General features: G+C 32.8%; 1 protein-coding gene across 3 annotated transcripts; it reads left to right on the top strand.

Annotated features, from left to right (window-relative positions):
- The first annotated feature begins 8,244 nt into the window (after positions 1 to 8,244).
- On the top strand, positions 8,245 to 106,158 carry CDH19 (cadherin 19). 3 transcript variants are annotated; one of them, XM_008979947.5, is made up of 12 exons: positions 8,245 to 8,380; positions 37,845 to 38,146; positions 41,515 to 41,809; positions 54,727 to 54,846; positions 58,268 to 58,432; positions 63,687 to 63,871; positions 65,268 to 65,521; positions 74,756 to 74,877; positions 80,333 to 80,454; positions 96,746 to 96,863; positions 99,192 to 99,395; positions 103,024 to 106,158. In XM_008979947.5, exons 2-12 carry the CDS (start codon positions 37,952 to 37,954, stop codon positions 103,512 to 103,514), a joined length of 2,271 nt encoding a protein of 756 aa, XP_008978195.4. In that variant the 5' UTR covers positions 8,245 to 8,380; positions 37,845 to 37,951; the 3' UTR covers positions 103,515 to 106,158. The 3 variants fall into 3 exon arrangements, with proteins under 3 accessions (XP_008978195.4, XP_002757363.4, XP_035127197.3); XM_002757317.6 differs by having other exon boundaries at positions 99,144 to 99,395; XM_035271306.3 differs by having other exon boundaries at positions 41,515 to 43,593; positions 99,144 to 99,395.
- Positions 106,159 to 128,025: the final 21,867 nt, after the last annotated feature.

The raw sequence follows: 128,025 nt of genomic DNA, 5'->3' as shown, positions 1-128,025 counted from the left end.
TGCACCACAGTCTCTGCACAGGAAGGGTGGGGTGGCTCAGGCTGTTCGTCCAGACAAGTGGTTGCTCCAAATGCCTGGAGATGTGCCTAGGTATGGAGTGGAGAGGGTACCCTTTCTCCAGGATCTTTTTGTGAGATGGACAATGTCGTTGGGCTGTTTACCTACATCCTCCTTCAGGGAATCTGGGGTGTCCTTCATGGTACCTGTGGATTCCCATTGGTGAATACCTCTTAAATTAAAGCTAAACAATTCATCTTTATGCACTATCTTGCTTTTTCCAAGTGACTTAGGCATGCTAAATGCCTCCAGTAGACCACCTTGGGGAATAAAAGTAATTCATTTTAATTACACTAGTGAGTTAATATATTGGCTGCAATATTGGAATTGCTACAGTGCTATACTGCATTAGGACATTTTCTTATTTTAAATGGTAAATTTATAGAGTCAAGAAAAATAATTATAATAATACTGAAACATAATGGAAATATAAGTAATATTAAATGTATTTGATTGGTAGTTAAATGTTTTTTATCAAATGGCAATTAGATAATGAATTTTAGTCAAATTAATTTTAGGAGATTTGAATTATATGTAACCAATAATTAAGACAGTATATTCATTTAAGTTTTTAGGAAATTTGTATATGCCTGTGTGTGGTATCTATATCTATCTGTCTGTCTATCTATCTATCTATCACATTTGTTCTCTCCCTTAAATATTATTTCAATTTTAAGAAAAACCACAACAATCAGTTTTTAAATTTCTATTCATTGAAAAGATGCTTACATTTTGTACTCAAAATAACTGCTGACATGTTTTTAAAGAGGATGTTTAAAGAAGCAGTAAACAAGCCAGCTGGCTCTGACAATTTTCCATAAAGAGTTGGTATGATATTGCTGAAAAGATATGTATTTTGGATACAGATAAACTCAGTGTCCAGATTTAGGGCCCTGGGAAAAGTGAAATAACTTCACTGAATTTCACTTTCCACATTTATAAAATAATAAGAATAAATGAATACCTTCCTGAGTATTGGTAACTGTTTAAATGGGATAGAATATGCTAAATTTTACATAATATTATCTATCACATGGGTTTTAACACATTCAACTCATAATTTAAGAGAGAGACAAGTGAGTAACACAATTTCAGGCAAATGTCAAACTCTAATTCCATCAGCTATGGCTAAGCATAGCTTTTACAAGTCCCAATGATGGCTGCTGAGAGCTAATATCTGATGATGAAAAGAACAGTGACCAGGTCCTCCCGAAAAAAGTGTTAATGGCAAGACAGAAAAATTGGAAAATATAAAGGAAGTCTAACTTCTTTTTACATGGCAACCCTTCTAAATCTTATTACATCTAAGGAATTTGAGTTCAATGTATTTCTGTTAACACATTTTGCTAGCCTCATAAACAGCTCACTAGAAAACATAGATGTTTGCTACATAAACTCCTTTCAAGACATTTCTTTATATTTCTCTCCATAATTATTTATATATATAAAGTGAGTAAATTACATTTTATTATATGAAAATTAATTTTTTGAAGTATGATCTACTACAAAATATTGCTAAAATAATCGGATTTATCCAGAGACCAGGATGACATGAAAATGGCTTTCAATGAAACCAAACTTTACAATGCATCTCTGGGTCAGCTCAACAGTGGGAGTCGTTACTCTTGAATTTTTTTCCCTTATCCTCACTTTATTATTGTGTGCAAAATATATGAATTTATAGTTTTTGTTTATCACTTTTAATATCCTGTCTTAAAGACATAAAAATAACTTTTATTCTGTTTTGTATTTGTAAGATAGGAATATTCATTCAAAAAAACAGATTTGTGCTATAAGTCAGCTCTAAGTTAGCTTTCTGATTACTAGCAAGTCTTATAGCACCAAACCACCTTAGAAATTCCAACTGAATACAGCAATGCTCAAGATAGATTTAAGGAATATGAATTTCTGCCTTTCTTTTTGTTAATGAGGCAATAAATTATTAGGGGAAATTTAAATGATTTCTCATGGATAGTTGACAAGACAATGAAAGGAAAAATACAGTGATTGAAAGGCTTATTTACTTGCCTTCTTGTTATTAGTGAAACACCAGTGAATTTTAATATGCTAAATTTTTTTTAATTATTGGTTTGTTATCACAGGGAATAAAATAATTAGAAATAAGTGACATAATTTTAAAAATGTATTTTCAAATTGATTTGTTTTTCTCCCTTTTTTATTATTGTTGTCTGCTCTGGGTTACCCAGATCCTGGAACAGGTCAAAAGTTTATACTTTTAGGGCCGGCACACTTACAGAAGTTTTTCTAAAACATTAAATATTAGAATATTTTATCAATAAAAATAACCACCATATAAGTCACTGAGCATTAGAATTATTTTCTCAAATACCACTATGTAGAACTTCCAATACTATATTGAATAGGAGTGGTGAGAAAGGGCAGAGCAATCAGGCAAGAAAAAGAAATAAAGTATATTCAATTATGAAAGGAGGAAGTCAAATTGTCTCTCTTTGCAAACCATGTGATTGTATATTTAGAAGACCCCATTGTCTCGGCCCGAAATCTCCTTAAACTGATAAGCAACTTCAGCAAAGTCCCAGGATGCAAAATCAATGTGCAAAAATCATAAGCATTCCTATAAACCAATAACAGACTTAAAGAGAGCCAAATCAAGAAGGAACATTCACAATTGCTACAATAAGAATAAAATATCTAGGAATATAACTAACAAAGAATGTACAGGACCTCTTCAAGGAGAACTACAAACCACTGCTAAACAAAATAAGAGAGGACACAAACAGATGGAGAAACATTCCATGTTCATGGTTAGGAAGAATCAATATTATGAAAATGGCCATACTGCCCAAAGTAATTTATAGATTCAATGCTATCTGCATCAAGCTACCAATGACCTTCTTCACAGAACAAGAAAAAAACCACCTTAAACTCCATATGGAACCAAAAGAGAGCCCACATAGCCAAGTAAATTCTAAGCAAAAAGGACACAGCAGGAGGCATCACACTACCTGACTTTGAACTATACTACAAGGCTACAGTAATCAAAACAGCATGGTACTGGTACCAAAAGAGAGATATAGACCAATGGAACAGAATGGAGACCTCAGAGGCAATGCCACACATCTACAACAATATGATCTTTGACAAACCTCACAAAAACAAGCAATGGGGAAAGGATTTTCTGTTTAATAAATGGTGTTGGGAAAACTGGCTAGTCATGTGCAGAAAGCAGAAACTGGACCCGTTCCTGATACCTTACACTAAAATTAACTCCAGATGGATTAAATATTTAAACATAAGACGTAACACCATAATAATACTAGAAGAAAACCTAGGCAAAACCATTCAGGACATAGGCATAGGCAAGGACTTCATGACTAAACCACCAAAAGCATTGGCACTAAAAGCCAAAATAGACAAATGGGACCTAATTAAACTCCAGAGCTTCTGCACAGCAAAAGAAACAATCATTAGAGAGTGTCAGCAACCAACAGAATAGGAAAAATGTTTTGCAATCTACACATCCGACAAAGGGCTAATATCCAGAATCTACAAAGAACTAAAACAGATTCACAAGTAAAAAGCAAACAGGCCCATTCAAACGTGGGCAACGGATATGAACAGGCACTTTACAAAAGAAGACATATATGAGGCCAACAAACATATAAAAAAATGCTCATCACTGGTCATTAGAGAAATGAAAATCAAAACTACACTGAGATAGCATCTCACGCCTGTTAGAATGACAATCATGAGAGAATCTGGAGACAACAGATGCTGGAGAGGATGTGGAGAAACGGGAACACTTTTACACTGTTGGTGGGAATGTAAATTAGTTCAACCATTGGGGAAGACAGTGTGGCGATTCCTCAAGGATCTAGAAATAGAAATTCTATTTGACTCTGCAATCCCATTACTGGGTATATATCCAAAGGAGTATAAATCATCCTATTATAAGGACACATGCACACGAATGTTCATTGCAGCACTGTTTACAATAGCAAAGACTTGGAACAAACCAAATGCCCATCTATGATAGACTAGACAGGGAAAATGTGGCACATGTACACCATGGAATACTATGCAGCCATCAAAAACGATGAGTTTATGTCCTTTGTAGGGACATGGATGAACCTGGAAACCATCATTCTTAGCAAACTGACACAAGAACAGAAAATCAAACACCACATGTTCTCACTCATAGACAGGTATTCAACAATGAGAACACATGGACACAGTGAAGGGAACATCACACACTGAGGTCTGTAGGGGGGAACTAGAGGAGGGACAGCAGCGGGTGGGGAGTTGGGGAGGGATAACATGGGGAGAAATGCCAGATATAGGTGATGGGAGGAAGGCAGCAAACCATATTGCCATGTATGTACCTATGCAACCATTTTGCTTGTTCTTCACATGTACCCCAAAACCTAAAATGCAATAAAATATGTATTTTTTAAAAATACCACTATGTAGTTGTTATTAAGGTAACTCTCCATGTTAGTGCCTACAGAATGACCTGAGTCTTTTTATTTGTGTCCTAAGATGCTACAGTATGGACCAAACATAAATGCATCTATTATATTTCCTAAGGTATTTTAATTGTGACAAGGCCATCTATATTAATGAAATGCTGTAATAAATGTGTTTTTGCATATGCATTTATAATAGATTTTATTTCTGTAGGGTAGTTTAGTGAAATTGCTGCTGTCAAATTGCCCTGTGACAGAAGAGTCTATTTTCTCCCTTGGCAATAAAAGATACTGTCAATCTTTGTAATTTTTAAGACACTTCTAATAAAATTACAAGTTATTATCTTTAATTAAAATTACTATAATTTGTGTTGAAGATATATTTGTATGTTTATTGAAGATTATTGTTCAATTTCGCTACTATTTTCTTCTGATTTTCTTATGTGGGTGAATTTGTAGATGACAGACATAATTTTTACTGATATGTGTGTGGTGTTTATTTTCAGATACTTGGCTTTTAAATTAATGGTTTCTTCTTGTTTTGCCATTTTAAATTTCTATATAGTGGAAATATAACATTGCTAATGTTTTTATTATTATTATACTTTAAGTTCTGGGATACATGTACAAAACGTGCAGGTTTGTTTACTCAGGTATATGTGCTGTGGTGGCGTGCCGCACCCATCAACACATATCTAGGTTTTAAGCACCACATGCAAGGATAGCATTAGGACAAATAAACATTGTTTATCTTTATAGTACCTGTCATTTGTGTCAGTTCTAGATATCATATCTCAAATACAGTATTTTAAAAATATGGACTCATATTTTCTTCACACTTATTTATTTATTTGCATGTAATATGTTCCGCCTGAATTTTCTTCTCTATTATTTATATGCTATAATATAGTGATAGTATACAGTAAATACCTGTTTTAAATGTTTCTATATTAACATTTTATAAGCTTTTCCCAAAACAACTTAAATATATTTTTAAGAACTAGTAGGCTTCAAGACCATGTGAGAAGTCCTTATATTATGCTATCCTGAACACACCTGGTTGGACTAAGTCTAAATACCTTATTGAAGGCACGTGTAGAGTCTATGATATAAAGTAGATAGACTTAAACTTTCTTATTAAAAGTCTATTTTTCAAAGGACAGATGAGAGCTTGCATGTTTGGCTTTCTATCTCTGCCTGTTCAGTTAGTGAGATCCAAACTTCATTAGCCGGTCTTGTCTGCAGTTAATCGTTAGATATACATTTCTTAATTATGTAATTTAAAAAATTGGTGCATCTGAATTATAATCTTTGAATTCAAATTTTTATTTAGAGTAACTGAATAAAATCCTGGCTTCTGCGATTTCAAGCTCTGTTCCTTAGCCTGCTGGCAAGTGATAACTGTGGAATTCCCCCAGACTGCATGTGGAAATAGACCAGAATGTCACTGTACAGCTATGAAACAACACTTGCGTTTCAGGAATTGTCCATCCTGCCACAGCTTTACTGCTGTGTGGACCTCAGATAACTCTGAGTATAACTTTGACTCACATATGGCTAGTGAGCCTCTCTGTTCTTATACAGTCATGTGCCATTTACTATGTAATTTCTCTCCCATACATGAAAAAATACTCAGATGTATTTGTCCTGTTATAAAGAAAATACTTTAGAAGTAATCCCAAAGCTTATCTGATAACCAGTCCCATCAGTGCCATCAAGTCTGCATTCTTGGTTGTGGCATAGCAGTAGAGATTGCTGGATTTAGGCTCTCAGCTGTTCATGCTATATTCTCTTCTAGGAAGGGGATGTATTTCTTAAGTAATTTACAACCACTAGTGACTGTATATGTTTGACAATTGATCATCTATTTAATGAAATAAGTTTCCTATTAATGATATTCTACATAAAACATGTAGTTTCATACCGTATCTTCTTTAGAAAATGTAATCCTGTCTCAGTGGACAGTTCCCATTGCTCTTTAGTGGTGCTGTAATAATCAGGGTGGCAAACGCTGACCCACCCTTGCTCCCTTAGACTCTAAGATAAGCCTTTGGGACGTCCTGTTTACTTGTACGCTCAGGCCATACACTGTGGTTGCAATACTTAGTGCAGCTGGATATTTTATAAACACCAAGATAAAAATTGGCATCTCATAAAATGTTAGATTCTTACACAAACCCTAGACTAGGTCATAGACAGAACAGTGAATTATTTAAAGAAATATTTTATACAGGTATCACCACCTTTATTTATACTGTAAAAAAAATACGAAGGGAAAAAATTTATAAGCATGCCTCAGAGGTTCTTTGAAAAATTTCTTTTTTTTCCTTATTGAATAACATCTTGAACACCTAGAAATTGTTTTATCTAACTGAAAAAAAATTTTTTTTCCACATTATCTGGCTCCTGCTATCCACAGATCTGTTCTCACAGGTTCATCTGTTCATGATTTGTTAATAAAGTATTGATTCCTCTTAACTTTCACAGCCACGTAGGATGTGCATTTGTGCATGTGTGTGTGTGTGCATGAAGATGCATTTGTATGTGTGTGTACATGTATGTATATGCATATGTGCACATGCACATGTGTGTATATGTGTGTGTGCCTGTGTATCCTGACTACTGCTCACATAGCTTTCGTCCTTTCATTCCTCAAAAATAAAAGTAGAGAAACTAAAAAGATAATGACCAAAATCGCTATCGGAATTAACAGAATGGTAGAATAATCCTGTCCCACATAGACTTTCTTATAATATTGGCATAATATAAGAAACTTTTGGCCAGGCGCGGTGGCTCACGCCTGTAATCCCAGCACTTTCGGAGGCCGAGGAGGGTGGATCACGAAGTCTAGAGATCGAGACCATCCTAGTCAAAATGGTGAAATCCCGTCTCTACTAAAAACACAAGAAATTAGCTGGGCATGGTGGCGCGTGCCTGTAATCCCAGCTACTCAGGAGGCAGAGGTTGCAGGGAGCCGAGATTGTGCCATTGCACTCCAGTCTGGGTAACAAGAGCGAAACTCCGTCTCAAAAAAAATAAATAAATAAAAAGAAACTTTTAATATTTTTCAATGTGTCTTTAAATTGGTTCAAAAGTGATTTTTAACTAAATAACAGCTTGAGTAAACAGCATAGAGAATAAATATGTATTTTATAATAAACAACTTTCATATCAAATCTAATTATAAACATGAACAAAATAATATATTTTAGGTAATAAATAAACCAAGGAAAAGAAGGTTACTTATTAAAATTTAGACATTGTTCTCTCCTTATGTATTTTACTTGATTTCTGAGGAGAAATGACCAAATTAAGAAACAGCCAGAAGGCATAGACACAGAGTGAAAATCATTTCTCTTTTTAGTAAGTTTTGTGTCTGCTTTAAATTGATCATTTGTTTCATTAGCTAATTCCCAAACAGAGGGCATGTCCTCTCTACTTGCAAAATTCTTGTGCATAAGTTGAATTCTCTTTTTATCAACTCAGACCAATAAGTACTTTATTTTGTTTTTGCTTGTTGTTAGGGAAAAGAAAAAAAAAAGATAATCAGCTCATACTACTTGCTTAGCTGTCTGCATTTTAATTCCAGACTGTGAATGACCATCAGAGTGCCTTTATGATATTTTGCACAAAAGGCTCAGTGTTCATGACCCTACTAAGAGAACCCAAAATAGCATTCAGTAAGCGGTGACATACTGACAGTGTTATGGTACTAAAAGCACCAGCGTCTGTAACTCTGGGCAATGGGACACATCGAGAGTTTGCTGAGAAGACTGTGAAGGAAAAAAGAAAGCTTTTCCTACTATTCCTCATGTGTCCAACACAAAGTTTGCTGTTCAGTTTTCACAGAACTCCTAGAAGTTGAAGTTACACAGGTAAGAGTGTGTTAATCATGCATATTATAAATTACATGCATCATCTTTTAATGAGTCCATAGATCAAAAAGTACTTGACAAACTGTTGCTAGGCAAATATGATAAAAATATTAAGGAAAGTATTTATATAGGAAATAAGGAAACTATTCTAAAAAATATTAAAACCATGATGTGTATAGAACTTCCTAAAAACAAATATTTGTGAGAACAATTATCCATCTCTGTAAGATAGATTGTGGGGGTGGGGAGGAAGTTACTCCTATGTTAGAACATTTAAAAATTCTCAAGTTTCTGGGAGGAAATGAATCAACCATTCTTTTCATGTCTTTCTTTTTCTTTGAATGTTTTTCTTCATCCAGGGTTTTTTTTTTTAATTATCATGTATTTATCACATATATCAGGTAATATGAACAATAGAGTTGTCATCCTTAAGTATATGAGAAAAAATATTTATATAAAGAATAAAGAGTAAAAAGTTAAAGAATTTTATAATAATTCCAATAAAATTAAAATATTAGCAGCAGTATGAATATAAACACATATATGTCTAAAATTGTACACATATATTAATTTGCCTGCATATTAACAATTGCATATAACACAAAAGCTAATTTCTGAAATATGTAAGATAGTATTTCAGAAGTTTAGAAATAAGAAAAGTAAAAATGAAGAAAACACATACTGTAAAACACATTCCATATTGTTTCTATTCCAATTTGGTACATGCAATTTTAAATGAATTACTAATTATAATAAAATATTTCAAAATAAATTTACCAAAAGTATTTAACAAATATATTAAATATAAAAGCACATGATATATTTAGCAACAAAAAAATCATAAATAGAATGGCAAAGGTTTTTTTTAGATTATGTCAAATTATATTTTATCTCTATGAATTCACTTGTTGAATTAACATATCTGCAAAGAAGACATTATTTAGTTAAAGTATTTGAAAATTTAGTAACATATATTTATGTTTTAGATGTAGCTACAATATTAAGTAGAATTATTTGCATTCATATATATTTTTTTCAAATTCTCATAATTGTAAGTTTCAGAAGTATGCATACTTACTATAATTTTTATTTTGAAAGTATTTAAATTTCAATATAATATGAACATTTATATTGGCCAAATCAAATAACTAACAAATTTATTTCTAAAAGGAATAAACATTTCATAATTGTGTATAATTATTTATTTTTTAAGTAATCAATTCATGTAATTTAGAAACCACGAGATCTCCTTTTCTTTACATGTTTTCCACTTTCCCAAGCTTTTATAAGAGTGAATGAAATGCTCAGATCATCCTATAAATATCTGAATTTTATAGTCTCATATATTATTAAATTCTTCATGCTCCAGTGAAATATTTATAATTTTATGCACATGCACATCTGCATATATCTAAAAGCATATGTATTCTACTTACTTTTTTTGTTTTGTTTTGTTTTTCACTTTGGAATGTTTGTAAGGTACTTTTCCTCAAGAAACTTAGAATGCATTTTTATTAAATTATCATAAATTGAAGATGTTTTAAAATGGTGTGCACAGATGCCTCCTATGCATTCTTAAGAAACCAGATTCATCTTTCAGGAATTTCTCATAATATAGCTATATATAATCTGATCAGTGATCATTGATAACTAAATATAAACTAATCATTTTTTTGCCATCCATGATCTTAGCATGTACTCTTAAATAAATGTTATGTTTAAAACCTTATATAACAATATTCAACATGATAGTGAATAGTAATGTCACAGGAATAAATGTGTGACACTGTTTAAAAGGAGATATTAATCTTTCTATACATCTTTTTTACATTTGAATTTATTGCTACTGACAAGTAGAATTGATTGCTACTGACCAAATGCTTAAGAACCATGTTTGTGAATAAGAAGAATTTGTTGTCATGATTATTTCTTTGAACATCCATGACCTTCTATCACCTGTACCTTTGCTTTGGGGAAACCGATTGAAATTGAAACACAGCTAAGTATGGAACCTAAAAATAATCCCACAGGAATCCTTTCTATCAATGGTGAAGACAGCTCCTGATTTACAAAAGGAGTGTCTTTGCAAAAGTGACTAGAAAGACGTTTGCCACTTTAAAATCAAATAAAATCAAAACAAAATAAAGTGTACCCTTAAAGAGTTATTTTACCGATTCTCACCACCTTTCCATTGAGATAAGACGGCTAAATGCTCTGCCTGTCAAAATGTATAACAAATCAATTTCCTTTTCAAAGGATGCCTACCCTTTTGAATAGTCTGATATGATTTGTTAAGAAAATGCTTGTCTGACTTTAAAACCTGCTCTAGAATTAGGAAAGCACATGTTTTTGTCAAATTTTGTCACATTAATTACTCAATAATTATATTCAGAATCATCAAAGTATGTCTTAAGATTAAGGCAAAACATTTTCAGAAATCCTGCTTTGGCACATCAAGTGAAATTTAAAATGCTGTTTTAGGACAGTGGCTTTTCAACATACCAGAGCAGTCGATCCACAGTTTAGCTTTTCTTTACTTCTAAAATGTTACATGATAAATGAAATTTGCAAATTTGTGAGATAGTGTAATAAAGTGGGGATAATTTTGGCACATCAGTTGTGGCTTAAAATAACCTAGGCCATTTTTTCTGTATGCAAAATTTAGAAATGTCATTCCTGTGGAAATGAGTAAACTATACACATATCACAGAAAAAAGTCACTATTTTTCTGCCTTTAAGTTGTGTTATAGTTAAATTGTTTCAGAGAGTTTGCCATCTATTTTATTTCTAAAAAGCTCTAGTGGAGAATTTATTACTTTCTTTGATAAAGAGATATTACTACTAAACATAAAGATAAGCATAAAATGTAACTAGAAGACACATAAAGGTAAAGATAAAAGGATATATAAACATCTCTTTAAATGTTAAAGATAGTAGTGTCATTTGTCACTAAGAAAACACTTCTTGTGAAATTGGTCTTGAACAGGTAAAGCAAAATATCTCTTTCCCCCTAGTATTTGGTGAGAAATAAATGAGCTACAATATCACCTTTCAAGTGGATATAAATCCTCTCCTTCTAAATAAGTCTTTTGTTTGGGGGGCTATGTAAGACATTGGTTTCTTTTTTATTATTTTCACTCTTTTATTGAATGGCTGTAGAATTACCCAGCTCTATAGGCATACGAGAATTTGACTCCAAATATTTTGGTTGTTAATAAATAAGCATATTCATGTATACAAAAGCATGTGCATATCTGGCTACGTATTTCTCTATTAACAGATGATTTTTAATGTATGTGTATAATCCTTTGATAATTTTAAAACCACATGAATTGTTTATAAAATTTTCATGTCATTGTATACAATATGGATTTAATAAAACCACTTATATAAAATTTAATTCAAGCTATTTTTAAAAATATAGAGTAACGTCATTTTGTGTACGTTTGTGTATATATGTATACACACACTCACATATAAAAGAATGTGCGCATTTTAAGCCAGTGTCTAAAACACACAATTCTTAACTCACAAATATGTTTTCTATGAGATTATAATTATATCATTGAGGTTATTTTTTTGTAGAAGAAAAGGAAAAAGCAATACACTCAAGAGGGTGAGTTAAATACTAAAATCTCAGCAAGATATTAATTAACTGACTCTTAAACATTACAAAACAAAACACTAGAACATTAGGGTTGCCAGATTTTTTTTAAAAGTAAGGAATTATTACATATAAAAACATAATTCCTTTCAACAGCATATACTAATTGTATACCTATTTACAATTTGGAGCAGGTTCAGAGTCCACATAATTTAAAATTTTAAGAATAAAATCACATCCATTTATTCAATAATCCCAGTCATGCCTCTAGATTAAACTAAATGCTGTTACATTTCAGCACTAAAAGAAAGTACGTTTAGTCTACCTGGTACCAATTTCAAAGAATTTAAAACTTAAGATATCCTATCTTTATTTTTAAATCCAACTTGTAACATGAATTAACTATATTCACAACTGTTTCATAACATTCATGACTGTTTTCCTTCCTTAAATTGACGCATATTTTTAACCCATTACATATAACCCTTGGAGGTATACTTTACTGTCTTCCATGAAAAAAAAAATAAAAACACTTCTGTTTTGTTTTATGCTATACATATTTTTATTTATATTTAAGGTGATATACTTAAATTTCTCATTGTAGAAATTAAAGAATATGAATTTATTTATCCTATATTTATGACATTCTTGTTAAAACAATTTATTAAACTATTTATAGAATGTTTTCAATATTTATTTTTATTGCAAATCGAAAATTTATAATTGAATAAATTTATGAGATATAAACTGATATTAGAATTCATGAAAACAATATGAAATAATTAAATCACGCTAGTTAACATATCCATCACCTCAAATATTTAACATTTTTTTTGGTGAGAACATTTGAACTTCCCACTCTTTGTAATTTTGAAATGTAAATGCTCTACTATTAACTATATTCACCACACTGTCTAGTAGAACCCCCTCCAAAACGTAAAACATATTCCTCCTGTCTGAGATTCCTTCAGTTCATCTGCCCCACACCACCAGCCTCTTAACTACTATTCTACTTAATGCCTCTATGAGTTCTATTGTTTTAGAGTCTACATAACATGATAAAATGTGGTATTTGCCTTTCTGTGCTTGGCTAAATATTATTTAGTCATTCTTCATACACAACTCCTAGCAGAAAATAATAAAATAATATCCCCCAAATATACAACAATAGCATTATTTTGCTAAGCTAGTCCATCTGGTTCCACATATCTTCACAATACTTTTTTATGATTAAATACTCTGAATAAGCTCAACAAGATAAATTTTAAAAAATATAAATTTATTTTAATTTAATAGGCAGAAAATATAAATATGAAATGAGTGATACCAATTTTTTTACATTATATGCTTTATGGAAGAGAGACTAAACAAATCTTGAATTTTATATTATGCAATTTGAAACTAAAATAATTATCTCAGATTGAAATCCAAAGTATTTTATATCAAAATAATAATATATTCTCATTTATATTTTATAACATATCTTTGAAATGTACTTTCCATTTTAGTATCCAATATTTTATTTTAAATTAAACTAATTTTTTTTCTTATTCTTAGTTTCAGGGAGTACATGCGCTGGCTTGTTACATGTATAAATTGCATGTGATGCGATTTGGTGTATAAATTATATTATTGCCCAGGTACTAATTATATTACCTGAGAGATAATTTTTTGATTCTCACCCTGTTCTCACCCACCCTGAAGTAGGCCCCGGTGTCTATTACCCCGTGCCCATGTGCACTTAATGTTTACTTTTCCACTTATAAGTGGGAACATGCGGTATTTGGTTTTCTGTTCTTGCATTAGTGTGCTTAGGATAATGTCCTTGGGTCAAAGAACATAATTTCATTCTTTTATATGGCTGTATAGTAATCCATTGTGTAAATGTCTCATATTTTTTTATCCAGTCCATTGTTGATGAGCATCTAGGTTGATTCTATGTCTTCGTTATTGTGAATAGTGCTATGATGAATATATTTGTGCATATGTCTTTATGGTAGAATTATATATTCCTTCAAGTATCTACCCACTACTAAGATTGCCAAGTCGAATGGTAGTTGAAATATCTTTGTGATATCTCCAAACTGCTTTTTATAGTGGCTGAACTGATTTACATTCACATCAGCAGTATATAAGAATTCTCTTTTCTCTGCAAATGTGCCAGCATCTGTTATTTTCTGACTTAATAATAGCCATTCTGACCGGTGTGAAATGGTATCTCATTGTGGCCTTGATTTGCATTTCTCTAATGATAAGTGATATTTGGAATTTTTTAATAGGCTTGTTAACCATGCGCATGTCTTCATTTGAGAGGTGTCTGTTCATACTCTTTGCCCATTTTTAAATGGAGTTATTTGTTTTTTACTTGATGATTTAAGTTAATTATAGATTCTGGATATTAGATGTTTGTCAGGTGCATAGTTTGTGAATATTTTCTCCCATTCTGTATGTTGTCTGTTTGTTCTGTTGATACCTTCTTTAGCTGCACAGAAGTTCTATTGTTTAATTAGGCACCACTTATCAATTTTAATTTTTTTTTTTTGAGACAGAGTTTCACTCTTGTTACCCAGGCTGGAGTGCAATGGCGCAATCTCAGCTCACCGCAACCTCCGCCTTCTGGGTTCAGGCAATTCTACTGCCTCAGCCTCCTGAGTAGCTGGGATTATAGGCATGTGCCACCATGCCCAGCTAATTTTTCATATTTTTAGTAGAGATGGGGTTTCACCATGTTGACCAGGATGGTCTAGATCTCTTGACCTCATGATCCACCTGCCTCGGCCTCCCAAAGTGCTGGGATTACAGGCGTGAGCCACCATGCCCAGCCCTATGTTTGCCTTTTAATTCTTTATCTTACCTTATTTCTCTGAATAGGACTTCCAAACTATGTTGAATAGGAGTGGTGAGAGTCAGTATCCTTGTCTTGTTCCAGTTCTCAAGGGGAGTGTTTCCAGCTTTTGCCCATTCGGTATGATGTTTTCTGTGAATTTGTCATAGATGGCTTTTATTATTTTTAGGTATGTCACTTTTATGCCTCATTTTTCAGGGTTTTTAATAAGAAGGGATATTTAATTTTATCAAAAGCTTTTGGTGTCTATGGACATAATCATGTGATTTTTATTTCTAGTTTTTCTTATGTGATTAATCGCATTTATTTATTTACATATGTTAAACCAACCTTGCATTCCAGGAAAAGAGCTCATTTTATTATGATGGATTAAATTTGATATGTTGCTGGATTCGGTTGTTAGTTTGTTTGGGACTTTTGAATCTATGTTCACCAGGAAACTGGACTGAGGTTTTCTTTTGTTGTTGAGTCTCTGACAGATTTTGTATAAGAGCAATGCTGGCCTTAAAAAACAAATTAGGAAGGCGTCCATCCTCTTTGAATTATTGAAATAGTTTCAGTAAAATTGAGACCAGCTCTTCTTTATACATCTGGCATGATTTGGCTGTGAATTAATCCAGTCCACGGATTTTTCTGTTGGGTAGGTTTTTAAAATTACTGATTCAACTTAGGAACTCACTATTGATTTGTTCAGTGTTTCAAATTCTTCCTGATTCAATCTTGAGTGGTTATATCTTTCCTGAAATTTATCAGTTTCTTCTAGGTTTTTTACTATGTGTGCATGGAGTCTCTGAGTGTGTGTGCTTTTTTTTTGTTTGTTTTTTTTATTTCTCTGGGGCCAATGGTAATGCTCCCTTTGACATTTCCAGTTGTGTTTATTTAGAGCTTCCCTTTTTTTATTAGTCCTCTAGTGGTCTACTAATCTTATTTATTCTTTCTTTTTTTTTTTTTTGACATGGAGTTTCCCTGTTGTTACCCAGACTGGAGTGCAATGGCACGATCTTAGCTCACCACAACCTCCGCCTTTGGGTTCAAGCAATTCTCCTGCCTCCGCCTCCTAAGTAGCTAGGACTACAGGCACGCACCGCCATGGGCAGCTAATTTTTTGTATTATTAGTAGAGACGGGGTTTCACCATGTTGACCAGGATGGTCTCGATCTCTTGACCTCATAATCCACCCGCCTCGGCCTCCCAAAGTGCTGGGATTATAGGCATGAGCCACCACGCCCAGCTTACTTATTCTTTCAAAGAACAACTTCGGTTTTGTTGATGTTTTGTGTGTTTTTCATGTCTTCATTTCTTTACATTCAACAATTTTTGTTTGTTTCGTTTGTTTGTTTTTTTAATGCTAGCTCTGGGGTCGGTTTGCTCTTGTTTGTGTATTTCCTCTAGGTGTGATGTATGGTTGCTAACTTAAGATCTTTCTAACTTTTCGATATGGGCATTTAATACTAACAGACGTTCCTCTTAACACTGCTTTTGCAGTGTTCCAGAGACTCTTGTGTGTTGTCTCTATATTTTTATTAATTTCAAAGAACTTCTTTCTTTCTGCCTTAATTTTATTGTTTACTTGAAGGTTATTCAGGAGCATTTTGTTTAATTTGCATGTAACTGTATAGTTTTGAGTGGTTTTCTTAGTATTGATTTTTATTGTTCCAAGATTGTGATTCATATTACTTTGGGCTTTTTGAATATGCTGAGAATTGCTTTATGGCCAATTGTATAGTTGATTTTAGAGAATGTGTTGTGTGCACATGAGAAGAATGTATATTCTACTGTTGCATGATGGAGCTCTATGTAGATTTCTGTTGGTTCCATTTCATAAAGTGTCAAGTTTAGGTCTGAATATCTTTATTAGTTTTCTACCTCATTCACGTGTCTGTTACTGCCATTGGGGTTTAAAGTCTCCCAACTATGATTGTGTGGTTATCTAAGTTTCTTCGCACATCTTTAATAGCTTGGTTTATAAATCTTGACGCTCCAGTGTTGGGTACATATATATTTAGTATAGCTAGGTCTTCTTGTTGAATTGACCATTTATCATCATGTAATGCCCTTCTTTGTCCTTTTAGATAGTTATCTGTTTTGTCTGAAGAAAGAATAGTAGCTCCTGCTCTGTTTTGTTTTCCGTTTGCTTGATAGATCTTTCTCCATTCCTTTACTTTGAGTCTATGGGTGTCATTATAAGTGAAATAGATATTTTTATTTCAGCCATACAGTTGGGTCTTCTTTATCCAACGTGTCACTCTGTTTTTTAAGTGGAACATTTAGTCCGTTTTCATTCAACACATTATCTATCTTTAAAAAAAAAAATCATCATTAACTCCAAACCTCTCATTGCTGTCATCTCACATCTCTGTTTTTTCTCTCTCAGAAAGTTCTTTGAATGACTACTTTGAATGGTGGAACTTCATACTCAGCCTCCAGAAATCTTTCAATTCATTATTTCTGTTTCTTGAGACTGACTCCTAAAACCTATTCTCAGCTATTCACCAAATTATACATTTTTTTCTCCTAATCGAAGACTGATATTAAAGGCCAAATTTGGGAACTTATGGTGTACACTAGTGGTTGAAGTCAGCAGAATTATTCTTTATGTTTTGGTGTCTTTTAGTGACAAATTAGAAAATATATATATTTGTGTGTTCATTTGTTAACACTAGTTTTTTTTTTCTTTTTTTAATACAACATGATGTAGAATTCTACTTTCCTGATGCCCAGAGGTATTTTAACTACTAAGGTTGTCTGGTATGATAGTCTTCAAATATCTTTGCCATAACCCTCTCTAACATCTTTAAACACTTAAGAGAATTTATATGTCAAAAAGTACTCAGCTAAACTCAGCAATTAGGTTTTAAGTTTAGACACAATAAATAACACATTGATAAACATTTTTTTGCATCAGAACATTTTAGATACCAATTTATTTCTTTAAGATAGATTCACAGATGTGAGATTGTAAATAAAATGGCTTTCAGTATTTAACACTCCAGAAACATTATCTGTTACCTTCAAAAAATACAATTTTTATTTATTTGGCTGGTATTATAAACAATTTATAACCAGAATTTAGTGATTAAGGCCAATAAGTATATGAAAAAATGTTCAACATCCCTAATCATTAGAGAAATGCAAATCAAAATCACAATGAGATATCATTTCACCCCAGTTAGAATGTTTATTATCAAAAAGACAAAAAAACCACCACACACACACACACATGCACACACACACACACACACACAAATACTGTTGTGAATTTGGAGAAAATTGAATTCATTTATTGTTGGTGGGAAGGCTTAGTACAGCCATTATGAAAAATAGTATGAAGGTTTCTCCACAATCTAAACATAGAACTAGTATATAATTCAGCAATCTCACTACTGGGTATTTATTAAAAGGAAAGAAAATTAATATGTTGAAAATATATCTGCACTCCAATGTGTATTGCAACATCATTCACAATAACTATATATTTCATATATTCCAATATATAGAAGAAAACTAAGTTTCCATCAAAAAATAAAAAAATACACAAAATGTGGTATATGTGGACGTGACAGTGACCATATATCATAAGAATTTTAACCTCGGACAAATTAAAACTCTACCTAAACTCATTTAGTTTTTACAAGTGTTTATGATAGATTTGTATCCTTGTCTCCTGCCAAATCTAAAAATTTCACATAATATAACTTAGGATGTATAAACCTAAAATCATTTCCCTGAGCTAAAAACAACTAACAAGAAATTATTTTCTACTTGACATCTCACGGAAACCCAAGATTAATGGCCGTTTTTCATATACAAATATATGAACTCTAGAAGAATTAACTGAACTAATTACCCAAGGAAGAAAAAAATATAAACTTCAGGAAAAAATGTTAAATTAACTATTTTCTGGAAAATGTATTATTTTTACATCTAGCTAATCTTAATTTTAAAATATTTTCATCATACATTTGAATGTAAAATAAACTTGTTTCAAGTTTAGATTTTTTAAATGTCATACCCAAAACTGATCTTAAAATTTCATAGGCTGTGGTCATGCAAATAAAATATTTTGATTTTAAATGCACCCAAATACACCCCAATCTGAATGCACCACACAAGTGAGGAAATGACAAGGAAAAATAAAACTCAAGATGAAATTTCATACTATTTGCTTTAAAAATGGTAAAGAAATGGAAGAATAATTAATGACATACCTAATATCAAGGAGAAAAAACCGTAGAAAATCAGAGCTGAACTGAACTAAAGAAGCTAAGCCTTGACCTAGACACAAGTTGAAGTTAGCCGGTTTCTACAGTAAGGATCCATAGACTATTTAACTAGCCTTAGTATCTTAACTTGGAAATAGTGTATGTCTGTAATAATTTCTTTGAAATTAATTTGTAAATGTGCTTGTCTCTGGGCACGTGACATTTTTCCCAGATACATTCAACATCATATATTCTTTAACATTTGGCATTTTTAACTCTTCCATTACCCCAGTAAGTCTTTCCTGCAGCTATTATCTCTATGTGGCCTTGATGGCTCTTTAATTAGTTTACAAGGTAAATCCTCAACACTGTCAACAGTTTCTTGAAAACTGCAATTTTAAGTGAAAGACTATATAATAAAAACCAATTTTATCAGAGGCTGAGACAAACAGGACTTTAGTCCTTAAGATATAATTCTACTTCACTAAACTTCTAAATAAAGACCAAAGTATTTCTAATACTAAAAACTGAAATGAATGTGAGTTGTATGTATATTTAAGAAAGATTAGTAAAAACAAGAAAATAATTATTTACCCAATTGTAAATCAGTGAATCAGTGAGTGACTGGTAGTTGTAGTGGTGATGGGTAAAATCAAGGAATTAATGTTGGCAAAACAAAGATTGTCAGGATCACATCTGGCCACCATGCAGTCCAAACACAAGCATTAACAAATATAGCTGGCTCGCTGAGCTCTTTTCTACCCAGCATAGTTTATTGTCCTGCATTTGTATGATGATTGTGTATTTTATAAAACTTCATTTTACAATAATTTGTGTTCATTCATTTTCCAACCTGGTTTTCCAGTTCAGGGCCATGCGTAGCTGGAGCCTATCCCAGCAACTCAGGGAGATTGGTGGGAACCAGCCCTGGACAGGGCACCATCCCATTGCAGGGTCACCCTCACATAGCCACACTCACTCAGACTAGGATGTCCTACACTAACAACCAACCCGACGTGTACAGCTTTGGGAAGTGGAAAATAACTTGAGTATCCAGAGCAATCCCATGCAGATATGGGGGATTCAAATGTGCAAACTCAACACAGATAGTGACTTGGTAGAGAGTCAACTTTTTCTCATCAACATTACAATGAAATGACATTGAACAAAATCACATTTTTTGAGGAACTGTTGTATAAGCTCACCTTGATCTTTCTTCTCTTTTGAAATGAATATAATGTTTACTATATCATTGAATTACAAGACAAATTACTAAGAGAATAGTACTTACCTAAGTACTATTATGGCATTAGGGAAATTGTTGATTTTGTTAGTCTGGGAGCTCGGCTATTACAGTAACCAGTTAACTTGCCATTTCTCAGTAACCTCCTACCAGAAACGTTGAGTGGGAGTTAGTGGGGTAAGGGTACCAAAGTTTCACAGTCACTCAGTGTCCAAGGCATTGAAAAGGCTCCACAGTCCTGCAAATACTGATTGCCAGAGTAGGAAGCTATAAAGATGAGACAATTATTCATACCCCTTTCAGTGTTTCAGTTTGAAAATGGTGTACAACACTTACTCATATCCTGTTAGTAAAACCAGGCGTGTAACGTTGTCTGATTGCAAGAGAGATATTGATAAACAATTATATGCCTTCCACAGTGACCAAAAAATTTTAGTTCTTCTTTTAACTCCTTTATTTTAAATAACAGTCATAGCCGTTTCATCCAATTAGTCATTCAGAAGTTAGGGACAGTTTACGAAATCTTAAAAAACTGAACGCATGCTTTTCTTAGAGTGATGGAGTGGAAGGAAGAATATCATGATGGGAATCACAGGTCCTTCCGAGTCTGGAGTAAGCGGCTCCACTCTGCATTGTCAATTGTGATTTTTGCAGGTATCTTAACCTCTGCATTTCTCAACTCTCATTTGACATTCCTAACACAGGCATTTCTTTTGACATTCAATTGGTCATTAAGTTTTGTCAATTCTGGCTTCGTGTTATTATTAATTATCTTACTTATATTGTCCTTTGCTGAGGAGCAGGATTAGTCAGAGTGCTGGGATGAAATATCACCTTCAAGAGGGCAATAGAAGGTCATGGATCCAGAGTGCTTGGTGGCAAAACAGAACAACTTTTTCAATGTCCTGGTAGTGCAGGTGCTTCTAAGCACTAGTTACAAAATCCAAATAATTTCTTTCAATACTAAAATCATATTGTAACTAATACAATTAAAATGTTAATATAAGATAAAAATAGATTAACTAAAAGGATAGGCATAGAAGTGGGAATTAAGACAATAGGTAATACAGATTCCAAAAGATATTCCAACCAGAACAGCTCAATGAGAGGATTTATGTTTTCTTTACTTAACATTTTTTCTAATATTAATTTTCTTGCTTCTGTGTTTACACAGACAAGATTTTAATAAATTTATAAAAATAAAGAATATCTTTTTGAAATGAGTATTGAGACAATGTTATTAACATTTTTAAAAATAGACTTAATGGTGTAGTTTAAAATCTGCCACTAACTCCCCATATTACTGCTCTATATGTTATAACAGAGGTGCTTTTGGAATGAAAGGGGACTGTTTAGAGACACTTCGTAGTTTCCTTTTTTTTTTTCATTTTTATAAAGAATCTCTATTTCCACTGTAGTAATATTATCACTCCAGGCCCCAAGAGCCACGTGTTTCTATTTGCTTCACATGGAGGCTTTAAAGTATTCTCTTGCTTCATGTGTTTACTTCCCAATAGGAGAGGTGCGATGTGTGTTTTTTTTTTTTTAATTGATGAAGAGAACCTCTTAATCTTTTTTAGTAGCATTTTCAAAACCTTTAACTTTTCTGTTTTTGTTTGTTATTGAAATGCTCTGGAACTTTCTCATAACCACAAATTCTAAGTCTATGATATATTATTTTGGCCAAGCCTACTCAATAGTTTTCTAAAAACGGAGACATTATATTAATTGCCATCTGTTTTTCTCTATGAGAAGCTGGGCTTAGTTGAGCTCAATATTTCAGCTTTCCATGAGCTTTCCAGAATACATTATATTCTTACAAGTTTTCACAGATGGAATAATTAACTTTATGTAACCAAGAAGAGGTCATAGAAAAGACAATTTCTAATTAGATTCAGTTTCAAACTGCATAAGTGCATAGATTATAATATTTTTCATCCCTTAAGTCATAATTAGTCTTATTTGAAAACATAATTGTTCTGAGTCACACTAGGATCATTTTCAGCTTATATATGTCCATACAATATCATGTATTGCTTCAAGCATGACAGTGTGTATCTGTCATAGTCACTTAACCATGCTCAGAAAAAAATAATGACATTCCAATCACATTTGAAAATACATGTGGAACATATACATCAGGGAAAATATATACTAAAGTATTTTTGCAATAGTCATTTGTAAAGCTTTTTATGTGTGTACATTTTTGGCAGAAATAAAAATAGCTGAATATTTTGACCTTCAGAGATACAGAAATCATTAGATACTTACCATTCACCTGCCAATAGCTACTTTTTATGTAGCTCACTAAAAACACTTAATGCTGAATATGTGCCAGACAGTATATTGGATGCAGCAACTCATTTCATCAAGAACACAAAACCTTGATATAGACACAGTATTTATCCTCAGTTTTTACATGAGACAACTGAGGCAACAAGAGGTCCAGCTATTCATCCAAGGTGATGGGACTTGTATCCAAGGTGACGGAACTAGCAGGTATTCGTGTTGAGATAGTTCTTCAGCTGCCTTTGTTCCACATGAGATGAGAATATTTCATCTCAACCTATTTGGGAAACTAACCTGAGAGTCAGCAGAGTGACTCTCTTGGTCTTTACTATGGTGCAAAATGGCATTTAGACACATAAAATCAATTTAAGTTGTATTATATAATTATGTGTATGTTAATTTTAATAATAAAGCACACAAATACACATATGGAAAATTTTAATCCATTTACAACTTCTTAATTCAAAGATGATTTCTACCTGCATTTTGGGGTAGTTTTCCAGACACCTGTCTACAACATTTTTCTTCAGTTAAAGAAATTTTATGTATTTCATTTCCTTATTTCACTTGACAAGATGATTTTATGACACCAAATGGCTGCTGAGCGACCATATGTTGATATGAATTTTTTAATGTTTGCATTCAAACGTTGGTTCTTTTTTCAACTGTGAGATCAATTTTATGTATCTTCTCCCAATGAATAGATTTAGGCTATTAAGAGTGTTTAGAGTGCTTTTTAATTGTACATAAAAACTAAAAATAAACATTGATCTATGTGGAGTTAGCTCCTGAAATAATCCAAGGGTTGGTAGAATATCTGTTTAGATATTAAAAGTAAAACCATGTTTTACTTTTCTGCATTATATCTTGTGATAAGAACATTAAAAATAGATTTTAGAAGAAGATGAAAATATTGTCCAGGTTTGACTGTAAACACACAGGAAAATAATAAGAAATATCCTGTGTTCCTGTGATGATTAAGTTAAAATCAGACAGCATAGTATTTCATGGTATATGTGTACTACATTTTCCTTATCCAGTCTGTTCCTGATGGGCATTTAGGTTGCTTCCATGTCTTTGCTATTGTGAATAGTGCTGCAATGAGCATTTGTGCACCTTTATGGTATGTACATTCATGTGTGCATGGATGAAACTTCACGTGTCTTTATGATAGAATTACTTATATTCATCTAAGTATATACCCAGCAGTGGGATTGCTGGGTTGAATGGTAGTTTTGTTTTCAGCTTTTTGAGGAATTGCCATACTGCTTTCCACAATGATGATGTAAATGAACACATACTGAACTAAGGTAATCAACTAAATGCAAATAAACTAATTTGTACTCCCACCAACAGTGTATGTGTTCCCTTTTCTCCACAATCTCACCAGCATCTGTTATTTTTGACTTTTTAATAATAGCCATTCTGAGTGGTATAAAATGGTATCTCATTGTAGTTTTGGTTTGCATTTTCTCTAATGATCAGTGAGATTGAGATTTTTGTTATATACTTATTGGCCACATGTATGTCTTCTTTAGAAAAGTGTCTATGCATGTATTTTGCCTGCTTTTCAATGGGGTTGATTTTCTTTTGTAAATTTTTTAAGTTCCTGATAGATGCTGGATATCACACTTTGGTAGATGCATAGTTGGCAACTACTTTCTCTTATTCTGTAATTTTTCTGTTTAGTCTGTTAATAGTTTATTTTGTTGTGCAGGACTTCTTACGCTTAATTAGATTCCACTTGTCAATTTTTGCCTTTGTTGTGATTGCTTTTGGTGTCTTTGTCATGAAATCTTTGCCTGTTGCTATATCCAGAATGGTATTACCTAGGTTGTCTTCCAGGGTTTTTATGCTTTTGGGTTTTATGTTTAAGTCTTTAATCCACTTTGAATTAACTTTTTATGTGGGGTAAGGAAAGCGTCCAGTTTCAATCTTTTGAATGTGGCTAGCCAGTCACCCGACACCATTTATTAAATAGAGAGTCTTTTCTCCATTGCTTGTTTTTGTCAACATTGTCAAAGATTAGATGGTTGTAGTTGTAAGGCCTTACTTCTGGAATCACAATTCTGTTTCGTTGGTCTATGTTATTTGTGAGAACATGAATGTAGCTGGGGGCCATTATGCTTAGCAAACTCACACAGGAACAGACAAATAGCACACATCCTCACTTATAAGTGGGAACTAAAAGGTGAAAACTCGTTAACATAAGTAAGGGAACCATAGACACTGGGGCCTACCTGAAGGCAGAGGGTGGAAGGAGGGATAGGAGCAGAACAAAACAACTATTGTGTACTAGTCTTAGTACCTGAGTAATAAAATAATCTGTACAACAAACTCCTGTGACCTGAGTTTATCTATATAACAAACCTGCAAATGTACCTCCAAACACAAAATAAAAGTTTAAAAAAATCATATTTTTATTCCTACTTTGCTCACTTGAACCCTACAAATTTCAGATTCTTTTCATTTCATTCTATTCATCACTATATTTTTAACCAAAGTATACGTCTCAATGCTAACGTGTCTGATGTTTATTTTATTATAACACTGAGAGCACCAAAGACCCATAAAAAAATGGAATAAATTTTTAAAAATCAGACTGCAAAGATGGTAAAGATATAATTAAGAGCTATACTGATAAAGGTGTTTTAGGCAAATCTTCTATAGAAACATACAAAGATTTACCCTTGACAAATAAGGGCAAATCATGTTTTGAGAGTTTGTAGAGGGGAAGAAAGAGTAAAGTACTATGTCTAAGAAAATGAAATTTCACCAGCATTTATTTCACCAATTGGAATCTATTGTTTTTCATTTTAAAACTTTTGTACACCAGGCTTAATGTTGTCAGTGCTTAGCACTTCACATATGCTGCTCATTAATCCACAGTCTTCTAACGCTGCTCATAAGTAGAGTTCACAATATTCAGCCCAGAAATGGAATGGTACTTGTTGCTGTGTATCTTAGGGCATTACATCAGTAGTGAATGGGGAAGGCAATGTAATGTCAAAGAGGACATCAGAGGCTCCAATATAGGTATTCTGACTTTACATTGCTGTAGCTGTACCAGAGGCTTTATTTATTTATTTTTCTTTGGTGACAGTAAATATGCAAGTTATATGCTGAATGAGAGTTCATAAATAAAACAGAGAATGAACTCTCACATTCTAGTGCTGTGTAATAAATAGAGAAAGAGTTGGCACATAGGTTATTATAATTTTTTGGACCCAAAATATTGCTTTCTTTTTCTTATGTATACAAACTATATCCACTCACATTTCTTTGTATTTCCTACTTGTGGTTTTTAGAAAGCCATTTCAAAGTCTTTTTATGTATAGTGTCATTCTATGAGGCCACCAAGTTTCCCTTGATTTTTTAAGATATCACAAACAGGATTAAGTTTCTATATTTATCCCATCCACCTTTCCCAGCTTCACCTTATATCTTCTCCCACACAGCCACCAAATCCATCATTCTGACTTTTTTTTTTTTACTTGACTTCAGAATCTTTAAAATAAGGGGAAAAATGTATTCCAAGAAGAGATAATAGAAAACATTTTATTTTGTCATTTGAAGAATGGCCCAGATCTTCATTCAACGTAAACAAAGTGAACCAACAGCTATAGATGTTACAATGTTAGATATTTATGCATTTTTTCTTCCATTCAGTAAAGCACAGTGTATATTATACACTCGATGTCTTTAAGATCGGGTATATAGCACTAATTATAAATACATTTGTTTACTGGGCAGGCCACTTAAAATTTCTGAATATAAGTCCCAGCATGTGTTATGTAATTAACACATTAGATAAAATATTGTATTAGAGTTCTTCAAAGGTTCAGGACCAACAGGATATTACGTATATATGAAAGGGAGTTTATTAAGAATTAACTCACTTGGAAACAAGGTGAAGTCCCATGATATGCCCTCTGCAAGCTGAGGAGGTAGGAAGCCAGTAGTGGCTCAGTCCAAGTCCAAAAGTCTCAAAAGTAGGGAAGCCAATAGTGCAGCCTTCAGTGGCCATAGGCCTGAGAGCCCTCTGGCAAACCACTTTGAGTCCAAGAGCTGAAGAACCTAAAATCTGATGTCCAAGGGCAGGAGGCATCCAGCATGGGAGGAATGTGAAAGCCAGAAGAATCAGCAAGCCAGCTTCTCCCATCTGTTTTTTTCTAGCTCTGCTGTCAGCTGACTGGATGATGCCCAACCACATCAAGGTGACACTTCTCCTCCCAGTTCACTGACTGGAATGTTAATCTCCTCTGGCAACACCCTCACAGACACACCCAGAGCTAATACTTTACCAGCTATCTAGGCATTCTTCAATCAAGTAGACACCTAATATTAATCATCACAAATATACTTTTAACTTTACTTGGACATAATATGTTGATGCTATTTATAATAATATTATTTAAATATTAGTGCAATTAGTTTAGTATCTAATATTGTGCTAATATAAATGCAATTTTAATCTTTTGGATTATATATTTTGAAATATATTTTACAACTTTAATAATAAATATGGATTAATATTCCCAGGTATAAGCAATAAGAGAACAAATATAAACACACAAACGTAAGACACAGTATTAGCATTTTTTTCATATTGAAATGTTATGTAGTTTTTTTAGCATATTCTTCTAATTGGAAAATATAAACAAGATCGCAAATGCAGGGCAGATTGCCACTGCTGGTTTATCCAGGGCCCATTTCGGAGGAGAGCGTTTTTTCTTATTTGCCTGCACTCAGCCCAGAGTGTTTCTCAGTCTAGCATTGCTGACAGCTGCCACCGGTCTTCAATCAGAAGTGGAACATTATTTGAAATGTTTTTCACTTACCCTGAAATGTATGACCATTACAGAAAGTTTGGAATACAGGAGAGTATAAACAAAGCCACAATATTTCATTATTGAGGTATAACTACTGCTACCATTTCATTCATTTTTGTTGTATGTTTTAGCTAAGGGGGGTCAAATTAAAAGGCTTTTTACATTAAAATTATAAACAATGATTTTTAACTTTAAATTTAATTGTAAAATATTTTAATCATATATTTAATGGGGAAATAACACTTTGTGGAAAAATCACCCAGATGTCATGAGTGTTATTGTTTGTCATATTTACTTTAAACTGTTTTTGAGAGAGAAAACTGTTGCAGAAATTTCTAAGCTTCAACTTTTAGACAAATTTCACTTATTTCAATCATGGTAATTACTATAATAAATTTTGCCAGTTTTCTCTTCCTAGACTTACTATCTTATAGAATTGCTTTACGCCAAGAGTATTATGGAACATTGCCTTGTAATTGTGAAACATTTATATAATTAATATCATATGCTATCCTAATTTAAACATTCTTTTTTCAGTTAATTCAGTTGATACTCGCCTCCCAGTGGACAAATTTGAATATTTCTCTAGGTATAAAACAGTAAAATATAACTGCTACTTTATGTACACATTGTAAAATTTATTGCTTTTATCCAAATTATTCTCCAAAATCGTATCCAAATTTTAAATTTATGAGTGTTGTATAGTTCTGCTTTCTGTATATTATCATCAGTAGCTGGTATTAAAGTAATTACTTGTATTTATTTAACATATTTGTTTAAAAGTACAACATTTCTTTATAATTTTGTTGTTTTAATAGGTATATTTTAAATGTAAGCAAATAACAAAAGAATAAATATCAAATAATTATGATCTGAATTCCATGATTATTATCATTTTGCCACAATGGTTTTGCCGATTCTCCCATGCTTTCTGAGATATTTTAAAGAAAATATGCTTTTTCTCAAGATATCCTGTCATTTCTAATAGCAATATGCTTCAAGTATACATGATCAAAATAGGGCATGTTTTTATGTAACGACAAAGAAACATTCAATGAAAAACAAAATTGGCAATACATTCTTATGATCATCTGTTGCTCATCTCTAAATTAGTATGTATTATAATTTATACAGATTCAAATTTAATAAATCCATAAATATGCAAATATAAACACAGTTTTGTAAAGTCATGACCCAAACAATGCCCTCATTTGACACTAGTTCTTGTATATCTTAAATCTTTCTTAATCTATACTATACTACTGCTTTTTTTTTTACTATACTACTTTCCTATACTACTGCTTTTTTTTTTTTTCGGTCAAACTAGTGACATGTCAAATAAAATAGATCAATTTTCCGGTAGATCAATGCTTTTTAAAATTTTTGTTGTGTATTCAGACCTTCTGGGTAATGTGACAAAATGCAGACTGAAAGTCTGTACCTGTGAAGAAGCTCAAGATTTGGCATTTGTAGTAATGTGCTCCTATTCCACAGATTACACTGTGGGTAGCAAATCTGTAAAAGACACAATTTGGGATTGTTTGTTTCCTTCGGTCACACTTACTTTGTTCATTTATTACAGGTTAATTTTCTGTAATTTGAAAATTGGATTTCAACTTTTTCTGGTGAAATATTTTATCGGCAATGTTCTTTATAAAGGTCATATCATAACACATCAGAAGCATATATTATCTGTTGTTCTACAGTTAGTTGTCTGATTTGTTTCTCGGGCTTTTGACAAGTCAAGATTTTAAACAAAATTAATCAAGTATAATTGGCACAATAATCTGCATACACTGAAACTGAGTTAATTTTTTTGACAGAGTTCTACTTTGGAGACTGTCATCACAATACAGATAATGAGCACAACCATCACTACCCTCAAGAGTCTCCTCATGTCCCTTCATTATTATTTCTTCCTACTCTTCCTCCCATCCCCATTTTTCCTCAGCTCTTAGTCCGATTTCAGTCACTGTGGTTAAATTTTCTAAAATTAGATGCAAAAGGAAACATCCAATATAAATTTTTTGGCAGGCTTATTTTACTCGGTTATTATTTTGAGATGTTATTGTGTCAGTAGTTCATTTCTTCTCACTATTGAGTATCAAAACATTGCATAGACATATCACACTTTCTCAATATATTGACTCCGTGCTATGTCTGTTCAAATGTTTTGTTTATTTAAAAAATTTTGTGATGAATTTTTGTTTCCAAGTTTTGAAAGTCCTTGTAAATTCTGAATAAAAGATATATATATATAATTAACAAATATTGGCTCAGTCTGTGGCTTGTCTGCTCATTTACTTCGGATCTGAGGCAGACCACATAATGGCTCTCTGAGATCAAAGTCTTAATTCCTAAAGTCAAAGACTGCTATGTCCATAAATGAACATGAGATTCCGTTAAGGATCTTTAGATAGGGAGATTATCCTGGATTATCCAAGCAGACATTAAAGGCAATTGTAAGTGTCACTATAAAAGGGAGAAGAGGTAAGTTTGACACAAAAAAGAGAAGCTGATGTGAAGATAGAGAGAAATTTGAAGATGCTATGCTACTCGTCTAGAAGAGGGACATGAGCCAAGGCGTGGAATACAGTTTGAGGAAGTTGGAAAATGTAAAGAAAGATGCTCCTCTAGAGACTTGGGTGGATGCATAACCGTTCTGACACCCTAGTTTTAGTCCAGTGAAATTCATTTGAAACATCTGACCTATAGAACTGTAAGACAATAAATGTATATCATTTTTAAAACCCTGTTTGTGGGATCCTTTCCAGTGGCAATGGGATCTGATACAATGATTATCTAACTTCATATGATCCAGTTTATCAATTTTTAGCAAATGTAGTTTCAAAATTGTTGTAAGAAATTTTTTCCAAAGAAATTATAAGTATTTTATCTAAATTTGTATTCATTTTTTGTGACTTTGTGCATGATAAAGTATGGATAAAAGTATCTTTTTCTCAAGTGAATACTCAGGTATTTTAGTACAAAGACTGTTATTTCTTCATTGATTTGCTTTTTGAACTTTGTAAAAATCAATTAATCTCGGCCGGGAGTGGTAGCTCAAGCCTGTAATCCCAGCACTTTGGGAGGCCAAGGTGGGTTGATCACGAGGTCAAGAGATCGAGACCATCCTGGTCAACATGGTGAAACCTCGTCTCTACTAAAAATACAAAAAATTAGCTGGGCATGGTGGTGCATGCCTGTAATCCCAGCTACTCAGGAGGCTGAGGCAGGAGAATTGCCTGAACCCAGAAGGCAGAGGTTGCGGTGAGCCGAGATTGTGCCATTGCACTCCAGCCTGGGTAACAAGAGCAAAAACTCCATCTCAAAAAAAAAAAAGAGCAAAAAATCCATCTCAAAAAAAAAAAATCAATTAATCTCATATAGGTAGGTGTATTTGTGCACTTTCTGGTTTGTTCTACTAAATTATCTGTCGATCCAGTACTTTACAGTAATGATTACTGTAGGCATTATAACTTAACGTCAGATGCCATGGTCTGCCAAATTTCCTCTTCTTTTAAAAAGTTCTTTGAGTTATTCTAAGTCCCACGCTTTTGCATACAGAATTATAGAATTAGCAGGTAAGCTTTATAAAAATACCTATTGGGAAGCCCAGGTCCACATGTGTTCACAGCCGAATTCTACCAGAAACATAAAGAGGAGCTGGTACCATTCCTTCTGAAACTATTCCAAATAATCCAAAAAGAGGGAATCCTTCTCAAATCATTTTATGAAACCAACATCATCCTGATGCCAAAACCCGGCAGAGACTCAACAAGAAAAGAAAACTTCAGGCCAATATCCATGATGAACATAGATGCAAAAATCTTCAATAAAATACTGGCAAACCGATTGCAACGGCACATCAAAAAACTTATCCATCATGATCAAGTAGGATTCATCCTGGGGATGCAAGGATGGTTCAACATACACAAGTCTATAAACGTAATTCACCACATAAACAGAACCAAAAACAAAAACGATATGATTATCTCAATTGATGCAGAGAAGGCCTTTGACAAAATTCAACAGCCCTTTATGCTAAAAACCTTCAATAAACTTGGTATTGACAGAACATATCTCAAAGTAATAAAAGCTATTTATGACAAACCGACAGCCAATATCATACTGAATGGGCAAACACAGAAAGCATTCCCTTTGAAATCCGGCACTAGACAAGGATGCCCTCTCTCACCACTCCTATTCAATATAGTATTGGAAGTTCTAGCCAGAGCAATCAGGCAAGAAAAAGAAATAAAGGGTATTCAAATAGGAAAGGTAGAAGCCAAATTGTCTCTATTTGCAGACAACATGATAGTATACCTACAAGACCCCATCACCTGAGCCCAAAAACTCCTGAAACTGATAAGCAACTTCAGCAAAGTCTCAGGATATAAAATCAATGTGCAAAAATCACAAGCATTCCTATACACCAATAACAGACATAAAGAGAGCCAAATCAAGAACAAACTGCCATTCACAATTGCTACAAAAAGAATAAAATACCTGGGAACACAACTAACAAGAAATATAAGGGACCTCTTCAAGGAAAACTAGAAACCACTGCTCAACAAAATAAGTGAGGATACAAACAGATGGAGAAACATTCCATGTTCATGGTTAGGAAGAATCAATATCGTGAAAATGGCTATACTGCCCAAGTAATTTACAGAATCAATGCTATCCCCATCAAGCTACCATTGATTTTCTTCACAGAACTAGAAAAAAACACCATGAACTTCATATGGAACCAAAAGAGAGCCCGCATAGCCACGTCAATTCTAAGCAAAAGAACACAGCGAGAGGCATCGCACTACCGAACTTCGAACTATACTACATGGCTACAGTAATCAAAACAGCATAGCACTGGTACCAAAACAGAGATATAGACCAATAGAACAGAACAGAGGTATCGGAGGCAACACAACATATCTACAACCATACAATCTTGGATAAACCTGACAAAAACAAGCAATGGGGAAAGGATTCCCTGTTTAATAAATGGTGTTGGGAAAACTGGCTAGCCATGTGCAGAAAGCAGAAACTGGACCCCTTCCTGACACCTAACACTAAAATTAACTCCAGATGGATTAAAGACTTAAACATAAGATCTGGCACCATAAAAACCCTAGAAGAAAATCTAGGCAAAACCATTCAGGGCATAGGAGTTGGCAAGGACTTCATGACCAACACACCAAAAGCATTGGCAACAAAAGCCAAAATAGACAAATGGGACCTAATCAAACTCCACAGCTTCTGCACGGCAAAAGAAACAGTCACTAGCATGAATCGGCAACCAATGGAATGGGAAAAAATTTTTGCAGTTTACCCATCTGACAAAGGGCTGATATTCAGAATTTACAAAGAACTCAAACAGATTTACAGGAAAAAAACAAACAAGCCCATTCAAAAGTGGGCAAAGGATATGAACAGACACTTTACGAAAGAAGACATATATGAGGACAACAATCATATGAAAAAATGCTCATCATCACTGGTCATTAGAGAGATGCAAATCAAAACCACATTGAGATACCATCTCACGCCAGTTAGAATGGTGATCATTAAAAAATCTGGAGACAACAGATGCTGGAGAGGATGTGGAGAAATAGGAACACTTTTACACTGCTGGTGGGAGTGTAAATTAGTTCAACCATTGGGGAAGACAGTGTAGTGATTCCTCAAGGCCTTAGAAATAGAAATTCCATTTGACCCAGCAATCCCATTACTGGGTATATATCCAATGGACTATAACTCGTTCTACTATAAGGACACATGCACACTAATGTTCATTGCAGCACTGTTTACAATAGCAAAGACCTGGAACCAACCCAAATGCCCATCGATGATAGACTGGACTGGAAAAATGTGGCACATATACACCGTGGAATATTATGCAGCAATCAAAAATGATGAGTTTGTGTCCTTCGTAGGGACATGGATGAATCTGGAGAACATCATTCTCAGCAAACTGATGCAAGAACAGAAAATGAAATACCGCATATTCTCGCTCATAGGTGGGTGATGAAAAATGAGAACACATGGACACAGGGAAGGGAGTACTACACACTGGGGTCTATTGGGGGGAAAAGGGGAGGGACTGGGCAGGCTGGGGAGGGATAGCCTGGGGAGAAATGCCAAATGTGGGTGAAGGGGAGGAAGGCAGCAATACACACTGCCATGTGTGTACCTATGCAACTATCTTGCATGTTCTGCACAGGTACCTCAAAACCTAAAATGTAATAAATAAATAAATAAATAATAAATAAATAAAAATACCTATTGGGAATTTAATTTTTTGGTTTAATTTTATTTAATTGTATTTTATTTCAATCATGTTTATACAACACTTTGGAGATAATTGACATTTTAACCACTTGAGTTTTCTGATCCAATATCATACTAAATTATATGAAATTTATAATTATAAAATGATATTATCCCTGCTAACATTCTCAGCTCCAAAATCTATATTATTGAATATTTTTTTTCTTTTGACAAAGTTAGTAACATATATATGTTTTTCATTCTTTAAATTCTTGCCTATTGTGCCTTTATATTTGAAGTCATTTTTAAAGTCATACAGTTGAGTCTTTTAAAAAATGTAATCTAATAATCTTTATTTCTTTCTTTGTTTTTTCTCCTATTAATATTTACTGTGATTATTATTATGATTAATATTAAGTGTTCCACTTTGCTACTTGCATGTTTTTTGCACCTGTCTTTTTATCACTTTTTCCTTTTATTTCTTCTTTTGATTGAGTATTCTTTGGGCTTCAGTTTTATCTATTTTGTAGCCTGTAGTTAACTCTGTTACTTTATTTTAGTAGTTGCTTTAGGTTTATTGTATGCATATCTATCCTTATTATAATCTAATTTTAGTTATACCACTTTATACATGGTTTGTGGAGTTTAAAATAGCGTACTTCTGACATTTTACTTCTGTGTATGATATATGCCCCACAATACTTTGCTATTATTTTTGTTTTAACAGTCATTTATTCTTTAATGATATTATAATTACAAAGGGTCTTTCTGATATAGCTGATATAGCTTCCATTTCTGGTGATTCTATATTTGCATAGATCCAGATTTCCTTCTACTGTTATTTTATTTCTTCTAGAAGGAGTTCTTTATTCATTTATAGTATTGTAGTTCCCCTTGTGTGCCGACGCTGTACAGCAGAAAGGGTCTTCATTCCACTTTTCTTTATTGAAGATGAGGAATGAGACTTTGGGGTAAAAACTCTGATTTTTCAGGTCTGGCTATAGGCAACTATAAAGACTTGACCTGGCAGTACAGACTCACTTTGAAAACATTCCCCTGTCACACCAGATTTGATGCACAACCAATGGATTGCAGTCTCCAAAGGGAACTGCAGTCAAGGACAGAGTCCTTTCTGTTAGGTCATGCTCTTCTTGTATTTACATTCCCAGCCCTAGTGTTTTCATTCCCTCTTCATCTGTGGCCTTGGGCACAGGTCTTTCTCAAGCATCTCTGATGAAGTCTCCTTATTGAGCAAACTGGGTGAACTTTAAAGAAACTCTCCCACTCTGACAATGTACTTAGTACTTTTTCACTCTTAGCACTCCCCTGGCACTCCTCTGACCCCAGAGTCCATAACAATGACATAGTTTTTTGTACCATTACATCTATAATGAGATAATCCACATGTCTGTGTGGATCCTCTGATTCAGTGAGAGTGCTGTTCCATGGAGTAAATGAAAAAAGGAGATGCAACAATTTCTTTGGTTTTAGCCTCTTGCTTATACCATTGCAGTAAGTGACGAAAGGATTACCTCTTTAATTTTTTACTTGTTCTTTGAATTAGCTACTTCAATCCCTGACAGTTCAGTTTCCTCTCTTTCAGTTCAGCTGATCTCTTTACAAAAATCATTGTCTTTTGTTGAGAAATTCTCAGTTGGCATTGACTTCTTTTCATTTTCAATACTTTAAAAATGTTGCTGCACTGTCATTTGGCATGCATTGTTTGAGATGAGACATCTGTTATCAAATTATCTTCGTTATTCTATATATAACATGTCTTCTCTGACTACCTTTCAGATTTTTTCTTTATTAGTGGCTTTGAGTAATTTAATCATGATATGCCTTGGTATAATTTTTTAAATATCTGTGCTTAACTTTTGATAAACATTTTGGATGTATGAGTCTCTATATTTCATTGGTTCTAGGAACTGCAATTATACATAAATGTGGGTGTTTGAAATTGTCTCACAACTCAATAATAGTTTCTTCATTTTAAATTTTTTAACTTTTTTCTCATTATGTTTTTTTTGGATGATTTATATTTCTGTCTTCAATTAACTGTTTTTTTCTCAGTGATGAATAATATGCCATTAATTATACGTGGTGTATTTTATCACAGACTTTGTAGTATTATTCTCTAAAAGTTTAATCTTTATTATATTTTCAATTCTTCTACTTAACATGTTCAACCTTTCCTCTGGTTTTTTGAACATATATTTTAGTGTCCTACTCTACTAAAGATGTCAGGCAATAGGAATCCACTATGAATATTTTGATGAATATTTTATATTACGTCTAATCAAGTCCCTACAAATTTATAAAAATATGGATGATAAAGAAACATACTAAAGCACACCACAGTGAAGCAATTAGCAAGATTCAGACTATATGAAACTCTATAGGACAAATAACCTTGATACTTCAGTATATGAATGGTAAGGAAAATTAAAAATAGAGAGAGGAAACCTGTAGACCAAATGAGAACTGAGAAATGTATCAAAAAACTGCATTGTGTGGGCATATTTAAATTTTATTTTAAAAGTCTGTATACACACATACAAAGCATTTATGTCTGTGCGTGTGTATGTGTGTGGGTCTTGAATGGTTAAAATAATATGACATTTGTAATTTGTTTTAGTATTAAAAAGTAAGCATGTGTAGAGATGATACAATATTGACCATGTGTTGGTAAACAATGAAGCAAGGTAATGATATCTAGGTATTCATTACACAATTTGATATATCTTTATATGTATCAAAATATCATAATATAAAGTTAAAAAGAATTATATTCACTGAAACATGGCCAGTGAACTTTATATCAATGTTGGTGATAATTTGTCAAACTTACAAAAAAAATCTTTCTCATGGATACAATTGTACCAGTTCCAAATATTGTTATTCATCAGCTATCAAAAAATATATTTTAGCAATATCTAAAGAGCAGATTTATCTGAATTTCAAATACTTAACATAAAGATAAATTTCACTTTTTACACCTCAGCTGAATTTCTCAATGACCTTCATTAAGTAACTTAATAAAGAATACATCTGCTTAAAGCAAGTACACAGGGACCACAGAATCCGTGTGTTGTTACTTAATTAGGTTTTTTTTTTTTTAACAACTCTTCTTAACACAAGCCAAAGAACTAAACAATCTCTAAGGAATTACTCAAAAATTCATGCAGAAGATTCAAAACACAATCATGCAGAAAAATATGGACTCTGGATTTTCTGTTGATTACAAGATACTAAACTCCATTGTGAATCTCACAAAATTATTTTTCTTCATGAAAGTCAAAAAAAAAATAAATCGAATTTGGCTGAATATTGTTGAAAATGCAAAACTATTCAGTTACATATAAAGATCAGAATTACCAATCATAAAGAGACAGCCTTAAGTCAATAGAAAGTTTTAAATGTAAAACACAGTAAGCAGAGATTTTTGTTTTAATATTTAAATACTAAAAGATACATTTCAAATAGTTCTTACATATTGCAAACATTCAGCCATTCTTACCCAAGCACTATAATTTTATATTTATTGCTTTAAGATTATTGTTTCATTAAGCTGGTAAACACTTCTTCCCCATATCTTTGAAATTAAAAAAGAGTAAATACCTTGCACAAGTTTTCTATTCAGAGTGTTTTATAGCATCAGTATAACTGATTACTGAATTCCCAGTTTTAAGCTGAATTGCCATTTGTCTATTTAATTACTACATAAAATATCATAATTTGGGAAATTAGATAAGGGATATTATCTCTATCAAATAAAAAAGGAAAAATGTGACGTTTTCCTCCTCGATTGACTATTGCTTTAATAAGATAATTTGAGTTTTACTGAGAAAGAATGGAGAAAGTAAGCAAGTCAAGTTAAAAGGAAGTCTATCTCAATGTCAGCTGTCAGTCAAGGAGACTCCCAGAGCAATCTTTCAACCTTCAGGCAGATTTATGACTGCAGTTTAAAACTAGCAGTGCCTGAGTGGAAATTTATAATTATTCTAATCAAATTATTGCTGAGCTACAAAATATAATTAGCCAGCTTAATTGGGAGATAAATTAAATGTATATTTTTATTCCATTTTTGTCAGATGCAAAAGTTGTAAGCTGTCTAGCAATCATGTGTAAAAATGTTATTTGAAAATGTCAAATCTTGTTTTGTTTCTGATGTTTTAGGCATACAGAAGACACACAGGAACAAAAAAGATTATAAAAGAATGCAAGATTTTTGTTTGTGACATCCTGTGTCCTCTCAAGAGTAAGGAATCAAAAGAGTCATTACAATGAATTGCTGTTTACTGCTGCCTTTTATGCTGGGAATTCCTCTCCTATGGCCTTGTCTTAGAGCAACAGAAAACTCTCAAGCAAAGGAAGTCGAGCAGCCAGTGGGATCTCATTTGAGAGTGAAGCGTGGCTGGGTTTGGAACCAATTTTTTGTACCAGAGGAAATGAATACGACTAGTCATCACATTGGCCGGGTACTTGTTTAAAATGTTACAGTAAATAGCACAACAATGTAAATAAATATGTTGGAGAAGTTTGGGGATTTGATGAGTTCCACATTTTGGCAGTGAAACCATTAAAAAACTTCAAACATTAGCATCAGTAATTGTTTCATATTTGCAAGCACCTAAAACATCCACTAAAATCTAGAAGAGGGATAGCTCTGGTTTTTAAATTTCACTTCAGTATCCCTCATTTTCAACATCTGTAAACTTGATGTTGTTATTTTTGGTAATGGTTCAAAGCAGCTACACTGAGACAAGTATCATTTACCAGCAGTATTTAGCCCAATTTTCTGTTACGCTAAGTAGCTGTTGATTTACCCCTCATTCATTTTTAATGAAGCAGATTAATACCATATTCTTTTCCAGTTAAGTAGCTTCAGGAGCCTACACACTTCAATTGATTAGTAAAGTTAAAGGAAAAGAAATAATTATGTTCACTTTCTTAAATGAATATATTTTAAGAATAATTCCTTAATGAGACAAAATACATCTTATTTATGTTTTTGGTTTGTATTTTATTATTTGGTTTTCTTTAAATAAAGGTAATTACAATATCATGTCCTTTTCCTTAAGGCTTTTTCTCTAGATGAATGAACTGAAATAAGTTAAACCGCTAATTAACTGGCACTAAAATTTAATTGGGCCCAGAGGGTGAAGCACTCAAAATTTATTAACTCTCATTTTCTAGCCCTTTCAGGAGAGCTGCAGTGTGAGCATGGTATCTGGATTCCATAGAAGTTCACCTATGTTATCAGCCAAATATATATGAGTACATTCAAGTAAAGGCTAAGCTTAGGATTTTAGGCAAGTATTTCAAAATGTGTAGGAAGGTGTATTATGAACACACACACACACACACCTGTTACAAGTAATATTTCTCATCCTTTTTTATTTTCTACTCTGACAGCAAGTAAATAGTATGCACGGATGGCACTAACAAGGTCCACAGCTAAGTGCGAACTCCGTAACTGAGTCTCGACTACCTTTACAGTGGACTGCACAGAGCACCATATGCTCTCCCATCATTGCAAGGGTGACAGGCTACAATCAGCTGTTGGCTTTTAGTAAATAACGTGTTGTAGGGAAGTGCATCAGTGTAATTGGAACAAAGGCAACCTGTGAGGCTGTTACATTTTCTAGATTGTTTGTTTCTATCCGCACATGAATCTTCGCTTACCTCTTTTCACACAGTGATTGGTTTTGCCTATTTTTTCATTCTACAAAAATACTTGCGAAACCACTCTGACAAATATTTTCCTGCTACACAAACTCATTGGGCTTAAGAAACAAGCAGATCACTGATTTAAAAAAGAGTAATAATGAATGTTTAGGTGCTTGTAAAAAGATTTAGTAAAGATACAATTTAGCTGATGTTTTCAAGATAACTCTCTCTTTGATCCATTTGTTTGAAAAATGATTAAGCTTGGGGAGTACAATTAAGTGAACATTTGACGTGATATTGGTTTAGCAAATTGATAGTAGCAGCCTAATTAGGAAAATATTTTTTGCAAAGAAGTATAGAAAATTGTGTAATATCAGAGAACATTTGATTGAAATAGGTTTAACGTATGCATTTTGCCACATTAAGAGGAAAGGGTTCAAGTGATTTTTTTCGTTTTTATTTGTCTTCCCTTAAATCGGGGTCTTAAAAATGTCAAGCTCACTTGTCTTTGAAAATTACACTGTACATATACTTGCAATATATTTATTTATTACTAAATTTAATTTATCTTAATTATAATATTAAATTATCAAACAATTAAATATTATTTTTAAAATATGAACCATACATTGCTCACTTGATATATTGATTTGACTGTATGTTTATTTTCCTCAATTTCTTACATCATAGAATAAATACTTTTTTATGAATAATTAATAATTATCAAATTAAAAGTAATATTAGCACAAAGAGAATTTGGATGCCCTTTTTCTCCATTTGTTCCATTACACAGCATTTATATTCGGCACGTTATTAAAATGCTAAATTAGTTACTATTGCCTTTAGATTTTCTCCACAACCACATAGAAAGTGTATTAATTTATCCGGAATAATAAATTATAACGAGACATCAGAAAAAAATATGCATTCGTTTACAACTGTATTTCATGGTTATCTTTATAAATTTTCAGAAGAACTTGTACTTTGAATAAGAGCATTTTCATAAATGGTGAATCAAGAAAATGTGGATTCACAATGATTAGAGAATCATGACATACTTCTCTTAGGTACAAATAATTTAGATATGAAAAGCTATGTGATCAGTTGTATCAAAATTAGACTTGTTTTCTGTTACAGATAAATTCAAAATTCTAAATAATACCTCAACAGTATGATTGATGAACAAATTTATGTTGCTTTTGAAAATATGAAAATGTGAGCACAGGCTGAAAGTGTATATTTGAGAACTAGGTAGAATATATTGAGGAGAAGTTTTTTTATTGCATTTTAGGTTTTGGGGTACATGTGCAGGACATGCAAGATAGTTGCATAGGTACACACGTGGCAGTGTGTTTTGCTGCCTTCCTCCCCTTCGCCCACATTTGGCATTTCTCGTACTTTCTGGCTAAAACCCAAGGGTTAAAGACCATGTTACTGAGTTGTGGTCAGGGGAGAATCTAAAATTTGACAGCCTCATAGAGAATTTGATAACCTCATGGCGTAAATCCTAAATCTACACAAAGACCATGTCACTACAAAAAAGTTTGTAAAACGAAATCTCACTTTTCTTCTCTGTAGGAAGACTGATCATATCAATAATATGCATTTCATTATATTAATATGAGAATTATTTGAGAACACGAATTAAAGCAATTTGTAGATTTTATGACATGTAATAGATACTAATGAACCATAATTTTTATCTTTATAATCCCTAATTTTCATCCTAATATTTTCTTGTTTTCATGTATTTCCAGTCAAGAGACAAATCATCGCTGTTTAAATGTCCTTAAATTATCTTTCTATCCATCTCTAGGTCCCAATCTAGCATAAATATTTGAGGGTGTGGTTTTAGTGACTAAGAATTTAATTGTAAGTCAAAATTGAACCAACTATGTTGTACATAACTTAAAAAAGAAGTTTTATTTAATTATTATTATTTTTGTTTAGAATAATAAAAATTGTATAGTTCTTTACACTAAATTTTTACTCTTCCCTCTTCTTGGTGATAGATTTTAATCTTAATGTTAATATTTTACCTCATTTAATGTAATATGGAAATAATATAAAATCATTAACTTGGGAAATAATTAACAAACATAAGAAGAAAATTCTTAAATTTGATTTGTCTAATTCAGATGTTTGGAAATTAAAGGATCCCTCTTTCCATTTGCAGCTCAGATCTGATTTAGACATTGGAAACAATTCTTTCCAGTACAAGCTTTTGGGAGCTGGAGCTGGAAGTACTTTTGTCATTGATGAAAGAACAGGTGACATATATGCCATACAGAAGCTTGATAGAGAGGAGCGATCCCTCTACACCTTAAGAGCCCAGGTAATAGACATCACTACTGGAAGGGCTGTGGAACCTGAGTCTGAGTTTGTCATCAAAGTTTCGGATATCAATGACAATGAACCAAAATTCCTAGATGAACCTTATGAGGCCAGTGTACCAGAGATGTCTCCAGAAGGTATTGCATATTAATTTACATCAAAGATATATTAACAATGAAAGCAGGTTTAAAATTTCAAGGATATGTTTTGGAAGTAGATGATTAAAGTTCTATACTAGAACTTCCTTCCTCAAATATGTTTAAGTAAAATATTTGAAAAAATAGGCTATGCATCAAAATTTCAAAAAAAAATACTACATAAAAATTATTTATGTTATTAATATGCCATCACAGTCTTCACAGCAATAAAATAAGTTTAGACATGTTTATTTGAGCAATTCTTAATATTAGTTGTCCTGCTCATTTACTAGATTCTTAATTACAAGAATTTTTAGAACAAAATATATTTTTGTATCTCATAAAAGCAAATAAGATAATCCCACAAGATATGCATATTGAAATATGAAAAGTGAATTTATTACACACGATCGTATACATCAAAACCATAAAACAAAACCACTAAGACAAAACCAAGTGGTTGAACATCTGTGTGTGGCTGTATTTATTTGAAGATCCTTTTCAAAACCCTATGTTGTTGTTGCTAATATTTTAAATATAATACATTTAGGAGAGAATGGTTTCTATAAGATAAAAGAATTGAGTGTCCTGGAAATAAGAAACGTCTTTCCAGTAAAGGGGAAATTGTGATTATGCAAAATTTCTCTCAGTCATTCACTCAAAACATTTTCATAGCACAATATACCATAAAGCTTAAATCAAAAATTTATTAACAGTAACAAATAAATGTGATTTCATAACGATCATTTTAAATTATGGTATTATGCTTATAACTACTTTACCTCATTAATTCATTCACTAGAAAATGATTCTACAAATACATAGTCTATCATATTATTTTCTGATTGTTTGTTTTTTAACATTCTAGGTAGGAATTTAAAGATGTAGTTCTACATTGTTTAGAACATCTTAGGTCTTTAAATACAGCAGAAACAAATTTGCCTGTGTAATGTATATCAAGACACATCATTGTTAGGTGTAAACAGCACTTTAAATTACCCTACTTTGGTAGCTAGGTGAAGAAACAGTTTGTCTTCCTCCTCCCTCGCTCTCCTTCTTCTCCTCCTTTCCCCTGCTGCCCTCTCATCTCTCTCCCTATTCCCTCTCTTCCCTCTTCCCTCTCTTCCTCCTTCCTCTCTATGCTTCTTCCTTTTCTTCCTCTGCCTCCTTCTTATTCTTTAGCAAGCATATATTACAATCTTAACATTTGCAAGGAATCTTCTTGTGAAACTATAGTCAGAATTGTAAAGGAGATAAAGGAGTTACCTGCTAATATGAAGCATATACAAAAAGAAAAAGTTATTTTTAATTAAAAGAGGTAACATATGATAATGTATATTATAAAAGTGTTATGCATGGGTGAGGTATGCTGATTATTAACTGTCTGGAGAAAACAGAACATTTTAGGAAGTGATATTTGAGGTGAACGATACACAGAGCCCACCCATACCACATTCTATGGAAAAAAAAGTTCCATAGCAGAGTGCTTATGACGGCATGAATCAATATGAGAGTCATCGATATGTATAGCACATATGTCAGGCACAACAGTGAATGAGATCCTTTTGGCAGAGAATGTAGCTAGAGAAGAGAAAAGCATCCGGGCTGACTTGACTGTTAAGCAAAAAGCAGTCGGCTGGCAAATTAGAATGAGTGGGATTGGCAAGTGTTGTAGGAAGAAGAGAAAGATATGAGGAAATATGTTCCAAAAGAAGAGATTCCCTCAACCGTGTGGAATGCTGCTGTGAGGCTAAGATTAAGACAGAGTGGTGACTTTGGATTTGGTAAGTTGAAGATCCCTGGTTTTTTGATAAGTACAGTGGTTTAATTTGTGTTATTTAAATTTGTGCAGTTTGCTGAAGATTATTGTATGGCATAAAAGGAAGAATAAGAGAAAGTAAGAATGAAATAAGCCAAGTCTAAAAGGTGTTACGGTAGAGGGAGAAAAGGAGATGTGAGACACTAGGCAGAAAAAGATGAAGGTCGAGAGGATGTTTTGCTTGTTTACAACTATTCAATTGTTTTTTAAGAAAGGAAATTGAAAGGTACAGTCATAACTATAGGAAATGATCCCAGAGAATATTTTTCAAGCAAAATAAAAGGGATATAACTTTTGTAAAACTATGCTTAAAAAAAGAAAGAAAGAAAGGGTCATGGAATCCACTGTACTTATAGAAGGGACAGATTATTGATTAACATATTTGTTCATAACAAATCAGTTAATAAATGTTTCTATTTTATCAGTGACTGATCAAATAGACCAAGGGTCATAAGTAAAACATTTCTATTTTATCAGAAGCACAATACTAAGGCGGTAATTAACAGCACATGGGTAAAATTTTAGAGAAGAGGAGGTACAAAACAGCCATTTTACAGAGCTGAGTAGTGAGCCCACAAGAGAATTATTGGTATCATGGTAGCAGTGCAGCTCCACCGTAGGCGTTCAGAGAAATTGCAAAACACAGTTTGGTGTGTGCAATATCTGGTTGTCCCAAATCCTTTGTGCATTGGAATGTGAGATATATGTACAAATTATCTTTTCAATTTGTATAATCAATACCTACTGTGTCCGTGCCAGTTAAACTTTGTATGAAATCATTCAAAAACCAATGAGCACTTTATATGACTTTCCATGAGAGGGAGAAGCCAACTGAGTGATGGTGAGCTGCTATTAGAAATGTTGTATGATATGGAAATCGGTGAATATTTCTATTGCTTTGTCAACCTTCTAGCAATGGTTTCCTTCTGAAGCATTCTGGCATTTTCGTTGACAGTGATGTAAATAAATCAAGTAATCAAATTTTATGTTATTTCTCTTTTTTCCTCAATCTCAATATTAAATTAATGCATACTGTAGATTATATTACCTAAATATAACTTTAATTCTTTATCATCTTTCATATGCACAGACATTTGAGTTTTTGAATATTGACCTTACTTCCAAATTTCTTAGCCAGCTACTTTATTCTTTAAAGAACAGCTATTACAAACATTTTACTGTTTCTTTTTCTTACATATATTTCTTTTGTATTGAAGTGAACTGCCTGAATCTGCACTTGAACTCAGAATATGGTTTAAATTACTAAAAGGAATCCACATTTCATTATGTCATGAGATAAAAATCAAGAAAATTATTAACAACTTGTTGCTTATTAAACATGAATTTATTTATAAGTAATGATGGGCTTTTACTGACTGCATTTATATTTGAAATGAAATTACTTTCAAACTAGAACATTCAGGTAGAATTGAGATAAAACATTATGTTTTCCCAATTGTCACTTCGGATTTGCAAAGTTATTATTTTTCTTCTATACAACAATATAAGATTTATTAGACCAGGAGTCACAGAGTGACTGAGGTTTGGAATGATTGATAAATAAATGAATGGGTGCATGGTGGACAAAAATGCTAAGTAAGTGATTAGACTAGTTTAGGATATAGATGGAAGATACCAGGAGATGTGAAATTCAGGGAAATCATTCTGAAATTATATCTGAATACCCAGGCTATCACGTATATGATTTTTCATTTCAATAACAGTTGATAGTTTTACCTAAAACCTTATAATGTCAAAAAAAGGAAGTGGCATTTAAAATACATGTGGTATGCTACTTAACAAGCAATTAAGCCAAAGCAGAGTCGGGTAACTTATCTTCTGCAAGCAGAACAAAATCCTGCTAAAAGTGAAACGTGTTTTAACAGGTAACATGTGGAAAACAACCATAAGAAATAAATATTGATGTTGTACACATTAAGAATGATCGTTATTGTTAATGCACTTTATATGTTTGTGTATGTGCAAATGTGAAAGGAAAATAATTTAAACCTGATTTAAAATTTAGTTTCACATATTTCCTGCCTACTAAAAGCAAGGTAAATATATTGTCTAGTCAAAAGACTCTATCCACTCTCTTTGGAGTTTTTCCAAATAAACATCGTTCACCAGATTTTTCATAGCTGCAGTCACTGAGTGCATCCTTTTTAATATTAGCCAGTGTCCAACATTCCTTACACTTATTGATCATTTTATTAAATTTTCAAAACCAGATGCTTTTGAAAATGAATGGGGAAAACTGATGAGTAAAACTCTGTTTACTTTACTAGTTAAGGAAGTTTATTACAGCATTTCAGATTTTAAATTCAAATATAGTAGGTTACAATAATCTCCGCAATTATTAAACAATACTTTAATATGCATTTTTTGGAAAAGTATATATAAAATTTAATCATCATCAATATGGCACAATATGTCATAAAGCAGAGCTTTTTTAGAAATATTAAATTAACTTTAATCGTTGTACATAAAATCTATACAAATTTAATTTCTCAGGAAAATAAAAATTATTAATTTTTTAAAATTATTACATTTGAAAATTAAATTCTATAAATATCGTGACTTTGGGCACATGAGTTGAAAATGATTTAGACTGGGATGAATTTCTCTTCTTATTCCTCTAAATACATTATTGTTTGATTTCTTAAACACAGTCTAAATTGTTTCACTTAAATTCTGTTATCTCAGATTATAAAAAGTAGAGGTGTCAAAAATACAAAACAAAATAATAAAAATGACCTAGTTTTTAGGTGACTGTGGACAGAAAAACAAGAAAATTGAAGAATGCTTTGCCCAGTTAAGATGACAAGTGGGAAAATATTATGTTTCCTCAGTTTTACTTTGAGATTTTAGGTTGTAGAGTAATTGCAGCTCAAGTATAAATGCAGTAAGAATGGATCAGTCAGTACTTGTAGACAAATAATTGTCCTCTTACTAATAAAATAAGTTCCCAGTGAGAAAGAGTAAGGAGATACACCTATAAAACCATTATATCATGCATTTGATCATTTGATCACCTCATTCGTCTTATTTTTTTTTATTGGTGCAGGAATTACAGATGTAGAGTGTGGGTCAATATAATATTATTTAATCTGTATTGCTTTAACGTTGACAATTATATAATTCAACATCTCAATAAATTTGTTTCAGATTAATCAAGGTATACTTGTACTAAAACTGAAATAGCTTTTCCATTAACTTTATATCTCCATTCTATGAAAAAAAGTTAATCTTCTTACTATTGAATTCAAAACCAATATCATATGATATATTAAAGTAAATGTCATTCTGAAATCTACAGCTGAAATCTCGGCATTGAAACACTATACTATACTGTGGCCCTTGCCCTTTATATTCCACGATGAAGGTAGACTTTAATTATGAAAGGCCCTTGCCACAGGTTCCTAACTTCTCTATTGCCTACATATCTAAATTAGTCCGCACATTAAAATTTATCACTTTTTATGTTTTTATGTTTCGATGCCTCCCGTAATCACCAGTGGATAAAGCATTCTATGTGACATAGCAGAGGACGTTATTTAATAAAGTTTTGTTAGCCCTGTTAAACATCTACATGAGAATCATTTAGACCTCTGCAAAACTCCTGGTTAATAATAAAATTCACATAACTCAACAGAGACAGAGTTATACTATCTTTACATCAGGTTTTACTCAGTGATGTCAGAATAGAGCTGATGTTTGGAGAAATTATTACTGATGCTGTCATTAATGCTCTCAATTTTCCAAATTTCTACATAGTTTTATTTGTACAACATTACAAGAATGCTTCATTTCACACACACAAATATTTTATCTTCTATTAAAACACTATTTTCGCACTAAAATTTTCTGTCATAAAAATGAAAAATATATCAGTAAATGCAATTTCCAGAGACTACTAAACTAAGATGTTCCTTTCAAACATTTGGTGCAAGTTTACATCCTGTGTCACTTATGTCATGGGTCCTCATCAACGGAGCCATGGCCTCTTAGGAACGGGCTGCACAGCAGGGGGTGAGCAGTAGGCAAAAGGGCTAAGCCTCCTTTGTATTTATAGTCACTCTTCATGGCTTGCATTACCACCTGAGCTCCACCTTCTGTCAGATAGCAATGGCATTAGATTCTCATAGGAGCGTGCACCCTATTGTGAAATGCGCTTGTGAGGAATCTAGGCTGCCTTACCCTTAGGAAATTCTAATGTTTGATGATCTGTCCGTTTCCCATCACCCCCAGGTAGGACTATCTAGTTGCAGGAAACCAGGCTCAGGGCTCCCACTGATTCCTCATTATGGTGAGTTGTGTAGTTATTTTATTATATTTTACAATGTAGTAATAGTAGAGATAAAGGGCACAATAAATGTAATGCACTTTAATCATCCCCAAACCATCCCCATGTCCACTCCCCACTCTGACCATGGAAAAATTGTCTTCTACAAAACTTGTCCCTGGTGTCAAAAAGGTCAAGGACCTCTGACCTATGTTACAATAAATTTCTGCAAAGAATGTGACTGATAAAATAAGCAAAGTCAAATATTTTGTTAAACTTATTTTTATAAAGACCTTTTGCCATGAAAAGTTGCCAAGATTCAGAAATTAGCTAGAAAGGCAGGACTAATATTTTAAATTTGCAATTATAAAAAGTCTCTTCAGAGTAATACAGGCAAACAATGTCAACTATCTACACAATAGTAGAGCCCAGGATTATTATATTAATTACTATATTTGTATGGCTATTATTAGAATAAGTGAACTGATAAGTTACTCTAATTACAATATGATTCTAAGAGAATATGTTTTTCTAAGTACACTTTTGTTCACTTAGGGTGGATACAAACTGACTTGAAAAGCTCTTTAGGATGCAGGAGTGCAGTCATTTTGATTCTTTGCATTTCCAGATACCACTGCCATCTCTGATCCAGCCACAATGACCCTACTCAGGGATGCATGCTAAACTTTGGACCCTTCTTTCCCCACAAAAAGCATTTTCTCATTCTGTTTCCATTCCTCACTAATTTGATTTCAAGGATCTTTTGATTTAAACTTTTCAGAGTTGCCATCAATCGGTTGTTACCCAATTCTGATTATGGGAAGGTGTACCTGGGGGAATAATAGGATTTAAGGGTGCAAGAATTCAATGTACACATATTCATGCTGGATTATTTTCATTTTGTATGTTATTCTGGTGGTCACTTTACGTTGTCACTGTCATCTTATGGTAGAGTGAGTGATCAGATCTCCAGTTTTACCCAAGATAGTCCTGCTTTACTTCTATTTTTCTGCCATCATGTCCTAGAATTATTTGTCCTGAATTTTCTGTTTTCAAAATGACTATTATTACATGCATTAAAATAAGTCAGAGTAAATTTGTCAAACATTTGTTTTGTACTCATAGCTTCTTCCATGGCGTGTGAGAAACAGCATGTCAGACAAATGAGGAATAAATAGACTTCTCTTAAGACATAGCTAAATCTGAAAGAGGACAAGTGATAACCCAAGGTACTAAAATAGTTAAACCAAGAAATTCATTAAATGATGTAAATACATATTCTTCTGGAGCTATATATAATGTTAAAATCTTCTCTATAAAAGATTTTATTAACGTGCACATATGTTATTTGTCTTCTATCAGAAGTATTTATAGTATAATATGGAGAATTTATTTTTGATTCACTAATGTAGTAAGATCCACATTGCAAGTATTAATGCTATCAGAATAAAATGTTCATCAAATGAATGAAGAGAGGCTAAAGAGGTTGGATATATATGACCTGTACCATGCTTTATGTTTTTATCAGACAATACACCCCTACATATGCTACCCTATTCAATGCCACTTCAGTAGAGTAAGAGTAACCAATTCAGGGAACAGTAACAAAAAATATGTTTAACAAACCAAAAAAGAGATTTGGGCATTGAGATAAATATAAAACTCACCAGGAGTATTACATGGTTTCCATAAATATTATATCCATATATAGGCCCTGATTAAGAAATGTTTGCTTTTTCCCCTTTATTTTCCTTTTTTTGAAAGTTTTGTTATTCTAATATTTATATTCTTATTTATTTATTTTTTTTTTTGAGACAGAGTTTCGCTCTTGTTACCCAGGCTGGAGTGCAATGGCGCCATCTCGGCTCACCGCAACCTCCGCCTCCTGGGTTCAGGCAATTCTCCTGCCTCAGCCTCCCGAGTAGCTGGGATTACAGGCGTGCGCTACCATGCCCAGCTAATTTTTTGCATTTTTAATAGAGACTGGATATACAATCTGCTTTAAACTGATATTTCGGAATGACGTAGAGCAGGTGCTAAATTGTAGAACACTAAATATGTGTTAGATAGATGGACAGATAAATGAAGACATTCAATTGACCCTGCAGACATACTGAAAATTTTCCCTAATTATCGGCTCTGCCACCTTCTCATGAAGAGGTTTCCTGTATTTGCATAATCTTATCTCTGATTCTCTAGTTCGCTCTACTAGCTATTTATTGCACCAGAGCAAATATTATTTTCTTAACTGCTGTAGTTTCATCCCAGGCCTTTGCTCCTTATTGGTGCAACTTTTGTAGGTATTATTCTTCAATAAAACTGCCTTGTAGAAGTTGCAGTGAGCAGAGATCATGCCACTGCATTCCAGTCTGGCTGGCAGAGCGAGACTCCATCTCAAAAAAAACAAAAACAACAACCAACCAACCAAACGAACAAAATATGCCTTGGCCATGCTTGAGCCTTGTTTTCTTATAAACATTTTATTGATCTTATCACTGTCTTTCCAAGCTAACCATTTATACAATCTTCTAGGATTTTGATTGAGATCACTTTTTTAAACTGTGTATCGTTTTATTTTTAAGTAGTCATCTAATTTCTAAATTCAGTATTTTCATCTATTTATTTGTCTCATTAGTTTAATTGCTTTACGGAAGTTACCATTTTTGTTTAGGTATTCCTGAATATATTTATTTATTTTCATATATATTATACATTTAACTAAAATAGGTTTCATTAATATATATATATATGTATGCATATATATTAAGGTATAAAAAAGCACTTTTATATAGCATTTGTATTTCTGTTGTTAAATGTATGAATTTAATATGTTTCAATAACCATATGCATATTTCATTTGATTTTCCAGTAAAAATACTATCGACTTTAGATAAAATTATTTATTCTTTTCCAATATTTATCTGTGTACTTGTCTATAAATCATTATAAATGCATGGTATTGCCTTATTTCATTGTCTAGGTAGTTTAGTACAGTGCTGAAAAAAAGTGACAGAAAAACTTTTTTTATTATTTCAGAGGAAAAGTTTTAACACATCATAATTAAATATAATTACTGTCAAGGCTTAAAAGCATTTATCATCAGATTCAGAAAGTTTCCTTTTATTCGTGATTTTTAAAAAGTTTTTGTTGCAAATGGAAGTTGATTTATAGATGTACTTTATAGGTCTAATATATTTTTTATTTTTCTTCTTTATATAAAAATTAAAATATATTTTCCATGGAAATAAAATTTTAAAACCATTTCATGATGATACAGACATGGCCTGTATAAACAGTGGTTCTTGTGTATAATAGTAGCCATAATATTTTAGAACACAACAGCAATTCATAATGATGATTGTGTTGTTTCTGGGAAATGGGATGACTGGGGATGGGAGCCACATTTCTCATAAACCTCTTCGGAGTGATTCTGAGAGGAAACAATAATCAGGACATGAACAGAAGTAATTACATAAGCCTAGAAAGCTTCCAGTACTTGAAAAGAGCATTGTAGTGATATTGATTATGACCCAAACTTAATACAGTTCTGATATTATAAATATTGAAATAATTAAATAAGTTCTTATAAAAAGTATGTAGGAATTAAACATTCGTTGGCTAAACCATCGAGTGTTGGTTAACCTATATTTAAGTAGGAAAGGGGCACTATGAGACAATTGATCATTTCCATTGGAAGGAACTTCCATGGTTTCATAGTAGTGTTTTCAATTTTGTGTGGACGATACAACCACAGGTGGATGTGCAAATTGATTCACTTACAAATAAGAAGTCTTTATAGAATTTGTTAAATATTTTTATATATCTGTCTGATTTTACATTTAATTATGATGATGATGGCTTCATGTTACCTGACTATTTCTTAAGGATTTCTGGAGAATATAAGTTACTGATTAGGAAAAAATACAGGCTTACTTCTCTCTTTAAAAAAGATAGAAACTAGCCAAGAGGACTTAAAATTGCTTAAACTGTATTTTATAAATCATGATGTTAATAATATCTGAAACAGGAAAAAGAAAGTAGGGAAAACACTAAATATATTAAAATAAAGATAATTAGGGTCCTGTAAAAGTTAAACATGGCTAAGATTCATCTAAATTTGACAGCCAATATTTCAAGGCATGAGTAAGAATTAAGGAAAAACTACAATCACTGAATATTTGAAAATACTGCCGGGTAGTTTTGCCACCTTAGATACATATATATATACATATATATCCATATGTGTATACCTGTAGATCCATACATATATGCCTATATATACATATAAACATTTTCTCACACACTAATATAAGGAGTGAATCACTTAATAGCCATTGACAGTCCTTACAGAAAAGTAAACATTTCTAAAGCATTGTTGAACTACACCAATTCTATAGCCTGGTACTTTGTGAGATGAAAGATATAATTTGCTTCACTGTAGTAACCATGTTACTACCTACATACACAATGTGTTGCATACCTTAAAAATATACAGTAAAACTTATTTTAATAGAAAAGTGTGCTAACTAAACAGGACTAGAGAAAAAAATCATACTGTATGACATATTTCTATTATCAAAGTGTAAGGTCATCTGTGAGTCATTGCATTTTCTGGATTTCTTGGTTCTCATTTGTATAGTACTAGCTTAGGGGCTCTAAAGACTTATATTACTAAAATTTATTTTAGCCAACTCTAAAAATGCTACGATTTTCATTATGGTGTCTGAAGCCAAAGATAGAAAATATAGTTCTAGAAACCAGGGATAGGAAGCCCTTATGGAAAGAAATGATAGAGAATTATAATGAGTAAATGTGGGATAAGTAAGTGGATCAGTGCATAGAAGGGTAGTTAAAAGAACAAATCTTGCCCAACATAGATCAGTGAAAGTGTTGGTCCCTATGAACAATTTTGTTGAAATAACTTTTCAAAATTACTCAATACATTTACTTTAAAACATCTGAAACTGGCCAGGCATGTTGGTTCATGCCTGCAATCACAGAGCTTTGGGACGCTGAGGGGGGCAGATAGCCTGAGGTCAGGAGTTCCAGACCAGTCTGGCCAACGTGATGAAACCCCGTCTGTAATAAAAAAAATACAAAAAAAAAATTAGCCTGGTATGGTGGCATGTGCCTGTAATCCCAGCTACTCTGGAGGCTGAGGTGGGGTAGTTGCTTGAACCGGGAGGTGAAGGTTGCAGCGAGCTGAGATGGCATCACTGCACTCCAGTCTGGGCAACAGAGCTAGACTCCATCTAAAAAAAAAAAATCTGAAACTAGTAAGTGTCTTACATGTTGAGTAGTTGAAGGAATTAAGTAAGTTTTGTAAAAAGGAGGCAAATAATTTTCTTCTCATCCATTTTATTGTTCTTGATTTTGAATCAGATAAAAGTATTACTCACTAAAATATGAATAAAAAGAAATTCTACTTCAATAAAATATGCTGTATGATATTAAAACAAATGTTTTATTTAAAACATTATAAAAACATTAAAACATTATAAAACATTATCAAAACATTATAAAAATGCTAAGACAAAACAGCAAAGAATACAAACTATTGAGGCCCACATTAAGAGTTTCATGTTAGTGAAGTATAGAATGGATCCCTATTACTGTGTATCAGTTTAAAAATTGAGCTGTTATGGGAAAATTAATGATGCTAGTTGTAAAAAAACCACAGAAGCTATTTAATTCTGTGTCATTCGTGTTGCCATTCTTGTTGACACAGTACATAGTGTTTCAACAAATACATATTTCCAAGACCCATAACATTCCATTTCATGTTTACAAAAGATACTTTGAAAGCTCAGTTCTTTTAAATAAATATTTTAAAAATCTGAGCACTAATTTTAAATGTGTAAATAAATATTCCATGATTTTATTTCTTGTGACTGAATTTTAAAGAGAATGCTTATGCTATCCAGATCTGCAAGATTTTACTTTGCTTTGTTTTCTCCCATCAAGCTTTATTAAATATAATTGGCAAAAAAAAATTGTATGTATTTAGGATACAAAACATGATGTGGGGATTTTTTGGCCAGTTAAACTTTTTAAAAAAATTAATTCATTATACTTTAAGTTCTGGGGTACATGTGCAGAACGTGCAGGTTTGTTACATATGTACACATGTGCCATGGTGATTTGCTGCATTCATCACCCCATCATCTACATTAGGTATTTCTCCTAATGCTATCATTCCCCAATCCCCCCACCCCCTGCTACCACTCCCCTATCCCTCCATACTCAACAGTCCCCAGTGTGAGAGCACATGGACTCAGGGAGGGGAACATTACTTTGCTTTTTAAAAAATTTATCAAAGCAAGTGGCTATATTATAGAAGAGAATTAAAGAAGCTATATAATTATGCCTTATCCTCAACTGGATAGTCTTTGAAGCTCATTGCAATAATCTGAAAATGTTTATCAACCTTCTCCAATTTGTTTAAGGTACAGGCTACACTATATATTTTGGTGAAAATAATTTCCAAGTTTCTTTTAATTCCTCCACTAATAATACACCTTGGAAAATTTATGAATTTATAAATTACACATTACAATGAATTAATAGCTACATTTATTATGCCAACAACCTACATGTTAATAATTCCATATTGCATATGGAAATTAGGAATATTTCTATTAAAAGTTACATTCTTTAGCCTGTAAAAAAGTATTACTTTTACAATGAAAAACAGGTAAATTGAGCTTTCGTTTTATAACATTGTGTTACGTAGTGAAGGAAGACTGCTTCCCAGAACTGAATTATTCCTGAATAAGACCACAGTCTTAATTTCCTGTATTATGTTCTTTTTAGGTACATTAGTCATCCAAGTGACAGCAAGTGATGCTGATGATCCTTCAAGTGGTAATAATGCTCGCCTCCTCTACAGCTTACTACAAGGCCAGCCATATTTTTCTGTTGAACCAACAACAGGTATTTGTGAAGGAAACAAGCAAATTTAACATGGTTCTAAAGAAGGCAATTGTCTGCAAAATTACCTGCTTAGAAACATGTTTACAATAGACCTGATATGTCAATAGGTAAAATGATTACAATTCCTAAGCATTTAATTACTTTTAGTCTTTTTAGCTGATTTTTCTGAGGTTAGGAGATTGGATTTTCCATGTCCGTACCACAAATTACTTGCGTAAGAGGTATAAATCATATGTAAGCACTCTTTTAAATGAATTAGAAAAAGAGACAAGCAACCCAATTTAAAAATATAGGAAAAAGGCATTTACAAGCAACTGACAAAGAACAATATACAAAAAGCTAGTAAGCATATTAAAGAAGCTCAACCTCATTAGTCATCAGGGAATGCATATTAAAAACACAATGAGATACAGCTGCATACCCCTACAGAAAAACTGAGATTAACTCTGAGTATAAGACTAAGTGTGGGGCCGGGCGAGGTGGCTCACGCCTGTAATCCCAGCACTTTCGGAGGCCGAGGCGGGTGGATCACGAGGTCAAGAGATCGAGATCATCCTGGTCAACATGGTGAAACCCCGTCTCTACTAAAAAATACAAAAACATAGCTGGGCATGGTGGCGCGTGTCTGTAATCCCAGCTACTCGGTAGGCTGAGGCAGGAGAATTGCCTGAACCCAGGCGGAGGTTGCGGTGAACCGAGATGGCGCCATTGCACTCCAGCCTGGGTAACAAGAGTAAAACTCCGTCTCAAAAAAAAAAAAAAAAAAAAAGACCAAGTGTGCAAATTGATATGAAACATTCACCTAAAAATAATTCTGTATTTTACATCTTTCTGATTTACATGAATACAATATTTAATTCTTTTTTTAATGTTGCTTTACAAATTTGTATTAATCAATTGAATATAAAATAAACAGAAAACAATTTTTTTCTTTTATTTTAAACAATTGTATGACCCTAATTTATTAAACAAGTATTAATTGTTGTGTTTAAAACAAAATTATGCCCATGTAATTTTTTTTCCTTTAGGAGCTTACAGTCCATAGCCTCTGCTGATAAAAAGAAAAAAGCATATAACTAATGACCCACTAATGTGATAAGTACCAAAGAACTAAAATTCTATGGTTTTTAATACAAGAAAAATATTATTTCCAGGTTACATTAAAACCTTTAAAGAACTAAAGTATTGTGTTGGATCTTTAAACATTTCTTATTCATTCATTCATTCATTCATTCATTCATTCAGCAATTACTGAATGTCCCAGCCTTTTTTAATTAAGGTTTTTTGAGAGAATCAGGTTCCAAAAAATATTATTTGAGTGACTATGTTCTTCATTATTTCAAGAATGGCATATAGCCTTTATTCTTGCAGATGCGCAATGGATGCCTCAAAACATTACACTCTAATTCCCTCATACATTCTGGTCTAGAAAAGCTGCATATGCACCAAGTGTTATACAACTTACTAGATTTATAAAGGTACAATGCTGCAAAATTTAACACAATACGTAATAGTAACAAAAACAAAACAGAATTATGGACTCTTCTTCTTTGAAACTTACAGATATTAAACATGAATGGTAATAAACACATACATTCCACTGTGGGGAATTATGAAGTAAAACCAAAAAGCTTCAGTAGGAGAAAAAAAGTGAGGCTGACTTTGTACTGTGTGTTCAAGGCAAAGTACCCTGAAACCAGAATGATTAGCTGAGCCTATAGACAAGGAGGAGAGAGTGAAAGATAATTCCAGGGCATGGGAAGAATAAGGGAAATTCCTGGGGTGGGGAAAGAGTTGATTACACTAACTAGACTCCACTGTTGAGAAAAACAGAAGAAAGAAGAAAGGGAGGTGTATAGAGTGTAAACACATTCTGAGTCATACCAGACCTTTCTGACGATGCTTTCTTTCCACCCCTAGCCCTTACCCTGCACACTGATTTTTTTTAAAATATACTGAGTAGGTTGGCTAAAACTGTGACTTGCATAGCTGGAGAAGAGTTGGTATGGACATGGATGGATCAAATCTCTGAAGGAATAAATTTTGAAGTGCAAAAGATCCAGAAATACCTATTCTTTACATAGTCTAAAGGCTGAGAGGAAAAGATGAAAGTGAAGCAGGTGCAGTAAATGGGGAAGAAAGACTCCTATTTACCGCTCCCTTGAGTCACATATAGGGAGACGCTAGCCGCACTTGTGCAACATACTCAATGATTTCCATTGGGATTCAAATAATTGATTGAATTTGTGAAACACTTTAGTTCACAACTAAAATCCCCTCATGTTGTGATCTGATTTATCTTTTAAAAAAATACATGCAACAATTTCTTTAAAAATTATATTATATTAAATTTAATCCAATATATAAAAAATACTACCATTGCAACAAATGGTCAATACAAAACTATGGAGATACTTCACATTTTTTGTTCTCAGTCTTGAAATCAGGTGTGCATTTCATACTCATAGCATATGGCTATTTTTTTCACAAGTTCATTGTATTTTTTATTTACTTTTATTTTGGGCTCAGGGAGTCCACATGCAAGTCTGTTGCATGGGTATATAGTGTGATGCTGAGGTTTGGGGTACTAATGATCGTGTCTAGTTTTTCAACTATCTCCCCCCACGTCCCCTCTGTAGTAGTCCTGAGTATCTACTGTTTCCATCTTTATGTCCATGAAATCATATTTTTAACGAATATTTTGTCCTTGATATATTTGGTTATTGGCAATTATCTATTTTTTGTGTGTGTTCCCTAAATCTTTAGAAATGTTAAGCCCTCTCCTATAAACCTGTCTTAAGATTGTCTTAGGTTCTTTTCAGTGATCGTTAATTATTTTATTCCAAATAATTTTATAGAAGTTAAGCATTTATTGGAATATTTATCATTAATCATCTTGAGTTTGAATATATTATATTTTTATATGTTTTTTTAATATATATAACTGTGGGTTGACAACCAGGTCTTCTTCAGATCTCATAATTCTAAGTAGACTTTAAAGGAATAAGGACACGATATTTATTTTACAAATTTGGTATTGTAATTTACACATTTATCAATAATACACTAACTTCAGAGTTTCAGGGAGAAAGCTAATTGTGGCAAGTTGATATTATGTTAGAGAAGATAGCAGAAAATAAGTTAAAGTAAAAACAAGACATTCTTCTTTTCTACCTGTGGATTACCTTAACATGTATTTTATTAAGGCCTACCAGTGTTCTTACTATTGTGATGGTCACTGTAGACTCTAGGCAGTATTAATGTTTAATTTATTATTATTATTTTTCTCCAGGGCAGTCTCTGGCACATTTTAGTGCTTCAACATACAGCAAAATAATGTATAGTGCAATGGTTACGAGATTAACTAGAAAGTTGTCATGATTAATGATGAAATAATTGGAATTTTATTACATTTTTAAAGGAGTCATAAGAATATCATCTAAAATGGATAGAGAACTGCAAGACGAGTATTGGGTAATCATTCAAGCAAAGGATATGATTGGTCAGCCAGGAGCATTGTCTGGCACAACGAGTGTATTGATTAAACTTTCAGATGTTAATGACAATAAGCCTATATTTAAAGAAAGTAAGTAAAAAACATTCTAAATCTTCATTACAATATAAATTTGAGTGTGTTACATATAAGTGGATGTTAGAGTTTACATTCTAAAAGACTAGAATTGTGTAAACTAAATTTGTCGATTGTTCCAGTATGATTATTTTAATTCATGCTAAAAAGTAAAATACAAATGAAATAACAATCTGTTAGTTTTCCATTGCTGCTGTAATAAATTGCTACAGACTTCAGGACTTAAAACAAATACATTATGGGGTCTCATTGGGTTATGATCAAAGGATTCAGGGAGGTGTTTCTTGCTGTATCCTCTAGGGGAGCATTCATCTCCTAGTTTATTTAAGGGAATTCAGTTTATGTGTTTGTATAATTGAGGTCTCTGTTTTCTTGATGACTGTAAGCTGGGAAACATCCTTAACTGCTAAAGGTCTCTTTATGGTTCTTTTTTTGTGTGTTACTTTGTTTTTATTTATGGTTCTTGATTTAGCCCACACAGCCCAGAAGCAGCTAGAAGTGCCACATACTTTGCAGACTGACAACTCTCTAACCCACACATTTGCCTCTTCCACTTTTCAGCACTCAAGTAATTAGACTGAACCCAGTTGGATAAGCAGAAAAATGTTCCCATGTCAAGGTCAGCTAACTAGCAACCTGAATTCTATCTGTGACCTTAATTCCCTTTTGCCACTTTAGGTAATGTATTTATGGGTTCAGCAGAATTTGGAACAGATATCTTTGTGGGGTACTTCTGCAAACTGTAGGTAATCATTTAAAACAACTATTTGCATTTATTTTTACTTTTGAGGCAGAATAGGCCACACCTGCTCTAAAAATTTAAGTAATTACTACAAGCTAAATATAAGCACATGGTATGCTTCATAAAAAATTTCTTATGGAATTATTGGAGGAATTTCTTTCCTAGGAAATTTATTTTTCAGGGTATTCTGTTTTAGCTACAGAAATACATTTATAAGCCCTTCCAAAAAGCATGAGTAATTATCATGCTAGGAAGAAAATTTAATTAGCATGGAACACAGAAAAAAAACAATAAAAATTTATACTATAGCATGATTTCTTAGTTATTGACTGTTTATAGACAGAAACAAAACTATCTTTTGATTACTTTTTTCTCATCCTTTTCTGTACCTTGCCCCATCCCTCAAAGTCAGGTGAAATCATGTCATTTTTAATAGCCCAAGTGAAATGTTACTTTCACTGACTACCTTCTGGTAGATGAGTCCATGAATAAGCACAGGAAGTTGGCATCCTACAGATTTGCTTTAAAAACCCTGATTTTACCATTCATTGGATTTACAGACCTGATAATATCTGTTAATGTGTGTGTGTGTGTACACAAATGCTCACACCTAAATAATACAGACGCTACTCAGTTTAGCCAACATACGCAAGGTTATCAGATCTTTTGATTTTTCCATAAATATTACAAATCTCATTTTTAAAATTTCTGCTCTATCTAACAATTTTAATTTTTGCCGTATTAAAAATTTATCACTGTTATACGGGTTGAGAAAACAGTTCCTCTGTGGATGGACTGTAGGCAAAGGGGCCAGAGTTTGCACTTTCATTTCTGTTCATGTAGTATAGTATATGATGGATAGGACTGTGTCCACAACATTAATATGGCCTCTAAAGGCAAGGGGAGAACGTCAAATTAAATGTGAAATACCCAGTACTTTATAAAATAATTGGCATCCAATATCTGAGAAATAGCGACTGGATTTGTTAAAAAATTGTGGTCCCAATTTTATGCAGATGATAATGAAAGACAAGTAGAAGTGTCTGGAAGGCAGGAAGATTCCCAAAGAAACTTGTTGCAATAAAATGTCCTGAAGCTTCTACTACGTTTCTCAGTTTCCCTCTGATTTTTCAAGACATTAATATTAAAATATTTTGAATAAATTAGAAAATTTTAAATATGTTTAAAAATTATCTTTGTTAACTGACTCTGCATATGAGATGACGATATTACTATTAATACTTTAATTCAACTGCGAGTGGGGGTGGATCTGATGCTGGTCTCCTTACCCTTGTACACCCGGTTTTCCCTTGTGGGAATCCCATTACCCTCCTCTGAATTTGAATACTCAGTACCTGTGCCCTCTGTTATGGGCAACACTCCCTACTCTCCCCAATTAAAGGCATCGCTCAAACATCCCTCTCCCTTGTGTTAACAGCGCCCTCTGCTGGTTCATACTTATCAGCATCCAAACATGTTTATTATTGTTTTTTCTCATTTCCTAAACAAAACAATACAAAAACACTTTCTTGACTTCACTTCCATACTCAGCTAAAGATGCTTTGTATTTTTCCTTTCCCTTTAGAGAAAATTTCTTAAAAACGTTATTAAAATTTACTGTTTTTAATTAATGACCTCAAAAGTCTCAAAACTTTCTCCATATGAGTTGCATCCACATTACTTGACCAAACTGACCTGATGATTTCTATCAATAACCTAAATGGAAGTAAATGCAATGTCAGTTCTCAGTTCGATGACACTTGATTTCTTGGAAGACTCTGATGTAATCGATCAACCTCTCCTTGAAAACCTTAATATTCCATTCTCATTAGCCTTTTCTTCTCTTACTAGTTCCTGTCCTTTCAGTCCTTGCCTTTCCTTCTTCTTCTCTATATACTTTATACTTTGGAATATTTGTGAGCCAAGGCTTTGATGCTGTCTTTCGTCCCTTCTGTAGTCATTCCTTTATGATCTTATCCAGACACATGGTTTTACACACCACCTCTGTGCTGACAATCTCTTAATATAAATCTCCAGACTGAACTTCTCCAGCGAGCTTCACAAGAGTACATCTGTCTACTCAGCATCTCCACGTTTGAAATCTAACAAACATTTAACTGAGCTCCTGATTTCAGCTGCCCCCTCCTCTGAACTCCCTCTTCCCACAGATTTTCCAGCCTCAGGTACTCACACATCCAGGTTTCATATTGTTCAAGCCAAAACCTTGCTTATTGGATTTAAACAGCACTGTTGTGAAGAACCAATGATCCCATTCAGATTATGGTGGCCATACCCAGTTCACCTATAATTTTCACCCAGCCTGAATTGATAACCTCTACAATCCTGATAGTTCCCGACTTTCAATATTCTGTGAGTAAATACAATACACAACACACACACACACACACACACACACACACACACTCCTTCCTTGCTTAAAGGTTTGAAGCTACTTCTACTTTTCTTTTTCTAAGAGTAAAAATTTAATTCCCTGCAGATGTTGTTGCCTCAGCCCTGGAAAATACCCAAGTTATGAACACTTCTCACCAAATCCATCCCTACCACCTTGGCTCGCCCCACCATCTTATTTTATCTCTATTAGTGCAATAGGCTCTCATCTAGAGTCTGCTTACGCCATTGTTCTCCTTTAGTTTATTTTCAACACAGCCTTGTAATCTTGTTAAAATGCAAGTTTGATCATACTACTCAGAGAAGTCGGTCCTTAGGTTTATCGGTCCTTAGGTTTAGTATCACCCGAAGGGTCTTAAAGGTCTGAGTATTCTGCCATGGTCCAGCCCTGTCCCATTACCTCTTGAAACAGTGTTTCTATCTGCCCCTTTGCTTACTAAGAAGCCAACACCAGGCATGTAGCCTCCCCTGTGTTCCCAGAACTTTCCAGACCCGCTAGCTTTTCCTCTTCTTGAAATGATATTTCTCCAGATATTCATTTCCTTATTTCAATTATTATCCAAAAGTCACATCTACAGTGAATATTTGACACCTTATCATAAATTTTAAATTATTCCACCAGAATACTACTTTCATATACATCAGTGTCAGTGTCTTATTTATCGTGTATTTTATCATCAAAAATATGGGCTGATGGTAGCAGCTTGTATATGTATTATCGCCTGTTGTAAGCCCATCCTCTAGAACAGGGTCTTATAAAAATGGTGTTCAAAAAATAATTTTCGAAAGAATGGAAAATTGTATAGACAAAATATTGACTGAGGAAAATATTTCCATTCCTTTTCATTTTGAAGGATAGTAGTTTAATATAAATTCAATAACATTTAAGTATAAACCATCCACTCTCACATTCATGGCAACGTCATTGTTTTCTCCAGATTAATGACTCAGTGATTTTTAATTTTTGCAATAACATAAACAATTCTTTTAATTTTTCTACAATGTAAAAAACACTACTAATAGTCAAGCTTCTACTTCTGCTTTAAAAAAGTAGTAAAATATTAGCATTGAAAAAGTAACAGTTATTTCACTTAAAATTAAAGTCTCAACTGCAATCTGTGAAGTGACTGCCTCCTCTATGCGTCTAAAGGAACCAAGAATCCCTTTAAAGAAGAATTGTATTATATGTGCCTCTTTTTTAGAATTTTAAGAAGTTTCATTCTTTAAAATATTGCATGCTTGCTGATGCCATTTGACATAAATAATGTCACATATTCATGTGGATGAAAATGCAATTGTAAATAATCATTTAAAAATAGTATAGTTCTAATCAGTTGTATGCAAGTTAGTCCTGAAAAATAAAGGAAAATGCCCAGTAATTTGTAGTTAGATTGATACATTTTAAATACAGCTGCTATTATTTTCTCATGACCAAATCAGTTAGGTCACCTTTGACTACAAAATGTTTTTTCTACTACATTCATTTACCAGCTCGTTTCAATCTATCTTTCTTTGCATTTCCTCTAATGCTAATATAATGCAGCCTCAGACCCTCAAAATCAGACTATTGCTCTTGGAATGAAACTATTTGCATTCAGACTCTCCTACTTTTATTCCACATGTATATTTATCAGTGACTTCAGGTATCAGGGATGTTAAAAAAAAGTGCAAATTCTTTCTGTCAAGTTTAAATTATGATGGTTGAAGGTTACAACAAAAAATAAAACATGAATATTGAGGAGAAATGCATGTAAATGGAAATAACATTGGTGACAGGCTCTCCTAAGATATATTTGAGAGATGATGATAGATGATCAAATAGGATATTAGAAAATATTTATATTTCAAAAAATAGGAGATATTATATATGGGAGCAGAGAGAGAGAGAGGAAGGAAGGAACAAAGGAAGGAAGGAAGGAAGGAAGGAAGGAAGGAAGGAAGGAAGGAAGGAAGGAAGGAAGGAAAAAAAGAAAGATTAAGAACAAGTAACTGGAAAAGGTAGGTATGGGATTCCTTACAGGTCATAAATAAAGAATGCTGTAATTGAAAGTTTCCTATGCTAAATATTTATCCAAGATATTTTAAATTTTGTTTTTAAAGGTTTATACCGCCTGAGTGTCTCTGAATCTGCAGCTACTGGGACTTCCATAGGAACAATCATGGCATATGATAATGACATAGGAGAGAATGCAGAAATGGAGTACAGCATTGAAGAGGATGATTCACAGACATTTGACATCATTACTAATAATGAAACTCAAGAAGGAATAGTTATATTAAAAAAGGTAGACATGTTAAGATTATTTGTCTTGCAAAATAGTGTAAAATTAAAACAAGTCATATTTTGTGTAGCTGGTTAGTTTTATCTCATTAAATAATTGAAACAAGATCCTGTAATTTATGTTTTTTGGAGGAAAGGACTTGAGAGATGAGGTAGTTATTACAGGGCTTCTAGAATTACATGAAGGACATTTTTAATTCAAATAAAGGAAAACTCTTTGGAAAATATCTTAAATACTTGGAAATTCATTCTCAGTTTCATTAGATGTTTATGCCCTCAAAAGTATAATTGTATTCCTAAATTAAAATAAGTGACAGTATACATACAGATATGTTATGTCTAATTAACAATTATATCAGAGAGATCCATGCATATAAAAAATAAAACCTAACTGAAAGTCCCCTGACACTGAATTTAACAGCTAAAATCTTTCTTTTTTCTATTATACTTGAAGTTCTGGGGTACATGTGCAGAACGTACAGGTTTGTTACATAGTTAAACACATGCCATGGTGGCTTGCTGCATCCATCATCCTGTCATCTACATTAGGTATTTCTTCTAATGCTATTCCTCCCCTAGCCCCCAACTCCCCATCAGGCCCTGGTGTGTGATGTTCCCCTCCAAGTGTCCATGTGTTCTCATTGTCCAACTCCCACTTATGAGTGAGAAGATGGGGTCTTTCCTTTCCTGTTCTTGTATTTAGTTTGTTGAAAATGACAGTTTCCAGCTTCATCCATGTCCCAGCAAAGGACATTAACTCATCCTTTTTTATGGCTGCATAGTATTCCATGGTGTAGATGTACCACATTTTCTTTATCCACTATATTATTGATGGGCATTTGGGTTGGTTCCAAGTCTTTGCTACTGTAAACAGTGCCACAATAAACATACATGTGCAGGTGTCTTTATAATAGAATGATTTATAATCCTTTGGGTATATATCTAGCAATGGGATTGTTGGATCAAATGGTATTTCTAGTTCTAGATTCCTGGGACTCACCACACTGTCTTCCACAATGGTTGAACTAATTTACACTCCCACCAACAGTGTAAAAGTGTTCCTATTTCTCCACATCCTCTCCAGTATGTATTGTCTACAGAATTTTTAATGATCACCATTCTAGCTGGCATGAGATGGTATCTCATTATGGTTTTGATTTTCATTTCTCTAATGAGCAGTGATGATGAGCTTCTTTTCATGTTTGTTGAATGAATAAATGTCTCCTTTTTAGAAGTGTCTGTTCATATCCTTTGCCCACTTTTTGATGGGGTTGTTTGCTTATTTCTTGTAAATTTGTTTAAGTTCTTTGTAGATTCCGGATATTAGCCCTTCCTTTTTTCTAAGTAATACCTTGGGTTACTAAAGCCATTTCTTCTGTGTACACTGTATTTCTTCGCAGAAAGTGGATTTTGAGCACCAGAACCACTATGGTATTAGAGCAAAAGTTAAAAACCATCATGTTGATGAGCAGCTCATGGAATACCACACTGAAGCTTCCACCACTTTTATTAGGATCCAGGTGGAAGATGTTGATGAGCCTCCCCTTTTCCACCTTCCGTATTACATATTTGAAGTTCTTGAAGAAAACCCACATGGATTATTTGTAGGCATGGTGTCTGCCACAGACCCAGACAATAGGAAATCTCCTATCAGGTATGTCTGTAAGGTCACTTTTGCATTAACAAATAAGTAAACATTAAATAGATTAAAAATAAAATTGAATGTAAATTTAAACAAGGTTATATCTGTATCTATATTTCTGTACACTATAATTAATTTGTAACCATTTAAAATTAAAATAGGGAACGTCAATTTTGGTTAAGATGCAGTAAAATTGGTGATTTCAAACATGTGCAAGACAGAGGCAATTACTAATTAAAATTCAGTGCCATGTATTGCACTGAAAGGAGGAAAGGAGGAAAGAGGAAAAAAAAAGTGTTTTTTAAATCCCCAATTAGAGCTGAAACACAGCTGATCAAAATGTGGCTTATTTAAATACTATTTTCTTGAAATGATATTCAAAAATTGAGAAAGCTTTTATAGTCATCCTTCACAACCTTTCTGCCACCAGGAACCAGTTCGGTGGAAGACAATTTTTTCCACGGTTGATGGGGTGAAGGGGAATGGTTTAAGAATGAAACGGTTCTGCCTCAGATCATCTGGCATTGGATTCCCATAAGGAGCTCTCAACCTAGATTTCTCACATCTGCAGTTCACAACAGGATTCGCGCTCCTATGAGAATCCAATGCTGCCATGGATCTGAGAGGAGGTGGAGCTTAGACAGTAAAGCTGGTTGGCCTGTCCTCATCTCAGGCTTTGCCGTCAGGTTGCCAACAAGCCATGGATAGGTAGCAGTTCATGGCTTGGGGTTTGGAGACCTGTTTTTACAGGATACCACTTAAAGGAGTTCAAAGGGCTCGAAATCTAATCTTGTATTACAATTAAACAAGTATTTGCCATCTAGTAAAATAGTCTGTTATTTTCAGTTACTATGTTATAATTTCTTTTTTTTTTTTCTTTAGTGTTTGAGGTATAATCTCCTTGGATATTAAAAAACAAAACTTGTTCCATAACTCTTTTTTCCAACATCTTTTCTTACTCACCTATTTTCCATAAACCTTCATGTGCTAATTAAAATGCTGGCTACTGCTTGGCTTTGTGAAGGCCTTGCCCTAGCAAATGAAAAATTCAATTTAATTTTTGATATGAAGAAATGTTACCGTTTTTCCATTATAGTTCCTGTTTATAAAACATTGACTTCTGAGATGCATGTATAGTTCTTAATTGGTCATAGAGATTTTAGTGATTGCATAAGTGTGTATCAATTATTTACTTAAAAAATATATCTATATACCTATTAATTGTTCTTCTCGGAACATTAAATAATATGGAATTTTGATAAATGCTTTTATGATTAAGATGTTCAATATGTTATTTATAATAATAAAGTGCTGGACAATATTAATTTTAGAAATGTAAGTAAATTATGGTTTATGATACTTGTGAAGTATAGATAATACCATTGCATACATTTTAAAGCACAATAATATACAGTGAAGAACTGCATGCTTACCACATGTGAAAATACCACATATATGAAGAAAAATGTAAGGTGCAACCAAATATTAAGAGGTTTCATGTTTTTTATTATAACCATTGGTGTCTACTTACTTCAACTTAGAAATATTTTAGTTGATAATTTCCACCTTTATACCAGAAATCATTACTTTTTAAAATAACTTGTATCTATCAAAGGAATACACTTTAATGATCCAACAGATGTTATTTCATTTAAAAGTGGCTTTTAAATAATATTGCTTTTCACACATGTTGTGATCACAAAGGATACAGCAGTTTTTGTTGTTGATATTGTTGATGATTTTTCCATATAATGTAGTTTGATTTAACAAACATTCAAAATTGATCATAAAAACAATATCAGATGCAGATGAAACTATCCACTTCAGCACATTTCTGGAGATTTCTTTTTTGGTTTCCTTTGTTTATCTGTTTTTCTTTGTAAGCAAAAAAATCTCCAAAATGTTTGAACATAAAATGCAAAATGATTTCAATTTGAGTTTTAATTTGATAATATCTCTACCTTAATACTCACTGCATGGTAAGAGCTATAAAAACAAAAAGAAATATTAGGACATTGTATTTTAGCCTTAGGGATGTTTCATTGTTTTGGGAGAAACACTAACACATATTAAACATTGTAAATTAACCCCAATTCATTAAACTCATACTAGCTTTTCTTACTGAGTAAGAATCACCTGCTGTTTCTGTAAAGCATGGAAATCCCCAAACTCAGTTTCATCAAATGTTGGATGGGATGAAACAAACTGGTGTAACAAATACTCTTGCTGTAACTGAAGTCAGAAAAGCTTGAGGAATAAGATCTACCTTAATATGAATTCAATAACAAACTGTATATCAATTTTAAAAAAAATGGGGCACAGAAATGATGGAATAATGTAATATTTAGACTTGAAAGTGAGGAGATAGAATTGTTTTAAGAAGCCTAGCATGGCAAAAATTAAAGACGTGCAAAACCAACTGTAATAAAATTACTACCATAAAATAATTAAGACCTTCATAAGAAATTATTCTTAAAATTTCTATTTTATCTCTAAGACTGTGTATTATTTCAGGTATTATCTCAGGGACTAAACACATATATCCCTCAAAATTCATATTTGAAATCTAAATGCCAATGAAATGGTATTAGAAAGTGAGCCCCATATTTGATATCCTAAATCCCAACGAAAGGGTATTAGAAGGTGGGTAGAAGAAACTGGATTACATAGAAATGAAGTTATAAGGGAATGGGATTAGTACCCCTACACAGGGGAACCCAGATAGCTCTCTCAGCCTCTTTCTGCCCGTGAGGACACAGAAGTCAGCAGTCTGCCACTGAGAGAGGGCCCTTGTCAGGCGCCAATCATGCTGGCATCATAATCTCATGCTTTCAGCCTCCAGAAATGTAACAAATAAATATCAGCTGTTTATAAGATACCAGTCTATGGTAATTTTTAATAGTATTTTGGATGACTAAGACAATTGCCTTATTTTTCTGGACTTCAGATATAGGGATTACTCTTTTGCTATCAATGGGTATGATTTACTTTTTGGACATTATTGAAGTTTCCTTTTAAATTAAGCCTAAAGTCAAATTTTGAAATAATTTGTAAATATGAGAAAGATGGTGTATTTTTTTCCATTATAAAAAAAGAACAAACATAACCCAAAGCAAGCAGAAAAAAAAAATAGAAATAAAAACAATTAGATCACAAGCATTGGAATTGAAAGCAATGGATAAATATAATGAAATCAATAGCAGATTCTTTCAAAATTTTGCTGAAGTTTATTAATCTCTATTGAGAAAGAGCAAGGGGCAAACAGGAGAGAGAGAAGACAAAAACTACTATTCGCAGAGGTGAAAGAGGGAGGATGCATAGTGATCCCACAGACACTGAAAAAGATTATAGGAACTACTTTGAACAATTCTGTGTCTACACATTCAGAAGAAGTTCTTGAGAGAATCCACCAAAATTTATATTGAAGGATAAATAACCTTAGCATGCACACACACACACATATATATGTGTGTATTTACAAACAACCATATATGTACAACCACATAAATATTTACACAAGCACATGCATACACACAAGCACACAGATATCACCAAAAAGTCCGTTGAAAACCTTTACAAAAACAAAGAGCAGTTCCAGTAAAAATTGATGCCACTAATAAACTCTCCGATATGTTACAAACCAAACTACAGGTCAATATTCCTCATAAACAAATACAAAAATTCTTTACAAATAATGGTGACTCCAGATATTTGTGAGAAGGACAGTGTATCCCTTTCAACTGGAGTGCACCCAGGAATGCAAGGATACCTCTATATATTAAAATATTTTCTATAAATGACCATATTGACAGATTTATTTAAAAAGCCATATATCTTCTCAATAGACAAAAAAATTGACAATATTCAAAATTAATTCATGATAAAAACTATCACCACAATATGAATAGAAGGGAAGATTCTTAAACAGATACAGAGTATCTGCAAAAAAAGTGCAGCTAATATATAATTAATTATGGAATATTATGTGCGTTTTCCCTAAGACCGGAAACAAGGTAGGAATGTATTCTTTCACCAGTCCAAATCTGTAATATTAGAAGTTCTGGCCATGCAATAAGCAAGAAAAAGAAATAAAAATATACAAGCTGGAGAGAAATAATGTAGTTTTCTTTATTTGCAGATGACTTGATTATCTACCAAGATAATTCCATGAAATTCACAAAAATGCCCAGTAATAAGTGAGTTTATCAAGGTAGAAAGATACAAGATTATTATAAATTAAACATAAACTAACCATAACACCCAGCAACCCTACTGCCAAGAATTTACCCAGGAAAGGGGAAAACTTTGTGTTTTGGGTTGAATTGTGTCTCAAAGAGACACGTTGAGTCCTAGCATCCGGTACCCCTGCATGTGGCCTTGTTAAGCAGAGTTCTTGTGGAGGTAAATAGTTAAGACAGGGTCATACCTGAGCAGGTATGTCCTTAATCCAAAAGGACTGATGTTCTAATAAGAAGGCAGACTCTGGGAGACCACCAGGTGACAACCAAAGCGGAGATCGGAGCAATGCGTCTCCAAGCAGAGGAGCAGCAAGGACTGCCAGACATCACTGGAAGTTGGAAGCAGGAAGGAAGGATTCACCCTACAGATTTCAAGGGAAGCATGGCCTTGTTGATACTTCCATTTTGAGAAATCTAAAAATATTAATGCGTTGTTTTCAGCCACCCAGCTTGTGGTGTTTTGTTGTAGCAGGCATAGAAAGAAGCATTACACATAGAAAGAAACAACCAGTATTAGCCTTTCTAAAAATATACCAAAAATAAACAGCATCAACATAAAAAGAATTTACATCAACGAATGGATAAAACAGCCAGTTAACATCAAATGGCAGTAATCCTAAATTTAAGTCGACTAAATCCCCCAATCAAAAGATACAGCCAAAACCCAACGGTATGCTACATCCAGACCCACTTCACATGCAAGGATACACAAAGACTCAAAACAAAGGGATGGAGAAAGATTTACCAACCAAATGGAGAGCAAAAATAAACAAATAAAAAGCAGGAGTTGCAATTCTTGTATCTGATAAAATAGATTTTAAAGAAACAAAATATAGTGGTAAAAGGATCAATGCAACAACAAGAGCTAACGATCCTAACACCCAGATACATACAGACTTAGACTCAATGAGACAGAAAATTAATAAAGATACCAAAGACTCAAACTGAGATCCAGAACAAGTAAACTTAATAAACATTTATAGAGCTCTCCACTTTAAATACACAAAATATACATTCTTGTCAATACCACATCACACCTATTCATAGGTTTAAATGAAATATTGATTGGCCATTATTAATATCCATTTTTTTTTAGAATAAAGCAACATTTCCATTCTCTGTCCCTCTTCTTCTTCCTCTCCTTCACCCATCTCTTTTCTTTCCTTCTCTCAAAAAAAGAAAAGAAGAAATCAACTTGTAGACCTCTAGATCCAGGTCGGCAATATCTCTCTCATTGTCTGATTTCCTTCCTTCCCTTCTCTCCCTGCCTCCCGCCCTCCCTTCCTTTCTCCCTCCCTCCCTTCCTTCTTTCCTCCCTTCCTGCCTTCCTCCCTTCAAAAAAAAAAAAAAGAAAGAAAATGTATTCACTTATTTTGACATGAAAACCTGTATGTAGGCATTTATGGCAGCTTTATACATGATCTCCAAATGTTGGAATTGACACAAATATCCTTCAGTAGGTGAATGGATTTAAAAAGCTAATAAACAAACAAAAATAAGTAAAGCCTGTGGTACCTAAACTAAAAAGAAATGAAAAAGAAAAGCAAGGTGCTAAAATTGTTCTGTGGCATTATGTGATGGTAAACACATGATTATTCATTGTTCCAAGTTCACAGGACAGGATTCTCCATGACATAGAGTAAAATATTAATTACTGTAAACTCTGGAAAATAATCAAACAAAACTTTGGAAATATTTATAAAATGGAAGGCAAACTATTGCAAATGTACTTTGTTATATTATGAACAAATAACATAATCAAAAGAAGGGGAATTAGGAAAATACAACTTAAGTCATTTTGGAAAAGAGTTTTTTAATTCTAATTTTTTCTAGAGACAATAAAATGGCTATTCAGGAGAAATATACTCTACATACTGAACGCATTTTTTACATGAATCCTGTTTAGTGATTGCAGTGCTACTCTACATGCATACTGGGATTGAACACATAAGTATATATACTGTAGATAATGAGAGTAAAATTGATCATTGTCAAAGGAAAGAGTGACAAGAAAATAAGAAAAGTAACATGGAGGTGTGGCACTGGATTAAAATCTTATGCACTGATGCCTTCTTAATATATGTATCAACAGAAGGAATGATACGGAAATGAATATAGATGTGTTTGTATGCATGGGCATACATACGTATATTTCCTGTTGATGTCTGCTCAAAGGACCTAAAACACAATGAAACACGAGAAGAAGCAATGGGAACTTTTAGCACCTAGATCTTACTTTCTGATATTATTCTTGAATCAAAAATACTGCAATTCATCTGATAACTGGAATCCAGAGCTGTTGTAAGGAAAACACAAGATTATCCTAGAGTCTCTTGTGGTTCCAGAAATAAAGTATTCAAAGATGAATGGAAGGATGAAAGTGTGTTATAAGGGCCCAGGAAACATGCTGGAATTACTCCAAACGTCCAAAGTTGTAGTAAATATGTAAGAAACTAATATGTAACGATATTTGGTTTATAGAATGAGTATGGGGTTTCTTACACATTAGAAAAAAACGTGAGTTAATACTGATATAAACAAATAAAGGGATATTTTTTCCTACATAACTATTGTGATTAAGTATAGAAGAATTAAATGAATAATAAATCATCTTTAGCCACCAAAGCCATAGTTATTGTTAACATTACTACCCCAACTTTAACCTGGAGAAATGGGGCCATCATCACATAATCAAGTGCTCAGGGTTAATATCACCATTGAGATATGATTAACATCATGAGCCCCTGATTTGATAGCCTAAGAAAGTATATCATGTCTGTGATATTCCTGCCAAAAGTATGTAACCTTCATCTAATCATGAGAAAGCATCAAACAAATCCAAATTGAGAGACATACTGTAAAATAATTGACCGGCATTCTTCAATAGCATCAAGGTCTTGAGAGACAAGAACATTGAGGAATGGTGCAGGAGACTAAGAATACAGGAAAATGAAAGACAATATTGGATTCTAGATTGGATTTTAAAAGTAAAAGAATATGAATGAAAAAAAGCAGTAAAATCCAACTATAGCTTGCAGTTTGGTTAATTACATTATAGCAATTAATTTATTAATAAGATTAAGATTTTTATATAAGATTTTAACATTAGGAAAAGCTGAGTGAAGAGCATGTAGAAATGCTGTGTGCTATTTTTGCAACATTTATGTAAGTCCCAAATTGTTTCAAAGTGTGTTTTTAATTGGATTAGTGGGAAAATTCCAAATTTTAAATTTTGCTGAAGTGATGATGGTGCGTAGCTAAGTAAGTCAGTGTTTACCTATTTATGAATTTTCTCATGTTGTCTCCCAAGTTTTAAAATTGGAGTGCAAGGACAAAACATATATGTATTTTACATATTTGTAAAATTTAAGTAAAACTTACCTCAAAGCCAAAGAAATTTAGCCCAGTGAAGGTGGAGTAGGGAAAAAAATTTACGTAATGAGAATTTGTGGTTTTAAAAGGGTTAAGAAATATAATATATATTACATATCGCTGCTTATATAGCTTTCTACTCTAGTCATTCTTTCTAGAGAACTACATATATGTTTATTTATGTTTTAATTCATTAATGGGACCTGAACCAATTTATTGTTACTGTGGTTCTTCTTACTAAATTCTAACAGATGCTTATTAAACTATGAAAGACTACAACTTCCTATCAAACTTTAAATGGGCTTTATGTACAATAACATTTTACAGAAATAGGATTACATGTTTAATTCAAAATAGCAACTGTTAAAACACTGTATAATTTTGCCAACAAGTATATTACGTGTGAAATGCAACCACTGTGGATATTTGGGGAAAATACTCAGAAATATTTTAGAGTACAGTTAAAACTGAACTCCTCTAAAGCTTAGTTCTTTGTAATTTCTATTGAATCCTTATCTGAATACCAAGTTACAAAGTAGTACATTATTTTTGGTAACTTTTGAATTCAAAATTAAAATATTCTCATCTTTGCCATATCATTATGGTAAACTTCATTGATATCTCATCAAAGTCTTCAGGAATATCCATTCAATGAGAAACCATTATTGAACCCTAGCTATTACTCCTCTTTAATTTTTATTATTAATTATTTCCATGTAGATGAGACAAGCAGAGTATTTCAAAGGCTTCTTTCATTGTGGAGTTGGAGATCATTTTTCAGTACTTTTTTTAATGGAGGAACATTGTAACCTGGCTTTCTTTCATGCATAATCAATCTACAAGCACATTAGAACTGCTAGATTTTACTTTTGTTTTATATGTATATATATATATATATATATAACAAATATAAATTTTTATATGTAAAAATAAAGGTAATATGTAAAAAATACATATGATGTGATACATTACATACTTATATACATATATGTATAATATATAATAAAACATATGTATTATATATTAAATATAAGCATGTATAATATATAATATATAATAAAACATATATAGTGTTATAAAACGTAAAATATGTTAGTCTATTATATACAGTTTACTCTTTATCAAATCGTTTTCTTTAAACCAAAACAGTTGTTCTATAGTCAAGTAATTCCAGTAAAATGAACAGATTAGCAAGCAATACCTGTGGTGTAGGAAAGAGATCAGTACTAGTCTAGGCTGAAGATCTATTTTAGTTTCTTCAAAGAAGAAAAAGATTCACAATTATTAATTTTTACCCCTATTTATTTGTATTTCTCTTCATTTCACAAATGGCTTTTGCCATTTTTAAAGCAAGTCATTAATCGATTAATATTCTTTTTTGACATGAGATTGAGTGATGTGTGTTTAGATGTAGCATTCATCAATTTAAATCTAAAGTCATTTTACATTTTTTTCCTATCCCTACTGAGTTGAATCTTAAATACAGGAATATACTGTTTTAAAAATTGTCAGTATTATGTATTGACTGTATAGAGCATATATGTCTTATTAAGACATTTAACTGCTTAAAGAGTATTATGTAACACTGTTATGTAGATATAATAAAAACATTAGGAATACTTTCCTTTGGGTTCAGGTATTCTATTGCTAGAAGCAAAATGTTCAATATTGATGACAATGGCACAATCACTACAACTAGCCCACTGGATCGGGAAATCAGCGCCTGGTACAACCTAAGTATTACAGCCACAGAAAAATGTAAGTACTCACTTGGATCCAGTACAGTTGTTTGCCATATTTCTTAAACAATTACACAATTTCTTTTTTAATCATTATTATACTTTAAGTTCTGGGGTACATGTGCAGATCATGCAGGTTTGTTACATACAGGAGCCATGGTGGTTTGGCTATATTCATCCCCCCCATCATCTGCATTAGGTGCTTCTCCTAATGTTATCCCTCCCCAATCTTCCCACCATCTGCTATCCCTCTTCTAGTTCCCCACCTGCTGACAGGCCCCAGTGTGTGATATTCCCTTCCCTGTGTCCATCTGTTCTCATTGTTCAACATCCACTTATGAGTGAGAACATGTGGTGGTTTGCAAAAAATGTGGTACATATACACCATGGAATACTATGCAGCCATATAAAAGGATGAGTTCATGTCCTTTGCAGGACATGGTTGAAGCTGGAAACCATCATTCATAGCAAACTGACACAATCACACAATTTCTACACATGGGGACAAGGCTACCTTAAGATGTTGTTCAAATTATTTAAATGACATTCAATGTAAATGTGTGTATTTGTGTGTTTTAATACACACATTAACAATAGTATCCTTAATAAACTAGTCTTATTAATGTCTGCTTATTACTACTATTCCAGCTTATCTATATACTTACCACTATATATCTTCTAAGCTGTTTTCTAATTATAACAGTAAATAATTTTAATACAAAAATACATTGAGAAAACCACAAAGTATAAATGAAAATCACCTGAAATTCTGTTTGTTTATTTAGGCAGATGATTTCCTTTTCAGGCTGTAAAAACAGATAAGAATTATTCTGAATTAACTCTTGGATATTGTCGTTGAAATTATGAATCAGTTATTTATTCAGTTATATTGATTAAAGCTGAAAGAAATAGATATAATAGAAAATATCTAAATCATTTCCATTGGTCAATAGATTTAGAATTGTAAATTATTAAAATTGTGAATATAAAATATTCTCAAATGTGTCTTTGCTTATAGCTAATTTCACGTAGAATTTTATAATCATGTTCCCTTCCTTCACTCTTTGTTAAAATGGGAAGCATCTATTTCACTTTTCCTTCGTTTGTTAGACAGATGGCACCTGATATGGCGGAGTGAAAAGCATATCCGCATACTTTCTGAGATACAATAAAAAGTTCTACAGAAACACTGTAGGACAACTTGAATCTGGGTTTTCAAAGTTTCAGTTAACTAAACAGTAAAAGAAAGCAAATGTTACAATGGAATAAATGTCTGTTGCCACAGAGGAAATGTCAAGGCTTCTCAGGTCAGAAAACACAGAGGGTTTTTGTGTTTTGTTTTGTTTTGTTTTGTTTTTTGAGACGGAGTTTTGCTCTTGTTACCCAGGCTGGAGTGCAATGGCGCGATCTCGGCTCACTGCAACCTCCGCCTCCTGGGTTCAGGCAATTCTCCTGCCTCAGCCTCCCGAGGAGCTGGGATTACAGGCACGTGCCACCATGCCCAGCTAATTTTTTGTATTTTTTTTTTTTTTAGTAGAGACGGGGTTTCACCATGTTGACCAGGATGGTCTCGATCTCTTGACCTCGTGATCCACCCGCCTCGGCCTCCCAAAGTGCTGGGATTGCAGGCGTGAGCCACCGCGCCTGGCCCAGAGTTTTTTTTTTTGTTGTTGCTGTTGTTGTTGTTTTTTAATGCAGGTTTTATTCATTGCATATTTCTGAGAACAATTTTTTTTTAATTTTAAGGAAAAACTGGTTGCAACGAGCTTTTGTAACACTGGATAACAAATTTTCATTTTCTCTAATATTTTAAAAAATTCTACATCATGAATCCCATTTTATATCTATATGGGAAAAATATGTGTAAGTGCCATTTTTTTACTGCCAATGAATCAATACTGAACCAAAAATAATTAGATTTGACCTTTTAAGCTTCCATAGCAATATAAACAAACTGACCAGTGGAAAACAGGGCATTACATAAAACGGTTTTAAAAAGCACCTAGCTCCATTTGTTAACTACCTTGAAAAGCTTTCACGACAATTATACCGATTATAGGAAAGAGATGTTCCATTTTAACATTTTTTTTTCCAGCAAATGAAGTTCATTGTGCATAGTCTCTTTTCTGGAAAGCTTCCTAAATTAAGCACAATACTATTTATCAGTATGCCAGCTAAATGAATAAACTACCAACTCTTTTAAAGTGCAGCTGTGAGGTTTTATATATAATACCAAAGATTTAATTTGAACTTAATTTCAAGAAAAGTTTAGTAACACAAAGATTAAAAACTTTAAATGAATTTCTCATTCATTTTCCTTCAGTTTATTTACAAGTGAATTACATTATACAACTTATTTAAGCAAAAATATTCTATGACGATGTATATGTAAAAACAATAACAATTTAAACTTTAATTTCTGATTAATTTCTTCTTGAAATCATTAGAAATATATTTTATTTTCAAATGTTCCATTAATCTATTTTCAACCTAAATGTCACACAATAGAGAAGAGTCTCAAAATGATAAATACTAATGGTTTCCATATTTCCTAAAAGGCATGAATGTGTGTGTGTGTAATAAATCTTACAAATTCAATTTTTCATTAATTGAAAATTACAATTTCTATCTTAATTGGAACTATTCTTTTTGGGAAAATATAATTACAAGCAAAATCTCATCCCAGCCCAGAAAACCTCTCCACAAAGGTAGAACAGAGAGAAAAATTTTATTACTGGAAAACATTAAAACACAATATGGTGTGCATCATAGGAAACTGAAGAGATGGCCAAGATGGAAAGAAATCTCATCATTTTATGTAGTCAAGCAGTTCAATCCATTATATACATTTCTCAAGTAAATGTTATCTAGACGTTCAAGTATGAAGGCTAACACCATATATAGAATTCATTCTATATTCACTGGATAGTTCAAGTGACCACCTTCGTTTGCTAATTGGTTTTATCCAAAGGACAACTTAACTTTTCCTGTCTTGATGACAAGAGGTAGTTCTACATCTTAGAACAAGATGGTTGCTAAAATTAGTTTCCTCTCCTTCCACAAATCTAGGATATAGGGATACTGTATACATTGAAGATTACATTTCAAAGAGATGGCCACCATTACTTGAGAAATGCAATCCTGGATGCCAAAGCTTGCAACAAACTTACTGAACTTTTAAAAGATTTCCATACACTTCAAAGAGACAAAGAACTTACAACTACAATGCTTTCGCTTTCTCTCTCTCTCACTCTCTCTCTCTCTCTCTCTCTCTCTCTCTCTCTCTCTCTCTCTCTCTCTCTCTGTGTGTGTGTGTGTGTGTGTGTGTGTGTGTGTGTTTATGAAGGCTCTGAGAAAAGGAAGAAAGGGAAAAATATTTCCCTTGTTTTCAACAAAAAGAATCAGGTCTCTAATCTTTAATTTGTATTGTTCTTTCAATTACCATTACAAATAGCACATATATTTTAAATAAAAACACATAGACAAAGTAAAGAATCAATAACCCATACCCCTTTGGGAGGCCAGGGTGGGTGGATCACCGGAGGTTAAGGAGTTGACCACTATCGTGGCCACAGCCCCCTGCTCAAGAAATTCTCCCACCTCAGCCTCTCAAGTAACTGCGACTACAATGTACACTACAAACACAGCTAATTTTTTGGAATTTTAGTAAAGATGAGGTCCTACAATGTTGCTCAGGCTGCTCTTGAACTCCTCAGCTCAAGTGATCCTCCTACCTTGGCCTTCCAACGTGCTGGAATTTAGAGGTGCGAGTCACTATGCCTGGCTAGATTCACACGTTTGTTTTTTTTTTTTTTTTCTTTCGCAAAAAAAAGTTTTATTAGAACACAGCCACAATCATTCATTTACATATTGTCTATGACTGCTTTCTCACTACAACATTAGAGCTGAAGAGCTGCAACAAAGACCATATAACCTACATAACATTAAGAAAAAAATTTTTTTGAGATGGAGTCACACTCTATTAGCCCAGGCTGGAGTGCAGTGGCACTGTCTCAGCTCACTGCAACCTCCGCCCTCCAAGGATTCACACGTTTTTAATAAATCCACATAATGTCATAGTTTGGTTGTAATTTATTTTCCCCAATTCTTTTCTGTTGTACATTTGAGTTGTTTATAATAATTTGGATGCCATGCAAATAACTCTGGAATGTATTTAACTGGATCATTTTCTAGTATACTTATTCCTTAGACTTTATCTTCATTTTAACAGATTAGGTCACAGATGTGAGCAGTTTATATTTTATTATCCATTACTACAGTTGGTTTACACTGTTATTTTTCAGCATTCTGCCATCACTGGGTACTGTTTTATCACATGTGACACAAATGGCATGGACTAAACCACCATTCTTCTTACCTGTGGTGAGAGGCTGTGTGAACATCATGATGGCACAATGTGTCAGCTGCAGGCCACTTGGCCCAACACTTCTGCCCCTAACGTTGACCAGGGCACATTGACAATGTCTAAACACAGTTTGGTTTGACACACTGGAGTGGGAGGGATGCTGCAGACAATTGGGGAATGGAGGTCAGGGACACCACTAAGCATCCTACAATCCACAGAATCCTCCACAACTGAGAATCATCCAGTCTAGAGTATTAATAGCAATGGCAGTGAGAAAGTCTGCTATAAGATAAATTGAATTTTCTCTCCTGTGAATTTCTAGTTTACATATTTTTTTCTGAAATGTCTTTTTTATATCAATTTGAAAGATTTAAATGTTTTAACCACAATATTTTTTCATTATGTTTTTTGGATTCCATGGCTCACTTAGAAAATCTTCACAACTCAATGTTTATATAGAAACTTTACATATATTTTATTACAACTATGTTACTTCAAAATATAGATTTTTTAATTCTTTGTTTTTAAAAGCTACACTCTATAAATTTCAGTGGTTCACAGAATTGATTGCTATTTTTGTTACAGCACTGCAGCTATAATCTTACAGAAGTAATTTAACTGTAGTTTTTTAAACTAAATGGTTTATCAATGTTTTCATCAGTAAAATTGGAAAGGATAATCCATGTGTTGATCAAGATGCAATAAATTAATACAAAACTTTAGTTCCTGGACTCTTGCAAGCTATCTGTACACATATGTTTTTACTACTTTTTTCTCATCACCTATTACAGCCCATGGCAGGTAAAATGGACCCAGTAAATATTGCTTGGTTTGGATATACTGAGCACAGAATTTTTTTTTCTAGGCTGTATTGTTGATAAATATGTGAATCATGTAGATATCCTGTCCTCAGATAACTGTTTTCAAGTAAAATAAAAATATACCACAGAGCCTCTAATATAATTTTAATGACTTATCTTCTAAAAATAGTATTAAAATATTTTAAATTTTAAAATTGTATATGTTTAAATATATATAATATATAAAAATATGTTATTACAAAAATATAATATAATAAATTGTTAAACTGTATATATTCAAATTGCAGACAATATAGAACAGATCTCTTCAATCCCTGTGTATGTGCAAGTTCTCAATATCAATGATCATGCTCCTGAGTTCTCTCAATACTATGAGACTTATGTTTGTGAAAATGCAGGCTCTGGTCAGGTAAGGACTCATTATAAATTACAAAATTCAAACAATATATCATTTTTTCATAACATGTAATTCATATATTTTACAATATTTTATATATTATATATTATTAACATTTAATATTTATACTTTATATACTTATTGTAATTCTGTATTATATTATATTCAATAAGTATGAATTATATCTATTAAACTTCATAATATATAATAATTTTGGTCATGCATTCATCTTATTTTGAAACATCAAGAAAAGTAACTTTAGTCTAATTATATTCATTACATGCTTTTATGTTGTGAGCTCCATATGATAATATTTTGTTTTAATTTTTAAAAACATGCAAATTTCACGTTTTGTACTTTACAATTCTTCAAATGTTTTAAAAAATCTGCTAACAATAGTGATTCAGTAGTTTGCCTTTATAGTATATTTATTATTCAGTAGTTCATTTATATTTTGCTAATATAATAAAGAAAAAACTTTCGATTGTGTAGTTTAAATAATCCCATTTTTTTTCTTACTCCTAGTTCAGGTACAGGTAAAATGAGATATAAACATAAATATATGGAGGAAAAATATTTTACAATTTTTTTTGTAGTCTTTAATCATACATCAGATATAGCAACACATAAAACTCAGTTTTATATGAATTACTAGATATGTACACACAAGAACATACTCATTTTGAAATACATTATTACTTCACAATTTATTTCACACACTTTCTTATCTGCTGCTCACTTTTTTATTTGTAAAATTTGATATTGAAATTAGGATGTTATTTATGTACTTCTCAGCTCCAGTACATAATTAACTAACATAATTATCAGGTTTCTTAGAGTACATAAAAGATTATTAAATACCATTGGTTTTCTTTAGAAAAATGGCCACTAATGTCAAAAATTTTACAGTCTAGTGTTCATAGTACTAAATAAGTTTACAGACACTATCAACTCAGTTATTCTAAGTAGCCTTGAATTTATCAACAAAGCTACTCAGGGAACATTTGGATTTTACAAAAGTGGAAATTACATTTTTCTATAAATAAATGGTAGTAGCCAAAGTTATGTTTGATCTTCAATTTCCTGCTATGCTAGCAAATAGGCATATCTTAAGAAACAGGTGTATCTTAACTGTTACTGATTATTAAACTGTAACATAGTGAAAATTGTTAATAGTTCTTGAAATGATTGTAAATTTCATTAAGCTATGTGTATTTTTTAAAATGTTTTCACTGGAAATAATGATCAAATCTTGCCTATAAATATCCCCTAAAATGTTTTGAAAACAGTAATAGAATTGTTATAAACATACAAATGACTTAAAAAAATTAAAGCATTCATTTCTAATGGGTTAGAACCCAAGGATTTGGGGAAAGTAAAGGTGGATATAAAAATTTCTCTACTGTGTTGCAGTTTCCCTAGAACCAAAATTGAACTATTTTAGAATTGTATGGACACACAGCGTAGGGTAGAAGAGATCACAAAAGCAGAATGCACATAAACTGGGAACCATGGTTCCTGCAGAAATTAGGCTTAGATATTTTTCTTCAAACTTGATACCATAAGTTTATTATGTACTTAGAAATTGGACATATCTGATGTTCCCAAGCATTTCAGAAACATCTGGTTACTTAGACATATTGACAAATATAACAAGCGAATTTAAATAATAACGTGTAAATCTAACAAATGATACTTTAAATGTGGCACATCAGTTTCTTAAAATACAAATAATTTTTGAAATGATGTATCTTATAATATTCTAATTAATATATATTAAATTTACATATTGGATCAAACATATTTCTAGAATTAGAGGTAAAATTATGGTTTATATTTATTATTATTGTATTTTATATTTTGAGTATGATTAGCATCTTATATTTTATATTTTGAGTAAGACTAGTACAGTAAATTATTTCATTCATTTTATGTACATATGAAGTGTACATATAAATACAATATAAATGTAGTTAGATTATCCATTGATTAGATAATTTATTTTCAAACTTTTTTAAAAAATAGGCATAATTTATTTCATCTTCTATGCACCTATTTCTGTAAATGTCCCATGTGGTAACTATTTTACCCGAACAAAGTTCTATATAATATTTTTGCATTTTCCTCAATAAATTACTAGATTTATGACAGCAGGGATTCTTAGTGATTTGATTCCATAGTTACATATGTATGCACATATAGTGATTATAATATAAAAAGTACTCAATTCATATGCTTTCAGAAAAAATATATTTCACATGAAACCTGAAAAATAAATTTTACATTTTTTTGTAAATATAAAAAAGTAAAGAAATATGACAACACTAATTATATGGGTATATAGTTCAAAAGAGTAAATCGTATTTTTTATTTATACAAAAATAGATGAATAGTGAAGATTTGTTTCATTATTTTCATTCTTCACACAAGCTTTCATCACACAAACTTTTAAGTTACATGTCTTTTAAATATATATTTCAAAAAAATTTATGAGCAGTGATAAAATAATTCCTCAGATGATGAATTATCATGAAAATATTTAAGACAAGTATCTTGACAATATTCCAGGCATTCAAAACCACCATGTCACTAAGTTACCATAATGTATTCTAGATTTATAGAAGTTTCTACAGACCCATATAGTCATTGAAGATAGAATTTTTTCAATATAAACTAACTTAATAATTGACTGTGCGCGGTGGTTCATGCTGGTAATCCAGCACTTTGGGAAGCCAAGGTGGGTGGATCACGAGGTCAGGAGATGGAGACCATCCTCGTCAACATGGTGAAACCTTATCTCTACTAAAAATACAAAAAAATTAGCCGGGCATGGTGGCGTATACCTGTAGTCCCAGCTACTCGAGAGGCTGAGGCAAGAGAATTTCTTGAACCCAGGAGGCGGACATTGTAGTGAGCTGAGATCACGCCACTGCATGCCAGCCTGGGTGATAGTACAGGACTCCGTCTCATAAATAAATAAATAATAAGCTAATGGCTATTTGTTCTTTGAAGGACCTCTAGAACAACCACAAAAGTGAAATATCAGTGTCTACAGATAAGTAGAACTGATCGAAAGGAAATTCAAATGCTAATGTTTACTGCAATGTGCTGTAAAAGTATTCTCAGTCTTAAACCCCACTGAGGAAGAGAAATGTCTATTGGATGTAATGGCATAGTGCTTTCTTGTGCCCTGCTTAAAGTATAAATGTACAGCTTTATGAAAAAGGGTGTGAAATAAAATACATATATGTATACTATACTTCAAAAGTTTAGGTAACTTAGGTAACTTTCTCAGCATTATGTAGTGTATAAATATCTAAGCCAGAATTAAAATTTATGTTTGTCTCCAAGAATGATAGTGATTTTAACTACATATTCCATGCTAATCATAAAGACTGGCTCTCTTTAGATTATACACACAATTAAAAATACGAAAAAGAGAATTTTCTGTTTATTCAGAAAGAATTCTATTTCTGGGCAAAAATAAAAGGAAGGTCAATTTGACTGGTCCCAAACCCCTTCCTGGGACATGCACTGCTCATACTCATAATAAGGCACATTGGTGAGCCCTATTTTACAATTTCCCTTAAGGATGAATGTCATACATTGTGAAATAATTCTTTCGGAGACTTGCAGATGTCACTATCTGGAAGTCTGTATCAGTTCTATAAGCCTCGGAAAGAATGATACAGTTCCTCCACTGAAGTCCAAGGAGAAGCCAGCAATTTCCTCTCACCCTGCTACATACATTACAGTTTACAAATTGAAATCAGTGGACACATGGTTTGAGTGCTGTCAACGTATATAACATTATGGTAGATACTTTCTTATATATTGAGATGCCTTGTTTTAATAATTCAGGAATTATGGCTATCACAAGCACAAGACTGTCATATTTCCTCCAATGTTGATCACAGAGTTGAATTGACTTGGGTTCAGATTTCTGATTTGAAATTCACTGGGTAGGTTTTGGTTAATACAATTAAAACCAAACACGTAACATTAATATATGCCTCCCAAAGTGCCGCTAAAAAGTTTTTAAAGTGCTGTCAATCTCTTACTCATTCCTAAAGTGAAATATTAATATATGAACACGAAAACCAATGAAGCAATCTCTAAGAAAATGTTTGCTTTCAAAGGTAATAAAGCATAATGCATGTAATTGAAATGGTTTACTTGCGAACCATAATTATCTTAATTTGATATATCTATATAAGTAGTTTTTAGAAATTATTACAAAGGGTAGCAAAATTTATTTTATTAGGTTCACCATAATCTTAACAAGAATATTAAATGGTTGTGATAAGGAAACTCCTAAGAACATTCTATTTAGAAGTAAATAGAGGAAATGTTTAAACATAAGGAACAGTTAATCACCAAAATGAGAAAGTGTCTACACCATTAGAACACAAATTGTGAAATATATGTGTCCGATAAACTAAATAATGTAAATTCTGGATTAAGCCAAGATAAAATCAAGCAGGCAACTTGGTGGCACGAACAAACTACAAAACTACTTTGACACCTCTCCACCTTGGAATGAGGAAATGACAGTAAAGAGAAACGTGGCACCTTCTTTTGATACGACCTCAGCCTGAAATTTCTGAAAACGAATTGCTTAAAATAAAATTGGGGCAGAATAAAACATGAAGGCCATGAAATTAAGAGAGTGGTGGTAAGAAATAAAAAGCTTCTTAATACCAAAATCTGTAAGGAGAGTATGTGCTTAGGATGATAAGGATGATAGACTTGGCGTGGATTTGTTTCTATTAAGAAACCCAAAATGTAGTTCACTCTTTCCACTTCCCTAGGATATTCTTTATTTATTTTTTAACATTTTTAAATTAACAAATACAAACAGTACATATTTATGGTGCATGATGATGCTTATAAATATGCACAAACACACACACACTCATTGTGAAATGGCTAAATCAAGTTAATTAACATATCCATTACCCACATACTTGTTTTTTTGTGAAGAGAATACTTAAAATCCATTCTGAGCAATTTTGAATAATACAGTATGTTGTTATTAACCACAGTTAACTGTTATTACCTATATAAGATCAATCTTTTAAACTTGCTTTTCTTGTCTAAGTGAAACTTTGTATTCATTATCCACACTATTTTTTTTAAAAAGGACCAGGCTTCTTCAATGTTCCAAAGCAGCAGCACAATAATTCTCTTGAAAAATATTTACATGTGCCCATGCATGAGTGCACACACACACACACACACACACGTTAAAAAGAAAAAGAAAAAAGCATGCTATCGACATCACGAAATGAATTACAAAAAGAACAAAGAATGTTTAGAAAAATAGATCCTGACACAATCATGTCAGTCTGTGTACTTTAGACAACATATTAGTCTTTGATTGCTTACATGGTTTCTGGTACAGCAATATATTCTGGGCTCTGCCACTGATCAATTTATTGCTTCTTGGTGCACATTAATGCCTCAGTACCTGCTTAGCAAGGTCCTGCGCTGTGCACAGGGATTGCCCACCTTCTCGCCCCCTCCTCACTTTCTACCCTCCGCCACCCCCCTCCCCCCATCTTTTCTCCTTTCCAGTGAGTGCAAGGTTGAGCCTTGTCAGTAGAGGGCGGTGGATAAACATTGCAGGAGGAAGACTTCACTTCTTGGTTCCAGTGTGTGGAATCTGCTTTTCCCTTTGTCTGGCTGCATGGTCAGCTGTCTGGATGTTCGGGGATTTGCGCGGTGCTTTGCCCAGACACACACATACGGACCCTAAAGTACCAAATGCACAGGCACTTGGTAATCCAACCACTCCAGCCTGGGCTCTTGACAACTGCCTTGAGACCCCATTGTAAACAGAGTGTGTTCCAGGCCTGGCAATGCAGTGTGCGCCACATCCTGCAATTTTATCCTCTAGCCCATTGGTACCGTGGAGGGTTGTTTCTGCCTTCCTGAGGAGTGTGGGCTAGAATGTGAACCCAAGCAATCTGTGACCGTCTTTGCCATAGGGAATGCTGCAGCTGCACCTCTTCCGGGATGGCTGAAGCTGGTCCCAGGGAGAAGGCTTTCCTCTCACGTTTGTCTGTCCTCCGATATTTTCTCAGAGCCTCAGGATACCCTTTAGAGTTCTTACATCTTAACGGTTGCTCTGATATAGTAGCTTACAATTCTATTAGAATACCTCCTTTCAAATGATCATGTGATTTTGCTTCTGTTGGACCCAGGCTGATATGGAGGCAGACCTTTCACATTTCCTGTTCTAGATATGGAATCAGTCATTTTCTGTGATTTGTCAGTGAGGAATTGCAGAAAATACAGATGGAATTGTCAGTAAACAAAGTCGGAAAACCTGTCCAAGAAAATCCTACACTTTCTCTTCTATTTTTAGTAAGCCCGCACTAAAGAAAATTTTATCTCATTTTGTCTTTTCTGTGATTTTTCTTTTTTTTTTTCAATTATTTTTAGTAAGCATAAATATAAGTAAGTTTGTTAGAAAAATGTATCATACAGGATTTTTCAGAGGGTTTAACTATTGCAAATATTTATAGGTAAATACATTTTTTTCTCTCAAATTACAACAATCTTACATATAGTTCAGCACTAGTTTCCAAATATCCCTATGGAAAGTTATTAAGTAATTTATTTTTTTAAGGCCAAAATATTTCGTATGTCTAATAAGTACATAAATCCTAGGAACTGTACAGAACTTTTTAAGCTTACGTGTGTTAGAATTAGTATGAAACATTAAAAAGTAATAATACCAAAAAGAAGAATATATATATATATATTTTATATATATATATATATAAAATATATACTTAAAGAATAAGGAAGCAAATATTTTAAAATGTTTGAAAGTATGGAGACCATTAACAATCTTTTCTATTGCAAATAACTACATGAATCCTGTAACTTTTTGGCAGACTAATACATTTTAATTAAAAATAAAGGCAGGAAGGGCATGATGGCTCACACCTGTTATACCAGCAATTTGGGAGGCTGAGGTAAGAGAATGGCTCAAGCCCAGGAGTTCAAGACCAGCCTGGGCCACATAGTGAAATCCCATCTCCATAAATTTATTTTTTTTAATTAGTTGGATGCAGTGATGCGTGCCTGCAGTCACAGCTACCAAGGAGGCTGAGGCAGGAAGATCACTTGAGCCCAGGAGTTCAAAGCTGCAATGAGCTATGATGGCATTATTGCACTCTAGCCTGAGTGGCAAAGTAAGAACATGTCTCAAAAACAAACAAACAGAAATGAAGACAAGAGATAAGTGAAAAGATAATTATTTGCAAAATCCTGAATAAGTCATTCTGTCCTCAGTATGCAAGAGTATTTGCTGGTTGATAAGAAACAATCTTTATAAAAGTTAGTTCCTCAGTGTTGATGTAGTAAATGATTTAATGCAAACCCCAGGGGTAACTTTGCCAATGAAGAAGTTTTCAAGCATTCTGTATCCCTTACAGATGATGTATTTATCAATCTGAATGTTTTCACCAAGGTAAGAGTACTATGGAAGCTTTCCCAAATTATTATCCATAATATGCATTCATAGAAATCAACATTTAAAAATTTATCAAATTCAGAAACCACATTCTATTTATTACTAACATTCATAGGGAGTGAACATTTTTAGTAAATGGATTCATAGATTGGTTTGATGAATTACTTGTGTGTATAGCAATTCCAGCTAGTATGTAAAAATGTATATACAATGAAAGCATATATTTTGAGTAAAAGATCATTTTTATTAAAAATAATAACCAAAGTAATGGGTGTTTTGAGACACTATCTAATAAAGCACCCTACACCGAATAAAAAGAAAATCGGTCTTTCAAAGTACCTCCTAGATTAATAAAACAACCAGATTAATATCTTGAAATAACATAATTGAAGGCAGTAAGATTACATAACAATCAATAAATAATCTGCAAGAGCAATGTTTTCTCATATTACCTTTATTTTAATTTCAAGGTTATCAGATTACCAGGCTTTAAGACTTCTATTGACAAATAATTAAAGCAAAAAATTATTTGAATTATGAAAGTTCTTATTTTAAAGTTTGTGTTGTGATTATGAGGTTGTCCATGAAATTTCCTGGTTTATTTTTTGTTATGCAAATCTATAAATAGCTAGAGTTGGCAAAATATAGAATTTTAAAACAATATAAAATTTTCCAAATGTGTTCAATGAAGATATGTAGATCTTAAAACTATGTTGTACTATATACAATATTTTCTTTACTCTTTTGAAAACAAATTGCTGATCTCCAAGAATAATTCGGAACTTGTTCATGATGGATTTATTTGGATATTTTGAAGATTGCTTAGCTGTGCTCCAGTGTTAGAAAACTAAAAAGATAAGCTATTTTCTTCCAGCTAATTATCATTCTTGGTCCCAGTGTGACTGAAGTTTAAAAAGATAGGTGTTCAATAACTCAGACTGCTCTATTTTTCTTTTGACTGGAATTATGCACCACATTACTCATTTACTCTTAAGCAGTACATAGCACACAGCTTTCCAATGATAGCTGAGTGCATCATTGTGAATTTGCCTCTTTTACCCTTTGAGAAAAATGAGTCGGATTGCAAAATAATCTTTGTTCTCGTTTTCTATTCTGTACATGTCCTTTGTTTTTCATTTCTTTGTTAGGTTTTGTTTTGTCCCATGTTTTTGAAAGGCAAAGTGGTTCTTTAGAGAGGATTGCAAAAACATTTGTTTTCTAGTGTTAAGTTCCTGGCATTGTATAGGCTGATTGGTATTCTTGATTATTGTCTAAAAATCACATGTATAGAAATCATAAGGATTAATACGAATATATTTCCCCTTATTGAGAAAGAAACATCAAACACAATAAGCAAAAAATAACAAAAATATTACATAGTGCAATAGCAAAAGATCTCTGTCACTCATCCACACTTCTGCAATTAGATGATAATATCTTAACCATGCTGAATACCAACCTCCCCATTTCAAAAATAATAATACAACTTCTGTTCTACAATCTCTATCTGCTAAGGCAAAGATAAAAAAAAAAAAACAAAAGAAAGTAGGTGAAGAGGATTATGTTACAAGTTGTTTTGTTAATATTAACAATGACAATTAAGGGTCATGTCAAACAGGTTCTTAACATGGGGTTCATTCTCTTCTAAGAGATCTGAATGAGCTATAAGGTGTCTATGTACACTTGATAGGGCAGAGAAACAACATTGTCAACATCTGTTGGCAATGAGGGTGGAGCAGGTTAATAATGTCATTCATCAGATATTTAAGGGAGTCAAATTAAAAACAAAGTAAACGAACATTAAGAATTCCACTTTAAACATATTATAGAGGTTGATTTTTTTTGTTTTGTCACCATACACATGTGATATTAATAATGTACTACAGATACATAAAATGTAACCATTGGTTTAGCTGAAAGAAGTATTTGAGAGACTCTATGAGTTTTATATTTTCTTCTGGATCTATAATCATTTCAAAATACGAGGTTGTTTTAAAGTCATTAGACTGGAATTAAAGAAAATAAAATAATGTAAGAAAAATAGAAAAATGATTAAAACAATTATAATTAATATTACTGAGAATATTTCAGAGAGGCTTCTAAGAAATATTTTAGGTCAAGAGACTTGTAAAATTGAGTTTCAAAGTTTCAATTAATTTTCATGTTACTTAAACTTTTCTAAAAATAATATTTTAGAAAGTTAACAAAATAAAATGCTTTGAAATCTATAAATGTTTTACATATCAAGTCAAAGGAACGAAATGATACACATAAAAATTATATATATAAACTTTTCATTTGATTCCAAGAAGCCCTTAGATAAAATTAAACCTAAATTCTGGGTAATAAATATAACAGGTCAAAAGGCACACATAATACATATAATAGTGATAAAATATTACAGTCCTCAATCAATAATCAAAACTTTAATATTGAAACTGATGAGTTAATACATTTAAAACAGTAATTAGAAATCAGTGCCTTCTCTTACACTATTATTTCTTGGAGTTCTGAAGCTGAATTTCATACAACATATAAAGTACACATAAAATAAAGTTACTTAAAAGAAGAACAATTATTTGAATATATGATTATGTCATGCAATGCTTCCAAATAAATGATACAATTTAAAATTTTCCTGTAGCCTCATTTAAAAACATAAAAAGCACAGATAAAGTTAATTTTAATAATGTTTATTTGATAAAATATATTCAAAATATCATTTTCACATATACTTAAAATCATTAACAGAATATTTAATATTTTATACATATTTTTATTTTATGAAGATGACTCTCCACAGGCTCAAACTGCTAGAGAAAATGACAGGTAAAAACATGTTTTATATCTATCTTCTTTGGATAGATAATAAATTAATCATAAAAAATAAAAATTCCAGATTAGTCACACCCTACTCTGGAGGAAATCAAATGTTAACTCAAAGACCTATATGGGTAAACAGAATTTTGGGTTTTGTTCTTAATGTGTACGTGGCTGAGGTGGGGATGAGAAGAAGAAGAGAACTTTCAGCAATTTGCAAAATATTAATATAATAAATGAGCTGACATCAGGGTAATTTGCCTTTGCTATTTGGTGCAAATAGGTTATCATTTTTCAAATCAATGAGTGCCATTATCTTGACTGATATTAAATGTCTTTTTTGGAGGCAAAGTATAATATCGATAATTTTCAGATTTGCTCATAACAATATTTTGTCTAATTAAAGGCATTTACCTTGTCTTCATGTAAAAATTTTCTTTTGCATAAATTTCAGTGATTGCATTTTATGATCTATGGTTCTGTTCTCTTTCTTTAACTTTTGTGTTCAAAAGTTTTCCTGAACCTATTATTTCTTCTTTCATCCACTTCCTCCTCTCAGCTACAGTTCATATCCAAATAACTGTATTTCTGTCTGATTTTTCTATTTTAAGCTATGTGTCCGACTAACCTGAGAAAACAACTCAAGTGTTCTATGGTTATGCCAAAATTGCTCCTAAGCCTTCCCTTTTTTCAGTATCCCTAAGAAAATTATTATAATATCAAGTTTTGCAAGAAAACTAACGTGAACATCATTTAAAATTAATTCTAGTTTTTATTCTCCATATCCAGTCAATTATCAGGTTCTGTTGTTCCCATACCCTCCATATGTCTTTAATATATCAATTTCTCTCTACCATCATTCTTTCTACCCTAATAGGGACCTATCTCCTCTTCTACAGTGAACCTCACCTAAGCAGGTCTGCAGAGGGATGTTCCTGTAAAATCAAACTTTGCTTCATCCAATCTCACAGCACATATGCAGCAATATATCAGTTTTATAAATCAATTATATTTATTAGGTAAGTCTGTAGTCATGCAGTTTTCAGTAGAGTCAGATTTTACTGAATGGAAAATAGTGAGCAGCATATATAGCTCTCTTGAAAATGGTGAAAAAACATTACTTTTGTCACATCATGTGAAGCTCAGCATACCCTTAGGCAAATTCTGGGACTCAGGAGCTGTAACTGTATTTGAAGCATACTGTACCGTCCTCAATTTATAAACACTGTTCAGTAATTTATATATTGTTTCTCATTAAAAATAACACATTCTGTAATTGAGATTGTAAGGGGTTTTTTTGTTGTGTTTTTGTTTTGTATATCACATAAAGAGATTTTGATTAGCAAGCAGTTGCTCATTAGGATCGTGATAATAGCTTGTGGACTAGATTCTCTATTTTCAGGCCTACGCCAAGGATGTCCTCAGAAGGAGCATTCTAAAATGCAGTTCTTTCCCTGGAACCATGAGATCCCAATAAAAGTCATGATCATGTCATTCCCAACTTAGAACCTGGGAGTGTCCCTCAGTATGAAGTTGAAACTCTTTAATATACCCACAGTGTATCCCCTGCTCACTTTTGCAGTATGACTTTCTAAATTCAGAATAAATACCAGGTTCTCTAACCTCCCCCTACAGTGTTTAAATATTAAGTATTTTAGGTGTTTATAACTTGTATTATATAATTTAGGTATTCTGCACTCCCTCAGTACTTTTTAAGTATGCAATTCTGCTTGGTCTTCTATACCACTAGAATGTGAACATTGGTGACAGAGACTGACTTTATCCATCATTGTACCCCCAGGGCATAGGATTGCTTGGCATGCTGTCAGTACTAATGAAATGCATCTTAAATGGATACATTTAAGATACAAATGAGATATTTTACAATTTAATATTTTTTTCATATACATGCTGAATTTCTGTCAATTTTATAAAGCATACTTGAAATATTACCTTTAAAAAGGAAACTTAGAAAATACATATTGAGATAAAAATCTAGAAATGTGTATTTTTCTATTGACTATATAGATTTCTACAATTTAATGGCAAAACAATTATGATGTCTATGGCATTTTAATATATATAATGCAACTTTGTGAAAAGTCCTTTTAGAAAACTTAGAGTATCCCAGTTCTATACACATCTAAAATATTATGCTATAATGAGCTTTTCAAAATTTTTCTTCTAATATTTTGCTAAACAAAGAAAGAAAACAAGCATACTACAATCTAGATTTTTCTTGTTGGTTCTAATTCTATTAGTGCATTATTTTGCATTTTGTCTCTGAACAGATGTTTCAACAATATTTTTTAGTTTTATGGATTTATTTTGTCAAAACATGTAATTTAAAATTATTTATTCATTAGAGTAGTATAAAAAGTGATGGTCTTATACATATTTTTGGTTAATAATTTCTTGGCAATAGGAGACAACTTGCATCTTTAGTATGATACCACATATACCTACCTAGAATAACTAAATAAGCAACTCAGATATTTAAGAAAATCTTTCCAAGTATTCATTTATTGCATCTGTAAATTTTTGTTTAACATTTTTATATTGAGAAGCATTGTTTATTAACTGCATTTCAAGGAAATTGATAATGTATATAAATTAATGCTTGGTATTTGTATATTGACTTAAAGTTCATGTTGCAATTTATAGTTTATATTCTTATTCGACAATTTATTCATTGACTAATTCTGGAAGTGGGTTTCATTGTGATCTGCCATGAAGGTGAGGAAACAGACACAAATGTATTGCTTGCTCTAAATCATTGTGTATAAGAGTTGCATCTTAAACTACCTGTCCATCAATTGCATGTTTAATAAGAACCATATTTTTAGTTTGACGAATGTCAATGTGAGTGTTGGGCTTATTTTTGACTCAGGATAATTAATCTGGCATGATATTTTAGTAAGCTGGCCCATGTGCAATTTCTTTTTCTTAAAAACATATAGTGCATAATGATTAATAGCAGGCAAATGATTACTTTATTTTCCTGATTATCTTTCAAGTCAAATCATGATTATAGTCTCATAAAATAGCTAAATTGAAACTTATGAAACTTCCAATAGTTGGTCATCTTTGACTTACAAAATATTAATTTAATATATTTCTACCTAATATTTGCTCTCTTTGCCTTCATGAATTTTTCATGGTATTCTTTGCTTAGGATCACACTTTTTTCACCAATTCATATTTTTATTCAAGTATTAGCTCATTGGCTGTACTCTTACCCTAGAAAAGTTTCCCTTTCTCCCATATCAAAACATATTATTTTCTTCTATTTTTAACAATTATTCTGGTCTTTATAAAATTATATTACTTACTTCCCTGTCATTATGTTTCATGAGATATGTTTTTACTTGCTTTTGAAATTCCATACTTTTTACAATACCATGTTGTATGCAAATCTGGTAAGACAAGAACAGGTCTAGGGCATGAACAATATGTGCTAGAAGATTACACTTACTACTCATATTTCACATTGCCCATAACATCAGCTTACATTCTAATTCTGGCCCAGCCAATTTAATTACCTGAGACACTTAGCATATGTGAAACTTAATATAAACATTCATAACATGGGAACAATAACAGGATTTATTTTAAAGGACCATTGTGAAGATTATCTAAGTTAATGCATAGAACAGAACCTGGTCCATAGGTAAGTTCTTATTAAATTGTAGTTAGTTTTCGATTCTTGGCACTTACACAATATGCTTCTATTATACCTTTCAATGCACTGTATATAGAGCACTGAATGTATCATGTCAGAATTAAATTGGCCAAAATTCTTCCTAGAGAGCAAAAAGATAATTAAAAATCTGAGCTTTCAGAATTTTTCATAATTTGGAGTTATTTTCATTTCCTCTTTTCCCAATCTCTAAAGCCATGGCTGTTCTTGGTATATACTTTTATCTTTTAATTTATCTTTATCCCTTTCATAAATTTGTAAGGCCAGCGATAGGTCCCAGATAAAGACATGTAAGTAAACAGCAACCAATGCAACAAATAAATGTTTTTCTTAGAATTTTAATTTAAAATTAAAATTAAAACCTTTTCATTGTTATATTTAAAGGAAAAATAAATATCCTCTGTCAAGATTTATGAATACATTAATGCAGTCCCTTTATTAGAGATATGCATATATTTTTAAGTGCATCTGTTTAAGATAAATTCAATAAAATTCATAATATTTGATATATGACTGATACTATGTCAGTGGCTTCCTATTTCTGTAAAACAATTATGAAAGCTGGTAAAACATATCTTATTGGAAGCCCAACTTACAGAGCAAATATAAGTGGAGACATGTTCATTAAAAAGGGGGCAGACTGTTGAAGCCCTGCTCATTCAGTTTCCTGTACTTATGTATAAGGTATTTTGATTCAATAAAAGTCTTTTGAAACACATATAGTGTATCTCTAGTCTTCTTAAGCCTTTATTCCCCAAAAGGAGACATCTGCAACATTTAGTCAGATGCTCATGTTTGATACAGAACATCAGGCAGTGAAATAAAATATTCCTTATCTGAACACTGTAACCACATATGCCAGCAAGATAAACAGAAATTCTATACTTTGCTATCAATCTTACTTCAGCAAATATGCATATAAAGATATTCATATGCATATTACTAACAATATTCAGGACACAGTGGTATGCAAAACCTCAACAAGAGAATATTTTCATGAGGAATACATAATAGACATAGAAACACATAATGGTTTGTCACGTGACAAACTCTTTGAGAACCCGAGGCCTATAACCCTGAAAAGGAACCCTGCAGGTTAAGTATTCGTATTCTTTTTTTCAAGGTTAAAAACTTGTAAATGGCAAAGCCAGGATTCGGAATTTTGGGTTTCCAAGCCCCTGCTTTTTACCCAGCCTTGACAAAATTCTATGCTACTCCAAAATAAAGGCTTTACCTTAATACAAATCAATATCCACATGTATAATTATAAGCATGGATTGAATAAAATATGTTTTGTTAGATTACTTAACACTAAATGAATATTATTTTATTAGTAATGCGAGTTAAAATTAAATCAATCTAAAAAAGTAATATACAGATCATATTATTTCCTAATGTTCTTTATGCTCCTGAAGACATAATCTATTTTTTTGAAGTATAACATAAATCTGGGTTTGTCATCTAGCATCTGAGTCTATTTTTGTCTGACATATTGTTAAAAGCATTTTAATTCTAGAAAATTCAAAACAATAACTTCTATAATCAATTTACTTTAATTTCCAGAATTAATCACAATCTCACTATGTGATCTTGACAACATATCTTTTTCAACAATAATAAACTGTTTGACTGACACATTCATGTCTTGAAAGAAGAAAATTAATTGAGAATGAATTTGTTTATATCTGCATTACTTCACTGTTTTATTATCTGAGATATAGAGATGAACTTATTTGATGTGAAACACTTTCCTATAATCATTATGGGTCAAAGGAAATTATGTATTTTGCCCCTACATTTTAAATGTGTTATTTCCTCAAATCAATTAAAAATCTCATTACTTTAGCAAAGGGTTTAGTAAGCTGATAACTCTACCACAGTTTTGCTCTCAGTAAAAACAGGAAATACACAAGTTTAGCAAATCATAATGTCTGACATTCAGTTAAAGAAAAAGTAAAGGAGAAAGAAAGAGAGAAATGTAGGCAGGGAGGGTGTAAATAATACAGAAGCAATGCTTTGGCAACTTCTAACAAACGTACTTTTTGGAAATCAGCTGATCTATCAACAAGAATTTGTTTATTATATAATATTATAACACCCTAAGAGGCAAGTGAACATACTTTTAGCCTGAGAAAATATTTTAATGTTCTCCAATATTTGACAGTTATTTTCTGCCGTGTCCGTATTGATTGAGATAAAGCAATGTAAATAAAAGCTAGTAATAATAAAGGCGGTTATCTTTTTCCTGAATTCAAACAACAACAAAAATCTATCCTTTCTTTTTTTCTTTTTTTTAGGTAATTCAGACTATCAGTGCAGTGGATAGAGATGAATCCATAGAAGAGCACCATTTTTACTATAAACTATCTGTAGAAGACACTAACAATTCAAGTTTTACAATCATAGATAATCAAGGTAATGTCATTTGCTCATAATGAGTTTTGATACAGTTTTTTGACTCATGTTTGACTTCAGAGGAATTTACTGCATTGATTTTTATACTGTTCTTGCAACATAATAATGTTTGGAAATAAGCAAAAGAGTAACAATGAAAATGGAAAACAAAATCCAATATTAAGTTCTAAAATATTGGCTCCATTTCTCACTACATTTCTTCAAAGTAGAAGGAGCTTTTAAAATTTTCAATGGCTGTGAGCTCTTGTAAAGTCAGAATGACTCTGCAAATACAATTGCAGTTCTGACACCAAGGATCCTTTCATATTCTCGTCTAACTGAGACCTCAATCTATGACTGAGGAAGGAAATGATAATTACCTTAGTTGCAGTCATGTTAGCATGATTGATTCAGAAATATTTAGGGTCATTAATTAGGAGCTTAGATTATATAAAATTGGGTTAAGACAGTTCTTCCTCCTTCAAAACTAAATAATTTTTATCAATCTAAGGATAAAATGTTCCAAAGAATATTTGCAAGAGCAGAATTTATTTTCTCTTTTTGTAGAGATGGATTAACTTTACACGAAGCCACTCTGCTCTTTTTTCATTAGCTTCAGTAAGAAGCATTTCTGTCATTATAAGGACTTCTATTTTAATTTATTTATACCTCAAAGTTATGAAACACAGTTGGATTTATTACTCAAGTATCAGCAACCAAATACCTGTAGTTTTCCTTACAACTGAGGTTAAGCTTTGTTCCAGAAGAGATCTTTCATGTGAGAGTAGATGCAACACTATTCTGTCTGTTTTCCCCTTGTCAAATTCCTCTGGGGGGAAAACTCAAAAATATTTCAGACAAAAGTCACAAATATCTGTTTCAAGCTCTCTGAGAAATTTCCAAACGTTTTCCACAAAATTTAGCCATGTAAAAATGCTTAGATTCAGAGGGTACATGTATTTTTTTAAATATATATATGTATTTTTTGAAAAAAAATTTTTTATTATGTTTTAAATACATATATTAATATAAATAAATCTAAACTGGAGTTTTAAAAAACATGTATGTATACATATGTATGTTACATATATAGTATATTTTAAAACTCCAGCTAAGACTCATTTATATTAATATAAAATAAATAATGGAGGCAAAATAAATATATTGAAGCATACAAAATTGATTTGGCTTAATGTTTGTGGTCACAAGTAATTTAATAAAATACATATTAAAAAGTGTCAACTGTCTCTCACCTGTTAGATCTGCCTGGCAAATAAAATCACATGGGCTTCATAGACTTTCAGAGCTTGATAGTGAAAAGTCTTTTAAAAAATGATTTGGGAAATGTCCTACTTAAGCATGAATTTCAAAAGGCTTTTATTTATTTTTCTTTTATTGCTATTGTGTTCTAAAGTTTGTCTGATGATGACAGAAAATATTTTGAGGCATGGCAAAAAAATAGTAAAGAGAAAGTACAGTTCTGAGGCACAAGAAATTACAACAAATAAAGTCATTTATAATATTTTGGGATTCACAGAAGAGTAATTGTACATGTGTTGAAGTGTTTATTGTTTTCATGAATTTTTTGAATGGACTCTCTAGGTAAATAAATCAGTCTGACTAAGTGTAATGATTTCAGAATTTTAAATACAAAATAGATTAATAACATCAAAATGATATGAAATATTCTAACAGGATATTGTCTACCAAGTGAAATTATTGTGTTTAACTAGAAAATGTATTATTTCAGATCATGTGCTTTGATAACTTCGAAAATCTTGTATATTTACTGGATTTGTATAAATAATGGGTCCCAAGTATTAGAAAATAAACTGTCATGTGTAATTAACACAAATAAAGTCAGCCCTATCAGCATACATTTAATATTGGTAGTCCCTATCAATTATGGATATCTGATTAAAAAGTTGCTTTCTGTGTTACATATAGGTTTTATATATTTGTCAAAGACATTTTAGAACTGATTTAAGTAATTCAATAATAATATAAATATTTTAAATAATTAAATAAGTAATATTAATTAAATATTTAATAACATTAAATAGTAATTTTACTACATAATTTAGATGATTCATCTGATTACATAGTTAGGGTTTAGGTAATGTCAAAACACTAATAATTTAGTGTGGATGTTTTAGTTGTCTTCTCATTAGAAATTTCCCGTCCTTTTCTTTGAACTTACTCGATCCTATCTCTATACTATTGTCTCCAGTATATGTGACGATTACATACAAATTTCCCTTATGTAGTTGAAAAAATTACGCACATGGATTTTTGTTTTAGATAACACAGCTGTCATTTTGACTAATAGAACTGGTTTTAACCTACAAGGAGAGCCTGTCTTCTACATCTCCATCTTAATTGCCGACAATGGAACCCCGTCACTTACAAGTACAAACACCCTTACTGTCCATGTCTGTGACTGTGATGACACTGGGAGCACACAGACCTGCCAGTACCAGGAACTTATGCTTTCCATGGGATTCAAGACGGAAGTCATAATTGCTGTTCTCATTTGCATTATGATAATATTTGGTAGGTAGTGCTGAACTGAATATATATTAATTTATTTAAAATAACCTGATAAATATATAAAATAGTAAATTCTATGACAGCATTAGAATGTCAGTTTGTGTGTATGTTTATTGCTTCTCTGAATGTAGTACAATTCCTAAACCAACTGGAGTAAATAAGTAGATAAATATAGGTAAGCTGCAAACCAGTGATCTTTGAATTGTATGAGGATGTGAGTGTGTGTGTGTGTACACATCTGTTTATGCATGTTCTTGACACATATACAATGTAACAATATAAAATAATAAAAATTAGTACAAATAATGGAGAGCTTCTCTTGAGTCTTATTATACTCCAGGAGACACTCTTCAGTGTTTTATATGCACTATGCAATTTGACCCACACAATAGCCTTAAAGTAGTAACTATTATCACGTACATTTTATACATTAAGAAACAGAAACTCAAGAAGCTATGCGCTTTATGAAGGGTCATGAAACTAGCAAATTATGTGCTAAGATTCCATGACCACAACACACTGCTATGCAACATTGTACTGCAACTGACTAGAGCCCAAGGTGCATTAAAATAAATAATAATAAAGCACAGTAAAATCTACTATCTTAGCAATTTTCAAACATAAAATACATTATTATTAACTATAGTTACCACGCTGTAAAATAGATCTCTTGAATTTATTTCTAATGTCTAACTGAAATTTTGTGTCCTTTGACCAACGTCTCTTAATTCTCTTACCCTCTATCCTGCTGGTACCATTCTACTCTCTACTTATATGCAGTTTTGTTGTTGTTGTTTTAGATTTCACAACGTGAGGTCTTGCAGTGTTTGTCTTTCCATGCCTGGCTTCTTTCACTTAGTATAATGTTATCTAGTTTTATCTATGTTGTTGCAAATGACAGAACTTCTTTCTTGCTTAAGGCTAAATAGCATTCATTGTGTCTATATACTACATTTTCCTTATCCACTCATTCACTGATGGAAACTTAGGTTCCATCCATTCCATATCTTGGCTATTGTGAATAATGCTGTAAAGGACATGGAAGGGTGGATATCTATATCACTTCAACAATTTTATTTATCAGTATGTAAGGTGATGAATATATTAAATTGGTTTAATCATTCCACAATGTTTACATATATCAAATACCACATTGTATACTCTCAATGCATATGTTTTTATTTGTCAATTAAAACTAAAAATAATTCTAAAATCATTTGTGTACAGAAAGAACAGTAAATGTTAGACATGAGGAAGGTAAAAGAGAACGCCTTTTTAAGTCAAAGTACTAAACAGAAAGAAATTCCAGTAAAAGAGCTCTATTAATTTTTGTTTGCTTGTTTTATTCCACTGCTATAATTGATTTTATAAGCAGATAATTTATATTCATTTCAAAGATGAGGCAGCTGAACTCCAAAAGGTCTTAATCGGGCTTTCAGGACTATAAATTATCTAGCATAAACTTTTCCTTTTTTGAACACCAAAATATATAATCTAAACCCTGCTCTTGCCTCCCTCAAAATTTCAAACCAAAAGCCAATGAAATTACATTGAATAGTGAGAGCAGATGTATCAGACCCTGCTTCTGAAATGCCAATCTGACCACTCAAATTAGCATGGGGTATGTTTCAGGACCTGCCTTGTCTTCATTCAACTTGTCTTTCTCAAGGCTTCAAACCCCATCCATTCCTCACTTACCACCTACCTTTATGCTTCTTTTGGACCCAGCTTCAGTTTTTAAAATTATTTTTAATGATCTTTGATTATAAAGCTGAATTCGTAGCTTCATAGCTAGATACCAGAAGCAAAGATCAGTAGTAAAAACATAATTTGGGGGGACTACAAATACTGAGCTACCTATAGTTACAGACTTAAACCAAGCCCAGGAAACCTACAAACAAGGGGCAGATTCCCAGTTAAAAACGTGGGTAAAATATAGCAGGTGGGAGTTATGGGTCAACTATTATAATAAAGATTTCCTTTGCATTTTTGTAAATATTTATCTCGAATTCAGATAGAATAGTATTTATTAGACTCCTCTGTATTTCAACCATATATGTATCATGCAAATAAAGCACAATACCTGAATAAAACATGGTGACCTTATTTACTTAAGGAACCCTGTTTTAGATATTTTAAATGCAAGTTTTATATAAATATTTTATGACTAACATATTTCTCTTTATGATACTATTCATAACATGACTTCATGTTTGTTTCAAATCCTACATGTAAAACTCTGAACAGCTACACAAGATCCTAGATTGGGTCTTGATTATCCTTGAAACCCACATACAAAGACGCACATGCATATACACACACACCCCCACACACACATATTTTTATTTAAAATTAAAACAAAGTGTTCTGAATTTTTTCTGTTCTGCATGATGTTAAAATTATCTTATGTAATAAATATTAATTCTAGACAAACGTGTTATGATTCAAATGCATGATAGTTTTGAATTTCTGAAATTTATGTGATACCGTAGAGCACAGGCTCTAAAACAACTTTCTAATTTTGCCTATTTTTGTATTGTCTTTATAATTGATACAAATTGAACATATTTATGGGGTACAGTGTGGTGTTTCAATACCTGTACATATGCTTGTCAGCATAATTAGCATATTAATCACTTAAAACATTTATCTTTACTTTGTGGTGATAACATTTAAATTTATCTCTTCTACCTATTTTGAAATAAATTATTATTAGCTATAGTCACCCTGTGGTGTAATAGAACACCAGAACTTGTTCCTCCTCTCCCACTGTACTTTGTACCAACTGAAAAACCTCTTTTCATCTCCACTCCCCTGACCCCTTTCCAAGCCTTGGTACCTACCTGTGTATTTTCTACTTGTGTGAAATCAACTTTTTTAGATTCCACATATAAGTGAGATCATGCAGTGCTTGTCTTTCTGTGCCTAGCTTATTTTACTTAATATGATGTCTGGCATGTTCATCCATGTTGCTGTCAATGACAGGACTTCACTACTGGTGGCTGAGCAGTATCTCATTGTATCTCTTAACTAGCTGTGTCTTTCTAGGGATGTCATTTAACATCTGTGTGCTTTTCTCATCTATAATCGGAAATAGTAACATAATGGCTTTCACAAGGATAAAATCAACCAATAAATATAAAGCTTTTAGAACAATGCCTGATGTATACTTTATAGTTAATACATATTAATTTAGAAAATAATTACGCCATGGAATTTTGCTTCAGTAAGGAATCTCAAACTGGTATGTTGTTCTGAGCTACTATTAATATGAAACATTGGCTACTAAAGTTGACAAATGCATTCAGGTTGCAAACTTTTATTATTCTACTTTATTCTATTTTAATATGTGAGAAAAATAGATTTTGAATGTTAAATTGTTCATCATTTAAAATAGTTCACTGTAGTTTTATGGTTTTCTTTGTCTCTAAGTCGTCAGCCAGAAAAATTGTGATACTTTCTTTTGTCATTTTGCAAATCCCTTTGGCAAATTTTCAAAAACAATTGTATTATTTTGCCTTATAATCATAAAGTTTAAGCACTCATCTTGAGGTTGAAATGAAAGCAAAGACTGTAAAGTTTATAATATTCTTTACTGTTTATTGATATTCTGATATGCTTTCTTCATCAGGGTTTATTTTTTTGACTTTGGGCTTAAAACAACGAAGGAAACAGATTCTATTTCCTGAGAAAAGTGAAGATTTCAGAGAGAATATATTCCAATACGATGATGAAGGGGGTGGAGAAGAAGATACAGAGGCCTTCGATATAGCAGAGCTGAGGAGTGGTACCGTAATGCGGGAACGCAAGGCTGGGAAAACCACCAGCGCCGAGATCAGGAGCCTATACCGGCAGTCTTTGCAAGTTGGCCCCGACAGTGCCATATTCAGGAAGTTCATTCTGGAAAAGCTCGAAGAAGCTAATACTGATCCGTGTGCTCCTCCTTTTGATTCTCTCCAGACCTACGCTTTTGAGGGAACAGGGTCATTAGCTGGATCCCTGAGCTCCTTAGAATCAGCAGTCTCTGATCAGGATGAAAGCTATGATTACCTTAACGAGTTGGGACCTCGCTTTAAAAGATTAGCATGCATGTTTGGTTCTGCAGTGCAGTCAAATAATTAGGGCTTTTTAACATCAAAAATTTTTAAAGTGCTAATCTGTATTCGAACGAAATGGTAGTCTTGGTAAAGCGTTTTGTGTCTTGGCGTTTTGGCTGGGAAAGCCCTAGTCTACAGAGTTTTGTGATTTCCCTGGAGTAAATACCCAATGGCTATTTTAAGCTACCTACATGCTGTCGTTGAACAGAAATGTGGGAAGAGATGTAAACAATCAACTCACACGCATCAATACAAGCCAGCTCTAGCATATGACTAAAATATTCCTCTATTATTTTTCAATGTCATCTAATGCAAATGTTCAAAATTTTTAAATGGTAAATGTGAGAAAGGCACTGGATTGAGTTATCTTAGTGTTATTTTATTTACCCAATTTTCTTCTTTCACAGTGTAAGAATAAAATATTTATGTGGCTAAATTCTTGATGTGGAGATAAACTTTAACACCTAGGATAATGTGGGTGATTACATGTTTAAAAGCATTTAACTTATATGAAAAGCAGATTTCTGGCTAAAATTCCATGGTTCATTCTAGTTTGATATTTTAAAACCTTTGCCAAGAGCACTCTTGAAAACTGATTTCAGATTTGAACAGATACTTGGTATATATTAATTAATCAGAGTTATATAGTATAAATTTGTATTTTTTTATATTACAACTTTGTATAAAAAGAGAAAATATATTTAGGACTTGTCATAGATTATCTTCATATGCAACTCAAAACACATTCTTATCATGTGAAAATAAAATGGCACAATACAAGTCAATATTTACTCATAATTAAATGCAAAATTTATGAAATTGGTGGAAAGTGTGGAAAATCTGAGGTGACATTTTATACGTACTAAAAATGATTTAGACAAGTTAAAGGAATACTGGATTCATACTTCAATTACTATTAACTCTAATGTGATCAACTGAATTGACTGTTACCCGTCACAGAATAAAACATCACTCAATTCTCAGTATTTCCTTTTCTGTTAAGAGCTTAGAATGACTGATGCTTCAGTGTCATTTTTTACATTTCTGAATACAAAATTAGATGCAATAGTTTGTTTATTGTAGCCTTAAGAAGGAAAGTAATGCTAAGCTGTTGGGCATAAAGCTTTATGGTAACATTAGATAACAAGAATAAAACACTTTAATTGTAATTGACCTTTTAAGAATGATCTTTATTATATCCAAATCAAGGTGGACTTCAAAATTTATAGTTTGAACAAGAAGAAAGTAGTGAATACAAAGTTCTTAAAATTGATTCATATGATTATTTTTTATTAATAGCATGTGAAACTGAGCTGAACCAAATTGGCCATATGTGTTTAAATCAAATAATTTGAGTAATTTTGAACTATGGATGGAGTAGTTACATGGTTATAATATTTGTTTTTGGTACTTTGAAATTTAAATATCTATATCACATGATAAAGAAAGTTTTTCATCAATATGAAACAGGCATCATTAGGTTGGTGACACAAATATGATTACTTCACAAAAGCATGAGAAAATCAGATTTCAAGTAAAATAATTTAGGAAGATTTTAAAAGTATATGTGAAGACATAAGATGTAGTTAACCCTTATGCATTGATATCATTATTTACTTTGGAAAGAGTAAAAATACCAAACAAGAGAAAATTTCAAAGAGCAAAAATTTGCAAGTCAAATAGAAATGTACAAACTGAAAGAACATTTAAATTTCTATGATATTGACATGAAAATTGAAAATGTAAAAAAGAATGCTAAATAATATTGGTAGAAAACTAGAAAGTATGATATACAACAGATGGAGGAATCCATGGAAAATAGACTAGTAAAACGAAATAAGACTTTCTGGGGATCACAGAAATTTTGTTTGAATAAAAACCTTATAAACAATGAATAAATTTGGATGAACAACTCATTAAAATGCATATTAATGGAATACCTATACAAATAGTTTTAACATTTGTGTCCAGTGGCAGAAAAAATATATATTAATCTAGATCCTGGTTGAGTTGATGATAAGATTGTCAATCATAAGATACACAGGAAAAGCACAGACACAATTGCACATCTGTTTGGTAGTCTAAAATATGTTCCTTTTAACCACATCAAAAGATACTATCTGATTTTAGTAGAGAAGTTGCAACTTTCTAGAAATTATACCTTGTAATATTTTCAAGAACTATTTTATGTTTTTTCCAGTCACATGAGTGTTGCAAGAACACAGCTCTTAAGCTAAGGGCATTACACTAAGAATTTACCTTTGTAAATTGTAATAAAGTCTAAATTAATGCAAAATACTTATGAAAATAACCTAGCTTCCCAGTAATACCCACAGTACTTAATTATCCCCCTCAGTTGACTCACAGCTTTGTATGTAAGTTTTAAATTGTTAATGGTAAAAATAAGAAAGTTAAGACCAGTGCTTGTGCATGAGCCTAACAGACCTGTGTTTAAATTAGTTGCTTTCAATTAAACAAACGTATAATATGTGCTAAACTGCATAATCTTTCCAGACCTCACTTTGTAATCTGTAAAATGAGGTTCAATCAACCTATTTCACATGGTTGTTATGAAGAATTAATAATAAGATAATGTAAAACCAGCAGCACCAACACTGCCTGACAAAATGTAACTGCTCAATAAACAACAGTGGATTATTATAACAACACCTGATGTTATTCTGTTGGAACACGTGGTCTGTTTCTTTCCCAACTCTGGGTGATCTCCACAGCTTCACAGCACAATGACAATAAAAGTTAACTTCCTCACCTTCCGCATAAGTCATGAACTTTCCCACCCCTACTTACTTCTGCAGTTTCTCCCCTTTCCTCTCTCCACCTCAGTTACTAAAGCAGTCTTCCTTCAGACACTTCTATTACTTCACTTCATTCAGGTGTGTGATCAGCTGCAACTTCCTCAGAAAGACCACTGCTGCTTCCAGTGACCCTGGCTTTGTCTTGCTTTGTATTAAATTACTCAGCTACCTGGTATTACTGTTGTCTTTATTCATTATTCAAATATAAACTTCAGTGGGCAAGGAATTGTCAGTTTTGTTCCTTTCTCATTTTCCAAAATGTTTATACCACATAGAAAGTGACCAATAAATATTTCTGGAATGAATGTAATAATGAATCCAATCTATTTTACTTAGTCATTTGTAGAAGTTCTTTTGGTTTCCATTGATTATTTTTATACGTTATTAATATGGAATTAATGTGTTTTTCAAAATGGGTTAGTGCTGAGTAGTTACTGGATACAGTAAAGATTTTTCAAAATCTTTCTAAAAATTACATAACTTTGGCATTTATCTTGCTTGAACTCATTGATACACCTGGAGGAAAAAACAGTTGATGAAGTTATACTGTTCAACCAAAACAGGTTATTTAAGGATGGCCATAGAAAGTCTCATATGAATAAATTTTCACAAAGTGTAAGAAATATGAAATTATGCATCATGCATAAAAATCCTACTTTATATTTTAAAGTAGAACTTGGTAACAGATGCATAACAGAGCTCTCAGGCTACTCAAAACCTGCAAGGTGGCTTTAAGACCTTGTATATTCTTTGGTACTTGATAGCAAAAGAAAGATAGGGAGGCTAAGTTAACAGATAAATGGAGGAAATGAATATGTGACTTTTTACATATTCTAATCTGTCTACCTATGGAAATTGTGATTTCCTGAAAGAAGAGAGACTAGCATCTCAGTCACAAGTAGTTCCTTGAGACCTATTAGAAACTTTTGCTGCCCTTTTATTCCTAGAGAGTTCTGGGAATTGGCTGGCCAATCCATCTGAAATACCAGAAGCAGGAGAGGAAAAACTGGGATGTGCCGTTCCCAGCCTTTGATAGGGTGAAGCTGAACGAGTTTTCCGTAGTTTAAGGGACTACAGCTGTAGAAATTGTGCACAGATGGGGTGAGAGGGAGCTTAAGATAGTCATCCAAATAATACATCACACAGGTGAAGGAATAACAGAGTTTGCACGTCTTTGAGCTGTGTCCCCGAATCGTTCATGCATGTACCCCATGATAGAGGACCAGCCTTCAGATGCCTGTGGTCACAGTGGTCACTGGCTGTGAGGTTATGATGGCACCAGAATATTTACTGTGGCTTTGTTTCTCTACCTTCCTTCCCAGACCTCAGAGAATCAGAAGCAGCAGAGGTCTGCTCCTCTGGGAAAGGTTAGGAGATAGATCATATACTAGATGTGAGAAAGGTCTTTTGTAAATAGAATAGATTTTAAAAGATATTTTAAAGTGACAAGAAGCTGTGGAAACTGTTTGATATTTGGCCAAGGTGGGCATCAGCAAAACCAATGCAAATATGTCTCCGACTAAATAAAAGAATCCATTTTCATGATGATTCCCACCAAATTACATACTAATAGGCTAGAAACATAGTAAATCAATTTGGTATTTCATGTAGTTTAAATAATTTGAAATTCACTTTTTAAAATATAAACCATAAGTAAAATAGGAAAAGTAAATATAATTTATAGTGTCCTTACAACAGCTGAAAGCATATTAAAATAATTTACACAGATTTATTTCATGCAGTTCCTTTGCATTTATTCATTTTAATATTTAAAATATATTTCCTATTGATTTCCACAATGCTAAGTGATTTATCTCAGCTACAAATAAGGCTGGGCATTAACACTACAATATTTTTAGGATTATATGGATGCAGAAATCAGTACAATGTTTTGTCTATAAAAGGGAGAAAAGTTGATGTATAGTATTCACACGTGGTAAAGTCAAACATTTCCGTAATATTACCTAGTTGGTATGCTAGTGAAAGTAAGCAAGTAGCCTATGCACTTCATTTTAATTAATTTTTTTGTTGCTGACATTACTTGCTGTGTAACCCTGAATAAGTTATTTAGAATCTTTTCCCTTGATACCTTCATCTGTACGATGGGCATATTAACACTACATAAGTCATAGGATTATTGTAGAAAGTAACTTAAATAACATTAAGGAATGTAGAATTTTACCAAATGTATAGCAAACACTTAACATTTTTTACCAGTTGTCATTATTGTAAAAACAAGAATCATTATATTATTAATTTTTCCTTTAGTAAGGTTTATAGACCTATCTCTTTTTTTCAGAGCCTATTTTTTATTATTATGATTGTACTTTAAGTTCTGGGGTACATGTGCAGAACACACATGAGGCCTCTTTTACTCAAGTACCAGAATTAATATGGAGAAGAAGAGAGAAGAAAGTGAATTAATTCAGGGCAATAATTATCTTTGTGTTACTTACTGCCTCCTCACCCTGACCCTCCCAGGGTAATTTTCTATTGCCAAAGAAAGAAATTAATTGTTCAACTTATATATTATGTATGAGGTACTCTGATGAAAATTCATTCTACAGTATTTATTTGGGGGAAAACTGCTGGAAAGTTAAGTAGTAACCAACTTTTTTTTGTGGCAATGTTCCCTAGGTATAGATATTTCAAGAAAAAATCTGTTGAAAAAAAGGAGTTGGTTTTGTTCATTTTGTAGGTAATAGAGAAAAATATACTATATTATTTTAGAATTACATAGAAGAAAACAAAACATATTAATAGCACTAACAGATAGTATTTCAAACATATTGTTAATATCTAAGATCTGATGTCCATAGTTGCGATTTTATACTAAGAAACAAAAATTAAATTACAAGCAGATTGTCACCTCTAACAATACAAGATGAAAAGCTTCACCCTTGACATGCCTATCTGCTTTCCCCTGTCCTCATGCTTTTGGAAAATAAAAATTAAGGTCACATTGCCATATGTTCTCTGATGAGTACGATTTTATCATCTAGCCTTCACATATCTGAGCCGATCTTAGGTCTCAGGAAAATTCTAGGCAATTGTCCAGCTAAAACTGACACCTCAATTTTCAGAAACGTTTTTCTTATCCCAGATGACCTCTATGGTACTCTGGAAGCTTTCTTTGTAGAACTGATTATCTATTTTCAACACGATGTAAAACATATATATTAACACTTGACATATTCAATTACATAGACGGAATTTCACCAATAATTTAAAAATATTTTGTTTTACTAATTGTAAAAATAAAATTAAAATTTGATATATTATCCAGTATACTTATTCATAATATATTTATTCAGTATCAAACACTGTTAATTTGTCCCATTAATACAGTTTTTCACAGCAAAAAATCTCCTTCGTTTTATAATGTATTAACTATACCCATGCTTGTTACTTATTTACTTTTTTGCATAAAGACCAGAAAAGGAAATTTGTTCAAAAGGACATACTAGGAAAATGTGTGAACTGGGAAATTCTAAGTTTTCCTCATGCCTGTGTTGTCACCCCAGTAAATAACAAGCAGCAAACGTTTTATGCTAACAGCTTCTGTTATACTAGCAGCCTCTACTGAGTCTCTCTAATTTGAATGCTATGTAATAAACCTCGGATAGAATCTTAAATTAATTACCTGTGTCCCGACTGAAAAAGTAATGATGAGAAACACCTGGAGGTGGAGTCAGAAAACGGGGCCAAGGCAAGAGGTCGGTGCTGAGGTGAGACGGGTGCTGAGTGCAGTTCCCAATCACAACTTGCAAAGGTACAGCTGCTGCTAACTGGTCTTCATGGAGTTGCACTACAAATCAAAGGAGTGAAAAGTTTATAACAGGAGGACTTATTTCTTTCAGTTTTTAATGAATATACCGAACATATCTGTTGTAAATCTCTCCTTCTCTTCGTGTCTTTAAGCAGTTATAACTCCTGGTCTTATTCTAAGTGTTTTTTAAGGTACTATTTCATTTAGTGAGGTAGGTATGGTTATTACCTCCAAGATACTAATAAGGAAACCAACACACAGAGAGTCTTTGCATTGTGCCTGAGGTCATACACCTAATAGTGGCAGAGGTGAAGCTTAAATCCAGGCAAACAAGGGCTAGATTCCAGGCTTTTGTTCATTACCACATACTGGCTGTCCATTTACAGTGCCCCTGACACATGGAGATTCCGGGCATTACAATTCAAGATGAGATTTTGGGTGGGGACACAGCCAAACCATAACAACTGTCATGGCTCAAAATTAACACGCTGAAAAGCATATCAATCACTCACTTTTAAAAGAATGAGTATGGTTGCAACCTATCAGACTTAAATGCTGGATTTCTTAAATTCATAGTTTTTAGAAAATATTTGCACATAGACAAGCAAGAAATCATGACTCGTTCTCAGACTCAATGAAAAAAAATGTTTTTCAGTATGTCTTGCTAAAACAGTCCTGTTGAAGCCCAAATAAACCAGAGTTCCCCCAGAAGTAAACTGGTCTTATTACTTTTGAAAAACTGTAATACACTATATATGCAATTGTATAAGCAATATATGTATATATTTGAATAAACTTTATTTATATATTTTTTTATTTATTAAGCTTAAATCCAGGCAAACAAGTTCTAGATTCCAGGCTTTTGTCCATTACAGCATAACGACTGCCCATTTACACCACCTCATTCAGTTAGTCACAAAGGTCGCTTTGATTTGGTATATATATGGTTGCTGATAATTTTTTTCCCATTACGTTAGAGGTTAATACTGTATAAAAATTATATATTCACATAATGGGTTAAGGAGGTGAATAGCATTCTTTTTTAAAAAATAAATCCATCTGTCCATTTTTATGTTATTACTGCTAAGTCTGAGTTTCTATTATTAGGTTATATGCCAAATATTATATTTTATTATTATTATATATTATTCATTATTAGTGCCAATCAACTATATAAATAACACATTCGGAACATCCAAAGGTACAGAAAAACATTGTGTATATATTTATTTATATGTATATAAATATTGTTATATATATTATATATTTATATAAATAAATAAGTACAAATAAATATGTATATTCTGTAAGTATAAGCAGTACAGATTTCTAAACTGGGTAGGGGAAGGTGTTAGTCTGTTAGGCTGCTATGACAAAATTCCATAAACTGGGTAGCTTTTAAACAACAGACATTTGTTTCTCACAGTCTGGAGGTTGGGAATTTCAAGATCAAGACATTGGCAGATTCAATGTCTGGTGAGGTCTCACTTCCTGGCTCATGGATGCTCCTTTATAGCTGTGTTCTCATATGGTATAAGGAGCAAAGCAGCTCTCTTGGGCCTGTTTTGTAAGGGAACTAATCCCATTGATGAGAACTTCACCTTTGTGATCTAATCACTTCCGAAAGACCCTCACCTCCTAATGCCATCACGTTGGTGGTTGGGTTTCAGCAGATGAGTTTTGTGAGGACACAAATATTCAAACCACAGGAGAAAGCAAATATATCAGTAGCAAAGATGGAAATACATATTTCAAAATATTTCTAATACAGGCTTTAATGTTACATAATATGCTCCCAATATAATGCACACTTGGAAAATTTTCTTGTCCTAATAGATGAAGATGTTTTGTTAGCATCCTACATGTCATTTTCATTTTCAGTGTTTGAAACACATCATTATTCAAATAAAATTTGTTTGGTGTAGTATTTAAAACCTATTAAATTTCTGTTTCTAATATTTATATATTTACAAGAACACTGGCTGAAAGTCCTAGATGGAGCCAATGGGTTTTAAAGACTTAATGGATGCATATAAGATTTACATTATTTTATTATGAGTAATATAATTTTCTCTAAAAGACCAGCACTTGAACTTTTAATTTAATTTCAATATTTACACACTATATTAAATGAACTTATGTCCCCTTTTTAAGGTAAATAAAAAATGTATGCATTTGTTTTGGGCAGAGGAAGCAAGATTTGTTCTTGCCGTTGTTTCAAGCTACTTTGTGGTGTTAAAAATTATATTTATTTTATATACCACCTTCATTCTTTCATTTTTCAAAGGCTTTTGTTTGTTTACATTACCATCTGATAATGCTTAGAAAATATAAGAATGGTTCTTCTGATATTAAAAAACTAGACTACAAAGAAACAGTTTGCCCAGTTACTTGTCTGAATAGTAAATATCTAGAAAAGTAAATTTAAAGTAAAATGCAAACCACACTGTAGTCTGGTTAAGACCACAAGAAAATAATATTCGTCAGTTCAATACTATTCAACTGGTGGCCAAGGGAATACTTTTACTAATGGTGAAAATTGCAAAGTAATGCATAGATTTGGAAATATTACTCTTAATGATTCCAAGTATAGGATAATAGGATCAAAAACTCTTGGTGTCTCTGAAAAAGTTTTCTTATCTTCCTAAATGTAAAAATTTTAGATGTTACTATATTGCATGAAAACAAATGTGGCATACTCATGGCAACGTGCATTACTCATTTGCCTTTTCATGATATGGCTTTAGGTTAACTATTTAGTCTTGTTGCTAAAAAGTTTTCCACAAATCACCTTGCATACTGATAATACCAAATACACTGCAATTGCAGAAATATATTATGATTACATAGTTTCAAGATGTTCTCTTATGAAAGAACACTATTCATTTACTTGTTCTTGATAACGGGAACAAATATTAAATACTTTGGGCAGTTATTTACAATTCACACATTGAAAGTGAATGGAGCTTCCACCCATGTTCAGTAGGTTTTGTGCATATCCAAGTTATCCGATTTATAACGTACTCTCTTATTCTAAATTTACTGTTTTCTTATGTCTCTCACGTTTAGACTATGAGAGATTTGACTACATGGACATTTAAAAATTCATTTTCTACTTACATTTCTGTGAAAACACCTGTAATATAGTAGATTATCTCTCTCTCTTATATAAGTGTATGTGTAATATATATTACATAAAAATATATTATTTATATAAATATATTTATGTATATGTAAATGTATGTATTTATGTATGTGTATATAATATATATTATATGTAATATATAGACTATATAGAGAGTCTATATATAGACAGTATATATAATATACACTATATATAATAGATATAAATTATAAATTAGACAGTGTATATTACATAAAATATAGTGTTTGTTATATATAACATATATACTGATTAATATCTATAAGATACATTATATATAATACATATATATATTTTATATATAAATATATACACACATAAACAAGGAGACTTCAAAATGCTTATGAAAAATGGAATTAAGATATACAAATAAAAATATAAACCTTATTTCTCAGTATAATCTACATCAAGCTCAAGGCATTTTTAAGCAATAATATCATTTAGTCCCTTTCTAAAGAAGTGAGAGTCCTGGTAATTTATGGCAATGTAATATTTTTCATATTATTAGCTGTAGAAAAATCAGTGCCTTTTAAGGACCTTTTTTTAAGATAGTGAAAGGAAATAAACTAGAAGGAGCTAAACTGGGGTTGTATGGTGGATGCTTAAGGATTTCCCATCCAAATACTTGTAGAATTGCCCTTATTCGATGAGAGGAATGGGCAAGAGCATTGTCATAGTGGAGGAATTTGGGTGAAACTTCCCCAAGTGTTTAATGCCAAATCTGTGGCTAAATTTCTCAAAACACTCTAATAACAAGGAGATGTTATTGTTGTTTGAACCTGCAGAACGTCAACAGCAAAATGCCTTGAGCATCCCCAAAAACCTGTTATCATGACCTTTGCTTCTGACAAGTCTGCTTTTGCTTTGACTGGACCACTTCCATCTCTTCCTAACTTCTGCTCTAAGTGTGCTTTGTGTTAAGGATCACACGGGTAAAGCCATGTTTCATTCTCTTGTTTCAACTCTTTGAAGAAATGCTTCAGAATCTGGATGCCACTTGTTTAAAATTTCCTTTGAAGCTCTGCTCTTTCAGTCTGCAGCTGATTTGGGTGCAACATTTGGTAACCACAGAGTCTCTTACTTTTTAATGTTCACTTTTAATTTTTCAGTCAAAGTTGTGTAAGTCGAACTAATTGAGATGTCTATGGTGTTGGTAATTGTTAATGTTAGTCGTCTGTCCTCTTCAACTAGAGTATGAACAAGATTAATAATTTCCTCCCAAATCAATGTGGATGGTCTTCCAGTGTGGGCTTCATATACAACATTGCCTGATCCCTTCTTGAAATGATGTTTCCATTTACAAACTGCAGATTTCTTTGGGGCATTATCCCCATAAACTTTTTATAAAGTGGATTAGTCTATTTTCATGCTGCTGATAAAGGCACAATTGAGATTGGGCAATTTACAAAAGAAAGAGGTTTTTTAGACTTTCAGTTCCACGTGGCTGGGGAGGCCTCACAATCATGACGGAAACTGAAAGGCATGTCTCACATGGCAACAGACAAAAGAAGAGAGCTTGTGCATGAAAACTTCCTCTTAAAACAACCATCACATCTTGTGAAACTTACTATCACAAGAACAGCATGAAAAGGACCTGCCCCCATGATTCAATCACCTGCCACCTAGTCCCTCCCAAAACACATAGGAATTTAAGAGGAGATATAGGTGGGAACACAGCCAAACCATATCATAAAGCATCAGAGATTTCATCATTCTTCCACCCAAGCTTCACCGTAATGTTGATATTTGTTCTTGCTTTAATTTTAGCAGCATTCATGTTGCTCTGATAGGTGCTCTTCTCAAACTGATTTCTATCCTTCCTAATGACTCAGACTAGATCCTTAGACCTGTTTCCACAAGCTATTGTGAGTTCATTTTTGTGCAAAAATCTTTAAATTCATCCATAGTTGTTCTATAATATGCATTTTCCATGAATTTTGTAAAGACTCTTTTGTGTGTATTTATGTATGTATACTACACACACACACATATATATACATACATATATATTCAAGTTCTGTGTTTTATGTGTATATATGTGTGTATATATACACACATAAAAGATATATACATATATGTATATGCACACACATAAATGCTTTTATGTATACATACATATAACAGAAATGTTCTTTATGTATGTATAAACATGTATATATACACATAAAAGCACATAGCACACATGTGTATGTACACATACATAGACACTAATATTTTCAAAATAATGGATAAAACAAGAATGTGTGTGTGTGTATTTCTATTCTTTGGAATATAAAAATGTATTTTTTGGATAATTCTCTGTATATGACAATCACCTTAGCTGATCAGAGAAATTGTCAACTGATACAAAATAAAAGTTGAAAGAAATTTTGGCTATAGTAATAAAAATGCAAATAAAGAACTGGCTTACCAAAATAGAATTCTTGAGCCCTTTGGAAGATGGTGGACTTAAGATTCTTGTATAAAACTGGATAAGCGGCCAGGTGTGGTGGCTCATGCCTATAATCCCAACACTTTTGGAGGTGTAGATGGGAGGATCACCCTCAGACACGGGAGGTTCTGGCTCTGGGCCTTTTGACACCAGGACTCACTCCAGTGCTTTCTCCATTGGCCACAGGATCAAGCCTTCAAACTCAGACTGAATTACACCACTGGCTTTCCTGGCATTTCAGTTTGTAGATGGTAGATCTTGGAACCTGTTGGCTTCCATAATTACATAAGTCAATTCCCATCACACACACACACACACACACGTTCACACACAATTGGTTCTATTTCTCTGGAGAACACTAACACAAATGGCCTCAGTGAGTATGCAGTGTGCTGGCTAGTGCCCAAGTAGACTCACGCTGCAATATGAGAACACGCTCAGTGTCAGTGGGAGCTGAAGTGAAACGGATTCACCTTCAGATACCGGTCAGCACACACCCCGTGACCAGGAAATCAGGAGACAGTACAGCAAAGGGGAAGTATAAATAAAACGTGATCTCCTATTGCTACAACAGAGACTGAGTTACTGGAAAACTGCCAAGGTGATATTTAAGAAAAAGAGCTGAAGTAAAAGAAAAAATGAGGTTCTAACCCTGTTTATTTTCACACATCTAAATTAGAACCAATTTATTTTGGACCTTCAAACATACGTTTTCAAATATGGCATTGACTTTAAGGTGACTAATTTTTAACAATGCCAGTCAACTTAATTGGTTTTTCACTTGAAATTCCATATTTTAAAAAGTCTTCTTATTCAATTTAGGGCCCATGCAAATCTCTGAAATAATAAACATGCAAAAGGCAAAAACAAGAAAAAACACATCAGAAGTTGCAAAGCTAGAGACATCTTCAAAGGACAAATATGGTTAAGTGGCTGCTTTCTAGTCTATGGTAGAAAGCAAGTAATGCAAAATCCTTTCTCGATAATATTTATGGAGAAAACATTACAGCATAGTGACAGTTATTAGCATTGTATCATTACTGTGATACTAAGTAATTAAAACGTCTTGTTCGTACTACTGAAATGCAGCTTGACCCTGGTCTGGCAAAGGCAGAGTAGAAAAGTCAGGTGGTTCACGCCTGTAATCCAAGCACTTCGGAGGCCAAGGCGGGCTGGAGTTCAAGACCAGCCTGACCAACATGGTGAAACCCTGTCTTAAAAAAAAAAAAGAAAAATCACCCTCATGATCTCCCCCAGCAGGGGGCGCATTCTACCTATTTTTGCTTAGGTGACGCTTATGGGCCCTCCTGTAGTTTGTGCTGAGGCGAGCATTACTATTACCAGCTCAGATGAAGAGAATGTGATTCAATAGGTATAGAGAAGTAGCATCATTCCACACAGAATTTTATATCATATTAAATGCTAGTTTTCCTATGGCTTTCATTTTTCATGTTGTTTGCAATATTAGTAAAAAAGAATTGATAGTTTCATTAAAATGTATAGTGATAATTAGCAAAGAGAGTCATAGGCTTTTATGAGTGAATCGTGTTAGCCTATTTAGTGAATATTTCAGATTGTAGAAGAGTGGCTGCCCTTGTAAATCATGTGCTACTTATTATGTGTTCTCTTTCCTGACAAAATTGGTTGCACAAAGCCTGTGGCAACTGGGGGTTTGAACTCAAAGAGCATTTTGGGGGCAGAGCTATTCACTCCATGCTGACTCTTGTTTTGCCACATGCTGCAATATTCTAAAAGCTAAATGCTGCTTTCTATGGCATGTACACTCATCTCTGAGGCAGATTGCAGTCCCAATTTTCCCTTCCTTAATCACTTGTACTTATTTTTATACTCTACATAGCATTAAGTAAATCAGAATATTCCATTATGACTTCCAATTGCTTTTCTGAAAGGTGAAATGCTTAAATGTATTAAGTATGTTAAACATGGCAACAGTCCCACTGAGAGACATAGGAATCGCAACACCATCATCACCTTTATAAAGCAATTCCATATGCTTCTCTTCTTCCAGGCAGTTCCTTAATTCAAGTAGAAATGTTCTGCTATGTGGCTTTTACAATTAGCCTTGGCCTAAGACATTGCTCCAGATTGGAGAAGACCAGAATAATAATGAAATTTTAGATAAAATACCTATGCTGTTTTGCATTAATAATGAAAGAGTCAAGAGATATTGGTTATTCAAATAATAGGTAGTTATCTCTGGAGTACAACCGTGTATAGTTGGTTGGGTTAATACTTTCAAAAGTTAGGTCTTATATAGTTAAATGACTAGTAAAACACTTTAAACACTTTATAAGACAATATGTCCCCACAGTGTCCCTCAACTACCAAAAGTAATGTGATGAAAATGCAAATTTTAGAAAATCTTTTGTTACTCAAGCTTCAAAATTCCTTTTTAATATCATGAAATAGCTTTAAAATGTTATATCAACAGAATTCCTACATGGTTTCATATTTTAGGATGATTTGGCTCTAATATAGGAAGTTGTGAGATAAACACACAAATACACAAATGCACAAATGCACAGACAGACATTTTAACAGTATTTCCCATTTTCTCAGCATAATTCTATGAAGTAATTAGAGAAAATTTCTGTACGTGTGTATGTATATACCATATGGGAAGAAATCACACCATAAAATGGAGACTTCACTCTGACAGATTCTCATCCCAGCCTCTTTCTAATTCACGTAAGGCCAGTCCTCATATTCAAGTTACATATATTCGTCCAATTTTTCATTGCCAAAAAATTATATTCAAAAGATGGGTGTGCACCAAAATATTTTTCACAATTGGAATGCTTTTAGAGGTAAATGTAAAGTGGGTTAGGAAAATGGAGGAACCATCCTTTCAATGGTTACTCATTCCCAGTGGGGGAACCAACAGAACTGTGTGGTGAGAAAAAGCATTAAGGGGCGGGCATGGTGGCTCAAGCCTGTAATCCCAGCACTTTGGGAGGCCGAGGCAGGTGGATCACGAGGTTAAGAGATCGAGACCATCCTGGTCAACATGGTGAAACCCCATCTCTACTAAAAAAAAAAAATACAAAAAATTAGCTGGGCATGGTGGCGTGTGCCTGTAATCCCAGCTACTCAGGAGGCTGAGGCAGGAGAATTGCTTGAACCCAGGATGCCGAGGTTGCTGTGAGCCGAGATCGCGCCATTGCACTCCAGCCTAGGTAACAAGAGCGAAACTGCACCTCAAAAAAAGAAAAGAAAGAAAAAGCATTATGAGGAGCTTAGGAGTTGATCACTGACATAATCTTGGCAGATATGGTACTGCGTCTCATGCATATCTACCTAATCTATGGTGTAATTTCTATGGATGTTAGAACTTTGTTCAGCTTGCAGGTAGGTGAGAATTACCTCAAAGGTAGGCCAAACCTACAGGTAGTGAATCTCATTTATGGAACTAAAAGCAAATGGAAAAACGAATGGCTGGAAGCTTGGTTACACGATAGAGAGAGGACCCTGTGCTATACCACTCTAGGGGTACCATTCACTTTGCAGTGAAGATTGTATAGTATTTCACAGGAAACAACTCCAACCACAAATGTTTACCTCCCAAGAAACTTTTATTATGCTTTGTTTTTAAAAGCAATTTTAGATTTCAGAAAAAAATTTAATAGTACATAATTCCCATACCCACATATGGTACACTTAGTTTCCCTAATTTTAATATTTTAAATTAGTATAGTACATGTATTACAATTAATGAACCACTCTTGATAAATTAATATTCAATAAAGTCCATCCTTTATTCAGACTTCTTTAGATCTTACCTGGTTTTTTGTTCTTTCTTTTTTCTCGGTTCGATTCATCTGTATCTAATGTCTTCATTGTTTCAGGATAGGCTGTTACTTTCAGTGTTTAAGTCTCACTGAGATCCACTTGCCTGTGACAGTTTCTCAGGGTTTTATTGTTTTTGATGACTGACAGTTTTTAATAGTACTGATTAGGTGTTTTGTAGAAATATTAAGATTTGACTAATGATTTTCTAAAGATTAGAACAGGTTAATAGATGTTTGAGAGGAAGAACACAGAGGTAAAGTGCCATTTTCATGATATGACATGAAAAGTGCATACTCTCATTGTGGTTTATCATGCTAATGTTGACCTTGATTACCTGACTAAGATAGTGGTTGCCATATTTTTCCACTGTCAGATTACTCTTTTTTTTTTCTTCCTTTTTTTTCCTGTGATAGTCTATGGAAGGAAGTAACTATCTGCAGCTCCCAGTAAAGTTGTGGGGAATTGTGCTTCCTCTCATTGAGAGCAATGTACTCCATATTTTTTAGATTTCTTTTGCAAGGTATATTCATCTGTTTTCCTCGTTTGCTTACTTATTCAATCTTTTATTTACATTAGTATGAACTCATTAATATTTACTTTATATTTTGGGGTTATAATCCAAAGTAGTTTATTCCTTTCTCAAATTGTTCCAGCTTTGGCCATTGAAATTCCTGTGTCCCAATGGCATATCCTCATGATTGTGTATGAGGTGTGTGTCAACATTAAGTGTACAGAGTTAATATTGATGTTTCTAACTCCAGTTCACTAGTTCATGGATGATTCTAGCCTTCTACACTTGCTTATCTTTAAGCTTCACTCCAACCATGTGAAACCTGATTTCTAATATTCTACCGTCTATCACGGGATTATGAACCAGTACCCTTGTTAGACAAAACCTTATCACCTAGAAAACAGGGCTTACAGTTTTCTTTCACCTTTATTTTTATAGAAACCATGCATTTGTAAAATTACTTAGGTCAGCAAATTTCCCCCTCAGTGATATGTTTTCATTCATTTCTACGAAGCTGCATTGTTTTGTCATATTTTTATTATAAAAATAAATATTTTTATTTACCTATATTAAATTTCATATTGTCATATGAAAGTCAATGATATTTGACAAATGCCTAGTGTCTGGTATTCTCTATTACAGTATCATATTTAGTAGCTTTATTTTCCTGAAACATTCCCTGTACTTTTCCTATTCAACCTTCTTTCCCCTCCCTCAAAAACTTGAAAGGCATTGATCATTTTACTTTCTCTATACTTTTGTATTTTCTAGAATGTCATATAATTTGAATCAGACAATACCTAGCTTTTGTAGTTGACAACGTTTGACTGCGTCCCCACCCAAATCATGTATCAAGGGCAGGGCCAGGTGGAGCTAATCGAATACTGGAGGTAGTATTCCCCATAATGTTTTCATAGTAGTGAATATGTGTCACGAGTTCTGATAGTTTTATAAATGGGAGTTCCCCTGCACAAGTTCTCTTGGCTACTTCCATGGAAGACATGACTATTCTCCTCCTTTGCCTCTTGCCATGATTGTGAGGCCTCCCCAGCTATGTGGAACTGGAGTCCACTAAACCTCTTCTTCTTTATAGATGACCCGGTCTTGGGAAGCATGAGACAGAATGGGAGAGTGGTCCAGCTTCTTTAACCTGACACCGCACATTGAAGGCGCCTCCGTCCCTTCACGGCTTTAATGCTCATGTCTTTACTCGCCGCACTTTGTGGGTCCATTCACCTACTGAAAGACATTTTGGTTGCTTTTCTTTCTGGCAATTATTAATAAAACTGCTATCCCTATTTCTGTGTGAATTTTTGTGTAAATATACATTTTCAAATCAGTCAGATAAATACCTAGGAACATAATTGCTTGATCATATGGTCAAACTATATTTACCTTACGAAGAAAATGCCAAATAGTCTTCCAGAGGGGATATACCATTTTGTTTCTTTTCTTACTTTTTTTTAAAAACCAGTCAAGTGAAACAGTGTGGGTAGATAAGAAACAAAGAGAAAGTCGCATTTTAAATTCATGTCAACTGTGAATTAGAGTTCCCCTCACTGTACATTTTCATAAGCACTTGGTATTAAGTATTTTTGGATTTCAGCCATTCTGATAGATGTGTAGTTATATCTCATTATGATTTCAGTTTGTGTTTCCCAATAATGAATGATGACATTTTTGTCATAGGCTTATTTTCCATCTGTTTATTTTGTTAGGTGAGATGCTTGCTCATATTTTAATTGAGTTGTTTTTCATATTATGGAGTTTTAAGAGTTTTCATATACTTTGTATAAATGAATTGTATTAAATTCTCTTAGCAGTGTCTTTTACAGAGAGAAATATTTTATTTTAGTAAAAGATAATTTTTATTTATTTTTACTTCATAGCTAATGGTTTCAGTGTCACATCCAGAAATCATTGAAAACCAAAAAATACAGATTTTTCTTTTTATTTTTTTTTCAAAGTTTTATCATTTTAGGTTTTACATTTGCATGTATCATCCATTTTGTGATAACTGTTGTGACTGGTGTAGTACCTGTCTAGGTATATATTATTATTTTTTGCCTGCATACATCAAATTGTTTCAACACCATTTGTGAAAAGAGTATTATTTCTTCACTGAATTCACTTTGACACTTACTCAAATATTAGTGACTCTATGTGTATGGATCTGCTTCTGGGCTGGCAATTCTGTTCCATTTTTCATGACAGTATCATGATTTCCTGATAAGCATAGCTTTAAAACAAGACTTGACACTTGATAGTAAGAATCCTTCACAGTTTGTTTTTCTTCAGTATGTGTGGGCTATTCTAGATTTTTGCTTTCTGTAGAAAATTTAGAATAGTTTAGAAAATGTGGCACATATACAGCATGGAATGCTATGCAGCCATAAAAAAGGATGAATTTATGTCTTTTGCAAGGACATGGATAAAGCTGGAAACCATCATTCTCAACAAATTGACACAATAACAGAAAACCAAACACCACATGTTATCACTCATAAGTGGGTGTTGAACAATGAGAACACATGGACATGTGGGGGAACATCACGCACTAGGACTTATCAGGGAGTGAGGGTCTAGGGGAGGGCTAGCAGGGCGTTTGGGAGTAGGGGAGGGATAACATTAGGAGAAATACCTAATGTAGATAATGGGGTGATGGATGCAGCAAACCACCATGGCACATGTATACGTATGCAACAAATCTGCACATTCTGCAAATGTACCCCAGAACTTGAAGTATAATTTTTAAAATGAGAATAATTTGTCTATATCTTCCAAGTGGCTTTCTTCGGTTTATATTGAAATTGCATTGAATCTAAAGATCAAGTTGGAGAGAATTGACTTCTTAACAAGGTTATCTTCCATTTTGTGAACAAACAGTATCTCTCTACTTATTTACTTATTTAGATCTTCTTTGATTTATTTTATCAGAATTTTGTAGATTTCCAGAGATTTTTTATTTTCTAAAGGTTCTTATGGGTTTCAATTTTTTGGTAGCTAGTATAAATGTAAAGGCATTTCAGTGTTGATTCCTGGCTGTTTAGTATTGATATATAAGAAAGCAATTGACTTTGTTAGGTTAACATTTTATCCTGAAATCTTGCTAAATTGTCTTATTTGTTCCAGGTTTTTGTTTGTTTTCAACTGCCTATGATTTTCTAAACATGAAACTATGGCATCAGCAAACAAAGAACAAATACATCATTTCTTCTTTCCCAATCTGTACAAATTTTGTTTTCTTGTATAATCACAGGAGATATGAATCCCTATATTAAGTTGAATAGGAATGGTGAGAGGAAATACCTTTGCATTTTCCCAATGAATGTAAAAAAGTTCATTTTCTTAGCATTATGTATGTTGTTAGCTATAAAGTATTTGTGATGTAATCCATCAAGCTAACACATTTTTTTTCTATGTTTTGCTAAGAGTTTTTATCATGAATAGGGCTTGGATTTTATAAAGTACTTTTTCAGCAAGAGTTGATATAATGATTTTCCTTTTTTAACTTGTTCGTATGGTGGATGGCATTTATTGATTTTCTAAGGTTGAACTAGCCTACCATACTTGGAAAAACTGTTGATTGGTAATGGGATATAATGTCATCCCTGGACATCTGTGGGGGATTGATTTTAGGACTCCCCCATATACAAATCTGTGCACATTCAAGGCCCACATTTGGCCCTTTGTATGTGTATTTCTCATCCATTGGATATTGTATTTGTGATTTGCAGTGTATTGCAGATGTGGAATCCTCTGATATGAAAGGCCAACTATACTTATTGCAAAAAATGTGCATATAAGTGGACTTAACACAGTTCAAATCCCTGTTGCTCAGATATCAACTGCAGCTTGTTTTGCTAATACAGTTATCTCTCACTTTCCATGAGGGATATGTAAGTTCCTTATATAAAATGGTGCAGTAGTTGCATATTCTTAAAAATTTTTTGATGAGAATAAGAAGTGCTGAGTATTTTTGAAAGCATTAATATCTGGTTATAAAATTTGATAAATCAATCATTGGCATAAGAATATAAACAAACAAAAAACTTAAAACTTCCCTATGCGTTAAATAAGGAATATGCAGGAAAATGATTCTCCTTGGTTCACTTATGTTTCTGCATATTTTGTAGTAGAAGCATTGATTATTTTCTGTTCTGAATTATCTTATAAAAGATGTCTTATTAGGAAGACTCTTGGAAGACAGAGATTGTGTTTCAGTCGAGAGCAAAGTTGTGTTTGTAGTCTTAGAAGGCAAGATAGTATCTCACATTGGGGGGAAAAACAGTCATGCTTACTGTCTAATATAAAAGGTTCAAATTTCCTAAACTAAAACTAAGTTCTTAAACTCAGATACTCTTTTCCGAAATGCAATCCGGTGACTGTGTAGGTGTCATCCAGAGCATTATGTCACTGAGAAATTACGGTGGGAAACAGGCACAAATTCTGACACTGTCGTTACTACTCTTATGATGAGTAACAAAGTCTGTTGTTTCTGACCTTGGATTCTTGTGTCTTCTGCTAGTGTTTATAAAATTGTGACAGACTAATTTGTTGATTAGCAAGAGAGTAATATCATAGAATAATAATGCAGTAAAGAATTTCGGGAGAGAGATCCAATATGGCTGATTACTAGCAGCTCAAGATTGTAGCTCCCAGTGAAAGCACAGAGAACGAGAGGACGCCACACTTTCAGACAAATTTTTGATGCTCATGGACCAGGAGATTCCTAGTGAAGGAGCCCCACAGGTCACCATCATGACTCTTGTGGCTGGCACAGTGGTTTTGCCCATGCCTTGGCACGGAGGTTCTTGGTGCAGAGTAAACGGGACTGGATCCCCTTTTGGTTGACGTTTGGAGCTCCAGGAAGGCAGAGTAACCTATTCAGCTGATTTAAAAAGGAACTCAAAAAGGAAGCCAGACTGGAGATTCCTGGGCAGAGAGGCACCATCAATCTTAACACCGCTGTTTTAGCCGGTGCAGTGGGTTGCTCAGATTCCAGCTCTGGGAATCAACAAGCTGGACGTCCACTCAGAGACCTAATTTGAAAGTCAGTAATTACAAAGACAACAGGTGGATAACTTTACAGTGACAGGAAGAAACCACTGTAAAAAGGCTGAGAATACCCAAAATCAGAATGTGTATCCCTCTGCAGGAGATCACAGTTCCTCATCAACAAGGGAACAAAGCCTGATGGAGAACAAGTGCATTCCAGTAACAGAATTAGGCTCCAGAAGGTGAATAATAAGAAACTTCTGTGAGTTAAAAGAACATATTCTAGCCCAATGTAAAGAAACTAAGAACTTTGAAAAAAGGTTTGATGAAATCCTAATGAGAATAGACAATTTAGAGAGGAATATAAGTGAATTAATGGAACTGAAGAATACAATGCGAGAACTCCACAAAGTATTCACAGATTTTAACACTCGAATTGATCAAGCAGAAGAAAGGATATCAGAGGTTGAAGACCAACTTAATAAAATGAAACAAGAGGACAAGATTAAAGAATAAAGAGTAAAAAGGAATGAGCTAAGTCTCCCAGAAATATGGGACTACGTGAAAAGACCTAATTTATGTCTGATAGGTGTACCTGAATGTCATGAAGAGAATGAATCCAAGCTGGAAAATATTCTTCAGGATATTATTCAGGAAAACTCTCCTAACCTAGTAACGCAGGACAATACTCAACTCCAGGTAATACAGAGCACACCACAAAGATATTCCTCAAGTAGAGCAACCCCAAGACACATTATCATTAGATTCACCAGGGTTGAAATAAAGGAGAAAATTCTAAGGGCACCTAGAGAGAAAGGTCAGGTTACCCATAAAGGGAAGCCTATCAGACTCACAGCAGATCTCTCAGCAGAAACCCTACAAACTAGAAGAGAGTGGGGGTCAATATTCAGTATCCTCAAAAAAAAAGAATTTTCAACCCAGTATCTCATATGCAGCCAAACTAAGCTTCATAAATGCAGGAAAAAAATATATGTATACACACACACACACACACACACATTTATATTTATACATCAATGTATATACATGTACTAGTACAACCTAGATTCTATGGAATTAACTAAGAAAACAACAAAATTCTTAACTTTTTATTATTTTTTTCATTACAATTTTTTCTTTTCTTATTTTTTTTAGAGTTAATGTGTGGCTAAGATAAGACTCCCAAATTTTTCATATATACACTCTAAAATTTAAATCACTATGGCCATCATCCTAAGTGATATGTTTTCTCTAAGACACATGACCATTATAATTATGGTTATATATAAATTTATTTAAAATAATTACACTTTTAATAATGAAGAGACAACACCACAAAACATATATAATTCTTAGAATAATGTACACATTTTCGCCTGACTTTTATAGGCTTCCCATCACTGTTGTGTAGTAATTTGAAGTTGCTTGTGGCCCTTGTGAATTCTAGGGCAGTGGTCAGCAAGCTTCTTTTTAAAAGAGTCAGGTGGTACATATTTAAGGCTTGCTGTGTATGCAGGTCTCTACGGAAACTATAAAACTCTGTTTTATAGTATAACAGAACCATAGGTGATATGTAAATTAATAGGCATGGCTACAGTCCAATAAATCCTTATTCATAAAATCAGACAGCTGGCCCATAGCCATAGTTCTCTAACCCCTGTGATACTGTTTGGAAATACAATATACCTACATAAGTAGTTTGGTGTTCTAGTCCTTTAAATAATGATTTATTTTAAATGTCCTTAGAGTTAATATGATATAGAATTTGCCTTGATCATGCTTTGGAGGATGGGTTCTGGTACTGACTCTATAAGTTACAGGCAGATAATTTAAATCCCCTACTTCAGATTTTTCCTGTGCAAAATCAATTACAGGAAGATTTATCTGAAAGAGGAGGTTAGAATGGAGAAAAACCAATTAGGTTTTCATAATCTGCTTATCCATATTTTGATATATTTCTAGGAATTCATTAAAAACATCTGCTTAATATACCTGAGATGTTTTTGAAGACTAAATTAGAAAATATACCTGAAAGTATATTACAAATAAGATACTTAGTATGTAAAATTTTATTATAACTAGTAAGTATATTGTGTTCCTTTTATCTACCTAAGTGCTATTTGACCCTCTGATTAGGTATATTCTCATAGCTCAATGAACAATCAATAAACTTGTCAATTGATCAACAATGACATTTTTATCCTTGGTTCTCTGGTATTTTCACTTCTTAAAGATGCTTTTTACTACTGGTTTTTCAGTCTGCTCTGCTTTAACTTGGCTTGGTTAAAAGAACACTACATGACTTTGAAATAACCTAGATTTTTAGCACATAACTCCACATTTCATCCATAATTTCTCCCAGTGCAGCCATTTCTATGAATGGACACTTTCAATAGAGTGATTATCATATACAGTACTACTCATAAGATACAGATCCTTTTTAAGTATTGGCCATCCCTGCCATTTCTTTAAAGCAAAAGCCTATAGATCATTTTTCTTATATAATTTAACAGTGTAGTGGGTTTAATGCTTTACTAAAGAATTATGGAAAATTTTCTAAAACATGAATTTGTCAGGATATAACTATAGTGTCTTCATGGGCAATTTTATTTTGAAACATAGTCCAGTGTGAATCAGTCTATTTGACTTTAAAATTAAACTAAGAAATAATACTCTGAAATAATTTTAAAGCACTGTCTTTATCCACATGCACTTTTTCTGAAACTAGTAAATGCATCAAGAGGTACATTTAGAAACAGGATTAAATGCAAGTCACTTCATTTGCAGAGTCCCACAGTGACACTTTGCAGTACATATGAAGATCCAGTGGTTATTTATCTTTTTTATCACTTGTTGGCTTAGATTTTTTATTCATATCTGTTATTTCTTTCTGAGTTGATCCTAATTGATCATGCCAAAAAGTTATCCCTTTAATAATCACAGAGCATAATGCAGAGCTGTGTGCTTAATAAGTGATCAATGAAATCATAAATTAGGCTCTTAAGATAGGTATAAATTATCCTTACTAAATTCACTTA

The sequence above is a fragment of the Callithrix jacchus genome, chromosome 13, assembly GCF_049354715.1.
Source record: "Callithrix jacchus isolate 240 chromosome 13, calJac240_pri, whole genome shotgun sequence".
In the NCBI taxonomy this organism is placed as follows: domain Eukaryota; kingdom Metazoa; phylum Chordata; class Mammalia; order Primates; family Cebidae; genus Callithrix; species Callithrix jacchus.
Note: the sequence above shows the minus strand (reverse complement) of the source record. Positions and strands in the feature narration are given on the sequence as shown.

Excerpts from the sequence above, each read along its gene's own strand:
- CDH19 (XM_002757317.6), top strand. The coding sequence starts at position 37,952 with ATGAATTGCTGTTTACTGCTGCCTTTTATGCTGGGAATTCCTCTCCTA. Across the intron at positions 41,810-54,726 it reads ACCAGAGATGTCTCCAGAAG|GTACATTAGTCATCCAAGTG; the intron begins GTATTGCATATT and ends TGTTCTTTTTAG. Across the intron at positions 74,878-80,332 it reads TATTACAGCCACAGAAAAAT|ACAATATAGAACAGATCTCT; the intron begins GTAAGTACTCAC and ends TTCAAATTGCAG.